The following is a 121,896-nucleotide window of genomic DNA, read 5'->3' as shown; positions in this document are numbered from 1 at the left end:
CCCCCTCACTCTGACATGTCTCCAGTAGTGCATGTAGGCTATACAGTGCAACCGATGAGGTCGAACACAATCCATTCAGGGATTCTGGTCAACCTCCAATTTGGAAACCACGTGTTCTCTAGAAAATAATAGAAGTATCAATAAATTCTTCCAGGGTCAACGCGTCCGTATAATAAAGGCTTTACTAATTGTGCAGGTTGTGTTTTAAGTAGGGATGCATCGACACCACTTTTTTCACACCCAGTACATGTGCAAGTATTTACATTTGAGTACTCGCCGATGCCAGCTACCGATACTTGATAATGCCATTTCGTCTTGTAATTGTGATGGAAATGTTTTATTCTTATTAAATATTGTTCAGAGATGCAAACCACAAACTTTTCTTGAGCATGGAATAAGTTTCACTCAAATATAACACTTTAAAAAGTAACAGCTTGTCATTACTGACATTTTAACATCCAACTACGTCTTTCCATACATTTCACTAAAATATAGTAACAAGGCATTTCAGTTTTCAAATAAAACTTGTAGCAGGACAACTGTTAGATAAATTGTAGAAGTTATCATTTATTTGCTATTTTTTATAATGTTGGGTAAGATAAATCCAACAACAACCTAAGTGATACTTTATCACCCCCTTGTAAGGTGGTATCGGTGTCGTATCTGAGCTTTTTTTTAAGTGCGTGTACAGGTACAGCTGTATAGTAATAGCACTAGTTAGTGCATCACTAGTTTTAAGGACCATTTTAATATTCTATGCTGCCAGTCTTAAAGTCTAAACATGTGTTAATAGTAAAGCATAAAAGCTTGACAAATGACAGTCAACTAATTTTATAGTTGTATCGCCAAAGTAAAAAACAGTTAACTTAATTAAAATTACAACAATGGACATGCGGGTCACTGTGGCCGAAAATGTTCTGAGGTTGTGCCTGGACGGATTTTATGCATTTACCTAATCGAAAGGACACACCTTGTTGAAGACTGAAGACCTACGGGACCAAACTCCCCACACGTTGGATAAAAGAGCAAGAAAGTTCAAAATCGCAAGTGCGCATTCCACTGTTTTTGTAGCGCCGTGGCTGAAAAGGCCAGATGTCCCATCAGACTGGGCTGCTTGATAGTTCTCTCACAAGTGTCCAAACAAAGGGAGCAGACTCTTCACATTTCTAAGCCCTCGCAATGCCAGTGCTCTTGAAGCCCTACTTTATCCCATGGCATTCCACACCATCTTTCACCCTGCTGCTTTCTGCCCATGCCAGCCGGGTCAGGGGGCACTGTTTTCTCAGGGCGCCAAGGACCAAACTGGTCACATCTTTAAAAAAAAAAAAAAAACACACACACAAAACACTGCGTGCATTCTGAGCCACATTTTGCATTCTGAGCCACATTTAGTTGGGTTGGTGGTGGTAGTTGTTTGCAGGAAAATTGTTTGTGTTTAAACCTTTCACTGGGAAATGTGAGGATTTTTAAACACCCACATCCGCCACTGTTGTGCTAAAAAGTGCGGGTGTTGAAATTTTCTCATGGAAAAAGCATGGGTGTTAAAACACATGGGTGTGGCACACCCGGCTGGGTGTCCTATCCACTTAAGATATATTTAAAAAAATAAATAAAAGAACATCCCTCAACTAAATGCCTCCATTTTCCTATCAAGAAAAAAAAACAGGTAGCAGGGTCATTCCGGAAATGGAGAACAACTTCGGCACCAACATTTTTGAAATATTTACCATTTTTTTAAATAAATATTTGTTCTCAAGAAAAGCAGGTTGCATATGATTATATTATCTGATTCATCCAGCTCAACCATCAGTTACACTTTTTACAAAATACTTATTTATGACATCATATATTTTGCTGCATTTGGCCCAACCCTCTCACAGATACTCAGGCACCAGAAAATCATAACCCTTTCCAAAATATTGCTGAGTAATTACAATTAAATAAAAAAAATAACTTGTTTTGAATACTAATTTTAGTATTACTCCAACTACAGTAACAGTGTTGCAAATCAATGCTAGAGTTTTTTTTCTCAAGCATATATGCGAGCTGTATTAGCTGCTATCCTAACCGGTCAAGAACAAACAGCCCTATAATAAAAGAGAGAAAAACTATGATATTAGAATATATTTTTCTGATAATTTGAGAAGCGCTGTTGCATTGGTTTCCAGTGACACACTCCATTAAGACTAAAATCATTGAAAAAAAAATGTAAAAAATAGAATAGAGGATTTACAGTGCCTTAGGTCTAACCATGTTCAAAGCTATTGACTGCTGAGCCACAGCTCACTTTTTCTCTCTTCGTAAAAAAGACTGGCTAAAAAAACTCTTAATAACAGTGTTGTGTGTGTATACTGAGAGACACAACTTCAGAGCAATTACAACAAAGACATCAACAAAATAATTCCAAAAAAACTTATATTTGAGACTTCAGTTGGTCATCAAGAGGGAGGGGCAGGTGGGGGAAAAAGCCATTTTAGGGGGTGCTCATGAGCTATTTGGGATTTTAAATAATAATTTTACTACAGATGCAGAAAATGTCCTCCCAATCTTTATGTCTGAGTAAAATGTCATTTGACTTTGACATGTCCTTGGTCACTGACCTTGGGCCTAAGAGAAAGCATGGTGGAGGTCAGGGGTTCTGTGTAAATTTTTTTCACAATAAACTCATCCAAGCATGCCTTTATGGACCTTGCTTTGTAGGGCCTTCCCCCAAATATTCCCACACAAAGTAGGACACATAGCTGTATAATTATTCAAAATGAAGATTGAAGAGAGAAGTTAGATGTGGAAATGGTCGCTTGAATGATATAATAATCAATTGGGTAGTGTGTCCCAAGTTTTTTTATTTTCTTTTTTTTTTGTCCGTCTCATGAGCGAGAGCAGACGTCATTAACAGAAAGGTCAGATATGTATAATCTCACTCTTGGCTTTAGGCACAGTCAGACAGACATTCCTGCTACTCTGGCCTTGAACACTGCATTGACATCATTGCAGGGTGAGGGAGTTTATTGTGTCCTTTGTTTTCAGAGCTCAATACCAGCACCTGCCAGTAGATGTCTGTCTTCAGTCTTCCACAGCACAAAGGAAATTTCATTATGAGCAGGGGGGGTGGGGCGCACAATGTCTCAGTTGAACACCGAGATGAAATACATTTCACCACAAATTCCATCACAAATTAAGTGACTGACAGCTACCTTGGGGCAACGGTGGGCTGAGGTGGGCTTGGGAAACATGCCTGAACAAAGCAACTTACCATCACATATTTTAAATATATAAAAATGGGTTTTCTGGCAACGCTGCAATATTTTCTTCTTCAGAACAGATTAAAATTCAAGGACCTAATTCCCAGAGATGGACAAATATAGGAGCAAATAGTTGGTATTTTCCACTGCAATCCGTTTCCCCCTCTTTGCTGTGTTCATTGCATTGCATTGTCTTTTACTGGCATATAACTCATGACTAATAGTAGAACAAGCAGGGTGGTAAAATTCTCATTGAGTTTTACAATGCCCAATTCCAATGATGTTGGGATGTTGTATAAAACGTAAATAAAAACAGAATACATTGATTAGCAAATCCTTTTCAAGCTACAGTATGTTCAATTGAATATATTACAAAGACATTTAATGTTCAAACTGATAGTTTTCTTTTTTGCTAATATTCACTCGTTTTAAATTTTAGGCCTGCAACACATTCCAAAAAAGCTGGGACAGCGGCATGTTTACCACTGTGTTACATCATTTTTCCTTTTCACAGCACTCTATAAGCGTTTTGGAACTGAGGATACTAATTTTTGTAGATTTGTAGGTGGAATTCTTTCCCATTCTTGCTTGATATAAAGTACAACTTAAGTTCCTCAACAGTCCGGGGTCCGTTGTTCGTTTTGCGCTTCCTAATGCGGCACACATATTCAATGGGAGACATGTCTGGACCGCTGGCAGGCAAGTCTAGTACTGGCACTCTCATTATGAAGCCACACTGTTGTAACATACAGAATGTGGCTTGGCATTGTCTTGCTGAAATAAGCAGGGACGCTGTTTGGATGGCAGCATATCTTGCTCCTAAACCTGTATGTACCTTTCAGCATTAATGGTGTCTTCACAGATATGCAAGTTACCCATGCCATGGGCACTAACACACTTGAACTTTGGGCTGATAACAATCTGGATGGTCCTTTCCCTTTTTGGCCTGGAAAACACCACATCCATGATTTCTAAAAACAATTTGAAATGTGAACTTGTCAGACCACAGCACACTTTTCCACTCTGTTTCAGTCCATCTCAGATGAGTTCGGGCCCAGAGAAGTTGGTGGTGTTTGTTGATATATGCTTTCGCTTTGCATGGTCAATGTAGCAATGAATTGTGTTAACTGACAATGGTTTTCTGAAGTGTTCCTGAGCCCACGTGGCAATATCCTTTATACAATGATTGTGGTTTTTAATGCAGTGCCGCCTGAGGGATCGAAGCTCAAAGGCATTCAACATTGTTTTTTGGCCTTGTTGCTTATGTGCATAGATTTCTCCAGATTCTCGGACTCTCTGGATGATATTATGGACCATAGATGATGAAATCCCTAAATTCCTTGCAATTGTATGTTGAGAAACGTTGTTCTTAAACTGTTGGACTCTTTGCTCACACAGTTGTTTCCAAAATGCTGAACCTTGCCCCATCCTTGCTTTTGAACTACTGGGCCTTTTGGCGATGCTCCTTTTATGCCACATCATGACACTCTCTTGTTTCCAGTTAACCTGATCACCTGTGGATTGTTCCAAACAGGTGTCTTTTGAGCATTTCTCAACTTTCCCAGGCTTTTGTTGCACCTGTCCCAGCTTTTTGGGAACGTGTTGCAGGCATCAAATTTAAAATTAGAGAATATTTGCAAAAAAAAAACAAAAAACAAACCCACTAACCTTCACCAGTTTGAACATCAACGACATCATCTTTGTAGTGTGTTCAGTAGACTATAGAGCAGGTTGGAAAGGATTTGCAAATCATTGTATTCTGTTTTTATTTACGTTATACAAAACGTCCCAACTTCATTGGAATTGAAGTTCGTAAATAAATATACATATATATTTAAGGCTCTGTGTTAAAAGTTCAATTTGAGTGTAATGTTTTAGTGGCTTACAATAATGTTAAATATACTTTTTAGAAATACAGTGAAACCCCTGTTTCGTGAGAACCCACACTGTATAAAATTATGCAGGTATGCCTAATGTTGTGGCTGTTGGGTATATTTGTACGTGGCGAAAGATGACGTTCAAATCCACAGTGTCTGTTTTTTTTCCTGACTGAACATGAACGCCGCACGGCAGGAGTTGGGTGAGTAGTGTCCGTGACGTCACATTACGGGGGCGTGTCCTTTGATGAAATCAGCTGGGGAAACAACAACAGAAAAGGAGGCGGCTCAGACTGCAACCGAGTGTCTGGGCCGGTAAATGTGTACATTGCAACCCATAAAAGTATTCTCTCTAGTGTATTTTATCACCGGTTTATCACCGGTGGATGATTTTAAACTGAACCGAAGCTCGTGAGGCTCCGAGAAGGCGGCCACGGGAAGCAGGAAAAGAGGGGGGTGTGAGGGCAGAGGTCCTTTTGGTCCCCTTGCAGATCCATGCTCTTTGTGTCAAGTGGACCAGAACACGACTACCTATTTGTTCTTCCCTGCGTGTCCTTGCCTGGTTTGCGAGACAGGCACACCGGCAGAGTGGCATGTGGGTTAACTCCGGAACCGTCGGAAGGTAGGGACCCCCCCCCTTCACCTTCTCAAAAAAAAAAAAAACACGACCACATGCTCCCAATTCCATCTCCTTCCTCTTTTGCTCCTAAAAGTTGACACCGTTCTCTTCGGGCCGTGCTGACTTAATTTTTGTATTTATTTTATTTGTGTGTGTGTGTGCGCACTTATACTTTATGCTTTGCTCCTTTCGTCACTAATGCCCTCCCTCGTAGATGCATCGCGTTTTATTGTAAACTGATATGTTTACAGTGGTGGGATTCTTATTATTATTATTGCCCTGCCTGCTTCAACTGAGGTGTTACGTGTCTTAGTGCAGTGGATGGGCTTGGCGTGTTATGCAAGATTTATCAGCTGCATCTTTCTGGGATGATACCTACCTCGTATTACTTGCACGTGCTGATTTTTAAATTTTGAACGTTTTTTTGTTTTGTTTGTTTTTTTGCTCTACGCCCCCCAAGATGTATTTAGCTTGATGTGCACGCTCGATTTCCCCAAAAATATGAATGAATCAGGTGCTTGTGAATGGGAGGGGGTGCTTCATTCATTGATAAGTGTGATCTCAAGAGCAGGGTGCGCGTGCACGTCCCGGCTGTGATGTGACGATGGCAGACGGTTTTCTGCAGGGAAAATGTTAGTTTGACACCACGTGCGCGCCCACACGCACGCGGGTAATGCTTGTCCTGTGGCTATGACGTCAGCAGAGGGTTTGCGTTACGCAGGTGGCACAGTGAGGTTGACAGGGCGTGCATGCTGATCGGAATAAAATCCATCTAATTTCAAAAAAACAACAACAAAAAAGCAGCAACAAAACAATCAGTAGTCAATCATATTCACGTTAGGTATTTGTGGAAATAATGCATTCATATTTTGCAGTCTTTGTCTTTTGACCAATACTTATATTTGCAAATAATCATATTTTTACATGGAATGGTGCTCAGATGTACCAACCACAACATTAGGTACAGTGCATAATCTAATGCAGTGGTTCTAATCTCAACCAGTGTGCCATGGCACATAAGTCTTCTGTGAGAGATCATTAGGTGTGCCGTGGGATTGGTCTGAAAAGTATTCAATACAAACAATGTATCTTTGTTCATCTATCTATGCCAGTGATGTATACTGATTGGAAGAACAATTAAATGTTTTCCCACTAGATGGCAGTTAACCTATATAACAACTTTTTGTGACATTTTTGTTTGGTGTTGCACTTTGAGATTTTTTTTTCTAAAGTAAAAAATGTGCCTTGGCTCAGTAAAGGTTAGGAAACACAAGTAATGATATCCAATACAAGAGCTGAATCACAAATTCCATCTTTACAAAAAATAATGCTAATTTTTGGTGGACACTGTCAGTGAAGTATATAATATGTTCATTATTAGGGTTTTTCTTTGCACGGGCAAAGACAAGCGCTGCATAATACTGAGAGGTGATTCTAATATTTTGTCCCTGTCATGTAAAATGCTGTGCGTATGCTACTGCTCTTGTATTGTTTGTCAGTCTACCCATGATTGACGAGTGTATATTTGCTTTTTGAAAAGGTCAGTGAACTTACATATTCTGATCGGTTCAATTATTTGTAGTCATGCATAAGGAAAATGAAGTCATTTTTTTTGTGAATTAGAATCAATTTTGCCTCCCACTACTTGAACCTCATGATGCCGTCATATGTAGAGCAATACCCAGGGACTTTAGTGTGTGTGAATGGCTTTAGATAGCACAGCCCTGGCACAACCATGGCAGCCTGCATTTATGTGACTGGTGTGGATGCAACCGTATCAAGTCAAGGTGGAAGGTAAACTATAAATAAATGGAGTGCATGTTTTATTACATGCTGACGTCATCTTTTGAATGAACGTGCCTTGTTGGGGTAGGGATACATAGAGCAATACCCAGGGACTTTAGTGTGTGTGAATGGCTTTAGATAGCACAACCATGGCAGCCTGCATTTATGTGACTGGTGTGGATGCAACCGTATCAAGTCAAGGTGGAAGGTAAACTATAAATAAATGGAGTGCATGTTTTATTACATGCTGACGTCATCTTTTGAATGAACGTGCCTTGTTGGGGTAGGGATACATAAATAGTGGTTTGATATGGGGAAAACTAGCTCCCTTGTTGCATTCTTAAGTGCTCATGGAACAATTGGCCAGTTAGGCACCTTGCTTAAAATCACTCCTGCTGTGACTGTCTCTGCTGGTCAGTCACAGGCCGCATTCTTACCCAGTTGTCCACCAATTGTCCCATCTGTTCAAATATGGTAACCGCCGCTCTACAAGACACCGTGCCTCAATTAATTACCAGCTGCGTGGTCCGTTATAATAAATAAAACACTGCTCCCAAAATAGATGGCCCCTTTGTCCCCTCTGGAAAAAAATCAATAAAACAGATTTGGTTTGATTCCTCCTTTCACATCTGTTGTTTGTTGTCAATAAAGAAAATGTAGTCAAATGCCCATTCCTAAAAAATATACGTGTCCAATACATGTCGAACCTCACAGTTCAGAGGTTCATAGCTCGAATCTCTGCTCTGGCCTTCCTGTGTTGGGTTTTGATGTCTTCCCTGTGATTGTGTGGGTTTTCTCCGGGCACTCTGGTTTGCTTCCACATTCCAAAAACATCCATTCCATCCATTCTCAACACCGCTTATCCTGGTTCGGGTCACGGGGCGCTGGCTTCAGGCGAAAGACTGACTACACCCTGAACTGGTCGCCGGTCAGTCGCAGGACACATATAGACATGGACAGCCATTCTAACTCACATTCATGCTGCTCACATCAAAGCCAGGCGAGTGTACCACGACACTATAAGTGACCATTCCAAAAACATGCATGTTAAATTGATCAAAGACTCTAAATCAGTGATTCTCAAAGTGTGCTACGGGGTCCAAAAGTGGTATGCAGGCTCCCTCTAATGGTACGTGAAATAATCTCTGAATTGTGAATAGAAAAAAAAAGAAACATTTAAAACATGAAATACAAACACATTCGAATAGTTAAAAATATCTTATCAAAGTGCAGTTACAGTTCAGTTATCTAACTTTTAAGTACAAAACATTTGCATTTAATTTTGAAGAACTGTTTGTTCATTTAAGGTACACTTTTACCTAGCTCATGTGCAATGCATTTTTAATCATTTAAGTACACATTTTGGATTTTCCTCCATTTGAGCGCAGGGGTTTCTAAAAAAGCATTTCTTGTAAATAAGTCTACCCCATAATCTCTCTCTCTCATCAACACTATGAGGAAATTCAGCGGGTCGGGGTAAAACAAACACTCTTTACGTGTTGATACTACAATAGTAATGGTAATATAGTGAACAGAGCATTTGGTACAAAGGTTAGAGAGGGGAACAAGCTGAGAGGTGGACAAGGAGTAGGTGGCAAACATGGTCAGTGAAGGAGGAATGAAGGCCAAGAAAGGAGGTCATGAAGAGCTTAGTATTGCAGTGAAGAGAGGAGAACATGGTTGACACTGTCGTTCCTTGAGTTGTGTGCATTTTCTTCATCCGACTGAGTGTATATGAACACCAGCGCCCTCAGCAGTGGGCGAGGCACGTTTGTGTCGGCTTGCATGTCTGTGCCGTGTCTTTGAGGTCTACCGTCAGCCATCGGGGGAGCCAAGCAGAGGCTACAGACCCGATTATGTAAGCAGTCTGTGCCAGCTGTGCCTCTGGCACTCACTGTCTCCAACACCTAGATAACACAAACAAAGGCTAGTAAAACACTTGTCACCAAATTAAGAAGAATACGTTGCGTGTGTGATAACACTGTTTAACCCATTTCCTCCAACAATGCTTACAAATCAAAAGTCGACCCTGGGTTATTTCAAAGCTGTGGCGAGAGAGTTTTAGCATAATGTGAGTGGTTGTTGAGGTCATGACTTGCCAAGCAGAGAAACAAGAGACTCGCTCATGTGATCTGGATGAACTCTAGGCCAAAGAGATGGGACTAAAAAAGGGGTGAGTTTTGGGATAAGGGTTTCTGCTTCCATGGGTCCCAAAAGGTGTTACATAACAGAAAAGCAGACAGACAGGGGGAGGGGGGCGCGGGAGGGCGTAGGCGATTGGTCTAATGCTGCTTCTTACTGTCATTCAGTAAGTTGTGACGGCTATAGATAGATGTATACATCTAGTTAGTTAGATGGATGTGAGTGACCATGTATCAGAGCATTTCAGTGGGAGAATATCTTAATGTAAGAAAGAAGGAGGGGGAGTTTTAGTCTGTGGGAGAGGTGGTGTGGTTGAGTGGGCACAGCTGGGAATAAGCCAGACAAAGCTCAGCAGCAGTCAGATGAATGAAGTGTCTTAACAAGTAGAAACACAGGAGCAAAAAGATGCACAGCTTTGTGACAAAATGTCTGTTTCAACAAATTTTGCATTCACATTTACACATAGTGTTAATGCTGCTGTAGAGTGAAGATAAATGTCTTAAATTGAACACGCCACAGAGAAGAGTATTGTTAACAACCCTGCCAAATGATTAAAAAACTAACTGCCAATTATATAAAATGAGGCTTCAAAATCGTGAAAAAACCCAAGGCCTTGTCTCCGTTTTCAAACACTGTGGGCGTGTCCACTGAATGCGCTGAAACCATGTCCTGCTCAACTGTCAACTGTCCATAAAATACCACCACAATGACGTGGAAAACTCGATGCTACTTTATCTAGCATCTCTCTAATGCCTCCACATATGTTTGCGCTGTGAAAATAAAACACTTAACCCTCTGGTGGCTGGAATATGTTCCACCGATCGTCACGGGAGTTTCCACGCTGCGACAACAAGGAAATCAGCCTCGTTGATCCACAAGCTGGCTGTCAGGTCGGAAAAAATTACTTCGCTCTTCTACCTTCTCTCCATGACGTGCGCACACTCACGGCCGACAACGAGGCACTCTATAGCTAGCTCATTATGGCTGTAAACTTTAAAAACAGGAAATACTCTGAATTCAAATTTATATACGTTTTAAAAAAAGATGCATGCATCCACATTGACGCTGTTTGTCAACAAAATAAATACTCTGCACATTTGTTCCGAAAGTTGAAAACGAAATGAATGCACATTTCATATCAAACTTTATCAATCGGATACAGTTGTAGGATTGTAGAAAGTGTGAAGATAAAGAAAATGTTCTAGCAACAAATCAATAAAGTTGAACTATGGTATGATTTTGAGTGTAAAATTGAAGAATGCAAGCAATCACAGAATGTTGAAACTGTACCCTGTATGCACATTTACATGAAACTTAAAGAAAAAATAAAAGGCTACATTTAAAATTTTGACAGAATATAACAATTTGACACTATTCATGCATAGTATTACAGATATTTCAGCGATTAAATTAGCGCAATGCAGGATTGCTGCTTGTTGATGAAGAATGTAAAAAAAATACTATGCATGCAGCAACCCAACAACGCGGGGCACTTTTTGTGATTACCCACCCTCATTTTGACATCTCTCCCTTTATGCATGTCCACAGGCTCTTGTTTGTGCATTCAATATAACAAAGCAAAAAAAATTGAATTTTTCCCCTATTGGGTACGGCTAAAAAGATTCTTCTTTTTGTTGTTCCTTTTCCTGCATACATTCCAACAGTCATCTTTGCTGCCATGCAGGGGGGATGATTGCAACACAGATCAATTCGAGACAATTGTGTGCAGTTCACAATAGGTCATTGGCTAAAAATGAAACTTGAGCTTAGCAGCTTCTCTTTCCGTTCCTCTGAGCTGCACTGCTGCACCCTTATAACCGCGAGGCTTCTTCCGCAAGTCTCTATAAATAATTGTGGTAGCCTGGATAAGCTCATTACAATTCAAATGCAGACCAGATAGCAGGTGCTTTACATGTCAGTAATGCGTGAGGAGATAATTAGGTTATGGCTTATGACCGACACGCGACCGGGGCCGTTGTAGGACCACAGATGGACTGGTCGCTCTGGATCGCCCTGAGTGTCTGTCCACACCAGCAGCTGCTCCTGGTTATATCGCTGCTTATCACTAACCAGCAGGCACTAAACATGCACAAACAGTACATGCTTCCGGTCTTTTAGCCTTTTGTCACTCTTAGTTCCTCTCTCCAAGAGCTAGGATAAGGGCTAAATTCTTACCATGCATGTACATGTTTTGGTTATTTTTGGTTTTGCACTTTTGATCCCTGTGGCATGACCGACTGATTGTAATACCGGGTGACAGTCCTCTCCTCCTCCCTAAGACTCAAATAATCCCTCCCTGGCTCGTCTCTCTGGAAATCCCACTCACATATCTGATTTTACATGGGAAGCACTGAGTGCTAGTAACGTCATAACCTCAGGCTTTTTTTTAATTTGATTTTATTATTTTTTTTGTCCAGCTGAAATCATGTTATGTTTTAGTATAACATCAGAATCCGTACAGTCAAATTCATTTTAGCCTTATTTTGCATTTTCATCATCTCGGTGGATGTTTGAGCTGAAATATTGTTTACATTCTGGTATTAATATCAAAGTGACAGTTGACATAAGCTTTTTCTTTGGTAGTTGAGACTTTGGTATCTTTCTCAAGGGCACTTTGACAGTGCTTGGAAAGCAAACTCTTCTCAGGCCCTAGTTACCTTTTATTTCCTCCAATCTTTACTACCATGAGCACATGACCCTCTTGTCCTCATAGCAAAGTTTTTACAGACCGAGTTACTGCCTCAAGGCTACCAAAATACAGGGTATCAACATTAGTACAAAAGGGTAAAGTGAGATACAGTCAGGGTCCTTGGATTGGTCGACTGAGCGTTGTCACTTCTGTGTGACAAAGCACCTTTTCTCAAACATACCTGATGTTGAAATAAACCATCACAAGTTTTGGACAAACAAAAAAAAAATGCTAAATGCTCTGTCATTACAACCTCAAGTGGAAACACAAGCTTGGTGAGGGTTTACCATTTCAAACTGTGCTTGCGCAAAAGCATCCACATTTCATTGTAACTCTCTATTGAAGTGGCCATCAAGCAACCTTTTTCCTAATATGTTACCTAATATGTATATGAGGTTATTGGAGAGAGATTATTGGATACGTTGGATTCGTAGTTGTTCCTCCAATTTGTGATTGTCTAAAACCATGCCTTATTAGTTCTAAAGATCTTAGACTACAATGAAAAATCTATCACACCACCATTGTCATTTAGAGCGTGAAGATGACTGGAACCTCAAATTAGGCTGGGGGCTACATGTTAGTAGAATGCAGATTACTGCATTTCTCCCTTACATGGAGTGTGTGTCACAGCCAGACAGGCATTAAGGAAAATTAATTAATACTAATTTGTAACATTGCAAAGACACTTGTGTTATCAGCATATTTAATTCAGGGAATTGACTCGTTTCTCAAACTCATACAGACAAAGGTTGCCCACTGTCCTGACTGATGTAATCGGTGTCGCTTTTGCATGTTCATGAGGATGTCTGTGGGGTGTTTCAGCACAGGACCAGTTGTTGGTTGATAAGCAGGTTGGAGATGTGTGACGAAATGAAGTACAGGTCAGGCCTCATAGTGCGGCTCATGTCTAGTGAATGGATGCCATATTTAGCTGATGGTATCAGTTGGTGCCGGAGTAAAGACAACCACGTCAATGGAATACCAAGCAGGGGCCTTTTATGAATGTTTCATAGGCTCTATTTATGAGTCTGCCGGGTGGTTCTTTTGAAAAAGTTTCAGGGATTTTTGGATCGGTAAAACTGTGTGCGGGGGATGGTTATGCAATAGAAAAGATTGTACAAGGACTCTGTGTGTAGAAATTTGGCATTCAAAAATGTGCTTTGTGTTTGGCCAAATAAACAATGGTAATGTTGTCTTCCGGAAAAAATATTCCAACAGTGATATTCAGTATGAACATAGAAAGTCCATAGAGCTGTACATCTGATCTCCTGCGTTTGCCTATGTTGTTGACAGTCAGTCAGACACATTTTGTTAATATTGTGGAATTGATTGTCTTTAAAAAACCCGTAAAGTGAGTCCAAAGATTTTTTTTTTTTTTTTTTTTTTCTGAACACGTTATACATGTTTGAAGATAATTGCTGAAAACGTGCAAATAATGAACTATGGAGTACTGTATTGTGGCGATATAGCGATAAACTGAGGTTTCACGCATTAAGCAAACACGCCCACAGTGTTTGAGAGTCAAAACATCTTGATTTTCCAAGATTTTGAAGGCTCATTTTATATACATGGTGATATTTTTTGTGATTTTTTTTTTAATTATTCAAATGACGTTGTTTACAACAGTCTTCTCTGTGGCATGTCAAATGTACACGACTTACTTATTTTCACTTTACAGGGACCTAAAGCAATCATTTGGGCAAACTGGAGTACATGACTTTGCTGAAACCTGCAGAGGCACTGTGATTCAGTCCTAAATAGTTCAACATGAAATAGGAGTTCAGAACATTCAGAGAGCTTCTCCCATCCGATTTATTAAATAAAAAAATAAAAAACATTTAGTTTGCCAATATTTCTCTCATATTTCATAAGGACCTTTTGTCAAATGCCCTATCCTATGTGCTACCTAAGTAAGGTAACTAAAATAGTCAAAACACCACTGAGGAGGATGTAATACTACACTGCGGATTACAACCCAAATAATAAACTTATGGTTAAATGACTACCACTTTGATTGTGTCACTCAATAGAGAGCATTATCTTTGTTTAGATAAATTGCTTAATATTGCTCTTGTTTTGGTGTTTGCTAAGCTTCACGTCATTATCTATATTTTTACTCCTGTATCATAAACAATTCTGAAAAATGCTGTTGAACATGCACAAAGTGACTAGATATAAGATTAGATATGCAAGGTGAGAAAAGACATCATCTCTCTTTTTCTCTGGGTACTGTAACAGAAATAGCTCTGCAGTCCCTGCACGTGTTCTGTAGAGAAGTTGGCAGAGTCCTCTAAATTCTGGTCAGTGACGCTCAGTGCCCTGACAAAGCCTCCCTAGCCTGGCTTGCAGTTAGAAACCACTGTGCCGACATGCCAAGAGCTTTAAGTGTCCCACTGATGACTCATTCCTCTTGGAAAGCCTTATCAATAGAACTCTTCATTTTTCATAAACTGACCTCTTAATTTCTCTTCCCTTCTTCCTAGGGCCCTCTCCATGGATATAGACACAGACTATGAGCGGCCCAATGTGGAAACCATTAAATGTGTGGTGGTAGGGGATAATGCAGTGGGCAAGACCAGACTCATATGTGCCCGGGCTTGCAATGCCACCCTCACACAGTATCAGCTCCTCGCCACCCACGTGCCAACCGTTTGGGCCATTGACCAGTATCGTGTATGCCAGGAGGTGGGCACACACATACACAAGACACACAGGATAACGTGTGGAGTAAACTAAATGACTAAAAGAAAAGTTGTACTTAAAGCAATAGACTTGTGTTAAGGCATTTTTGTGTGTTACAGGTTTTAGAGAGGTCTCGGGATGTTGTGGACGAGGTCAGCGTGTCCCTCAGGCTCTGGGACACCTTCGGGGATCATCACAAGGACAGACGATTTGCATATGGCAGGTGAGCGCACACACACACACACACACACACACACACACACACAAAACCAAATCATTGGCTCAAAAACGCAATAACTCTTCGACCACAATCCTATTTTTCTTTTTTTACATTAATTACAGATATTTTAAAGCCTAGAACTTTTAAAGTGAAAAGAAAAAAGACGCTGGCGGGGTTGAGATTATTGTGACATAACTCACCAGTCAATCCCACACCAACAGGGCCAAAGAATTTATAAGGTTTTTCCTCTGTGACCCAACCACCAGCGCTTTTTAGCTGAACTCTGCCCTCAGGCTGTTACACCCTTCCTTCCAGCAGACATGATTGGATCATGGTTTGATCCTCTTACTCGGCATGCCTGGTTCAAAGCTGCTTTATTGGCATGAAATGCAAAAATAATTAAGCAAAACGGGCAAAGAGAATGTCAAATTATAGAGAGAAAAGTATTTTCAATTTGTCACTTAAACTGCTGTTGACAAAATCTGTTAGTTCCAGAATGCTGTTGTTTGCTGGCACTGTGGCGAAATCCAGCCAATTCCAAAAGATGTGCCTACATAGCAGCCATGTTGAAAGTGGCATGATGACGTGGCGGCCATGTTAATATCTATTGTGTACTGTACGTAGAGCACAAGCAGAGAGTGAGAGGCATGGCGGCAGTGTTAACTGAGGAATACAAAACACAAGTCCCTGGAGTCTGAAACATGCTATTTTTGGTACAGTAACATTCGTTCGCCTTTGGCAATGGATTTCGGACTAGGAAGCGCAATAATTTCTCGCAGCTCTTGAAAGCAACTCTTCTAGAGTACTGTACGTCAACAATGCCACCATGACCAAACACACAGGCGTGGTAGGTTTGGATAAAATGTGACATTTTCAAGCTTTTTTTTTATATTTATTTACAATAACCTTGTACTGTACTGGGTGCTTTAGACCACAAAAAAACCTACAAAACAATAATTTTGTACTGTACAGTAATATGGATGCTTAAGGCCTAAAAAAATAAATAAATAAAATCGCTTCAATGTAACGGACAATCGGCTATACTGGACAGCCCCCTGCCCCTATTAGTCCATTCTATCGAGGTTTCATTGTATGGTGTTCGAGCATTTTTTTTCGAGCAAAGGTACCTGCGAGTGCCAGTCTTGCATTTTGACACTATGCAAGTGCCCGACTTTACAGATAGATGGTTAAACAGAAGTTGCAAAACATGTTTCCCTGCCTAAAGGCTTAGAAAAAAGAGAGCTTTTTAAAATAAAAATATGCAGTAGTTCCTACTAATCCCAGTGCATCAGCTCTATTTTTGTACCAAATCCGACTAAATTCAAATGAAAACAGGCTCCAGACATCCAGTAATAGAGCTCTTTGACAACGTAATTTTCATTTGCTTATTTCGATTTTCCATCATCTTAATGAGCCTGTTGATTTTCAAAGTCACAATAACAAGACTCAGGATCGCACAGTCATGCATGTACCGTGGATATCAAAAGTCCCCGTACCCCTGTTCAAATGCAAGGTTTTGTGATAAAATTCTAAAGGCTCCTGTGTCCGAACTGAGCCGTGTTGCATGAACTGATGAAGCCTGCTTGGATGAGAGGTGAAACGTCTGTTAAGGCAAACAGAACAGTCCAGTTGGGATCGAATCAATGCCCTGAAAATGAAATGACCTGGACCAATGAGAATATTCACAGACTACACTATCACATACCAAATGTGAAATGACCAAAATGTGACTAAGACTAATAATAAGCATTTTTGTCCAAAACAAAGACTAAAACAACACTGATTTGGAATTGTTACTAATTCCTTCCACCTTCAAAGACCCAGCTCCATCTGAGGAAAAACAGCTCCAAAGCATGATGCTGCCACCACCATGCTTCACTGAAATGCTTCATAGTAGGCATGGTGTTCTTTTGGTAATGAGTAATCTTATTTTTTGCAACAAACCATACCTTTTGCAATTATGACCAAAATGTTCAACCTTGGTTTCATCGGACGGTAACACATTTTCCTGAATCCATTTGGTTTTTTTTTCTTTGTAAGATAAGGCTTCTGTCTTACCACCTTACCCTTATAACGCAGGCATATGAAGACGATGGAAGATTGTTGTCAAATAAACGAAACAGCCAATACTTGTCAGAAATTCCTGCAGCTCCAATGTTGCTGTAGGCCTCCTGGCAGCCTCCTTGAACAGTTTTCTTATCTTTTCATCAATTCTGGAGGTGTTCGAAAAATATTTCATTGCACTTATTAAAATGACTGTGTTCTATTCTGTTGATTATAACATCATATGAAATCTGCTGTAGTGAAAACAAACAAAAGGTCATCTTGTTCCTGTCCCCTCGTTTCTCTTTCTGATACCATAATATTACAAAACAGACAAGAAGTTATTTGGTATGTTTGGAGGACGCCAGCTGTGTCTTGGCAGGAGATAGTGTAACTGCCCAATTCAATATTGTATATATGACTTTACGTAACTGGAATAGGGAGGCATGTCCTTCCTGCCGCCAAGCAGGTTGGATTTAAACTGTCTCCTTGCATGCAAATTTTTATTAAATTGTCTCTCATTTGCTCTCAATGTGCTTGTCCTGTTTCCTGTCTCTTAATCGACATAAGTTTTCCCTGACAGAGATCCCTCTTGTCCAGTTCTTGGTAATGTCACTTTTGTGGCATATTTTCCCTACTTAATGATGACTGTCTACACTGGGTACAATGGTATATTTAATGCCTTGTAAATGCTTTTGTACCTTTCTCCTGACTGCTACCCTTGAACAATGAGACTCCTTCTGATGCTGTGGAAGCTCTCTGCGGACCATGGCTTGTGCTGTAAGATGTGACTACAAGAATGTGAAGAAACACAATTTGGGGTTAATCAGAGGCACTTTAAATAGTGGCAGGTATGTGTTGTCTCCCATTTAAAAAGAGTTTGAATGTGACTGGTTAAATCTTAACACAGTCACATCCCCAGATGTAAGAGGGTGTGCACACTTGTACAAGCATATTAGTTCTTTTTACTTTACCTCTCGAAAATATTTCATTTCACAGAGGTGGTTAGACATACTGTATATATATCCACTGTACAACACTATGGAGTGGTTCAGTTTTCACAACAGAAGGTCGATGCACTTTGCATCGCCTTGACACCTTTTGGTGTAGCCAAGCAACAGACGTGTATTTGCGTATCTATTTGTGGCACCAAATACTTCGCCTCTGTTGTGTTATTACATTCTTACTGAGTGTGTGTTTACTCAGTTGTTTGTCCCTGTTTGTGTATGTTTCCACACCCTTCCTAATGTTCCGGATGCTTTGTCAGCCTGCAGTCAGCTGATAAAGACGCAGCGCCAGCTCAGCTGTTTTCTGCCTGCCCGCTTGCCTGATGTCTGCAGTGGCAGGCATCAACCTCTCCTCCCCTCCTCTTACTCTTTCTCCTCCTCCTCCCCGCCCATCTTTGTCCATTCACTTGTTCATAGCTGCACATCTCACCTCTCATGGACGCATGGCTAAGCTCACATCACTGCCCCTTCATGCCCCGGAAACAGTCTTCTTCCACTCTTTGTTGATCCCAAAACATGACATCAAGCTTTGTCACATGCCTTATTAGGATTGGAAAATGCAGGCTGGGAAAAAAAGCACAATCTTATACTGAAAATAGGCTAAGTCACATTTCACCTCAGCCTCAACTATGTTTTTTCTATTTTCAATCTGATGCAATGTACTGTAATTAAAAAAGAAAATGTTTTTCCTGCTAATTAAAGCCATTTCTAAAGAAGCATTGTTCTCGCAAACTGATTTAGAAGCTTGTCATATTTGTGGTACATGGAGAGGTACTATGTGACAGTAGGCTAATATACTTATTTCATTTTTGTTTAGGAAAGTCTGAATTATGATAGGATATGTCTAATGTGCTTATGTGTTTGTGTGTATATGCATACGTGTGTGTGTCGCGTCTTACATAATCAAGAAACTGGTGACATTTGTACCGTGGATGCACCACATAAACACATGCAATGCTGGCAGGCCCATTTATATCACATAATAGCTGGCTGTCAATTATTAGCCATAACACAGTCTTTAAATCCACACAAACCATTCACATTATATCTAGAAAGTCGCAACCTGAACAGTCACACCATGCAAAACACGCAGAAGCAAAGATGATCATCGATAAACTTGATTTCATGCATAACATTTCTTATTGGATACACGACAGCCACTGTGACGGTAGTGTAGTTAGGATGGCAAAGCAGTGATCCTATTAGCATACTAGTTCAATCCATGGTGGGAACACTTGGCTGTGTGTCCAAGTGTGATGTAATGGCTTGCTAGCGTACTGTACTGTATGTCAAAGGGAAAATTATTAGCGTAGGTGAGATTAAAGTAGGAAAAGTAAAGAAGCAGTGTATGCACTGCAAAAAATAAATAAATCATGCTTTTCATCATGCGTTCATGCAACTTGTCACGAGGCACACTTCAAACACACGAGGAATGTTAGCCTGTTGGTTTGATCGAGCCATACCTATAGACATTGTCCACATAAACACAGTTACAGCGGCTGGAATAAGTATTTAACACGTCACCATTTTTCTCACTAAATATATTTCCAAAGGTGCTATTGACATGAAAATTTCACCAGATGTTCGGAACAACCCAAGTAATCCATACATACAAAGAAAGTAGAACAAATACGCTCAGAAATTAAGTTATGTGTAATAATGTGAAATGACAGGGAAAGCGTGTTGAACACGCCAAGTGGTATTTATTTTATACTTTGTACAAAAGCCCTTGTTTCCAATGGCAGGTTCAAGACTCCTCCGGTATGGAGAAACTAGTCACATGCATTGCTCTGGTGTGATTTTTGTCCCATTCCGTCACACAAGCAGTCTTCAAAACTTGAAGGTTCCATGGGCTTCTTTTATGGACCTTGAGTTTCAGTTCTTTCCATAGATTTTCGATTGGATTCAAGTCAGGTGATTGGCTGGGCCATTCTAGCAGCTTTACCGGTGTCGACCGGTAGATCGAGAGTTTCGCCTTTCGGCTTAGCTCCTTCTTTACCACAACGGATCGATACAAAGTCCGCATCACTGGAGACGCTGCACCGATCCGCCTGTCGATACCCGTTCCATTCTTCCCTCACTCGTGAACAAGACCCCAAGATACTTGTACTCCTCCACTTGGGGCAGGATCTCATCCCCGACCCGGAGAGGGCACGCCACCCTTTTCCGACTGAGGACCATGGTCTCAGATTTGGAGGTGCTGATTCTCATCCCAGCCGCTTCACACTCAGCTGCGAACGGCTCCAGTGAGAGTTGGAGGTCACGGCTTGATGAAGCCAACAGAACCACATGATCTGCAAAAAGCAGAGATGCAATACTGAGGCCACCAAACCGGAACCCCTCTACGCCTCGCCTGCGCCTAGAAATTCTGTCCATAAAAGTTATGAACAGAATCGGTGACAAAGGGCAGCCTTGGTGGAGTCCAACCCTCACCGGAAACGAGTCCGACTTACTGCCGGATATGCAGACCAAACTCTGACTCCGGTCGTACAGGGATCGAACAGCCCGTATCGGGGGGTTCGGTACCCCATACTCCCGAAGCATCCCCCACAGGACCCCCCGAGGGACACGGTCGAGCGCCTTCTCCAAGTCCACAAAACACATGTAGACTGGTTGGGCGAACTCCCATGCACCCTCGAGGACCCTGCCAAGGGTGTAGAGCTGGTCCACTGTTCCACGGTCAGGGCGAAAACCACACTGCTCCTCCTGAATCTGAGATTCAACTTCCCGACGGACCCTCCTCTACAGCACACCTGAATAGACCTTACCAGGGAGGCTGAGGAGTGTGACCCCCCCCCCCCCCCCCCCCCCCACTGTAGTTGGAACACACCTTCCGGTCCCCTTTCTTAAAAAGGGGGACCACCACCCCAGTGTGCCAATCCAGAGGCACTGTCCCCGATGTCCACGCAATGTTCCAGAGGCATGTCAACCAGGTCAGCCCTACAACATCCAGAGTCTTGAGGAACTCCGGGCGAATCTCATCCACCCCCGGGGCCTTGCCACCGAGGAGCTTTTTAACCACCTCTGTGACCTCAACCCCAGAGATAGGAGAGCCCGCCTCACAGAACCCAGACTCTGCTCCCTCATGGGAAGGCGTGTCTGGGGAATTGAGGAGGTCTTCGAAGTATTCTCCCCACCGGCTCACAACGTCCCGAGTCGAGGTCATCCGCGCCCCATCCCCACTATACACAGTGTTGATGGTGCACTGCTTCCCCCTCCTGAGACGCCGAATAGTGGAGCAGAATTTTCTCAAAGCCATCCGGAAGTCTTTCTCCGTGGCCTCACCGAACTCCTCCCATGTCCCGAGTCTTTGCTTCAGCGACCACCAAAGCTGCTTTCCGCTTGGCCAGCCGCTACCCATCAGCTGCCTCAGGAGTCCCACAGGCCAAAAAGGCCCGATAAGACTCCTCTTTCAGCTTGACAGCATCCCTCACCGTTGGTGTCCACCAACGGATTCGGGGATTGCCGACACGACATGCACCAACCACCTTACGGCCACAGCTCCGGTCGGCCGCCTCAGCAATGGAGGCGCGGAACATGGTCCACTCGGACTCTATGTCCCCCGCCTCCCCCGGAACATGAGCAAAGTTCTGACATGAGCAAAGACAACTTAGCTCCTAGGATCATTGGGACACACAAACGCCTCCACCACGATAAGATGACGGCTCAAGGAGGGGTTATGGCATCCAAAGTGTTCAATTTTGCTCTCATCAGAACAGACTATATTCTACCAGTATTTAATTGACTTGTGCAAAAGTTGTTGAGCAAACTTTAATCGATCTTTGACATGTTTTTTTTTTTTTTTTTTTTACAGCAATGGGGTCCTGCGTGGTGAGCGTCCATACAGGCCATGGCGGCGGAGTGCATTAATCACTGTTGTCCTTTTGACGACACTACCTGCTACTTCCATGTCTTTTTGAAGCGCTCCACAAGTTGTTCTTGGCTCTTGGACAACTCTTCCGATTATTCTTTGCACTCCTCTGTCACAAATCTTGAGAGGAGAGGAGAGGAGGCAAATTTACGGTGGTATGATTGGCTTTCCACTTACGTATTATGGCCCCAATCGTGCTCACTGGAACGTTCAGAAGCTTGGATATGTGCCTGTAACCAATGCCATCATTATGTTTTAGTTTGCTGTGGTCTTGAGACAGCTCTCTGCTCTTACCCATCATGAGATTTGTCTTGACTCACGCCTTGGCAGTGAGACCTTTTGGTAGCCCATCAGTTAGGACTGAACCAGCTGGATTGCTGTTGATTATTGACAGATTTTAGGCCTTGTCTTGGCGTTCCATGCCTTTTTGAACCTCCCTTTCATTTTACATTATCACACAACTTTATTTCTGATCTTATTAGTTCTACTTTCTTTGTATGTATGGGTTACTTGGGTTGTTCCCAACATATGGTGAAAATTTCATGTCAATCGCACCTTGAGAAAAATTTAGTGAGAAAAATGGTGCCGTGTTAAATACTTATTTCAGCCGCTGCATATGGATATTTGCCTATGCAGTTGGAGCTTTTATTCACATAAAACGTGTTCCGGTCACAGAAAATTTACATTTTGGGAAATACTTCATAAAGCTGTTTCAGGTCACCTTTGGTCACCTTGCTGTTATCTCATTACTGATCTAATATTATTGTCTAATATTGTTTTTTTTATTTTTTTATTTATTTATTTTTTACTTCATATTCAAGCGTGACGATCAGGAATAACTCCACTTCTGTCAACTTTATGTCCACACGCAATATAAGATTTTCTTTTTTATTAAGCTTTTTCTGCATCATGTGTTTGATTGGCTGAAATAGCTCCACTTTGAGACCTTATAGCACCACTCCGCTTTGGCATGCACATGACAACCTCTGAGTGCATCTTTATATGCTTTATGGACTTGGCCCCAAACATGTCTATACAAATACCTCTTCACATGTGGATATGGCCTGAAACATACAATTGTACACTATGATTTATGAAAAAAATATATGTATTTATTAATTGATAGTTGATGATTAATTGTACTATGCAAAAAAAAAAAAAAAAAAATCTAATCAAACTGATTCACCAGTTCTAGTAATTGCAGAACGTGATACTGTCTGCCTTGTAATGGTGTTACTAAATGATCTGAATCACTGATATACAGCTCTTTTAAACATTACCAAGAAGCATGTACAAACATAGCACTGCTTTATTTATTAACAAATCAACCAGAGATGTGTTTGTGTGTATATTTGTGTATGTACATGTTTATCCTTAGCAATCAGCCTTCTTTTTAAGAGAGAGTCACATGGGTCATAAAGATCACAAACCTTCGGCTCGTGTATAGACACACACACACACACACACACTGTACCTAGATTTTCTAGAATTACTTTTTTAATGCAAAGTAATAATGTGCAGCGAATCAGTGGCGTCCCTCCCTCATGCGTTCCCTTGACTGTATCAAAGTTCTCAAACACAAACCTGCTTTCATCTGCCCTCGTGTTTCCTGTCTTATCTCTGATCGCAGTTCAGTTTAAGCAGATGAAGTAACGACTGTTTATCTTCCTTCCTGCTCTCCAGGTCGGATGTGGTGGTGCTTTGCTTCTCTCTGGCTAATCCCAATTCCCTTCGCCATGTCCGCACCATGTGGTTTCCGGAGATCAAGCACTTCTGTCCACGGACGCCTATCATCCTGGTTGGCTGCCAGCTGGATCTCCGCTATGCTGACCTGGATGCAGTTAATCGTGCGCGTCGACCCCTTGCCAAGTGAGAAGCCTTCCATATCCGTCCTTAATGGACAGATTCTGATCTGAATGTAACTTTTTAGGACTTTTTAGCGGTTTTAGGGAAGTAATCCCACCATCATTCATGTTGCATTACGAGCCTTAATACCATCATCATCTTTTCCACCTCACAGACCCATCAAACCGACGGATATCCTCCCTCCCGAGAGAGGCCATGAGGTGGCAAAGGAGCTCGGGATACCCTACTATGAGACGAGTATCGTCGCCCAGTTTGGAGTCAAGGATGTTTTTGACAATGCGATCAGAGCTGCCCTCATCTCCCGCCGTCACCTGCAGTTTTGGAAGTCCCACCTGAAAAAGGTGCAGAGGCCCTTTCTCCAGGCACCCTTCCTGCCTCCTCGCCCACCACGTCCCATTGTGGGAATCCCAGACCCACCTCCCATAGATGGCGAGGGCCCCGACTCCCTCTTCTGTCACCCACTCTGTGCAGATGTTGTTTTTCTGCTGCAGGGCAGTGGCACCCGTGTTTTTGCTCACAAAGTCTATCTGGCTACTTCCTGCTCCAAGTTCTATGACCTTTTCACCCTTGAGCTTGGTTCATCCTCCTTCGGGCCACAGGGGGAGCAGGACAAAAGCAAGGAAATCTCGGACAGTGGGGACGAAGATGAGCTGAGCAGAAGAGGAGCCAAGGAGCAAGCTGGGCGCACTAAGAGCCTAGACATTGATAAAGACGGGGTTGGTGGCAGCGTGCGAGGCCTGAATCAACCCCCGCTGCTCCAGCGTGGCTCCTTACGGACTTCCCAGAGTGATAATGCACTCCCCTCTCAAGCCCAGTACTCTTTGGGAACTCCTGTGAGTGGTCGGGCACTTTCGGGATGGGGAAGAGGGTTCTTGAGTCTTTGTCTGGAGCATGTTGATGACCCCATGACTGGACGACCACGACTAATGACTGTGGTAGTCATGGATGCACTCATACAAGAGGAACCATTCAAGGTGATGGACATCAAATTCAGTTTATGTGGAATGAAATACATTACATTACATTTATATGCGAACTCAACTCAGCTCACTTAACAAAAAGCATCACTTTGGCAAATAGTGAACAATTCCTCAAAAAAAGGGGCTTCAAGCTCTCCCATTTGAAGTTTACGGTCAAACTAAACAAAACACATGCACACATAGCTTAGCCTTTAGTCCACTAGCTTAATGCTAATGCTAAAACATAATGGGAAACACATATATAGCCCTTTAAGCAACTTATGTTTGAACACAAATGGTGCAGCAACACATTTAGACATTCAATAGAACTAGTCAATCATGTATTCTTTATCCTCTGCGAGGAGCTGAGACTAGCTGAGAGGAACTGAGACTCTATAATGTACAGATGTCCATGTCCAGTGTATCCGTCTTATACTGGCCTCAGGTGGCCAAGGCGCGCAGCTGCATAATGGCCATTCAATTGATGCAGTGTGACAAAAACTTTAATTCTTTTTAATTCAATTTATTTATTTCATTACTGGCGGCACGACTGGTTAGAGCGTCTGCCTCACAGTTCTGAGTTGTAGTTATACTGTTTTGTAAACTGAAGTGATGGCATACTCTATGTAAATAGGCCAAAGCTTAGTCTAACCCAGTGTTTTCTTGGGCCATGCGTATCAACTAGTTTGTTGAACAAAATACATCAGTCTTGGCATCATTTATTTGACCTCCTGCTCTTGTTCCAGGCCGTGCTGCAGTACTTGTACACTGGCAACCTGGATGAAGGTCGAGGAGACCTAATGCAGGTGGCCACCATCGCTGAGCTACTAGAGGTGTTCGACCTGCGGATGATGGTGGCCAATGTTCTCAACAGGGAGAGTTTCATGAACCAGGAGATAACCAAGGCGTTCCATGTCCGCAGAGCCAACCGCATCAAGGAGTGTCTCAACAAAGGCACCTTTGCTGGTAATCCCCTGTGCTAACTAGCCCTTCAGTTGCACTGGTGACATTGCAGATGTTTTCCATGTATGCATCAGTTAATGTTTGTGAGTGAAAGATGCAAATGCGAACTCCCAGCATTCTCTTTCAGTCTCTAACAATGTACACTGCGTGTACATTTTGTTCCACTGTTTATTTAACATTGTATTTCGACTACAGAATTTGCATTTTGGATTGTATAAGTCATCATCTGACTTGATGCCTGACTGACACTTCAGTCTGCTTGGTTGCCTTGTCTCAATCCTTCTGTGCCTCTTTGTCTTTGTGTGGTAGTGTTGTCTGTCCCCCTAAGCTGTGTTGTGTTTGCATGCAATCACAGCCAACGCCATGCATCTACTGTGTCTCAAGACAGCTTGTCTCCCATTCACTCCTTTGGGTTCATTTTCTCAATCCTCATAATAAACATAATGACGGCAGTCTTTCTCATAATGCTAACAAGCGTTTCCCTCAATGAAACGTTATTTGATGAATTGTTCAAAGATCTGCTTAGTATTTAATTGACCAGATCAAGGAAATTATTTTCTTCGCAAACAATGCCACAATTAAATGGCAGCACTTTCACAGTTGTTTTGATCGATATCAGCACATATGCGGTTTACTCCATTTCCTATACCTTATGTCTGTTCTCCTTCCCTTACTTTCAAAAGCTGTTTTGTCCCTCTGTCAATTTACCTCTCTGTCTACATGTGTCTATGTCTCTCTGTGTGTCTGTCTGTCTGTCTCTGCGTTCGTCTGCCTTGTCCATCTTTCCCCCTCTGTAGCTTGGGCTTCTGTGGCATTCCACGAGATGAATGCTCTTTTCCCACCCCGGTTTTAGATGTGGTGTTCCGGCTGGACGATGGCTATCTCCCGGCCCACAAGCCCCTGCTCATCTCCAGCTGCGACTGGATGGCGGCCATGTTCCGTGGCTCTTTCATGGAAAGCTACATTGAGGAGGTGAGTCCCAACAAACTTACTGGAGTTGCTTTAGTCACATTTAAGCCATCATAGACCTGCATTTGTTGTGTTCATTTTAATTAGATGAGAGGTAACAGTGTTTTCAAGTGTTGGTGAAACATTGAAGCACATACATATGCTATCATATACACTATAGATATTATTTAATGGTTATTGGATATTATTTAATGGTTATCCACAAATTGTGTTAAAATGAAGGTAGCTTGAGACAATCTATTATTTTTTTCTGAGGGGTAAAAGGAGGCATCTATTTGAGGTGTGTCACGACCGTGTAAACACACAGTGAATCAAACCCCAAAGCAAACACCACACGCTGAACAGATTTCAACAGTATTTATTAAAATAAAAGATGCACGCAAGCGTAAAAATGCTAACAACAAAAAGTGGCAGAGCAAAAGGTTGACATGAAAAACAAAAGTACCAGAAGAACAAACTAAAACAGGTGGACCGAGTGCCACAGGAGGAAGTTGCACTATCAGAAGAGAAAAACAAAAATTCAAACACCTACACAAGGCGGACAAGGTAACAAGAACAGAAAACACAGTGGAACTTAAACCTGGAAGACGAGTGGTACTACTGGCAGAAAAACACAGACACAAGGAAGCTCAAGCAATAGTAAGAGGGCTCATCTCAGGTCTCTTAATTGCATCATTCCTTGCTCCTGAAAACATTGAAGGGGACGCGGAAGTTGTTCTCACACCGCCATATTAAGGAGCATCTCACTTGTCTTAAATGCACATCAAGGAGCGAGGAGCTTCCACGGACTAGCTTAAATCGAGGGACGTCTGATGTATTCTCTGCGGAAGTCTTGTAGTTCCTCGATCGTGACGTATGACAATGGGAATGCACCAGCTGGATCGTAAATGGAGCAGAACCTCAAATTAAATAGTTCATCTTCTGTTTTTGTCATTCCTTCATTATTTTTCCTTCATTATGTTGATATTTTGCTAAGTGTTCTATTTGGGGCAGTATTTGCTATCAAAATGACTTCATTACACTGGCTCATGGTTACTACATACTCCCAACCAGCCTATTGCTGCTTGTATAGAAGGCTGTCATTTTCTCAAATGCATTTGGCCACCTAGAGAAAATAAAGTTCTGTTCGTTCCTAATACATAAGCAACATAACACTTGGTACGTACAGTATTTGTGGGTCATTCCAAAAATGTGCTGTGCAGGGGAGGGTTCACCGGAGTGACTTAGGATAGACCAATCACGATCGTCTTTGCATCTGCAAAGTTATGAAGCGTAACATTGATTATATTTGACTTTAGAGTAATCCCACTTGAAATATAAAGCATAAAGTGGACATTTGTGGTGACAGTAATAATTTAGCCATGCAGACGGTTCATTTGTGACACGTCAATGACGTGATGTCCTCTTTAGTTGACAACATCGAGGGACGATTGTCTCATTACCCACAATCATTCCTACCCCCTCCTGCCTCAGTCCTCTGTTAATATCCTTGCTCCTCGAAGGAATTTCTGGTGGGAGGAACTAGCATGTAAAAAAAAAAAAAAAAAACTTGTGAAAAACTTGTTGCATCATTCCCAAAAAGACTCATGGCTGAATTAGCTCGAAAGTGTGCTTCTACTAAATACTGAGCAATGGGTCTGAATACTTATGGCTGTGTGATATTTCAGTTATTCTTTTTTAATAAATTTGCAAAAATTTCAACAATTCCGTTTTTTTTTCTGTCAATATGGGGTGCTGTGTGTATATTGTGGGGGGAAATTTATTTAAATGATTTTAGCATATGGCTGCAATATAAAAAAAGAGTGAAACATTTAAGGGATGCTTTCCGTACCAATGCTTTCCGTACCCACTGTATATTTTTTACATTACATGCATGGGTTTTTTTCCGTTTTATTCCATGCAATGCCAGCTGATATGATATTATACAGTATTTGAGACAGAGAGTCTATCCTCGAAACCACCCAGACTCTGTTGTTAGTGAAAGGGCATGCAAATCAGTAGGTGACATGATAGCAAATTCTGCTAAAATTCTCGGCTGAAGTGGAGCAGCCCCTTAGGAAAAACTCCTCAAACTGTGAAAGTAGCATGTGATCAGCCAGCATTTGCTCTATTTTCATGCTCATGTCACACTTCCTTCCTTATATTTTTAGCTTCACATATTTCACTCTGCAATATCATGACTTTACACCATCTGTGCGCAACAGTGTTAACAACGGATGTGTATTCTAAACCAATGAATTGCTGGTGATTATCTGTAGACATAGAATATATGAAAATGCAGTTAACTGTAATTATTCATTTAAAGCGGCCATTTAAAGGTAATATCTGTAGTCGACACAGCCCTTTTCTAATGGCAGGTTTTTGTGATGGAAAAAAATGAGACCAAGATAATAAAAAAAATATATTATTTTTCACCCTAGAACTATAACCCATACAAATCAATTGAATAAAAATTTTATCTTTTCAAGGGAAGGGAAGTAAAAAGGGTACACACCCTCTGCCACTCGGGATGTGGCTGTGTTCAGATCTAAGTACCTACGTTTAACCCCGAATAAAGTTAAGCTGTTCTAGTATTCAGAAACAGCCATTTTTGTAGTCCCATTTTACAGCACAAGCCATGGTCTGCAGAGAGCTTCCATAGTGTCAGAGGGATCTTATTATTCACAGCTGTCAGTCAGGAGAAGGGTACAAATGAATTTCCAAGGCATTAAATATACCATGGCACAGCGAAGACAGTCATCATCAAGAGAAGAAACTATGACACAACAGTGACATCACCAAGAACTGAACGTCCCTCCAAAATTGCTGAAAAGAGGAGAAGAAAATTAGTTAGGGAGGGTGCTGAGCGGCTGAAAACAACATTGCAGGAGCTGCAAGATTTTCTCAGTAGTAGTAGTGGTAATGGCTGCTCAGTACATTTCCAAAAGTTATGCTTTGTTCCAACACACTATTCACCAGTCACCAAAAGAACACTGTACATACGTGAAACATGGTGGTGGCAACATCATTAACAGGGGCTGTTTTTCTTCAGTTGGAACTGGGGCTTTGGTCAAGATGGAGGAAATTATGAACAGTTCCAAATAGTGGTGAGTGTTAACACAAGCGTCAAGCTTCTGCGAGAAAGCAAAGAAATGTCAGGAAAAGCCTACTGTAACACAGACTCCCATTTAAAATAAGTTTCAACTGAACACAGCCACATCCCCAGTTATTAAAGGGTGTGCACAGTATCTCAGTTGTTTATTTTTATTTCTCTTTTTGAAAAGTTTTTTTTTCCCCCCAAGAGTTGTACAGGTATAGGTCACGTTAATAGTGGATTATTTATTTTATTTTTTTTTATTATTGAAATGATTTATCTTGGTCTCGTCTTTTTGTTTCACAAAAAACCCAGCATTTGAACAGTGGTGTGTAAACTTTTTATATCTACTTTTTTTTCCTCCTCCAGTTTTCGATTTAGTGGACTGTTTGATTCATAGGATTTGGCGCACATCAATATAGTTGTTGTTAGCCATGAATGTGAACGTGACTACTCAATGTTCCATGCCCTCAACTGGTGCTCCAAGCTCCTGAGACCAGCCTGGTCTCAGTGTTGTGACTTTTAGTTGTAATGAGAGGTCTCGCCACGCTGACATTCTCTTAATTGCTTTGAGAAGTAGAGGTTGAAGAGAGCCTCAATGGGTACACTCAGTGGTCCTGGTTAGGGTTCAGTCCATCTCTCTCATCAGTAGATAGTTTCCGGTCGTACTCCATGGGATGTGACTGCATAACCTGAGTGGCAGTAATTAAAAATGCCTTTCCTCTCATTTGTATGCCTATGTTTGTTTAAATGGGTTATAAAAGGGGAGTGACATCCAGAAATCACTAAATGTGTTCAATTTTACAACAATATCCAGAAATCACTAAATGTGTTCAATTTTACAACAATATCTAAAAATAATAACTTTGCGAAGGCAAATCATGCGTGTCAACTTCCGTGATTCTTATCTGTATCAAGATTTCAAATTCTCATATTTTGTAAATAACAGAGAGAGATTGCAAGCTTTTTTGTGTTACCAAATATGAACAATAGTTGAAAACCCCATTACCCTTGATTTCTGATTCCAAAACTAGTTTATAAATTTCGGGTGTAATAATATGATGAAGTGATTCAGCTGTTAGGCTGTTAGCCGAACAGTACAAAAAAAAAAAAAATGATGAGGTGATTAAAGATTTTTATAGTTTGATGTTATGTTTTTATGGATTGATGTTCTGTCTCATACATACTATACTACAAAATCTACACAGACATGTACTACAAAATTGGGCAACAAAAATAGCCCATTGATCGCAAATGAGATTTTGTAAAATAAAATCTAAAATAGTCATTGAATGTGGCACAAATGAGTACTGCTCACAGCAATTAAAGTCTAGCAAAGCTAAAGTTTAGCTTAAAAAATGTCTAATTGAACCACAGGTGAGTCTTCTCCTCATTAAAACACTGAACATTGTTCCTGTGTTCACTGAGAAATTGATAAAAAGTTAACTTTTTGAATGGGACATTCTCAATTATATTAGGGGAAATGTTGATGATCTTCTATTAAAAATGCACATAAGCCAAGCATAATAACACTATCAGGATTCTATGGAGTAACAAGAGCATTAGTGAGCTGCACACAAACGTCTCCCGGCAAAGTTAAAGTGACATATTGGGTCCGTAGTGGAAGCCAAGTCATTAAAAGGCTGAAATAATTCCTGCCTCCAAATTCACCTTTATATTTATCTTGTCATCATGCAGGTGGCCATCCCTTCCACGAGTACAGCATGTATGCGAGGTGTGCTGGAGTACCTCTACTGTGCCATGCTGACACCTTGTGCTGACCTGGAGTCCATTGAACTGATAGTGGTGGCCAACCGTCTTTGTTTGCCACGCCTGGTCGCCCTAACCGGTAAGGATTCTCTGCAGTGATCGTGGAAGTTACGAGAAGGGAAGAGACAGCAAGTACTGACATGATACTTGTGTGTGTGTGCATCTTCAGAGCAGCATGCTGTTGATGAGCTCCTGCAGATGGCAGTGAAAGGGGTTGACGTTGATGGGCACGTTTTGGCCTACTTGGAGCTTGCACAGGTCTGTGTTAATGGAATCTTTGAGAAGTGCATAAACTACAACTATATATTGGGGTTGGTTTTATTTGTAACATTTTCTACCGATCTTTGTCCTCTTTTCAGTTCCACAATGCCAAGCAGCTATCAGCCTGGTGTCTCCATCACATCTGCACTAACTATAACAGCATCTGCCGCAAGTTTCCCAAAGACATGAAGGCCATGTCTCCAGGTAAAAACACCAATACTTCCTTCCCTGCCTGAGATCTCTTTGATTAACATTGGCTATGCTGCTTCATAATATTCTTTAATAATAAGTTATGTTTTATTTGTTGAGGTATTTGGCATTTAAGAGTAAGACTTAAGTTTCATAGCAGTTGTTACCTAGAGGGCTACAGTAAGGCTGGATTGCATGGTTCAAGAGACATACAGTAATTGAGATTTTTCTTTTGCTCTCAAATTAGGATATGCATCATGGCAGTATAAATACAAAACAAAACGCGTGGCGTCAGATATCTTCATATTCTAATGTAGATCAAAATCTGATATGTATAGAATATGTGCCTATGTGAGTTCAGCGTAAATGAACAGGTTAGATAAAAATAAAAAGTATACCCCATTAAATGTGGTACATTAGAGGTGTGTCCATCATTAAAAAAAGAAAATAATTGCTGACAGTAGCCTGTGTTGTAATGTGAAGGTTACGCTCACTTAAATCAACGGGGGGGGGGACAGTCAGCCCGGGTCAACTAATTTGTACATAATGTTTAATATAATTATTATTGATGTACCTGTGGATAAAAAGTGAAGTCTGCAGAGTCTTTGTTGCTGATATACACAACCGCAGTCAATGAATGAAAGCCTATCAAATATCCACTCTTCTTTAATTCTCACCAGTCCTCTCTTTGTATTGTTTTAGTATAGCTTTGTTGGCATGGCAATCTGTTTCTTCCTTGACAATAACACCATGTTGTTTGTGGTTCAATAAAAAAAAATAATGCAGTACATTGTATGTGGAGCCTCAAAATAATGTTATTCAGGATTAACCATCCATTTCTTAATGCCAGACAGGCTATCAATACATTTTGTTAGACAATTATTATGAGTGTATTCTTTGTCCTGGTCAAAGCTGACCCAGAACATACTATGTGTGCATGGAAAATGATGAGTAGTTAAGTGTTCACAAGATCTCTGTTTACTTGTTTGCCCCGTGCAGAGAACCAGAGGCACTTTGAGAAGCAGCGCTGGCCTCCCGTGTGGTTCCTGAAGGAGGAGGACCGCTATTTGCGCTCGCAGAAGGAGCGTGAGCACGAGGAGGAGATCTTGCGCAAGCAGCACACCAAGCGAGGCTGGTGCTTCTGGAGGCAGCCGTCCTCTTCGCCGCACGTCTCCTAGGCGTCCACGGAAGAGGTCCCGGTTGGGCCCTCTCGCGCGCTCTCTCTCTCTCTCTCCCTCCATGCGGACCTGACTCAGTGTTAAGTGGGAATGTACTGTTTTGTGCCTCTTTACAACCGCGGGAGTGCAGTTATGCCTACGTAGAGCGAAGTGCTTCCCTGATGCCCACACCCACGAGGGCCTGTGGGGGGCCTCCTTGTCCCCCCCCCGCCCTTACAAGAGCTTCATCCCGTCCGTTGAGTGATTGGACTGGGAGCAAGGGCTGTCAATCTCCTAGTCTTCACCTACCGTCTTGATCCGCTCTACTTTTGTTTTCGTTCAAATTGGTGGGGTGGGAGGGGCTCACTTCTGCCTTCACTTCTACACAAGACTGTTAGCTCTCACACACACAGACCCTTTGCCCAAGATCTACCTGTCTACAACCAGCACCGGATATCCAGGAAGTGACACAATCTAACTAAGTATTTTGATATGTTTTTGTAAATCCCTTGCACCTTTTTAAACGACTCTCACCCGACAGAAGTCGATCGACCTTCTCCGAGGAAGTGTCCGTGATTGTCTTGACTGTTGGATTGGAGCACATTCTTTTTTTATCCTAGGGCAAAGCAAACCCTGCTGTTAATGACACCCAGCCCAGTTTGTCTCCATCCTGCACCTTCTATTCCTCCCCCCCACCAAAAAAAAAAAAAAAAAAAAAAAAAGCTCACCTCGCCAAACTGCACTTCAGAGGCTTTCCAAGTGACCACTCAATAGCATTGATGGCGATAAGGAGCCTTACTTGACACCTCTTCCCTGGAGGAATGACGGGACGGATACAGTATTAAACAAAACACATTGGTAACGTCCATCACCACCACTAGGCTGCGTGGAAGCGCCTCAGCAAGCCTGCCTTTACACCACTGCACCACTGGGGGCAGCACTGCTCAGGGCACTACACGCTAACACTTTTAATGCCTGTGACTTATACGTTGTTGTTTCTCCTATGTACAAAGGAGTATTAGGGCCACCCTGAACAAATAATTAAAGGAATAAACTTGAGTAAAGTCATAATATTCACGCGCCTGAACATGTATATAAAATTATGACTTTATTAGCACCCTGCTGCGAAGACTGAAAATCCATGAGTAATTGACGCAACCCCAAATGGTTTCAAATTGCCTGTAGAAAATAGCTTATGTCTAAATTAATTTGCATCTATCTCGACTCACTTCAATGTATTTAATTGACACCAAAAGGCCACCTGAGCACAAAAGCAGTGAATAGGCAAGTTTTTCAGCAAATGAAGGAGGATATGTTACAAAGAAAATTCGTGAATAGGCAAATTTACAAATGCCGCACTGCAAAGATGAGGGGGTTAACTATTTTTTTACAATTTTCACCTCATACAACTTTATTTTTGTCGCCTTACACACTTAAAACCACTTCATTATCGTATGATACAATATGACTGACGTTGTAATAGTACGAGAATTGTGATTTTTCTCTTATTTTTGGCAGCATTGCACACTTTCTTCAAAAAATGACTTTATTCTCATAGCATTCCGACCACTTTCTCACTTTTTTCTCATGATGTGACTTTACTCTCGCATTTTTTTCTTTTATTCTCATAACATTGCACAGTCATAATATTACTTTATTCCAGAGCTCCCTCCCCTCATATTACACAGTTTAATTCGTGGCCCGAGTGCTCCTTTGTATTTATGTATTGTGAGGAGTGTTAAAAAGAGTACATGAATGCATTTATGAACTCTGTTCACCTCACTCGGAATAACAAAGCTGTGATTCTCTTTCTTCCTCGCTTTGGGTAATTTTTGCTTCCCTTACATACTTGTGTGACGCGGTGGTCAAGTGGTTTGTAGTACAAGGCATGTGATGTGTTTGAATCCCTCCTCGGGGGGAAAAAGGAGAAAAAAAAGATTCACTTTGCCTTCCGTTCCTTTCGGTGGAATCCAAAATGGTGCTCACGACAGACAGACAGACACAGACACACACACATGCAGTTCTCAGTTTCCAGTGCAGCAAGTTTCCTCAGTTGAACTTGTGCTGTGTGTAAGAAAAAAGGTAATTAGTTTTTAGAATATGTAGCATTCAGATTTTACACACAGATGCTTTGGGAGGTTGATTTTCATTGAATTCGCCACAGATGTGTTTCTACGCATGCTCGAGGTTGGGTGCCAATTTCTTTGGGCTTTCAGTGGTCATGTGAAAACAAGACTTGCTGGTTAAGAGTTCTTTCCTTCACTTTAGCTTGGAATGGGATGGTTTGAGTCATGTGGGTCGCATGTCCCTGTTCTCCACAGAAGTTGTGATAAAGTCCTGAAATAGAAGTCGGATTGGATCTCACGAGAGCAAAGTGAGAACCAAGCCAATTTTTCAGTGAGGAAAAAAAAAAAAAGCGGTCTAAAAGACTACACATTGCCTGGAATTACTCACTGTCAAGACCAGTTGAGGGCTTTTGGGAATTTTGAAAGGTGACTCAAAAGAGGTGAGAATTGAAGAACAGATTTTGATGGCTACTATTTGTCTTATTAATTATTGGTATGGCCCAATTAGCATCTTCTGTCAGTTCATGTGCCTTATATCAGGAGAAACTGAGTCAACATTTGGGTTGCCGGCTATTTCTGTAAAATAGGTTGTGGTTCGGACGTTAGCCCACGCCGGAACTAGAACTTCAGCAGCAGATGACTTTGAATTAATCTCTGCTGTGGCCACATGGCCTCAGATTATTGTTTTTATGTGGATTATTTGGATGGAGAAAGACTCACGCCATGGACAGAAGGCCATAAAACGGCGGTGATTAAAACAAATAAAATAAAAAATGCCAGATTGATTCCTGAAAGTGAAAAGAAAATGAAATAGTTTTAAAAAAGTAATAAACACTGTTAAAATTGTAGGTGGCAGCCACTTCATATTATACAGTATAATGTCACTTTGCATAGGAAAGCATTTTCTTTTGACCTTATTTGTTTTTGTCTGACCTTTTCTGTGCTTAGCATGACCTGTTCCGGATGATTGTAGCACCTGTTTTACCTTTTTATTGACCTTAATTGAGCCCCTTTTTTAGATGCGCTCTGACTTTTGTACACAAGATGACTTTCACTCAGCACCGTTTAAATACGTACTCATCTTTGTCATAATAATAATAAAAATAACGTGCAGGGACATTTATAAACATGCTGCAAACACTATGTAAGAGGCAATCATAAGGGTGTGTGTTTTAATACAATGAGTAATATTCATGGGGTTTATACACTATTAATACAGGGTGTTAATGTTTTTCAAAGCAACACTCGAGGTGATTTGTGATATTAAAATGCACATGTTTGAAATTGGAGGTGGGGAACATGCTCATTTGATCTGGTCACCCATGCAATGTTTTTCATAAATTATGTGCTCTAGGGATAATTCCCCACCCATTTTGTAAATGGTTGAATGGCAAGTACAATTGTGTTAGCATGAAATCAGTGATATTGGAATTGGGGGGGAAACATTATGCATGATTCTGAGTCTGTTCTGAGTACGTTGGAGCATATTTATTTCTAACGGGGACTGAATATCACCACTTAATTAGGCTCATGGGGAGATGTCCACTGAAATTAAATGCGTGATAATCCTGAATTGCAGGACCAAAAAAAAGTCAAATATTGTGAGTTGTCAGTCAGCCATCACTATATGGTGACCTCTCACAGGCCAAAGTTACATTGTACACTGATGTCATGTTTAGTTGTTTGTTTATCTTCATCGAATACTTTTTACGGTCACATTGGAGTCTGAGAGCGAACACGTTGTGTGTCTCCGTTCATGTGCCTTTAGTGAAATATTCACACTTGTAGCCCTGTACAGGCTGACCACTACCATGCTCCACTTCAAGTTAATTAAGCCAAAAAGTAACCATACGCAGAATTAACATTTGGCAGCTTTGAGTATTTTTTTTTTAAAGCAGCAGTGATGACACGAGATTTGTTGTTGTATTATCAGCTTAAGTTACGCAACAGTTGAATTGTGAAGCAACCCTGCACACCAGCAGTTCTCAAATGAGGTCTCTGCACTCTTTATTAGGTGCCTGCACTTTCTATTATGTAGCCTAGATTGAAACCTTTCGTGATCAGTACGCTGAAGTCTTTATATTCCAAGCGATCTCCATCAGAACTCATCTTATTGTTTTCACTTTGTCATTATGACTCCACATTCAGTATTATCCCACTTCCACTATTCAGATGCAGTGTGAATAATCATGTTTGATTTAAATGCAAACATTCAATGTGACAACTGTGTAATATCATGCTTTAATGATTTAAGATGGTTGTTATCCAAAGTTAAGTCCAGTATTTTGGAGGGTGGATGTGACGTCAGCTGCGGAGGATTTCTTGGACTGAATAGGTATAGTTGTGCACTTTTGTTTTCATGTGACTTTTATTAATCTCTACCGCTCGTGTATTACCATTAAAAACAAAGAGCACATGTACCACCTTCACATATGACTATCAAGGGCTTTCAAAAAGGAAAAAAAAATAAAAATTCAACAATCAGAATGTTTGCTGCTGTTTGCAAAGATGTTTTGAAACAGTTTGTAATATTTTTTGAACTGCTATGATTTGTACAAAATTTCCTCTCTTTTTTTTTTGCCATTTCAGTATTTTGATGTTTGACATGGATTTTATTAAAATGGTTAATCTTTTGACCTTGTCTCTTGTGTTGTTGTTTTGCTACACACAGAATCCAACAATGTGACTATACTGTACATATAATTTATGGGAAATAAACAAAATATATTTCCTGACATTATTATTAGAACAATAATGTGCCACTGTATAGATTTTGTTTCTATTTGAGTGCAAATATTTCATTACTATACTCAAAGTTCCATAGTTCTCCTTCAAGTGAGGCGTGGGGCATCGTTTTGACATTTGACTTTCAATTAAATTAATTAGAATTTCAATTAAACTTCCATGTTATTACCAATATATATATATAAAGGGTTACATTTAATTATGTCATATAATTAATCATGATACTGTAATTTGAAATAGCAATTGTCTAATCTCATTTCAGACGCTGTTAATTGCTGCTGAAATTGTGGACCAGCAGCGAACTCTAGTGGAGAAAATGAGTCAATTCCTTCTGTTACAGGACACAGGGCAACTTGAAACTGTAAAACCCTTTTTTTAACACGTCGCTTGGATATACTCTTTATTATAATAATAATTATTATTATTATTATTATTACTTAGACTGAATGACGAATGTCACTCGTTAGCCACAATATTAGGTACAATTGCCTTCTGACAAGAGTTTATCAAAGATTCTGCCTCCCTCTACAACAATGACAATGGCCAGTTCTGAATGCATGGTGTCATGTTTGTTTTTTGTTTTGTTTTTGTATTTGGGGTCTGAGGTCCTGAGCACTCTGGAGGAGGTTTTCATCCAGGATATCCCTGTACTTGGCCGCATTCATCTTTCCTTCGATCGCAACCAGTCTCCCTGTCCCTGCAGCTGAAAAACACCCCCACAGCCCGATGCTGCCACCACCATCCTTCACTGTTGGGACTGTATTGGGCAGGTGATGAGCAATGCCTGATTTTATCCACACATACCGCTTATAATTAAGGCCAAAAAGTTCTATCTTGGTCTCATCAGACCAAAGAATCTTATTTCTCACCATCTTGGAGTCCTTCAGGTGTTATTTAGCCAACTCCATGCGGGCTTTCATGTGTCTTGGACTGAGGAGAGGCTTCCGGCGGGCCACTCTGCCATAAAGCCCTGACTGGTGGACGGCTGCAGTGATGGTTGACTTTCTAGAACTTTCTCCCATCTCCCGACTGCATCTCTGGAGCTCAGCCACAGTGATCTTTGGGTTCTTCTTTACCACTCTCACAAAGGCTCGTCGCCCCCGATTGCTCAGTTTGGCCGGACGGCCAGCTCTAGGAAGGGTTCTAGTCATCCCAAACATCTTCCGTTTAAGGATTATGGAGGCCACTGTGCTCTTAGGAATCTTAAGTGCAGCAGAAACTTTTTTGTTACCTTGGCCAGATCTGTGCCTTGCCACAATTCTGTCTCTGAGCTCTTCAGGCAGTTCCTTTGACCTCATGATTCTCATTTGCTCTGACATGCACTGTGAGCTCTAGGGTTTTATATAGACAGGTGTTTGGCTTTCCTAATCAAGTCCAATCAGTATAATCAAGCACAGCTGGACTCCAATGAAGGTGTAGAACCATCTCAAGTATGATCAGAAGAAATGGACAGCACCAGAGTTAAATATATGAGTGTCACAGCAAACGGTCTGAATACTTATGGCTGTGTGATATTTCAGTTTTTCTTTTCTACTAAATCTGCAAAAATTTCAACAATTGCGTTTTTTTTCTGACAATCGGGTGTTGTGTGTACATTAATGAGTGGGGATAATGAACTTAAATGGCTGCAATATAAGAGTGAAAAATCTAAGGGGGTCTGAATACTTTCCGTACCCACAGTAATTACCGCATCTTGCAATAAAAAATAACAAATATACATTATATAAATGTTGCTTATGGTCTCAAACATTATTCTCAGTGATTGGTGTTTAACCCTTATATACTGTTTGCATGAAATTTCTCCCGTTTTGACATTTTATAACAATAAAAAAACACTAAATATAATTCTTTCACCCTGATATTTTATGACTTCTCCTAAAAGTTACACAGAAATTAAAATATCTTAAGTAATTATTTTGTACAGGAAGTCCTCGAGTTATGACACACTCGACCTACGACGTTTCGACTTTACGACGCCCGTGCCTCGTCCGCCATTTTGTCCCAGCACCATAGTGTTTCTGTTTAGCTAGTGCATAGTGCTTGTCTGTGTTTGTGCGCCGGGAGTATCTTTGCCTTTTTCGCCCTCCTTTTTTTCCACACCCTCAGCAGTAATGGTAAGTACAACATCTTATTTTTCTATTTTAATGTATTTTAGTTTCTTTATACGAAATGTTAACCTTTCCTGCTACGGTCACCTGACCGTGGTCGGTAGACGCAGGGGTTAATTCCCTTCTCTCGTTGCACAGCTGAGCTGGGTGGCGGCAACAATAAAGGCACGAAGCACCGATTTGCTGCTTTAATGGCTTTATTAGCTCCTCTGCACATTCAACGTCAACGGGTCCTCCGCTAATCTCTACTCTTCTCACTTGCTACTGTACACACTCGCACCGGCGCGCACTCCTTCCTCCTTCGCACTCCCGTCTCACTCAGACATCGACGCACACGCCCACACACACTGACCTTGCTGTCACAATCACGTGGGACAATACCCGTAACAGAAGTATTTCGCCGTAAATTTCAACTTTAACGGTGAAATCCGACTTACGCGGAAAATCATGTGATGTCGCCAGTTTAGTTCGTAAATCGAGGACTTCCTGTACACTGGGCCCAACCTGAGATTATTAAAATTAATTTTAGATTAACCAGTATGTGTTAAACCAAGGAAAATGGACTGTGAAACTTTACATGCCATAAATGTGTATATCTTTTTTATGGGATAGTAAAAAAAAATTTCAAGAGCAAGCTTGAAACATTCAGCAGAACTGTACCATTTACTGTATACTCGTGTGTGCTAAATCATAGAAAATGGTGGTAACTGTGAAACTGTGCATGCCATAAATTTGAAGACATATTTTCTTTGTGGAACAGTCGAAACAGTGTTCGAGAGGGAGCCTAAAACAGTCTTGAGAACTGTCTGTGTTCCCCATCACATTTGCACAGGTTCCCACAGCTGTTGGTCTTTGAAGTCTCATAGGGAAATCTCCAAACAGGGAAAGTGTAAAATAGTGTTAGAATGACAATACTGTACATAAAAAGGACAACATGAAAAAAAAAAAAAAAACACTTTCCCTTTACGCTGAAACATTGATTAAGTATTAATCATCCATATTGTCAGACAGGCTATAATACATTTTGAAAAGATCTGTAGTAATTCATAATTTGATATAGACAATTATTATGAGGATTTTATTGGTCCAACTTAAAATTGTGTGCATGGAAAATGAACAGTATGTCAGGGGTAAGTGATTTGTGCAAGAATCTGAGGAGATTGGAAAGTGGTTAAGGGCCTCCACTGCCATTGGACATCTGTGCACCGACGTGTGTTTACGTTCAGTCAAAACTGGATTAAGATTCAAGTGTCAGTTCTGATATTGTGAAAGTGTCCAAAAAATACCAATCATATGAGTCATATACTAAAGTGCAATGAGTGACAGCGACTCAGCAAAAAAGCGATTCCCTGAAGTCATGACTCATCGAATTAAGCCCACGGTGAGCTGGAACTTTTAATGAAGGTGCTCTGCTGAGGGATTAGAGGAAGCCAGATGGGGAATGCTGTGTAGCGTCGCCATGGTGACGGCTAGTGATGTGGCTGTTGATCATCATCTTGAGACGGGTGACGAGGGAAGGTAGTAGTTGCGGGATGTGGAATAATTGCCATCCTGATGTGTTCCACATGTTTGCAGTTAGTGACACTATCAGGCAGTCAGTTTAGACAACTGTACTTAAGTAGATTTTTCAGGTATCTGTACCTTACTTGATTTTTTGACTTTTTGCTTTTACTTGTACCTTTCTCCTCTTTACTTTGTCAGGAAAATGACCTGATGTACGAGTATTTGAGTTGCGAGCTGTCATTTGGCTGACATTTTTGCTTTGACCTCAACTCAACTCACTTCACAACGAGCAGCAGTTAGGGAACAATTCGTCAAAGAAGAGTCTTCAAGCTGTTTCATGCCATTCCAGGTTAAGGTTTACTATCAAACTAAATACAAAGTAAACTAAAGAGAAATCAGATTGTGTATTTAAAACGAGCAAATAATTTTTTCTTAAAAAAGTCAACTGAGCTTAGTGCTCACAAAATAATAATAATAATAAAAAATGCTAAATTGCATCAATGGACTAACAAATAGAATACATTTTGCAGTCTTATAACACTTTATGCAACGGATATACACTATAGAAGGGCTAAAGAAAATGGCATCGATGTCGCAGTATAACCTTTCAAATAACAAACTTTCAAACACAAACGGTGCAGCAGCACATGTAGATAAACAATATAACAATATTTTCAGGCATATATTTTTTATCCTCTGCCAAAGCGACTAATATTACTGCAGTACACTCACTCACTTATTGTATGGTTTGTATCTGCGTGACTGCATTATATTGCTGCCCCAGTGGCCAAGTGGCACACATCAGAAGGCACTTTAATGAATTAATCATGAGGCACAAACTGTTTAATTCTTTACATTCTCTTTAAATGTGTTGTTACTGCAGTGTATGTTTTCATTTCAAAATAGGCTTATGGAGTGCTGTTCTCCTTGTTAAAAAGCATTACAAAAATCTGGGAGTTGGGTTTTCTCGGGAAGCTGGAACGGCTAGATGGTATATGATTTGAGATAACGAGTGTTTTGAATTACGGGTGTGGTCACGGAATGAATTAAACTCATATCCAAAGGCACTAATGTAATGTTTATAACTCACAGTAAAAGTTCATTTTTATGTTTGTACTGTAGTACATCCTGGACTTTTTTACTTAAGGAGTTGAATCAGTACTTTTTATTTTTTATTTTTTTTTTATTTTTTATTTTTTACATAAGTCTCTGTACTTCTACTTAAGTACAGTGCAAGTACTTTTGCCACGTCTGCGTTTAGGCTGCTAAAAATGTTGATCATTATTTACAAGCTGTTGTTGCTCCCACCACAGCCTTTCACGCATCTTTTTTATGAAGATGGAGTGACTCGTCACAATGTCAGCTGTCCCATCAGCGGCCACGTGTTCAAACGTCTTGCCCATATGTGGTCTTGTGCAATCATCACATCTGGCTCACATTGCCAGTGGTTGCCTTCGCACGAGATGAAAATGTTTTCACATTGAGGGCGAAGAGTCAAAGAAAATGCATGATTTGAACATGTACAGGACAACTATACAGTACACAATATGGATACGCGTCCAACTAAATGAAACAATCCAGTGTTTTCCAACCTTTATTGAGCCAAGGCACATTCGGTATTCTACGTAAGACAACTCTCACAGCACACCACCAAACAAAAATGTAAAAATAATAATAATACACAGGTTAATTGTGTACCTTCTGTCATGGCGTAAGAACAATTGATTGTTTTGCCTGTCACAAACCGATTCCGATACCAGAATCGATATTGGTGCCAATATGTCGACTCTGTGCTCGTACTCAGATTAAAAAAAAAAAAGAAACGCTCCGATACTACACAATCAGCCGTCTGCAAATTATACTCTTCTGCACTTCAGTTGTCCTGTCAGTTTTGTTTTTTTTTTGTTTTTTTTAAATAACCTTTGGTATTCTCAAAAAATAGTCTTGTTTTTTTTAACACTTTATCCTAACAGACTCAATGTTTATCTTTTTTCCTCTTCATCTCCTATCTCGATTCAATTCAAACAACTTTATTTATCCCCAAAGTGCAATTCAGTTCACCAACTACCAGTGGAGTAACACACAACAATAACAAATAAAGACATACAGACACTCTATCAGTGACAATCAATAAACATCAACAGCAGACCATAGGAGCGAACATACAGGATGTCACGAATGGGCACACAAAATGCCACAGTTAAAGAAATAAATAAGTAATAATGATTAATAAAGTACTAAAAGAACATATACTTTTACATAGTGGGCCTTAGTGTTCAGACTGGACATTATACATATAACTGCGACGCCTTCTGTTACAGGCTATGTTTAAGTGAAATGAGTGGCAAGAGTGTTTGAAAAATATGCAGTGAGATGTTAAAATGTCAGTAACGACAAGCTGTTCCTCTAAAAAGTGTTAGATTTGAGTGAAAATTATGCCATGTTCAAGAAAAGTTTGTTTTTGAAAAATAATGGATTCAAATAAAATACATTTTCATCACAACTGCAAGACGTAGTGGCAATATCAAGTATTGGTACTCAGTATCGGCAAGTACTCAAATGGAAGTAATTATAAAAGTAAAGAAGAAAAAAAGTGCATGCCTACCTGTCACTATACGTTGCTGTCATAGATAGATGTTATCAATCAATGTAAGGGCGGTGCCATGTTGGGCGAAATCATTTTCAGCTGCAGACCCCAAGTGACGTCGAAGAGCAAGTTGCGCCTTGCTTGCTAATACACAGGGGCTATTGAATTGTGTCGGCTGAGAGATTTTTGAGAGCGATGGACATACACTATGGCTGGATGGAAATCATGCAGAGGCTTTTTTGATCGTGGTTTATCGTGTAGCTTTTGTGCATGAAATGAATCAAATATGAATCTTGTCATTGCTGAATATTTACTAATTGTATAGCTTTTGTAGTAAATAAAGCGGGCATGAATTAGGGAACAAATCACAAGTTCCCAGTATCGCAACAGTGAAGACTTAAAAATGGCTGCCCCCATAAGCAAGTAGATGCGATGTTTGAAACATATTTTTTAGAATAAATTCTTTGTACATTTGCATAAACAGCAGCTGATGAAGAAGATACGCGCATGTAAATATATAACAGAATGTTTTAACATCTTGGGTTTAAGTTCCCCTTTAAGTGAATTTGGATAATTTCCAGCAGCACACCTGATCATCTTGGGAGTCACTGAATTCATCCACTTGACCAATTCGCTGTTGTTGGATCTTACTTCTTCAGCTTACTGAGATATTTGGACATTCTATACTTCAAACTATTGTTGTTACTGCGGTTGCCTTGGAAATGCTCATCTGAGCGGGGTGGAGAATTTATTTAAAGGAGGGAAGGGATTAAGTTTTTGCGAGGTTCATTCATCCGCCTAGTAATGATCTGTCTGCGAATGGCTGATGATAAATTTAAACAACACAAACGCACTCTATTATGTTATTGGACTGATCATATACTGTAGTCCTTTTACATATGTGTCTGCGTAAATTGGCAGGACGTGCGCGCACACACACACACACACACGCACACACACGCACACACACACACACACGTACACACATGCATGGCCCAAGGGGAAGATATCTCAAGGTTGTTGTCAAGCCACATAGCTGAGCAGTCACCTCATCTGGCGGCCTGCTGCGAACACACACACACATTCACACGTGTTGGCCTCTCTCGCTCACATACACAAACACTCACAAACAGCGCATTGACATATACGCACTCCTTGCAACATGTACATTCTATTCTCATGTTTGCAACGTTTCATCATATATCAAAACAGCTGCTGATGATGATGATGAGATGGTGATGACGTACAGACCATAAATGACTCCCACCGTCAGATGAATGTGTGACTAATATCTACTACGTATATTCCTTCTCTATCTTAAATGTATGTCTTTAAGTTTGAACTTACACTTATGTTCACAGTGTTCAAGTATGGGATTTTTAGATTGAAGATGTTTTATCTCTTTGTTTTTTTTCGTACTGCATGTTTCAGATTTAAAAAAAAAAAACGAACTGCAATCAATCATAACTGTATCTTTAAATGTCACTATAATAGCAATTATGATTAAAAGGATTGCACAAAATACAGCCAGTGTTCCAGTGATACGATTTGATAGCACACTGTGCTCTTTGACAAAACAACAGCATTATTTTGTTTGACAACTTAGCGTTAATAAGAATCTGCATGTTGTGATACTCTTCAATATTCTGTATACAATAGTAGACAATATCATACCATACCTTTGCATACAAAACCTCCCCATACCATAACATCATAATGCCCCATAGGTGCCTTAACATAGCATACCGCAACAGCAGACATACTCTATTATACTGTTTTATACTACATACATGCATACACACTACTGTAATACATTACCATACCATGCTAGACCATGTAATACAATACCACACCATACCATACGATGTAATATGATGCACTACAATACAATAAAATAATGATACACTAAATTATAAAGCTAAAGCAATTGCTACATCTAACCATTTTACAGATCTTGTTATTGCTGCTCTCGATGATGATAGATGGCATATATAGCAAAGAGCTATAGCAAATACTGTACAAGTACCATTTTCCATTAGATAAAGGGGAGGCTACATTTATACAGGAGATTATACAGTATAAACACCTCGCACAAGCAAAGAAGAGAGCAGTGATAGCTTGGTGCAGGCTGATGGAAAACATTATTAGTGAAGACTAATGACAACAGCAGGACAGAGATGAGACCCTGACCTCTGAGTTTCAACACGTCTTTGACATTTTCAGTCACCCCTCGAGTTGCGATCACATAACCATGCCATAAAACACTCAACATGCCTCAGAAAAACTAGATTTGGGCCTCCAAGGAATTGGTCTATTGAGCTCGTAGAGTTGGGTGTTCCAGTTTGAAGGTACAAATCCACCCGTCCTAAACTATAGGACGTGTATCATCCTGATACAAGTCACTGAACGATCAAAGAGACTTAATGGTGAATGGACAGTGAATTAAGTGCACTCTAAGAGGCTAGGAGAGGATTTTGTGAGTTAGCGGAGCTCTCGACAAGCTGTCAAGCACAGTCTGTTAGTCTAGACTCTCAGGAAGGCAGGGGGCTGGACAAAGAGCTTGTGGCAATTAGCGAAGGACAAAATTAGGAGAAAATGGCCATTGCAGTACACACACAAACATGTACAAAGCCCCACTGGACAGCCTTGTACATTCCCACATTTAGACCCCCGTGGCCAATAACACCGCACCCTTGCAGAGGAAATGCCAGAGTCCTCTAAAGTGGAGTCTAACAGGGCCGCAGTTGTCCAGATATGGACGAAGAGGCTTGGAGGGGCAGGAGAGCCTCTAATAACAGGAAGTTGTAAGAATAATAGCAGCATGAGGATGTCACGGATGCCCCCCACCACCAACAACCCCCACGAGCTTGATTCAGAACAGCAGCACACATGTGGATTATGCTGCATTATTTGTTTCACATGTTCAAGTACCACACAGCTGTGAGGAAGAGGATTTATTATTTATTTTCTGCATTATTACACAACCCCAAATCCTGTTTTCTCAGAATCAAAACAGCATTTGAAAATGAATTTTCTCCCTGTTTGGATGGGTTTTCTATGCTTCCTCTCTCATTCTCAAAACATCCACGTTAGGTTCATTGAAGACTCTAAACTGCTAAATTGTCCTTAGGTTTGAATGCGGGTGTGTCTACAGGTGGTGTGTGATTGGCTGCCGACCAGTCCAGGGTGTACCCGACCGCTCATCTCTCAGCTGGGATGGGCTCCAGCTCACCCATGAGCCTTATGAGTATAAACTGCATATAGAATCGATGGATGGCGGCATGGTTGGATAAACACGCAACTAAATCTGTTTGATTTTATTTTCATTTCTTCTACATGATTTTAAAAATGCTACTCGACCTGTTTCACTGTTTAAAAAAACACATAACGCTTATCCTGCTCACGGTCACAGTTCAGCTGGGGCCTAGCCCAGCTGACTTGGGACAAAAGGCAGGGTACACCCTCGACTGGATCCCAGGCAATCAAAAGGCACATACCTGTACTGACAAACAACTACTTGGACTTTCATTTCCCAATCTCAACTCTTCTCAACTCAACTTTACTTATAGAGCACTTTAGAAGACAACTACACCTGGAACAAAGTGCTGTACTTAATAAAAGTTCAAGAGAAAACACGATAATAATAATCATCATCATCATAAAGTACTATTTTCTGATTAAAATATGCTTCTTTAAAAACAAACTTCTACAGTGCCTCATCTGTGTCAACGACCAAACTTTCACAGTCTTTGTTCATCGCCTGCTGTTCTGCCAGCGGCCTGTTGATGGTGTCAAGATGAATAAAGTTGTGGTAACCCTCTCCAGAGGGTGCGATGACAAGAGCGCCCCTTCACGTTGGCATTCAGCATGCATCCGTTCCAGAGTTTTATTCCCTCCCGTTTCATATTGTAACTCATGTTGTGTGAAGTTGTAAGTAGATGAGATAGATCATAGGTGTCAAACTCAAGGCCCGGGGGCCAGATGCGGCCCACCACATTATTTTATGTGGCCCGTGAAAGCAAATCATGCTCATCAACTTCTGTGATTATTGCTAAAATCTGTACCCAAATTCCAAATTGTCATAATAATAAACAATAATGTTGAGATATTGCATTATTCTGTTACCAAATGCTTCTTCTACAGTAACTTAAACAATACTTGAATAAACTATTTTCCTTGTCTTCTGATTTCAAAAGTAGTTATCCCTCAATTTGTCGTGTAATGGTAATAATATGATTTGGTGATTAAACATTTAAATGGGTTCACTGTTCTAACGGCCCTCTGATGGAAATCATAACTACAATGCGGTCCGAGACAAAAATTAGTTTGACACCATGACTGAAGTCTTCACTGACCAGTAGAGGGCGCTGAGATGCTGAAAATTGTAATCTCGAGATCACAGTGTGGATGACGTCACTCGTGTTGGGTGCAGCGCTAGCAACTGCAGGTTGAATGTAAACAAACAACTACAGTTTTCCAACAGCGGTTACGTCATCCGTTGGTGAGTAATCTCACATTCCCCATAATAATGAATGTTAGGACCGGTTCCAAATCTCCTGTGACATGTAGTACTCTCTATTGCTTCACTTACTCGTGGGTAATGTAGTCTTCAATTAACCTGTAACATGTATGGTTTTGGAATGTGGGAGGAAGCCAGAGAAAACCCACACAACCACGAAACACTCCATATATTGATATAATTTGTATTTATTATCTATTGGTCAAGTTGTGTCATGTTAGTGCATTTTGCTCATTCAGTTGGACATTTGTTTTTGTTTAGTTTAGATTATAGTTGATGACTACCAAAACATGCATTCAGGTACCACAAGGTAGGTACCCCTGCACAATCTTATGAGATCCTAGCCAAGAATTGTAACCAAAATTCTGTTTTTTTTAAAAATACTGCTGTCAAGTCATGGTTTTTAAATGACTCGTTATACACATTATAAAAGAACACATCTGTCACTTTAAACCTTGACTATTGTCCTAGATTATACAAGAATGATCTGAATAGAGTTCTGCAGCTCATGGAGGTACGTCATCATCCACAAGGCCGACATACAGAGCCATGCAGTGTTCCTACAGTAGTGTGCGTGATTGTTTGTTTGCATTACTTTGTCTCGCGTTCAGTCTGTGTGCTAATGAATGCATGTCTGAGCATCAATTCATGGCAATGTTTGTGCGAGATTGTGCAACCAGTTTTCCTATGCATGATTCAGAATCTGACAGCAACACAAACTCCCCTTGCTCTTTGTTTTATGCCACACACAGGCTTCCTCATACTCAGTTCGCATGAAATTGCTCCTTCTTTTGCAGTAAATGGCTTCATTTGAGCATGTGTGTGTGATGACTATATTGGTTTGGGGTGTTGAAAAAGACAGAAAGACCGGCAGTTCTTCATCTGCCAAATTGCCCCTCTTGGCCTCTTAAACCACATCATTATTTCATGTTGCAGATTTTTAAGACGAAAGCACGACTTCCAAAGTAACAAAAATGTTTGATTGAATTGCTCAATTTGTATGACTTGGCTTGTAGCCTGGAACACAAATGAAGATTTTTTTGAAAGACAAGCAAAGTGTAAATATAAAAAATTATTGTAATGTGTGTTCTTACTGCTCATAGTGCATGGCGACAGTGGCGTACTCAAGATTAGCAAAACAGCAAACCACACACTTAACCTCTTAGAGGCTGTATTTTACGCTAAACACTTGGACCTTCATCCTTGGATGTAAATATCTGAAACGGCAAACACTCGGGTTCTTCGACTCCATTCCTCTCAGCTGTATGTTGACTTCATGAGCTCAGTCAGAAGAAGATGAATGAATTGATGCAAACTAAGCCACTTGCACAGTGAAGCATTTAAGATTGCGAGTTGGGTGATAGGGGTAACCTATCACCCAATTCGCAATTGCTTAATTGTTTTTACTTTCCACCAATAGCAGTGGTTAACAACTTATTTTTTACACTTGTATGACAGTTGGGAATGTAAAATGTTACTCAAAATATTGCGTGTAGGGGAAAGTACAGGAAGGTAGTTAACATTTTTTGAGTAAACTAATAAATAAATGTATATGTCAGGATGTTGTGTCCACCTACAAACAAGCAGATTCAACGTGAACATAACAGTTTTGGTGATTTATCCTGTCCACAAAAAAAGTTGTCTGTGGCTCAAATTACCCCATGGGTTCCGAATGAAATCAGGCTTTTCCTCAGATACGTATGTATTTATTTAATAAACAATTCAAAAGTAAGGCAGATACTATTCTACTAGCCTCTTTCAACTTCCTTCATTAGGCCTGAGAATGCTTTAAAAGATGAAATGGATGACTTTCATCCTCATCATCCATCCTTTTTCTGACTCCCTTGCCCCTCCAAACGCCTTCCTCTCATCTCTTCATCCATTATCTCCATCCATTTACCCCGCACTCCCTACTTACTCTACATTCCACTTGTCTAAGTTGCAGGAGAATGCAAACGGCTGTTCCTTCTTGCTGTGCCCCCAACTGTGTGAGGTTTGGGTAGTTTTGGCAATGAAATCAATTCTGGAAAAGAAGGCTACATCTTTTTCTTTGAAAGTAAGCTTGGCTGACGATATCCAGCTTTGCGTGTTCTCCAAAAACTTGGCCTCGAGGTTGTCACCATCCCCCTTCTGCTGCTGGCCAATGCAGTTGTAACTTGTACCACTGGCCCAATTTACCCCATGCTAAATTTATTAACCCCAATAGCTAAAATGGTGCACTTTTCTGCCAGCTTTAGCACCCAATTTCGCAGTTCAGATATCCTAGAAGATGTATAAAACACATTTTAAACAATGCACTTCGGTCTTTACACAATCATCATGAACCTTACGATAGAGTAAATGTACTTTCATGAGTGAAAAACGTTTTTTGGACCATTGGCACCAAACACTTCTGCCATGTGACCCTTACTTTCAGAGATTAATATTTAGTCACATGCTCAATTTCATTGGGCCACTTTCCACACTGGCTCATTTACCCCACTGTCCCCGACAGTTAATGATGTTGTTGTTGTTTTGATTGATGATTATTCGAACGGATTATTTAAAATTCCATTATTTCCTATTTAGCCTTTGCTGTGATTTAGCATTTCTATTCAAATCCAATGAGTACAATTTGACGACAACTTCCACAAAGTGCTGCAAGAAAAAAAAATGCATGCTGCTGACACCGTATTAAGGTTGGCTGCGTGCGCGGTGTGACCCAGCCAGTGAAGTCATTACGCTTTCCACTCACTCAACAGGAGGTGGGGCTTTTAACTGCAAACTTATTCCGCTGCCCCCTCTCTGCACAAAGCCCAGTGTGCACAACAGTCTCATCCAATTCCACGCTGGGAGGACGCAGAGCCTGCACGACGGATCTTTCCGCTTTGAAACCTGAGCCCACGTTGCGTGCAACCCGCGTGTTAAGCCTTCCGTGGACTCTTTTCGTCCTCTTTTTCTCCACTGAGAACGGCCGTGGTTGTTGTTTTTTTTTTTCCTCCGCTGTGGGTCTTCCCAGCAAATAGTCGCACCCCGAGCACAAGTAGGGGACGAGCCAGCGGGAAGAGGTGTGGACACTTGAAGGCACCATGAGCAGGCAAACGGTGAACCTTGATACCTACAGCCTGTCACTGCTCACGGCCAAGGAGGACATCCTCAACCATCGCTCCTCCACTAACTGGTAACTTTCTGTTTAATTAAATGCAAAACCACTATTTGGTGTTATAAGTCGAAGTTTCATGTTTACTGACGTCTACGGTGGCTGTTGCGTAAATGGAGGCTTTATTTCATTAATCCAATGAGCAAAAGTGCTGCTGTGCAAGACGGTGCACGCTACGTGAGCTATTTTTACAACTCCATTGTCCTACATTTTTTTGTAGACACTTTTGAGTTTATCAAAGCTTCTTGCCTCCCCTTTGTGAGTGTGCGACGAGAGGAGGTGATGGTCGTCCATTACGCACGCAGAACGCAGCCAACTGCATGACTCGTTGCCCCCCACCCCCAAAATGTAAAACCCAATTTTCCTCTCCCCAAAGGTAACGTGAGGCGTGTATTCTTCGCTACCGTGATCAGGTTTCCGCTTGCTCTCTCTTTCATGAGGGCATACTTGGATTAAGCGGACACACAAACCTGATGATTCCATGCTGCAATTTTAGTAATTCATGCTGAAAACAAGCGAAGTTCAATGAACCTTCAGTGCATTACAGTTTTATGAATACAGTTGATGTAGAACCTCCCTATCACTACATTAAGTCCACTTGAACCAACTCGTCAGATCAGTTAGAGCAGTGTTTATCAAAGCTTTGACACTAACTACTTGAATAAAAAAATACATAGCTCCAACTACCACAGTTATAACCAATATTAAAATTCACTAGTGCAGTAGGCCCAAGTATTCATCAAAAACAAGACAGAGGTGTTATTTCTAAAATGTATATTTAATATTATTGTAAGCCACTATAACGTGATGCACAGTTTGAACAAATTAACATTGCGGTTCAGTATAGAAAATACAAAACTGGACATAAACTAAATAATAATGATAAATAAATAATGATTCCATTCTGTACATACAAGTTAAATACAAATTCTACCTCAGCAAATGTTTAAAAATGAAACAGTTCTGAAAGATTAAATCCAATAAATAAATGGTGGAAGTACAATGCAACATCGAACAAACAGAATCCATTCTAGGACACTCTTGCTTGCATTTATAAACAGTTATTCCCATTGCAAATACAGCCAAACAATAATCATCATAAAAAGCCATTTTAGTCTTTACTTTTTGGAAGAATGATAAAAGTCAAATGTCTTGGACTAAAGGGCTTTCACTTTCATATATATATATCTGTGGTTAGTGTTTTAATGTAATACTTATAAGCGCTTCTAGACCAATTAATGGTAGTGTGTCTTACTTTGATAGTATTGCATTGCCTAGATACACTCCCATCCAGAAACAAGTACAGTGTGCCATTGTGTCTGGTTTGACAGATGACTCATGACATTGTGTCCTCTGGGCATATTAGAGATGTTTATGTACATGGGATTGTTTGACAGGTGGCAGATTGTAAGCCAAACAATCCAATGAGAGGCTGAATGGAACATCAATATACAAATGCTTCATGGGATTCACCCACCAACATGATGAGGGACATGCAACTAGGAAAAAGATGATCCCAAAATGCTCTAAAGAAAGGAAACTTAAAAAATTGGGACTGGATGGGAGACTTTTTTTTTTTTTATCCCAGCCCGTTCAGATTTGAGTTCGTCAAGTTTCATTCATCCAGCTCGAGTCTGCATAACGTCATGGAATGACAAGGAGGAAGGAGGGAGATGAAACAGAGGTGGACGTCATCCATACTTGACTCCCACACAAGCGCACATGTTCTGCAGGTCTGGGCTGAGAGGCAACTTATAATTTGGGTTACTTTTGGCCATTAAAAACAGTGGATGCATGTGAGGAGAAGCTGTGTGTTTGCTGGGAATGCTGCATTCAAAAAAACTAAACAAAACTGGATGAGAGCGTGGGACAGAATGAGAGCTGGGTGTTGTTTTGATGTGTCACCATGGTGATGTGCAGGTGTCAGGTGGCCAGGCTTCAGGTTATGACACGGGATGGTCTCACATATGCTGCTGCTGTTCACAATGGATCGACTGGAGTCTCATCAATGATCTTTTATATAAACTCAGAGGACAGCTCATTAGGTACACCTCCACTATTTAATGACTGAGAAATGAGGAACGGGGTATGTTCAATTCCACATTCTAAACCATCCATCCATTTTCCGTACCGCTTCTCCTCAATAGGGTTGCGGGCGTGCTGGAGCCTATCCCAGCTATCTTCGGGCGAGAGGTGGGGTACACCCTGAACTGGTCGCCAGCCAATCGCAGGGCACATATAAACAAACAACCATTCGCACACACGTTCACACCTACGGGCAATTTAGAGTTTTCAATCAACCTACCACGCATGTTTTTGGGATGTGGGAGGAAACCGGAGTATCCGGAGAAAACCCACGCAGGCACGGGGAGAACATGCAAACTCCACACAGGTGGGGCCGGGATTTGAACCCCGGTCCTCAGAACTGTGAGGCAGATGTGCCAACCAGTCGTCCACCGTGCCGCCACATTGTAAACCAATGGAGCATAATCATAATGGATTCTTCTTTTGCCAATGCATGACCTATCTATTAAATTAATGCAGAAATAGTGTAGGTTTTGTTTTTGTGTTAGGCCCAGTGGTTAGCACATCTGACGTTATGAGGTTTAGTGTTCCAATCCCGGCTCCAGCCTTCTTTTTGGATTTTGCTTGTGTGTTTTCTTCCACATTCCAAAAACGTATGCTAAATTGTCCATGGGAGTGAATGTGAGTGTGAATGGCAATTTGTCAATATGGGCCGTGTAATTAGCTGGTGACCACTCCAGTGTGGAGCCCGCCACTTACTCAAAGTCAGCTGGGATCGAATCCAGATCATCTGCTATCCTAATGAGGACAAGCGGACTGACAAAAGCTTGATGGGGTAATGAAAACAGTCTCCTTAGGTTGTATACTTGTAAGTTTTAGTTGAGAAGTAATTATTTGATGTGCATGTTCTTGGAATTCTTACCTCCAGCCAGATCAAGGGTATGTTTCTGTTGGAGTTATTTAGCTTACGAAAACAAAGTTGCACCTTGACTTACAAGGGCCCATTTTATAATAAAAAAAAAATGAAAAAATGGAGCAATTAAGGTACCCTAAGCTTAATGCCCTTCGTGTTTTAAATTTAAAAAATAATATTTAAACATAAAAAAAAATAGTGTTTTGGGGGGGGGGATGGAACGGATGAATGGCATTTCAATTCATTTAAATGGGGAAAACTTATTTACAATATGAGTAAATTGAGTTATGAGCTTGGTCATGGAGTGGATTAATCTCACAAGGTCCTACTGCATACAGTATAACCACCAATTTCTTTGTGAATGAATAACCTACTACTTGTTGGTTGAGAGCCAGATAAAGTTGAAGAATTTATACACTGCCACAGTAGCCTGGTTTACGTGGAGCCATGTATTCTGATTAGAATCGGATTAGGAGCCCAGATTCCATAACAAGGCCCATTTACCACTCCATCTTGCAGTTAGCAAACTAACGATGGCCACAAAAATGCATCTTCGCTGAATGCTTCAATTCACAGAACAGCTTGGTGATGTTTTTTTAAGATCCCAAAAAATGAGGAAATAAAAAAGCGATGGATTGACTTTTTGAAGAATCGCAAATGGCGAGCTGAACATCAACACTACCACCGGCCGATTCTGCTGCGCGCATTTTACGACTGATAGTTTTGTAAACTTTCAGCAGAGACAACAGGGCTTCGTGGGTAACTTGATACGAGTGAATGGGGCAGTGCCGACTGTCTAACTACTTGGGTTTCCTCCTACCCGCTGTCGTCGGGTGCCGTGTTCGGCTGTGACATTATGTCACCAACAACAAGGGTAAATTGACTTGTGTGCTTATTTTTACGATTAAAGTCCACAATATTCAGTTTGGAAGTTGAGCCTCCTAACGTGTATAAAGCTATCACCCCCTCGGTATGTTTGATTGCTTTTGGCGCATCCATTCATCACACCCACAGTGTCTGAGAGCTGAGAGGTGGCCCTTATTATTCAAGTTTTGAAACCTGATTTTATGTACTTAGCAATTTGTTTTATTCTTTCAAATTTGGCAGGCTTGTTAACATGACTCTTCTCTGGGGTATGTCGAATTTACATGCCATGCTTTGGGCCTACTTAGTGCCACTTTAAAAATATGACGGCTTCCGACCAGAGCTGGTCTGTGATGGAGATGTTTTTAACTAGCTATAGCTTGTTTTTATCAAGCTGTTGCTTTAATGAAAGGGTAAAAACTACAAAACTACTGTGCTAAATCGACGACTCACCTCCATCTTGATAAATCACGTGATGTTTTTCTCATACATAGATCTGTGCATGTCTGTAAATAGGCTGTTCTGATTAAACGTAGTGGCACATGTAAATGGCAGATCGGAATAGTTCACATCACATGTAAAAAGTTGACCAGAGATCTTCAAACGGAATGACAAAAAAGTCTGCATGTAAACTGGTTATTATGAAGCAAATTGTACAGCCCACCCCTGAATCAAAATGGCAGCCTCTCTCCATTTGTTACTTCACTAACCAAGGAGGAGCTAGCTAACGGATGCTGCTTTTCTAATGCTTGACTTTCCCCTTCGGTTTTCCTCTTGAAAAGTAGTACCAAAGGGAAGAACACGAGCAAACAACAATGTAGGAGGGGTATCCCGTATATACTTCTGCACAGGTGGTTGTGGGAAACTAGTTTTATTCTTGAGGAGCCTGAGGTTAGGAAGAAAATGGACCACTGCAGCAAAGCGTAGACTGCAGGGTAATATTGCAGTGTTCAGAGCTAAGGTCCAGCAACAGGGTAAGCTAACTTTAGCATGTATGTTTATTTTTGTCATTTCCAGCTGTGTAGCTATATTCGCAAATGGTTTTGTTAACAGTTCGGCCTTTGTGGAGGTCTGCTATCGTATCGTGCTATCGTAGTTACTTTTCTGAAAGCAAAACCTTGCGTTGGATATCATTAGAATAATGTGGCCTGTGAGGCTGTACTTTATGTGTATTAAGCCAAGATATGAAGCGTTGTATGAACACAGTGCTTAAACGTTAGTGCTCAAACTTCAAACAGCTCCTTGTCTTCAACTTTCCATGTCTCTGGAATTCCTGGGAAGGCAGTTTGGTTTGCAGATTGTATTAATTTTCAACAGAGCAGCCAATAAAGACGTACGCCTGCCAAGTGTAAACCACTCAGTTCAATGCCAGATTAGCCAGTCATAAAAAAATGTGCGTATGTGCGAATCAGCTGAGAGAAATGTTTGCAGTATTGTGTCAGTGCTAAGCTAATTTGAGGCCACTGATTAGTTTGACCTGGTATTCATCACAAATGGATGCAGGGGGCTGTATCGAGCCAACTGTGATGTGATCGCTGCCACGCTTTCTTTTTACAATACAAACACATGGCTTGGGGCGCACTTGTGTTTCAGTGTCCTGGTTTTTATAGTCAGGCAATGGCAGAATAAATAAAAGCGACATATTTAGCAACAATTTTTGCGTTTACATTGTTGTTTTTTGTTAGCTAGCAATACAGTGAAGAAAGCAGTTAAGTAATTTCCTCAAAACTTTGTTGAGAGGTGGTGCCTGGGCCAATGAAGAACCCATGTAATTATTGTCTGAATTTTATGGGTTGATCCAGGAATTCTTCTTTTTTTTCTGCTTCTCGTTCAGATTTTAAGTCACCATTGTTCCCCCCCCCCTGCTAATTCTTCACCATGTAAAGATAGTAGCTTAAATAGTGTAAAAAAGGTAATACAAATTTGCCCATTATTGTTTTTGGATTGAGAAGAAGATAAAATAAGGCCAGTGTATCGAGTACTCCATTACGTGAGTCTACTAACCAATATATTGTTATTCCACCTGTCCAGCGCTCCATGGTGTAAGACAACCCTGTCGAATCTATTAATCATGCGCACACTCATAAATAATTTTTTATTGCTCATCCCCATGCATGGATTCAACACAAAAGGTGCTGGCCTCTTTTGTCCTCCTGTCTCCAGTGATGGCACCCTAACATTGGAGTTTCTCTTTGAACTCAGGTGTTCACATGCCAGATTTTCCACATGTTCATGCATATTAAAAATGAGTCGGTATAAAGTTACAGATCAGATAAACACACACCTGCGAGGGAAAACACAGTAACATCGGTGGGTTAGCGTGCACACATACAGGTGATTTCCTCACTCGAGGGGGAACCAAGTGACAAAAACGTCCTTGTGCATGGTCCGCTTTTTTGGCACTTCCTTATAAATCCACCTGTCAGAGGTGACACTGGAGCTGGTGCCTGATTCTAAACTCTTTGCTTAAAGGCCGACATGTCGAAATCTATCTTTCTGATCGTATGACTCTGGAATCATGGAGTTTGTTGGTGGAACATGTTCTTGTTCAACATTTAGGAGGATTTATACAAAAAAATCATCATAATTAATAGAATGATTGAATATTAATTAAGCCTAACTCATTTAATTACATGTACTGAACACATGGAGCAGTCCTTCAGAACCAACAGGGGCAATACTGAATATTTATTTGACATTTAATACAGAGTTGTGAACTAGAAGGTGCGTAGGCCTATTACTATAATTACTATATCGACTTATTGTTTGATAAATAAAATGGACAATAGTTTTTCCGGACTCGATAAAATGTCGTTGTTGTGGTGAGCCGGCGTGCGGATCACACAGTGAGCCGACAGAGGTGGACGGCTGTGTCATTAGCCGCTAGTGGGCTCATGGAACGCCGGAGGACCAGTACACTCTTGCCAGTGTTGGCTCAATCCAATACTCCACAGCCTTGCTCCATGTGCAGTGCGTAGATTCACACAACAGAGACACTTAAGGGAAAGTTAACTGTTTGTTTTGTTCACTAGCCCTGCCGCGAGCTAAGCGGGCTAGCAAGTTAAGGAGCTAAACAGCTTGCTCCACTGCGGCGATGTCGTTTAAAAAACGGCAGCGCCTTTCCTAGTTGCTGTGCATGTGTGTGTTAGTCCCTAATTAACACAAACAAGGGAACATTAAAGGCGGCACGGTGGCCGACTGGTTAGAGCGTCAGCCTCACAGTTCTGAGGACCCGGGTTCAAACCCCGGCCCCGCCTGTGTGGAGTTTGCATGTTCTCCCCGTGCCTGCGTGGGTTTTCTCCGGGCACTCCGGTTTCCTCCCACATCCCAAAAACATGCATTAATTGGAGACTCTAAATTGCCCGTAGGCATGACTGTGAGTGCGAATGGTTGTTTGTTTCTATGTGCCCTGCGATTGGCTGGCAACCAGTGCAGGGTGTACCCCGCCTCCTGCCCGATGACAGCTGGGATAGGCTCCAGCACGCCCGCGACCCGAGTGAGGAGAAGCGGCTCAGAAAATGGATGGATGGATGGATGGATGGATGGACGGGAACGTTAACTGTTTATTGAGCATAACCTCAGTGGCACACGTTATTCAGCCAGTAGTTGACTACATCACACATCAACGTACAGTATGTTTGATTGACAGGTGAAGGGATCGTCTTCAGCGAACCAACCACACAGTAGCCGGCCAGGTTTACATGGAGACATTTTTGTCATCCCGATTGAAATATTCTGACTGAAGATCTCTGGTCAACTCTTTTGCATGTGACGTTATCTATGCCGATCGGGTGTATATATGTTGTGCACTACATTTAATCGGAACAGCCGTGAGACATGCGCACTACGTCATTGATCAAGATGGAGCGCTGTCGTCTATTCAGCATGAGTGATGGCTGTAATAGCTGTTATATAAATGTCAGTTTATTTAAAGTGGGAGAATAGAGGCAGCAGTAATCACTAAACAACTGCTTTCGGTGCCACCTTAAACATTACATTCATCTGGACTCTCGAGATGAAGGTGTATGGTATAATGGTAGGTCTCAGGACAAATCAGACATGGCTCCTTATGGTTATTGTGTGTGTGTATGGATTGTCTGTGGGCTGAACACACAACACAAATGACAGTGATCAACTCCATCCATCCATTTTCTACCGCTTATCAGGGTCGGGTCGCGGGGGCAGTAGCTTTAGCAGGGACACCCAGACTTCCCTCTCCCCAGCCACTTCATCCAGCTCTTCCGGGGGGATCCCGAGGCGTTCCCAGGCCAGCCGAAGGACGTAGTCTCTCCAGCGTGTCCTGGGTCGTCCCCGGGGTCTCCTCCCGGTGGGACATGCCCGGAACACCTCACCAGAGAGGCGTCCGGGAGGTATCCGAATCAGATGTCCCAGCCACCTCATCTAGCTCCTCATCTAGGAGCAGCGACTCTACTCTGAGATCCTTCCGGATGACCGAGCTTCTCACCCTATCTCTAAGGGAGAGCCCGGACACCCTGCGGAGGAAACTCGTTTCGGCTGCTTGTATCCGGGATCTTGTTCTTTCGGTCACAACCCACAGCTCGTGACAATAGGTGAGGGTAGGAACGTAGATCGACCGGTACATCGAGAGCTTCGCCTTTCGGCTTAGCTCCTTCTTTACCACAACGAACCGATACAAAGTCCGCATCACTGCAGACGCTGCACCGATCCGCCTGTCGATCTCCCGTTCCATTCTTCCCTCACTCGTGAACAAGACCCCAAAATACTTGAACTCTTCCACTTGGGGCAGGATCTCATCCCCGACCTGGAGAGGGCACACCACCCTTTTCCGACTGATTCTCATCCCAGCCGCTTCACACTTGGCTGCGAACTGCTCCAGTGAGAGTTGGAGGTCACGGCTTCATGAAGCCAACAGAACCACATCATCTGCAAAAAGCAGAGATGCAATACTGAGGCCACCAAACCGGACCTCCTCTACGCCTCGGCTGCGCCTTGAAATTCTGTCCATCAAAGTTATGAACAGAATCGGTGACAAAGGGCAAAGTCCAACCCTCACAGGGAACGAGTCCGACTTACTGCCGGATATGCGGACCAAACTCTGACTCCGGTCGTACAGGGACCGAACAGCCTGTATCAGGGGGTTCGGTACCCCATACTCCCGAAGCACCCTCCAAAGGACTCCCCGAGGGACACGGTCGAACGCCTTCTCGAAGTCCACAAAACACATGTAGACTGGTTGGGTGAACTCCCATGCACTCTCGAGGACCCTGCCGAGGGTGTAGAGCTGGTCCACTGTTCCACGGCCAGGACGAAAACCACACTGCTCCTCCTGAATCTGAGATTCAACTTCCTGACGGACCCTCCTCTCCAGCACCCCTGAATAGACCTTACCAGGGAGGCTGAGGAGTCTGGGCAAGGGAAAACCAAGTCCATCGTTTGTCGTCATCATAAGGGGTCTTTGAGCCGTGCTTTGTCTGGTCCCTCCCTAGGACCTGTTTGTCATGGGTGACCCTGCCAGGGGCATAAAGCCCCAGACAACTTAGCTATAGGATCATTGGGACACACAAACCCCTCCACCACGATAAGGTGATGGCTCAAGGAGGGGAGTGATCAACTCGCACAATAATTTGCAAAATGGTGAAAATCACATTCTTTGTCATATTGAAAAGAGAGCATTTTTCATGTCACTATGTGACACTAAATTAATTGAGAATTTATAACGCTGAACTTGATTAAAATGGTAGGACACGCCAGCGCCAACCGTCCACATCAAAGTCTGTTCTCACACCGACCCCTCCAACTAGACAAAAACCCTTTACTACTTCACAAAAGCCCAACGACTGTGGTTACATCATCTTCCATCACTCTTTTTCAAAGGTAGAGCCACAATGCAATAAATAAAACAATGGGCTGACTAAGCAGCCTAACAGGCTGAAATGAAACGTATGCACTTATCTTTGTGGCTGAGCCGTTCCTTTTGCACCGAAGCATTCCAGCTGTCCATTTCTAACAAAACAGGCTTACTCAAATGTGTCTAATCTAACTATTTTCACTCGTTATTGTCTAAAACATCCTGAGTTTCAATCTTGAGGCAACATAATACCGCAAGACTCCTGCAGAGTGAGGAAAAGGCGTAGTTTTACAACACTTATCAGACAGTTCAAGTGTCCAAGAGTTTTGTTCGATTTTTTTTTTTCTCTCTCAATGTGTAAAAACAAAAGACGACATGGGGACTGAACAATAGTATCGATTTGTGAAAAAATATGAAATTGACCGTATTTGGACTTAACGCTGTTTCCGCCTGACAGCTACAATATATTATATTGTTTTAAATGGGACCGGTGAATCTCTTTCTGAATGTTCTGAATTCCGGTTTTCATGCCAGTTCACTACTGAGCCGAAAATGCTGTCATAGCGTAGATTCCCGTGCGTACTCGTCGACATTGCTGCTGGTTGAATGTCATGTTACAACCTAATTCTGTCTTAGACATTGTACTATTTGCCAATGAGAACATGTTGCCATTTTAGGCTGACACCAGTGCTATAACATATACTTTATTACTTTCCTTTTGCAGTGCAATACAGTGGCTGAGGCCCTCTGTTAAAAAACTTTCATTTACTTTCATGTAGATAGAGAATGGACTTATCTAACTTGCCAATTGGCTATTGCTGTCTATATTTTATTTTGATGGTACAGTTTCTCCAAACATTGGCAGGAGAATAAAAATGTCTTTGAGTGTGGATGTGGATGTGTGCATGCAAACTCTTTTTTTATGACTTCTTTATGGCGTCTCTGACCAAAAATGCGATATTGCAAAGATTCTGTCCTCACTGCACTGTCCTCCAAAGATAGAATCTAGTGCACATATACAAAACTAGGATACAAAAAAATATCAGTTTTAACTCTGTTACTGGTTAGGTTTGGCAGAAAGGTTTTTAAAAAAAAATAAAAATAAACATTTGCAATAGGAAGTGGGGAAGAGATCCAAGGACACATACAGGTGAGTTTGAAAAGTACAGTAGAAATGGTAATTAATGGCTTCCAGGAGTGGAGTAAGGAAGTAATAAACAACTGCTGACACTACTTCTTCTATTGATGTTTATTGGTGATTATCTTTGTAAAGGCCAAATGTTTTATACACCTCTTGTATCAGACATCACTGTGGCAATTTTGTTTGTCAAATCGTACATACATACTTGTGCAGTATACCGTGAATTATACCTCTGGAGCACTCCTAAGACTGTGCATGACAAAGTAAGTTATTTAAAAAAATTAAGGTAAACCATCCACATTGTTCTGGTCTCATCCATGGCTCATCAGCCATGTTGTCATCTTAAATCATAAGAAAAACTGCTTTTACACATGAGATGGCCCAGGGAAGGGGGTTGGTCGAAGGGATTTGTTGTTGTTCTTTTTCAATTACCTGTTCTGTGAATCACTTTGTGTTCTTTTTTTGAGTATGAAAGGTACTATGCAAATGAAGTACTGATAAATTGAAAAGAACCAAAAATTAAATTATCCAGCAAATTGAAGTTTTAGGAACCTGCCTCTCTAAAACCTAAAATGAATGGGGCGCTTACCTCTATCTTTCCTACTAGTTACTGTTTTACTGTGTCAAATGGCTACTGTGGCAGAAACACATTACAACATTGAAGCGAGTGGTGACCCAAGACTATTGCACAGTGCTGTAGACCAAGTTGACTGAACTTTATTCTCAGTCATCCATTCACACAGTGAAATCCGTATTTAACACATACATAAGGCGCACCATATTATTGGGCGCAGGCATCAGAATCAGAATCATCTTTATTTGCCAAGTATGTCCAAAAAAACCACACAAGGAATTTGTCTCCGGTAGTTGGAGCCACTCGACTACGCAAACATACACTAGCTTAAAACATACAGTAGCATGCATGCACGCGAAAAGAATGTTTTTAAAAAGGCAGCGGGAGCAAAACTGAGTTCGGTTGTACTTTATTGAAGTATTTAACAATGTACTCACGTTATTTTTTGATCAATCCTCATCCACAAAGTCCTCATCTTCTGTATCCAAAATGAACAGCTGCGAAAGTTCTCCAACAAACACGCTGGGTTCCCTCTCGTCATTGTTGGAGTCAGTCTCGTTGCCGGGGGGCTGTTCAGGAATGATGCCGGCTTTCGCGAAAGCTCGGACTACAGTCAAAGCAGATACCTTAGCCCAAGCATCCACAATCCATTCACATATGGTGGCGTAACTCGCCCGGCGTTACCGCCCAGTCTTAGTTGCACTTGGTTTTTCATCGCAGCTGAGAGATGGGCGCGCATGTGTCAGAGATCAACGTAAATTGCTACACCACGGTAGTCCTTGCCCGGCTGGATAGATTCCGCCGTTTCATAAAACGAGAGCACCAAATTAAATAGATGAACAGATAAAATAATGTCACACTAATTACCTTTTTATTATATTATACAGGGGGGCAGTTTTTTTGTTCGGTTTAATCTTGAAACTAAACAAGTACTAGATACATTTTTTTGATTAAACTTTTGAGTTTGTTAGTAGCAAGGACACATTCATTTGTCTACTATCACCATCATAAGTGGCTTTAACAGGCTCACTCTCGCATCGCCATGGTTACAAAGGGCCACCCTCTAGCCGTCATCATGCGCCAAAATCAAACTTGACTGGGGTCTCCGTGTAGTCTTGTTTCTTAACTTGCTGCTGGTGGGAAGAGTGGGTTGGACCAGGAGGGATTGAGGGTCCCTGTTGTCATGGCGACCCAAGTGGGAACATTAGGTTGTTTGTTAAGGCAAATTCAATGAGAGCAGACGTTGGCAAGGGTCATAAAATGAATGCACACTTCAGTAAAAGATACGGAGAAAAGGACCACATGTGAGAAGAAATGCTGGGTGGTCGTCAGAGAATGTGGGGCTGATGAGGAACTGGAGGAGGAGAGCACAGGTGGAGGAGTTACAAGGAAGTGAAGATTAAGTTTAGGAGAAATGAAGACATGTTGTTTGTTTATATGGAAATGGTTAAAGATAAAATGTTTTAATGATCCAATTTTAGAGGGCGTGTGTGTGTGTGTGTGTGTGTATTCAGTGTGGGACAACGTACAGGAAATGCCAGTGTAATCCCAGAAGCAATTTCAGAGAGTTTATCACTCCTTTCTCCTCTTCCTTTCTCCCACTCATCTACCATTTCTTCTTCATCCCCCCACTCCTTCCCCTCCTCTTTTCCTTGAAGATACTCTGCTGTTGAGCTTTTAAGGTTGAACACATTCTGCTGCAGGACGTAGGTCGACCTTCTGATATCAAGACAATTTCTAAAAGTAAAGTACAGTAGTGCCTTGAGCAATTGTCGGAGTCGGAGTCAACTCAACTCACTTCACAATAAGCAACAGGCTTTCACCCTTATTTATGCCTCTCCCAGTTCAAGTTTACTGTCAAACTAAACAAAATTTAATTTCTTGCTGAAATAAGCAGGGAAAAAACCTGTATGTTGCTTTCAGCATTAATGGTGCCTTCACAGATGTGTAAGTTGCCATGCCATGGGTACTAACATACTCCGATACCATCACAGATGCTGGCTTTTGAACTCTGTATTGATAACAATCGGATGGTATTTTTTCTCTTTGGCCCGGAGGACACGATGTTCATGATTTCCAAAAACAATTTGAAATGTGGACATGTCTGACCACAGCACACTTTCCCACTTTGCGTCAGTCCATCTCAGATGAGCTCGGGCCCAGAGAAGCTGGCGGGGTTGATGGGAGTTGTTGATATATGGCTTTCGCTTTGCATGGTAGAGTTTTTAACTTGCATTTGTAGATGTAGTGACCAACTGTGTTACCTGACATTGTTTTTATGAAGTGTTCCTGAGCCATATCCGTTACACAATGGTGCCAGTTTTTAATGCAGTGCCGCCTGAGGGATCGAAGATCACAGCCATTCAACGATGGTTTTCGGCCTTGCTGCTTATGTGCAGAGATTTCTCCAGATTCTCTGAATCTTTTGATGATATTATGGACTGTAGATGATAAAATCCCTAATTTCCTTGCAATTGTATGTTGAGAAATGTTCTTAAACTGTTGGACTAATTGGTCACATAGTTGTTCACAAAGTGGTGAACCACGCTCACCCTATCCTTGATGGTGAACAACTGAGCCTATCAGGGATGCTCCTTTTATATACAATCATGACACTCACCTGTTTCTAATTGACCTGTTCACCTGTGTAATATTCCAAACTCCTTTTTGAGTATTCCTCAACTCAGTCTTTTGTTGCCCATACCCCAGCATTTTTTAAATGTGTTGCAAGCATCAAAATTCAAAATGAGAGAATAAGAAGAAAAACAATAACATTAATCAGTTTGAACATTAGATATCTTGGGAATTGGGGTTTGTAATTATGTCATTACTGTATGTTTTATGAAGTATAATATTATAGAGTGCTATTTTTCCCATTAAAACATTTGTGTTGCTTTTTTTTGGAATGCTGGGACAGATTAATTGCATTTCCATTCATTTCAATGGGGAAAGAAGATTTTAGATGCGAGTGATTTTAATTAATGAGCATGTTCACGCAATGAATTAAACTCGTGTCTCAAGGCGTCACTAATCTGTTTCAAAAGTCAAACTATCACTTAAAACCTTTATTATGTGTACAGAGACATGTGTACCTTAACAACCATTCAAGTGTAAAAATAAGTCAACCACTGTGGGCGGCTGAGTCCTGGAGTCTTTAAGGCATAATAGAGATTGGCCCGCACTCTACCACGGATGTCAGTACGTTCCCATCTGACCCTGTATGTTCTGATCAAGATCCATCATTTTCAAGATCCAACATTTTCCATGTTCCGTTTACCATGTTATAACAAGGCTTTCTATGTCTCAAATATGGACGCCGGGCAGATTGGACCATGTTTGTGGCCATGGTATAAAAAGAAGGCGTGAAAGCAATATCAATCATTTCATTCTGAGTCAGTTTTAAAATAATAAACAAACATGTACAACATACTGCAATGACACTGAAACTATAGATTACAGTATGTTTCTGATGCTACATGTGTCTAATGACTGTCATTTGTGCTGGTTACTCAGCGATTCCCTCCCATCCTCACAAGCTCTCCTCAATTTAAAAGCAAAAGAACAGTTCGACCCAGCCACCCAATTCACTCTGTTGTCAGCTTCCCTACTTACATACTTCCATCTCCTGTTGGTATTTGTTTCAGGAATACAGCCCTTCTGATACGATCTCCCCCTCATTGCCCCTCCTGATTCGAAGTTAGACTGTTTGACGGATCCTCCTTTCCAGCACCCTCAAAGATACCTTACCAAGCAGACTGAGGTGTGTGATTTCCCCGGTAGTTGGAACACTCCCTTCGGTTCCCTTCTTAAAGAGGGGGACCATTATGGTGTTCTGACAATCCACAGGAACTGTCCACAATATGTTATATAATGCTGCTGGGACGTTTCAACCAAGACAATCCGACAAAATCCGAAGTCTTGCGGATCTCATCCATGCCAGGGGTCTTGCCACAAGGAGCTTTTTAACCAATAGGGCAACTTCAGTCCCAGAGATGCAGAAAATGGGCAGGCAAACAAGGCAATTGGCTAGAGTCCCTAATTGAAGGAAGCCCCGAGAGACAGCGGACATTGGCCTATATCAATGGCAAAACAAATGCAACGACAACGTGTCGGGAATCCCCCACATGGGGCCCAATACTAGCTGTTCTTGGCTGTTGGCGCATAGGGAGCCCCCGAGAAGTTGTGTGGTCCATTATCAACCACACAATTGAAAGCCTTGAGTTCGTTTCTATGTCATCCATCAAAAATACTAAAAAATCCCTTCATGTAAAAGCAGTCCATGCTGCAAAAAAGGTTTCAAGTTTCAAGTTTATTATCATCCTCAGTTACGGGTTGCTGTGCTTACACCATTGCACTGAAAAAATACCAATGACATCACCGACTAGTCGACTGGACTTTCATCGCATCACTGTCGACTGCAAAAAATCTTTTTTGTCTCCTTGGCGTGTCTAACAGTCACATGCTGAGAAGTAAATACAGGAGTGCCTCGTTCACTTCCATTGTTGTTGTTTGTTAGCATGTCTCGTTCCAACCGATACCTCCAACGCAAGCATGGGTTTCGCTGTACTATAGACCATCCAAAACAGAGGCGAGTGAACCTGAGCCGGTACTTTTTAGTGGAAAACCAGCGCTATATAACATTAATTTGTATGCATATATGACCAGACATGTCAAATTTGAACACAGTTGCTTCAACTACTATTGTACAGTAGGCTCCAGACTAACTTATTTTTGAGTGACCTTTGACTTTCTTATCATCTTTTTACATGTGAAAAGTCTGGACTGCTTCCTCATGTTGAATTAGCCAGCTTTATTTAATCCTGTCTAAAATGCTGACACACACACACACACAGAGTGGTCAATTCTGCCTTAAAACCAGATATGCCGTGTTTAGCATTAGATTACTCAGAAAGAAATGTGTTAGCTGTCTAATTGGTCCATGTGGAGCTTCTCTTATACAATAACCGACCTCTGTGTTAATAGAGGTTTATAACCCAATACTAAAACACAAGCACCACCGTTTGAACGTTCCAGCTTGGCATGCACAGCCTCACAATTGGTCACCTGACTTTAATCTGTAAGTATAAATATTTGTCTATCTCATCTGTATTGGCAGCACGTTTGAAGACATTCAAAAAATGGCATGTATTCGAGCTATGCAATCTTCCTGCCTCGCTCCCCCACTGTGTTTTCCGCCTGTCTCAGCATCAAGAGGGCTGTTCTGCTGTCATTGGACCTTGGCAGACACTTAATTACATATTTGTTTTCTTTGTCCACTCTTAAACGCTGAATTTTCCAGACAAACCTTTCCTTTCAATACTATAGCCCACACAGCTCAATATTATACAATTTAGATTTCTTCGCACAGTTTTCTTCCTTACAATCTTGCAGCAATTTTGTAATCCCTGCCCCGCCCAAAAATTACCATTCTCCTCAAATAGCCTCTGTGGTCTGTTAATCATCTCAAGGGGACGATATTATGTACTCCACCCAGTCTATATGTCATGCATATAAGTCACTGTGAATCAGTGGGTGGACCACAACTCTTGTGGGTCATAGAGACACGTACAGTATACAGTACTTAAAATTTAATTTTGTCATTAGTCTGTTTTCATATTCAAATCAATACAAATGAAAGAGCCTTTTCATGGTGTTAAAATACATGGCTGCTTATATCTGACCTGTGGGGTTGCAGAAGCTCCTGTGGAAAATCATTTTCTGAATGGAAATGACTGAGCTGACTGAGACTGTGCAGTCAGTCCACTGTAACTCATTCTGTTGTGGACAATGGTATTTGTCAGCTGGAATCCCTGCCCTCCAATGTATATATTATATTATATAGTACGTTTTTCAATGGGTAGGCATGAAAAGAGGCTCAAGATGAGCGCAGCTTGTCTGTCAAATTCAGGTTTGTAAATCACTGTTGATGGCGACATTTTCATTATCATTTTGCATTGGAGACCATCACAGCTTTTCAATAGAAAATAAAGATTAGGCGGTGAATCTCGGCTTGTCACGTCAACGAGAAATACCAACAGGTTGGAAGTGGGACAAGTTCAGGCACCTCAGGCTTGAACAGATTATATATGTGTATAGGATAAACAGAGTATGAGTAGGTAGTAGAAAGTGTGTCATGATCGTAAGAAAATATGACTCATTTCATGAGCGTAAGGGTGAACTCCATGTAAAAAACCCTCACTCGAACCTTGCTTGCGTCACTCACTGCACGTTTCTTAGTTGTATATCTGTAAATAATTACTTTGCCACCAAAGGCCCTGATTCAGGATTGTTTTTGTTGTTTTTATATGTCAGGTGTCACAAAAGCAAAAAATAGCATCAAAGTCACTGTTCTGCTGGTGTTTGTGTCTTTTAACAAAAAGCTTTTTTTTCCCTCCGCTTGTTGATCAGAAACGCGTATCTTTGGGTGAAACCAACCCATTTTCTATTGCTAATTACTAAAGAATGGACAAAACTAGACACAAACTTTTTTCTGGAGAAAGCAGAGAGTCTACTGTTTTCTCTGGAGTTTTGGTGCTTATTACTGTCACAGAACACAATATTCTGTGGGTATTGAAAGATCATTCATAACGCTCTAAAATTGCTGTCAATATGAGGAACTCCTCTTTGAAAATGACTGGCAGTGAATGAGTTAATTGTGATTGTCTTAAGTTTTTTATTTTTACTTTTTATAATTTCCTACTAAATCATACACAAACACACATCAACATTTACTAACTAGAAATATGTTTCATGGTCATTTTGAGTTGTCCTTTGGGAGTACACAGTAGTGGACTACTGTGTTTTCAGCCCCTCTTTGCAGCGCACCTGACTCAATGCTAGGAGGCACAACACTCTTTACTAGTCCTCTCTCTCTCTCTCTCTCTCTCTCTGTCTCTCTCTCTCTCTGTCTCTGTCTCTCTCTCTCTCTCCTTAGCAACCTTTCTTGCTGTCACTCACTTGATGTGGATCAGCTCTTTGGCAGAGGTTTTCACATAAACTTCATTATCTGTTGGCAGCATTGTTTTGACAGCCACGTTTCATCAGCTCATTCAGGAGAATAAAAGAAGCAGATAGAAAATGACTAACTTCGACACGGATGGATATTAAGTTTGATAATTACTGCACATCAGTTTGTCATGAGTGTGCAAAATGTGCTTTATAACTAACAAATTATAAAGTAACATGGCTATTATTCACTATGAAGGACTTAATCAGTGCAGTAATCCGTTCCTTAATGATCTCCAACTTTGTTCAAATTTTGAAGCAATTTTTCCCCGTTCGAATTATGGGTTTATATTGTAATTATTATAATAACAAATCATAAAATATGTAGTCACTGTAAATCAATTTTGTTTTTTAATATTTACATTATTAACTGTGGGCGTGGTGGCACAATAGGTAAGCGTACCTCGCCGAGCGCATGTCGTTGTCGTGTCCCTGGGCAAGACACTTAACCCAAATTGCCCACAAATGAAAGTGGTTGGATGTTTGGTGGTGGTCGGAGGGGCTGTAGGTGCAGAATGCCAGCCACGGTTCCATCAGACTGTCCCCGGGCAGCTGTCGCTACACAAGTAGGATACCAGCACCAAGGTGTGACTGAAGAGTCAATAAATAATGCATAAAATTGTAAAGTGTCTTTGAGTGCCTAGAAAAGCGCCATATACTGTAATTTGTAATTTATTATTTTTATTTTTATTATAACTGCAATACAAATGCAAAAATCAATTAGGCCCTGTTGAAAATAGTAAAACACTCCATGACAAAAGCATAATGCAAAGGTAATTTTTGTTTACTCTTTAATTGTCAAAGCAAATGAATTTAGCCAAAAAATCAAAACAACAACAGCCGTCACTAGGAACAATTTGGAACAATGCATATGGTCTCCCTTGACCAAAATACCATAATTTCTTATGTACAATAGGCTCTCGAGTATAATGCGCACCCCCAAAGTCGACGACAAAAATCAGGAAAAGTCTTCTACGCACCCATAGCTTTCTTACATTCATATTTTCGTATGCTTAAAAAGATTTGTGATTATCCATATTTGATAAATTATCAAATATACATTTTATTATTCACGGGTCACGGGTCGCGAGATTCACTCGTGGTACAAAATAATCATGTATTCTGTTTTTATTTGTTTTGAACAACGTCCCAACTTCATTGGTATTAGGGCTTATAAGTTCATCAGTCATATTTTTCAAACATAGTTTCATACAACGATTGAGAAAAAAATATTTTTGTCTATACTCACCAATAAGTCAGCACCATTCCTCTGTTGGCTAAGTTTACTCTTCAGATTTCTCATAGCGTATTTCTCTGTCATCCAGACAGAGGAATGCATGTGTTGCTGGGCTTGCCACATAGACACTACACTATATGAGTCACAGGGGGTATTACATGGGTAACACACTGCACAAAAAGAGGAAAGACAGGCAATGAGTTTGGCAGGACTTCTTTTGCCCATGTTTGGAGTGAGGAATTGAGCACTCTGTGCCGTTTGGGACGTCTCAGACTGAAACACAAGACAGCGAGGTAGACTAAAGACTAAAAATAGCACTGGGATCTCAGGTCTGTGCTAAACCAAAGCTGAGGGGTGACCAGGTTTAAGGGTGAGATGGGAGGAATAAACACCTAATAGGAAAAAAAAGGTTGATACAATAAAAAATGTAAACCACATTTACACATGGGATACGAAAGCACTGTTTTCAATTATAGCTCTGACACTATAGCCAAGGGACATGTACAGCTCTGTCAGTGTGTATGTTTACGGTTCACCAATAAACCATGATAAAAATTTCAAATGTCGTCACTGCTGTATAGGTTTTCTGAGAGTGGAAAATCTCACGTAAATTTCCAGGGGAATTTAAGCTGGGAAATTTTGGAAAGGTATTATAATCAAGTATAAATATAAACATTTTGTTTTGGCATGTTGTGTCCATTTTCAAGTTTAAGTTACCGAATATGGTTTCTTGCATTATGAAAGTATCGGAGTGAATGTTGTCTTTTTGTTATGATCAAAAAAATTATGGTTTTATTCTCTCTTAATAATATAGTTTGATTATGTATCCTGTATTATATTGTCTTGTAGATGTATTTTACTGCTTTTTTACATCATGGCCAGGGGACTACAGATGAAAACTAGCCTTCTGGCTAATTCTGGCTTTTTTAACCATGTGTACTTCATGTGTTTTATGAAATTGCATTGTCCCCTTTCAAAAATAAACTGAAACTGAAACTGAATGAATGATGCACTTATATGTGATGGACTGGCATGTATTTTCACGCCTTTATTTTCATGTACATATAATCAATCAATAACTACAGACCTTTCATTTCTTCCCCTGCTGGCACATATGACATGAATGAATGATATGGGTGAACCTGGAGGATTTCCTGTCATAAAGAAATATATATTATGAAGTTTGAGCACAAGGATTGCTTTACTTGTGGTGATGTAAGATTTAAGGATGGATTAAATACATATGGTGATGGAGATCGGAAAAATAACAGTTATTTATGGGCAACAAGCACAACGGGGCCCATAAATATTCTTTTTGCGCATTCTTTATATGCAGAGAAACATTTTTTTTGTTTTGCATGCCTACACGAGTACTACAATTCATCATCTGTTTCTGTTATGTTTGTCTTGAAATGGTATAGAGGCAGTGTGCATTACATGGACATTACAGGGGCTCTCTTAGTCCAAAACAAACTATACTCATTGTTGCTGGCTCATGGTTCACATTTCACTGTGTGCACATGTGCTTGTGTACTGTATTTGTTCTTTTCACTGAGATGAGTGCTTGTTTTTTTGTTCATGGCTGTTCGAAAGGGTTTTGCGGTGGGAGCCATGCATGCACACATTTCATGTTTTAATGTGTTATTGATGTTAAGACAATGACATCATGGTGTTTTCCTCACTTTGGCCCCTCCCTCTTCTCTTCTGTCCTCTTCGCTTCTTCCTCTCCTCTGAGGTCATAGCTGGCTCAGTCTAAAGCTGCATGGCTGGAGTACACAGATGACTCTGTTTTTCCCATTAGCAAAGCTACATTTACATTATTGTGTGTTTTGGGGGGAGATTTTCGAAGTTGCATTGTCACAGTAATGACACTAGTTATTGGTGGTGCATAAAAACTAAACAACAGCTGTTTTTATGTAAATACAGGGCTTTAAATCGGCTCAGCAGGATTAAATTTGACACCAAGTTTTGACATAATCCATTGTTGGAGTAATATAACACCGAAGAAATGGATATATTTGATTTATTGCTGGGATTTTTCTTGCATGTTGTTCATTACATTACATTACAATTTCTTTACCATCATCTTCGAGCATGCTTTACATCTACATTACTGGACCAAGATACATGATGACATATTTATTTTGTCACTGTCAGAGACAAAAAAAAAGCTTAGACATTTTTTTCCATGTCCTCATAGAAAAAAAAACAACAACATTACTTTAGAATTGCCTTTTACATAATCATATTGTGGAAGATCTTTGCACGTCAAAAAGGAAAGTAAGTAGAGGAATAATAAAATAACCATACAAAATGTTAGTTTAAGTAGGTTAACAGTCAGGATGACCATGACAGTTCATTAATTGATTCCTCAGAATTGTGATGATTGTGTGGAATTGACTGTTGGTCATTTGTGTTTTGAAACAATCGAGGAAAAGTGTAGTGCATTGCAACCAGTAGAGGCGCTGTCGATTTACTCTCAACTAATTTGTGATCTGACGAAAACAAACATGACATCATCAGAGAAGTTGAGCTACAACCTCGTAATGGCACATCTCCTCCAGGTAGCATTATTCTGCTCGATACAATGTTGGCAATGGAACAGGAGTTCAGAATTTCCCAAAATAATATATATAAAAAAACAATTAATGGATGAAAGATTAGTGTTTCTTGTCAAACAAGGCCTATCCCTAGTTTATTGTGATTTTCCCTTATACTGTTCTGCAACTGTGTCAGACATAAGGATACAACATATGCCAGGCTGATATCAACTGCATTTTAGAACAGTGAAGGTTTCATACTACATCTAGTGCTATTATGATACACCCATTAAAAACCTATTAAAATAAGTAATTCTCTTGTCACTTGGGAAAATACCGTATTTTTCGGACTATAAGTTGCAGTGTTTTTCATAGTTTGGCTGGGGGTGCGACTTATACTCCGGAGCGACTTATATGTGAAATTATTAACACATTATTATATAATTTCACATGTTATTTTCACACTGACAACCGCAAGAGGGCGCTCTGGGCCTGACGAAAGCGACGTAGAAGAGGAAGCGGCGGATCGTCTACCTCCGGAGTTGGGGGAGTTGTTTAGAAGTGACACCGAGGATGAAGACTTATTGGATTTAGTGATTTGGAGTGACAATGATGGTTTGGTAAACTTGTTAGCATGTTCTTTATCCTATAGTTATCTGAATAACTGTTAAAATGTTACGTTAACATACGAGGCACGTTCTCAGTTCGTTGTTTTTGCGTCATGTAACGTTAGCTGAATGTGTTACGTTAGCATACCGTACACCTATTCAGCCTGTTGTTCTCTTTTCTATTTTTATTTTAAATTGCCTTTCAAGATGAAATGTCTGTTCTTGGTGTGGGATTTTATCAAATAAATGTCCCCCAAAAAATGCAACTTATACTCCAGTGCGACTTATATGTTTTTTCCTTCTTTATTATGCATTTTTTGGCTGGTGCGACTTATACTCCGGAGCGATTTATAGTCCGGAAAATACGGTACTTGGATGATAAGTCTACATATTGGATTCACCATGGGGGTCATTGTGTTGTTTGGGTGCATTTTCATCTTATTTTGATCATGTCCATCTCATAATTAAAAGATTCATGCAATCTGTCCACTTACACTGCACTCCCTATGGCAGATAGCCAATGTACACCAATTATTTTTTTGTATTCACATATGCTCAAATTTGAATGTGAGGATATAAGATTCCATGCGCTTTTTGAGTGTCTACACGACCACGACAAATTTGAATAAACACATACACACGCACACACACAAGGGAATATTTATTTTTTTAATAGTCTCACTTAACCATCCATTCATCAATTTTCTATAGCTGAAGCTGACTTTGGGCGAGAGGCAATGTACACTCTCTGGGTTGGTTGCCAGTCAATCATATCATCGGGCACGAAATAACCATTCACACCTATGGACAATTTAGAGTGTTCAGTTAACCTAACATGCATTCCCTTGGAATGTGGGAGGAACCCGGAGTATCCGGAAAAATCTCGCACAAGCATGGGGCGAACATCCAACCCCACACAGGAAGGCCGGAGCCGAACCCTGAACCGCCGACCTGTGAAGCAAATGTGCTAACCACCATGCTCACTGTGCTGCTGTGTCGCTGAACCATATTATGTGTAGTAAATCCAGTCTAAATTAAAGGAAGGGATTAGATTTTGTTTTTTGAAGATAAATACCCCCCAGAGAAAGTATTTTCAGATCTGACTCTGGGAGAATAACTAGTCCCCAACATCACATTGTCTTCATGCACAAGCTTGTTGACTGTGGGCGGAGAACGCGCACATGGATTTAAGACTCCCTCAGAAGCATGCTGACCTCTGACCATGACTGACCATGACTGCTTGTCAGCAGTGACCTGGAATGTTTCGAGTTGCGAAGATCAGTAAAAGTGCATTGGAGTCCTAATGTTTTTAAGTAATATGTTAGTGGTGTGTTTTTTTTATTTTTTTTTTGTTTTTTTTTATGGCTGATCTCTGGAAACATGAGATTAGCTAAACTTGTGAGAGATTCCTGCAGAATGCAGTTTGGAATTTGCTTGACTATGTTTATTGACCGAGGAATGATCATGAAGTGGGTGCAAAGTCTATTGACTGACAGCTGGCAAGCTGCTTGCTTCCTTGCATGTACTTCTGTTATCAAACTTTAAATATGTGCTTGTTAACGAACACTAACATGATCAATGTTGTACTTTAGCCTGCACTGTGGTTTATTGACTATTTAGGAGACCAGACAGACACGCTACATATTTTTACTTACAGGATTCCCTGGTTTGTTGGTTTTTATAAGCTCATTCAACTGTTTGGCAGCACAACAAATTGCAGCCTCCAAAACATGCAATAAGAATAAATCAGCATCTGTCTACAAGACATTCCATAAAATTAACACAGTACCACTTGTAGAAGCAATATTTATTGCAGTGCTGTCGTGTAAAAGTACATTAGTATTATCCCATTCTATAAATCTGTGCACTGTAAATATTAATAATTACCATCACAGTAATAAAACAAAAGAATCTATGAGAAGAGGCTTGCGTCTTCATGAGCTGTACATGCAGCTTGGTTAGGAGAGCAGACAATATGGTAATTGTGTCCTCAGTGTGCGCACACACACAAACACCCCCCCACACACATTCACACTGATCGACTTTGGCCAGCCCTTGTTCATTGTGCTCACACGGACCTTTTATATCAGGATGCTAATTAAGCTTTCGTGGGTTTTTATTGCGTGAATGCTCAAAGACAAGGATTCACACTAGGGCTGTTGTGTGTCAAATAAATGTTTTTATTTCCATTTACCATTATTGGGATTTTTTTTTAGCATGTGTGATAACAGTGTCATTGTTAATGCTAGAACAAAATGTGTGCTCAACCAGCTATTAATTCTATCCATCCATCCATTTTCTGAGCCGCTTCTCCTCACTAGGGGAGCCTATCCCAGCTATCATCGGGCAGGAGGCGGGGTACACCCTGAACTGGTTGCCAGCCACTCGCAGGGCACATACAAACAAACAACCATTCGCACTCAGTCACACGTACGGGCAATTTAGAGTCTCCAATTAATGCATGTTTTTGGGATGTGGGAGGAAACCGGAGTGCCCGGAGAAAACCCACGCAGGCACGGGGAGAACATGCAAACTCCACACAGGCGGGGCCGGGGATTGAACACGGGTCCACAGAACTGTGAGGCTGACGCTCTAACCAGTCGCCCACCGTGCCGCCCTATTAATTCGATTGTTTCTGAAATATTAGGCTTCTAGACAGAGTATTTAGTGGTGCCTTTAGATACAAGTGACCCGACTTACGAGTTTTTCAAACTTGAGATATGAGTGCTGTATGGCGGCAGAATGTCAGAATTAGTTAATATTCTTAAAAAAAAAAAGTCTTCAAGCTGTTTATTGCCACTCTCAGTTTAAGTTTACTGTCAGACTGAACATAAAACAAAAATAATTACACATTGTGTATTAAATCAACCACATAACTTAGCCTTTATTCCGTTTGCTTAAGGCTAACCCTAACATAGGCAATGATTAGTATCCACGTAGCTGTGTTATAACCTTTTAAGCAACGGATATGTGAACACAAATGGTGCAGCAGCACATGTAGACAGACACGATACTAGTACTCACAGTCATGTTCTGTATTCTTTATCGTCTGCGAAGAACAAGTACATAAATCCCATTTGAGTTCTAGACCGGACACACCCCACTGCAATATGATTGGCTGATGCATCCGGGCAGGAAAGTACGTGTGACGTAAATGGGAATTGGCCTTGCAAATTTCCCCATTGTGGGACCAATAAAGGTTATCTAATCAAAGGTACCCAATTTTATTGCCAAAGCGCACACAGAAGAATGAGCAGCACAATGTGCATTAAACTGAATGAGAAAGTGTGATGAAAACTGTTTAATGCTATTTAATTGTCATTATTGTATGTTTTTATAAAGTATTCTATTATTAAACTGCATGCTGTGCGGGATGGGCTTCGATTAATTATTGATTATAAAGAATTCTGGTGCGTGCAATTGATTTATTAATCGTGTCTTGAAGCAACTGAAGTAAACTTGAGTGTACTACTTGCAGCAGAGGTGTAGTCTCAACTAATTTGTGATTACGTCAGTGATGGAAAGTTGAGCTCCAGCCACTGCTATGGCAAGACTCCCCCAGGCAGTATTACTCTGCTCAATACAACACGGTCATGGGAACAGGAGTACAGAACATTCAGAGATTGGTTTTCCTATCTGTTTTATATATCAGTTGTCCTCATTAGGGTTGTGGGCGAGCTGAACCCTATGTGAGAGGCGGTGTACATCCTGTACTGATCTCTAGCCAATCGCAAGGCACATATAGACCATTCACACTCACATTTTCACCTATGGACAATTAGAGCCTGTGGGAGGAATGAGGGAGGAAGCCGGAGGACCGAGAGAAAACTCACTCAAACACGTGGAGAACATGCAAACTCAACACAAGAAAGAGCCTCCAAGTTGAGATTTTAACTGAGGAACACTCGATTGTAGGGCAGATCACAACTTGTTCAACGTGCTGCCACAGATTGTCACATACTGTACTTTACCAAAAATATTAAATTCCATAAAATATAATTAATCGATTAATGGCAATTCATTTTCCCCATATTCCAGTGATTATCAAAGTGTGGTATCCAAGTGTGCTAAAATCACTGAATTGTTCAACTGTGTAATAATGTTATAATATATAACATAATAATGTTACAGTGGCTAAAACATTTTTTTAGCTTTTTTAATCCAGTACAGTTCACTTGTATTTAACTTTAAGTACATATGCGTTTAAGTTTTTCGAACGTTTTGTTTTTGAATATTTATTTGAGTCCAATTTATATTTAACGTTTGTCCAATGCATTTTAATGCAATAATTATTTAAGTATTATATGATAATGATTTGACTTCCACGTTTTGTTTGAATTTTGAGGCATATTTTACCCCCAATTTTTTGTTGAATTTCAAATTCTACAACTTTTAGGTTGTTAGTAACACTTTATTAATGGTTTAAAAAACACTTACAAGGATACCGATTTTTAAAATTGTACCAACTTAATTTGCTAACCCTGTGATTTTCAATGTTTGCTACATGCACCACTAGTGGTAAGCAAAATAATCACTACCAATTTAAAGTTAAGTTGTGTTTAACTTTTAACTACAGTACATTTGTATTTAATCTTTAAGTACTGTTTGTTTTTTAACATTTATTTAGGCACAATTTTTATTGAACATTTATATGCAATACATTTTCATTGAATCATAATTTGAATGCAGATTGTTTTTATTCAATGTTCAAACTAAATAATGTCACAATATAAAATATATTGTCACAATATAAAATATATTTTATAGAAACAAAACCTGTGCCATTCATTCCTTCATCTTCCGTTCCACTTATCCTGACTAGGGTCGCGGATGTGCTGGAGCGTATCCCAGCTATCTTCGGGGGAGAGGCGGGTACACCCTGATCAGGTCGCCAGTCAACCGTAGGGCACATATAAACAAACAACCATTCGCACTCACAGTCACACCTACGGGCAATTTAGTGTGTTAAATTAACCTACCCTGCATGTTTTTGGGATGTGGGAGGAAACTGGCGTGCCCGGAGAAAACCCACGCAGGCACGGGGAGAACATGCAAACTCCACACAGGCGGGGACGGGATTTGAACCCCGGTCCTCAGAACTGTGAGGCAGATGTATTAACTAGTCGTTCACCGTGCCGCCAAATCCTCTGCCATGTTTTTGATAAATTTTTAGCCAAGTACACCACTGTATTTTAATGTTGGTCATGGTGATACTTGGAGAGCTAAGAATTTTTCATAGTCGATGGAGAAAATTTTGTCAAATCCCCACTGCTAATTACTTACCATTATTTGTGATATGTGTTGATTTATTAACACGCGTTTTTTAGACTATTTCAGCTCATTCACACATATTTCTAGTTCTTAGAGGAGTTTTGTTACGGTAAATTCATGAGGCAGAATAGGTAATACAAATGCTCATGCAGATGCAGACACAAAAGTACACACACACACACACACACAGCTCCTTCACCTTTGGCCCGTCGGAATAGGTGCTAGTGGCCTCATGCACTCACTATGCACCTCCAGATGTTACTGACATTCCCTCAGGAGTCACAGGGGAGGATTTACTGACACACAGACGCGCACATTCCTATGAGTGTTCACCCCAAAATTAATGAGTTACATTGAGATTTATGCTCTCTCTACACGAGGGATACCTGCTAAACACACATTCATACATACACAGGGAGAGTTGTGTTCATGGTTTGACAGCTCATCTTTCTGCTAGTCTTGTAAGCTTACCCAAATAAGTCAGGATTGGATGAAGAAGTCCTTGTCCGACCGCTTGGGTGTGTAACTTCTTGATGTTTTATCAGAAAATAGTAGGAAAGAGCGCTACAGTTCCCACCGATTTTATCCATTTTGATGCTTAGTTGCGTCTCATCTCTGAGTGTCAGTGTGTTTCCTCTTCTGGTCTGAAGTTTGCCGTCCAAACACGTTTTCACCTGCAAAATGTCACAAACTGCTTTTACTCTGCTCTGCTTTTCAGCTAGATATGTGCCATTTTTAGCAGGCATCAAGGCAAAGACAATGATAGATGGCTGCACATCTGCAGAGTATCTGTGCTCATTGCCAAAAATGGGTGCAATACATTTTTTAAGTAACTTCTTTTGTCAGTGCATTTAGGAGACACTTCGCAACGCTACATAAAAATGCATGTTTGGCAAAAACGTGTGCGTCCAACGTGCACAGTGATAGATAAAACACGTGCTCCCTTCAGTGTTGGATGTGATGGTGATGACGTTTTGGAACGCTGATAATTTTCAAGCCGTCAACCTGATCTCGTCTCACTGACAACACAATGGATGTGTTTGGCACGTCTTTGTCACACATCCTGACCTCTTGTGCCTCTATGTGTTCACAGGGCTTTATTTGTATACGAAGGACTCACCAACAAGCTCAAACTAGCTGACTCAGGAGGTAAGTTTGACTGTCATATCTAAAATGTCAGAAATACACAATTTGCATTCTTAAGCAGCTTAAGCCTCGTCAGCGATCTTGTGCCTGCATGTGTTACAAATGTCGTTTTTGTTTTGTGAAAGTGGGCGGTGTTGCAGAGTTGGCCAGCAAGTTCCATGCATCCAAGCCACAATATGGACTGTGCAGAGTGGGAAGTGCAGAAACAGGAGGCCCCCGCGTAGCTATGATTGCCTGGGTAAAAAAATAAAATAAAAAATACACACAATTCGATAAAAAAGAGATGTGGTGTTCTACTGACACAAATAATTTTTTTTTCTGAGGATGGAGTGTTGTATCAAAGAACCATCAGGAGGTATTCATTTGACCATAAGTGTGGTAACAGTGGTGTAGAATTGTACCACATCATCCTGATTATCTAATATTTTGGTCACATTATTTGGCTATAATACACGTGGCTGTTGGGCATGACACAGCAAATCTCCATACACAGTGGTGCCTTGATTTATGAGTTTAATTTGATCCGTGACCACTCTCGTAACCAAAAACAATCGCAAGTCATATTTTCCCATTGAAATGAATGCCATTATTCCATCACAGCCCTTGTGCTCCTTCTTGTGTGCACACCTTGGCCACTGTGGGGCAGTATAATAGTCTTAAAAACACAGATGAAGAAGAGTTTCACAACTCAGTGACTCAGTAAGCTGCAGTAATGCTCGTCGTTTTTCGCAGATGATAAACAGCACATGCCTCTGAGTATTATGTAGTCTGTCTACATAGATTTGTTAGCCTGTGTATGGCATTTTGCATTGTGTGTTACCATTAAGCTAGCGAACATTCAAAGTGATGTCGTCGTTTTAAATACATAACATGTAATTTTCTTTGTTTTATGTTTAGTTAGTAAACTTCAACTGGGAGTGGCACTAAACAGCTTGAAGAATTATTCACTATGTGCCAAACTGCTGTTAGTAAAGTGAATTGAGTTGTGTTACATTCGTTGCCACCATATAGCACTCGTATCCCAAATTTTTGCTTGCACGTCAAGGCGAAATACCTTCCTAGTGATGTGTCATATTTAGAAAAACTCACAAGTAGGACTACTCGTAAGTTAAGGTATCACTGTACCTCGAAAATATGCCCACTGGTGGTTCTGAACAGTATTGGGATGCCATACTTACCAATTGTCACCAATAATGAATTTGGGTTTAAAAAAAAAAAATGTCTGGCCTGATAAAGCTGCTATCTTATGTATAATGGATTGTTTTTTGGTACACACATTTGCATTAGTGTGATCTCTCAGCATTCAAACAATTACAATGACCGCTCTTACTGTGTTATAATTTCAGATCATGTTAAAATAATTATATACCTAATCCCTAGTTTTTAAAATAATTGTCCTGTAACTGTTAAGTCATACAGGATATTATCTCGCATCTTTATGATCGTCTTACTTATGCCATTCAAATGTTTATGACGTTAACTCACAGCATGATGATTCCTGTTGTCCCTACTCCAGACAGCGGTATGTAAGTGTTTGTATCCTGCTTTTGTTTGCAGGTCGGTGAACATGTGGAAGAATATCGCAGGACAGAATGTGCCGGACACATTCCAGCCATCAAACACTTCTTCAAGGTTCAGTAGAGTAAATTGTTCTTAATGTTTAAACATTTGGAAGGTGAACATCAAAAACAATTTAGTAATTTTGTCTGTTACTTTGGGTTTTAAAGGCCTGTAAATGCACCAAACTGTGCTCGTTTCCACCAAATTCACTTCAAGGAGAGACATTTCTTCAGGCTTTGTACTCTATATTTACACATTCAAGTTGACTGGGTATTGTTTTGTGAGTTTCCTGTGTTCACTCCACTTCCTGTCCTAATTCTGTGGTGGTGGTATGTGGCCACCACTGATACCAGGAGAAGATTTAGGCTAGCCTTGGTGTTAAAATATTTATTGTTTCTCCTCCTCACCGAGGCCAGTGGTGACAGGATGGAGAGGAACAAGAGAGGAAGTGCTCTCATGAGGGAGGTCCATCAGAGGGGACCAGTCCGATAGTTGCTAGAGCAGAGCATCTCCTCTGTATCCGTGTGTCGTGATCACTGTTTGTATAGTAGTGAAGGCAACTGACCCCAAGGTTTATGAGTTTCCATATAAAGGCATCACCAAGTCGACTCTGTGGAATGTTTGTTGTTGTTTTTGTCAAGTCTGGACCATTGTAAGTCACCGTCTGAGTTGCCCAAACTTCTTTTGTGTGAAGTGTGTGCTTGTATGTGTGTGCGTTTGTATATTTGTCTGTGTGCGTGTGGAAGACTGACACAAATGATTTCGAATTGTGGTCATACATAAAGTATTTCGCTCATTTTCATTTGATTTTCATTTTTTGGAATTATAACTTCTAACCTTTTCCCACACATTATATCACTACTAATGCATACACAGATTCTGTTCCAGGATGCTGGTCAACCTCCTTTTTTAAAACAATGTTTCCCATAGGAAATAATGGAAATACAACTAATCAAATCTAGGCTCAAAATTTGGCCATCATAAAACCTTTGTTACCTGTACAGGCAATGTTGTAAGTAACATTTGTTATGACATGTTATACAAGTGTAAAATAAGTTAAATGCCGCTAAACCTTTGACAATGTCTGTGGTCATGTCAAAAACATATTGGGACATTTTGAGACATCTTCCTGTGCAAGACTCGAAATAAAAAACATTCTTTGAGGAGCAGTTTTGTAATTTCGACGAGCCATTTTTTGCAGGTTACGGGTAATCGCACAGGGATCGCAATAGAGTATTTGGATAAACTATTTGCTTGGTTAAAGAGTAATTATGAATACAAATGAGAAAACAAGACATTTGACTAAACGTACAAGTAATTGGTTTCCTTCTTTATATAATAATTTTTTCCCCTAAAATTCACATTCTGCATAATAGATAAGGCATTATTTAAATAAAGCATTCATAGCCTTTGTGCACATTTGCTTAAGCAGCTAGAGCATTTTAGCGTCTTTGTGACATACAGTATTAATACATTCGGTTCATAGCTCATTGGATCTCATGGCAAGTTTTCGGAAGTTTTCAATTTGTTCTAGCTAAAATGCCCAACCATTGAGAGAAAAATATTTCTTTCATCTGACTTCACAAAAACCCTCTGTTCGGGTACATGATTAATTTTACTCTTGTTCCTCGCTGGCCACATTTGCCACGTTTTTCACTAGGCCTGTCACGATAACACAAATTTTAAGACGATATATGTTCCTAAAAAATACCTCTATAAACGATATGTTTTTTTGGTTTTTTTTTATGACTCTGAAATCATGAAAAATAAGGCCTTCCCTGGCGCTGTAAGACTGTGTGGTTGGTCCACTGAAGATGTGCCCTTCAGCTGTCAATCAAATATACGTTCACTAAGCGCTAACTCGTTAGCTCGTGGGCTAGCGAACATAATAAACAGTTAACTTCCCCGTGTGTGTGTTAATTAGGGACTATACACACAACAACTCCGAGCAAGGTGCTGACGTTTCATACGACATCGCCGCGGTGGAGCAAGCTATTTAGCTCTTAGCACATTAGCTTGCGGGCTAGCAAACACAATGAACAGTTCAATTTCCCTTAAGTGTGTGTTGTGTGCTACGTGCTGCACATGGAGCAAGGCTGTGGAATATTGGACAGAGCCAACACCAGTACGGCGATGTTCCACGAGAGCACTAGCGGCTAATGGCACAGTCTTCCCAGCCACTGCTCATTGTGTGAGCCGCCGGCTTACCATAACAGTCTCTGCGGTAAACCTATGATTCGCAGTTCTGCTTTTGTGTTTTTTGAGGCACAAAACGCAAAAACCGCAAACTGCGATGCGAGGCCGCTTAATTCGAACATTGCTGTGTATATTCAACTTCCCTTCTCATGTTCTTCTCTCAACATATTTTGTTGAGGCTGTTCCTTCTGTGAAAAAAACAACAACAACTGAGCTCTCGTGGGGTACTCTTGAGGTTTTATGCAATATACTGACGTTTCATTCAATGTATGCCTCGAATGAGTGATTCTCAGTGTGGTACAAGTACCACTAGTGGTACACAAAAGAGTCACTGAATTAAATAAAAATAAAATATACTTTTAAAAAATAAAATACAATCAAACACATGAAAATGAAGCTTATAGTTATACAAACAGCCTGTTTAAAAAAAAAAAATCCAGCACAGTGTATTTTTTTACCTTTCACATAGAGTACATTTTATGAGTACAGCTCAGTTTTATTTAACTTTTAAGTGTATTTGCATTTAATTTTAAAGATCTGTCTGTTTAGAATATTTAAGTAAAATATCTATTCAACTTTTGTGTGCTATACATTTTAATTGAACCATTATTTGAGTAGCTTTTTAATTTCCTATATTCAAGAACACTATTAATGTCCAAACTGCATAATGTTACAGTGGCTTACATAAATAAACATATAGTACCTTATAGGAATAAAACCTGTGTTTTTTTTTTTTAATCAATCCTTAGGCTTACTACGTTACTATATTTTAATGTTGGTCGTTGTGGTGGTACTTGGAGAGGAAAGTCGTTTTTAAGGTGGTATTAGGTGTAAAACGTTGGAGACCCATTGCCCTAAATCCGTGATTCTCCAACCTTTTACACAAAGTATCACGTAAAAAGCTCTCAAAGTACCACCATTGTTACCATTATTAGCAGCACAGTTGGCCCAAGTGTTCATCAAAAACGAGACAGAGGTTTTAGACAGTATATTTACTATTATTGTAAGCTACTGTGAAATTATGCAGTCTAAACATTAATACTCCGCTTAAATATAAGAAAAAAACTGTACTTAAATGATGATTCAATTAAAATGTATTAGACATAAAAGTTAAAAATTGTACCTAAAAAACAGTTCGCAAAATTTCTAAAGTACAACTGAACTGTCGTTTACGCTTCATTCCATCGCAATTCTATCTTTCTTTCCATCTTTTCTTTCTTTGGATACTGCGTGTCTCAGCTAGCCGATGCGGGAGTTGTGTCAAAGCGAGTCCTGGGTGTGTTCCATATTTTGCTCCATTGAAAGCTAACATGTGAATAGGGTGCAGATGTTTCCATTGTTGCACGTTTCAACTCAAATAACAGACACAATCCAAGCACAAGGGTTGCGATGAGAAGGTAGATACAAAAAGGCTAAAGAAACAGAAAATGAGTGCATGGGACGAGTGCAGTGTTTTTGTAACATTTGTCTTTGACTTCATTATACCCACATTATAGCAGCTTGGCATGAGGCCACAGGTTTATAAGGTGGAACAGGAGATTTTCTACTCAACAAAGAACAGTGCATTTATTGTAAATAAGGAAGCCGGAAGTGCTTTCAGTAGTTAGCTTAAGTGTCCTTTATTGCTTGTTTGGAGCTTTAATTGGAGAACTCTTGTGTTTTTATTATTTATTGTTAGTTAGGTGGTTGGTCTGTGGCATGATAAACTACTTGGATGGTTTTCATGTGGTGGCTCACAGGACAAGAAACAACTTTGACTGTTTGAGATTTTTTTGTAAATATTTGTTAATTTTGTGGAAATATTCAGTACAATCTGTACCATTACGAACATCCAAGTGTCATATAAAGTAATCAGTGAGTATTTATGTACTGTATGGCCATCCATCTCCTTTCTATAGTGCTTGTCTTCATTAGGATGGTGAGCTTGGGCAAGAGGCGGGGTGCCCCCTGGACTGGTTGCCAGCCAATCACAGAGCACACAGGTCAAGCAACCAATCACAGTCACATTAACACCGGTGGGCGTTTTAGAGTCTTCAGCTAACCTAACGTATGTTTTTGGAATGTGGGAGGAAGCCAAAGTACCAAGCTGAAATTCGAACCCCCAATCCTCAGAACTGTGAGGCAGATGTGCTAACCACTATTTCCCTGTCCTGCCTTATATGTGGATATTTCATAATTTAAATAAGTACATTTGCATATTTATACCTCCCTAAAGTGGACCCTTGCTGACGACAGATACACATCAGTCACATGCCCAATAGACAATGTAGACTAAAGTATTCGGACACCTGACAATTCTTGGAAGCATACTTCTAACATGAATAATAATAATCAAATTGAATTTGGATCTTTATTGTCATAATACAGGGAAAATAAGAAGTCTATCCCAATTTATGATTGTTTAATTAATGATGTTTAATTTGGATTCACAAATGATGTTTGTTTTATCATTATTATATTTGTAATAAGGAAATGGGGTTGGTCCTCACTTTGGCCTAGTGGTTAGTACAGTCAATTTACATTTCTGAGGTTTGGGTTCAAATCTTGACTGTGGGCTTCCTCTGTGTACGTGTTCTCCCCATACTTTTTTCCCCTGGGTATTCCAGCTTCCTCACACTTTCTAAAACATTAGGTTAAGTAAGTATTAAAATTCTTACCTCAGGGGCAATCGACTTAAGCGGTTCCACTGTACTTATCATGAGTGTAAAACCAAGGTGAAATTCATTCCTGAGCAGGGAGATAGCTTCTAGGTGCAGACATCTGTTCTGTTATGTAAAATATGTCAAGCTGCTCTGCGACATACATTTATGTGCATAGTATACCCTTAACACCCATGTAACACCTTTATGCGTCAATGACTCATGCAAACAGAGGTGTGGCCATTGTGAGGAAACATTTGATTTCAAAACTGCTCCATACCAATCATAGTTTTGGCTGTATATTTGTGGTGTTCTTACTGTGATTTTCATGAGTCCCTGCTATCACTCACAGACTTGTCTGTGTATCTTACTGTATTACTTTATTGTACAGTTAGGAGTGGTATGGGTGATATACTGCTCCAATGTGACATTATGGGGTAGATGTTTAGTGCCCTTGTCGCCGACTCAAAGCTGTGATTGTCTTCTCCATCAACAAGCCTGGACTTATTCTAAGTCAACGATTCTCAAAGTGTGGTGCATCGGCTCCCTCTTGTTCAACGCAAAGTCCACTATTCAGTCCAAAGGTACAACTGTCGCTAAAGCAGAGGAAGCCTCATTTCTTTTATCATCTTACATGTAAGCGCAGTGTTAATTTTCTAACTACGCATAATCTTACAGGTATACTTCTTCTTCAATCCAGTAAAGTTATTTCTTGACTTTTCACGTAGAATATAATAGATGCAGTTCAGTTGTATTTAACTTTTTAAGTACTGGATTTTCACGACCATAGGGCGCACCGTATTAAAAGCCGCAGTCTCAGTTACGGGGTCTATTTCTGTACTTAACACATACATAAGGCACACCGTATCGTATTATTGGGCGCAGGGATGGTAAAACATACGCTAGCTTAAAACATACGGTAGCATGCATGCCCGCTAAAACAATGTTTTTAAAAAGGCAGCAGGAGCAAAACTGAGTTCGGTTGTACTTTATTTAAGTATTTAACAATGTACTCACGTTAATTTTTGATCAATACTCATCCACAAATCCATCAAAGTCCTCATCTTCTGTATCTGAAATGAACAGCTGGGCAAGTTCTCCATCAAACACGGCAGGTTCGAGTCAGTCTCGTTGCCGTGCGAAAGCTCGGACAACAGTGCAAGCAGACACGTTTGCCCAAGCATCCACAATTCATTCACAAATTGTGGCGTAACTCACCCGCCGCTGCCTCCTAGCCTTAGTAAAGCTGTGTTCGCCATCTGTCATCCATGGTTCCCACGCCACTCACTTCACTTTGAACGCCCTGTTTACATGGATGTCCAGCGGTTCGTCAAGCCTCCCGGAATGATGGCAAGCCCCGAGTTATTGCACTCAGTCGAATTGTGACTGTAGAGACGCTTCTCCCGGCTGTTCTTTGCTCATTAATCCATTGCTCGAGTTGGTCTTCCAACTCGGGCCACCTCGCCTTGTTTCCGCGTTTTGTTTTTCTTTTTTTTCCGCGGAAACTCAGCTTCGTCTTCTTGACTTGGCAAAGCTTGTTTTCCTGCTTCCTCCACTTGCGAACGATGGATTTGTTGATCTTGAATTCTCTCGCGGCTGCTCGATACCCATGTTCCTCCGTGTAACTGATAGCTTGCAGTTTAAACTGTGATTTGTAAGCGTGTCTCTTCGTAGGTGACATTTTCGGGGGTTCTTAGCCAAACCGATGTTGTTTTGCACAATGCACACCCTGGAAATGCTCCCAGTCAGTCAGGCGGTAAAAAAACAAAAAACAAACAAACAAAAGAAACACCCCGGCGCTATATACCTACGGGGGCGTGGCTTTAGCGTCCTACTTCACGCACCCTTCCCCTGTCCTCAGCCACGTTTGCTTTTCCTCTGTGTGAGCAGCGTGTCGGCAGGAAATGCTAAAAAAAAAAAAAAAATAGTCAAGCGGAGCGCTCATCACACAACAACATTCATAGATGTTGGAACTTGGCCCACACATAAGGTGCGGCGCACACATAAGGCGCGTCGCATTTTGGAGAAAATTCAAGACTTTTAAGTGCGCCCTATGGTCGTGAAAATATGGTACAATACATTTGCTATTCATCTGTAACTCATCCATCCATCCATTTTCTGAGCCGCTTATCCTCACAAGGGTCGCGGGAGTGCTGGAGCCTATCCCAGCTATCTTCGGGCAGGAGGCGGGGTACACCCTGAACTGGTTGCCAGCCAATCGCAAGGCACACATAAACAAACAACCATCCGCACTCACATTCACACCTAGGGGCAATTTAGAGACTTCAATTAACCTACTATGCATGTTTTTGGGATGTGGGAGGAAACCGGAGAGCCCGGAGAAAACCCACGCAGGCACAGGGAGAACATGCAAACTCCATGAGATTGAACCCCGCTCCTGAGAACTGTGAGGCAGACGCTCTAACCAGTCGGCCACCGTGCCCCCTCATCTGTAATTACTTTTTGTTTTCAAACATTTATTTAGGTACAATTTTGATTGAGTTAGGTTGGAATTGAATCATTTAAGTACAGTTTTTTCCCCCCTATATTTAAGTGCATTATTAGCCTTAGTGACGCATTGTGGTGGCAACATCATACTTTAAGGCTGTTTTTCTTCAGCTGGGAGTAGGGCCTGAGTCAATTATGAACAGTTCCAATTACTACACAGTTTTATCACAAAACCTTCCGGCTTCTGCTAGAAAAAACCCAAAAGGCAGGAAAACCCTACTAGAACATCAGAATTTTTGAGGGGATCATTAGAGGCACTTAGGAAGTTGTGTGCCGTTTGATTGTAATTGGTTAATTCTGACAGTCATATTCCCAGTTATAAGAGGGTGTGTACACTTTTGTAACCACTGTGCATATTACAGTGGCTTACAATAATTTAAAATAAATGTTTTGGGAATAAAAGACGCGGCACGGTGGGCGACTGGTTAGCACATTCGCCTCACAGTTATGAGGACCCGGGTTCAAATCCGGCATCGGCTGTGCATGTTCTCCCCGTGCCTGCGTGGGTTTTCTCCGGGTTCGCCGGTTTTGTCTCACATCCCAAAAACATGCATGCTAGATTGATCGAAGCCTCTAAATTGTCCGCAAGTATGAATGTGAGTGGGAATGGTTGTCTGTTTATATGTGCCCTGCGATTAGGTGGTGACCAGTTCAGGGTGTACCCCACCCCCTGCTCGCAGTTAGCTGGGATAGGGTCCAGCAGACCCGCGATCCTAGTGAGGAGAAGCGGTGTAGGAAATGGATGGATGGGAATAAAAAAAACTAATTTTTTATTAAAGCTATAATCCACTATTTCTGCCACCACCTAACGCTGGAATTCAGCATTACAACAAATCCTTCGTCGCTTCGATATCACGTAGGCTAAGTGTTTCTTCGGCCTCATTCCAACCCCACATGCTTTCTCTTTTCTCTATGGCTCTCAGACGACCTCTGCGCGCTGTCCATATACTGTACGGGCCTGCCCTTAGGTAAAATATGACATTTCCGTCATGTCATTTTAGAGTGCCAATAAGTAATACAGCGCGGAATGTATAGGATAGTCACTAAATATAAAAAAATAAATATTGAAAAATATACCAAGGTGTGTCAGAAGCTGATAGGCTTAATCAGCATTCTGTCATCTACTCTACTCTTGTAATGTTTTTTTTGTTGTTTTTTTAACAAAAAATAGTTGTGGGTTATAGCTTTAAGGCTAGGCCTTTCAAGCTACTGTGTTTTAACATTGTCATGATGGTGTTACTTGGAGAGCTAATAATTTCTGGAGGTGGTACTTGGTGTAAAAAGTTTGAGAACTCTAGGTGGACGTTATCTGCAGTTTTTTTTAAACACCAGCAAACAGAAACAAGAGTTCATTCCTTAATGAGCTTTTGATATTTTTCCATTGCTCCCTCTACTGTCTGTACACATTCACATTCTGACACTGGCAACCAAGTTAGACTTTATTTTCCCTCTCCCACCATCCTTAGTTGCACAACAGTTTGGCTCCGAGTTTGCATAACTTCAGATCCATCCAAGTGAAAACCACCAGAGGCCCCTTTTTATGCGCTTGTGTTATGGGACTATGGTGTTCGTGCATGAGCACCTATGCTATGTAACATTATATTCACGTTTGTCATACCCTAATTGCTGTCCTCCATTCTCACATGTAGGAGGCGCACGCCTTCATTAGTGCGCACAAAGCAGATGACGTGACAGAGGAGAAAATAAGAGCTGAGCTCAGCAAGAACCAAGCCCATCCTCAGTGGACCAAGAAGAGCTCCAGGTTCTCAGAAAGGGAGGACATAGTTGTGAGTAGCTGGCGACCTTCCTCGTGACCACTAGATGGGGGCAGAGACTTACTTTGTAAATGATTTGTATGACGGTCGGGTGTTAGCGTCTTGATTTATCAGACACAATATGCTTTGGGAAGTTTATATGTATAGATGCATCTGAATAAATTTGAATATCATGGAAAACATGTTATATTATCCATATCAAAGATTAATTAAACACAGGAAATACTTAAAAAGGCCATTCCTACCTAGTTTCTATATTAAAAATAATTTGGATTGTTTCATGTGTAATATTCTAATTTCATGAGGTGGCAAATGTTTAGGTAGCACCTAAAATACACGATAACCGTCACAGGTGAACTTAATTTGACTCTTTTTCGCTAAACCCTTGAATGCACATGACCAACTGTTCAATGTTTCAGTACCTTTTGCACAGCTTGCTGTTCTCTGAGAAGGAGCTGAATGGAAAAATTCACAACTGGTGTTTGATCCATGAATTGACCAATTATACATTTCCAAGAAGGTCCACTTGTTTGCCTTTCTGTGACTCTTCCAGTCTCTCTGTAGCTCAGTTGCAACCTGCTGGTGACAGTTTAAGCACAGAGGCCACTTCCCTCTGAAAGCATCCTTTTCAAAACCACACAATGGTTCTGTACTCTTGATCAATTGTTAGGTGTAGTCTTGGTCTCATGATATCAAAATGTAAACAGCATGAGGAAAAGGACCAATTCTAGTTGAACCAGGAGCTTTATTGGTCGACTGATGAATTAGATAGATGTTTAACTACTATTATGAATCAAAACTGAGCACCATTATTTTTATAAAGGAAGACTGTTTGATACAGCTCTTGTATTGGATCTCATTATGTTGTGCTGATGCACTGTACCTAATGACATGGCAGGTAGGTGTTACATTTAATCGAAAAATGTTATTTTTACTCCGAAGGGTACAAACTACAGGAAGACCAATGCTGCAATGGAGATGAGACTTATCAACAGAGACTCCTTTTGGGCACGTGCAGAGGTATTTTAATAGAGGCTTTTCTCATATTACTTTCTTGACTTAGCCATGGTGTAATGCATGGATGCACCGTCACATTAGCAGTACTCACAGTTTTCTTCATTTTGTCAGCGAGAAGAAGAACTGAGGAAGGAAGAGGAGAGGAGACGAGCTGTTGATGAGAGACGGCGGCTCGAAAGAGAACGCGTTTTAAAGGAACGGAAGGAATCAGAAGAGCGAGATCGAAAAATGAATGAGAAACTGCAGATGATAGAGGAGCAAAGGTGAAAACAAGGCCCCTCGCCTCGCTTTGCAAGCACTGAGTGGATGTGTGTTGTCTTGTTTATGTGGCAGGTGTGTGATTGTGTACACTTCAAATGTCCAATTGTTTTTCACTCATTTTTACTGTCTTGCAGACAAAAGCAGGCAGAACAACAGGAAGAGCTGCGCAGAAAGGAAAAATTTAGATGGGTGGGTGACATGTTTTCTCGTCCATCCATTTTCTGTAGTGCTTGTCCTCATTAGGGTCACAGGTGAGCGGAAACCTATCCCAGCTGACTTTGGGCAAGCGGCAGGGTACACCCTGCACTGGTCGCCAGCCAAATGCATTGTCTCAACAAAGAAAAAAAGTGTAAATACATGTAATCCTTTTTTGTTAGTGGTTTATGTAAGCTGTTTTGGAGGATCTACATACATATTATTATAAGAAAAGTGCTTTCAATTTCCACTTCTGTATTCCTTCAGTAATTTACTTTTTAATACAAATGTAGGTTGTCCTCAGTTTACGATGGTCCCGACATATCAGGGTTATGAACAGCATGCGGCGTAATAATACGTGGTCACGCGACAAAAGAAGGCACGCTCAGTTACCACTGTACTTGCTGTTTTTCATTTCATTGTTTTTTTAAAATTTCTATTTACGACCAAGAGGTATTTTTCATACAAATATTTACAGTTATTATTGGCATTACAACTGTCTTATTTTAGGTTAATGATGGAATAACCTATGGTATACAGTTTTGTGTTGAGATAGGAATTTAATTTGTTCCGTGACGACGGTCGTAACTCAAAACAAATATATATATATTTAAGTATCTCAAATAATCTTTCACCATTGAAATGAATGGAAATGCCAGTAGTCCATTTTAGCCTCCCCCCCAAAAAAAATTGTAATGTCTTCTTAATACAAAAAAATAGCACTCTATTATCCATCCATCCATTTTCTGAGCCGCTTATCCTCACTAGGGTCGTGGGTGAGCTGGCGCCTCAGCTGACATGAGGTGAGAGGCGCGGTACACCCTGAACTGGTCACCAGCCAATCGCAGAGCAGACATAGACAAATATCCATTCGTACTCACATCCACACCGATGGACAATTTAGAGTCTTCAATTAACCTACCGTGCATGTTTTTGTAATGTGGGAGGAAACTGGAGTACCTGGAGAAAACCCACGGTGGCACGGGGACATGCAACATGCAAACTCCACACGGGCGAGGCCAGATTGGAACCCTGGTCCTTAGAACTGTTCTAACAAGGCATCTACCGTGCTGCCCGCCCTCTATAATATTGTAAAAAGAAGGGAAAGAATAAAAGAGAATAAACAAAACATGCCATATTTTCTTTGCTTCAATTCAATGGACATTGTGCTGTTCCTTCTGGTGGGCAGTATAATAAAGACATACAGATATACAGTACATGGAGACGGTAACAATTCCTCAGTAAGCCGCAGTAATATTATATTGTCTGTTTATATGTATATGTTTATATTGTCTGTTTATATATCTTTACAGACGATAAAGAATATATGCCTGTGAGTATTATAATACTATCTGTCGATATGCGTTTCTTCGCCATATGTTTATCCATCCATCCATTTTCTGAGCCGCTTCTCCTCACTAGGGTCGCAGGCGTGCTGGAGCCTATCCCAGCTATCATCGGGCAGGAGGCGGGGTACACCCTGAACTGGTTGCCAGTCAATCTTAGGGCACATACAAACAAACAACCATTCGCACATACAAACAAACAACCATTCGCACTCACATTCACACCTACGGGCAATTTAGAGTCTCCAATTCATGCATATTTTTGGGATGTGGGAGGAAACCGGAGTGCCCGAAGAAAACCCACGCAGGCACGGGGAGAACACGCAAACTCCACACAGGCGGGGCCAGGTATTGAACCCCGGTCCTCAGAACTGTGAGGCTGACGCTCTAACCAGTCTTCCACCGTGCCGCGCCATTTGTTTATGCCAATGATAAAACCCAAAAGTCAGAACACGCTGTAGTAGTGGAACTTTAGTGTAAAGTGAGGATCCGTTGTACATAAACCAAATTGTTTAAATGTCTCAGGAGCAACAGCAGAGAGAGCATGAGGATGACATGAGGGCTCATCTGAGAAGGAGTGAGTCCATAGAGAAGGCTGCTGTAAGTCAAGAATGAATCATTTGGCAGCGACATATTAATTGGTAAATGTTGGCTATCAGTGACATCTATGCATTTGTAGGAGGCAGCAGTGTTAGTGTCCCAACGCTCCATGAACCCTCGGGAGTTCTTCAGGCAGCTGTCGTCATCGTCATCACGAAGTCCAACCAGCCCTGGATCTTCACGTGCTGGTTTGTATACACCAATCATTGACTCTATTCAGGCTTAGATGTATTGACTGAAAAGTCTAGTTTGAGCAAAAGGTGCTATGACATGGGTCTACAATATTTTATCTTCTGTGAGCAACTTTTACACAGCAAACGTATTAGGAGAAGTAGTCATGTTTAGTACCATTTATCAACATTACTAATTTTTATAGCACAATAATGATAGGCTTCTTTTGCTTATAACACGCATAAAAAATGGTAATAAAGGGTTCATGATGTGCAAAATAATTCACCAAAATTGTATCAATTGATGCAATTTCATACAACTGTAGCGCATTTTAAAACTTCAATGAATGAAACCTCCATGTATAATACAGTATATGCTTTATCCTGTATCCAATTTGTAAACATCAACATAGCGGACAGAATGTCTGTCTTATTTTTAAGATCCCCGTATGATGATTAGCTTTTTCATGATCCCGCCATCGGTGAAGGAGTTTTCGTACTTGGTCAGGATGTGTTTGACTTTAAATGATGCGTCCGTTGATGCTCTGTCTTTGTCGGTTTAATTCACAAGAGACTGTTGTTTTTGACAAGTAGTTTACAGCTTATTTACCTTCTCTTTATGGGAAAGACCCGGGAGAAAGTGCTGTGGACTTTGGTGAAATGCTGTTCCACATCTGTTTTTTGTAAATACTACATTTTTTTTGCCTCTTATGGGCGAAACTGCACTCTGCTACTGCCATTGTTGTTAGCCTAGCCGGCTAACCTCCAGGCACCTGGTCAGCCAAGTCAGAGAGCGTGTCTGTGTCGATTCTCAGTCATCCAGGTCATGGTTCTCCTCAAAGGTTGAATCGAGGCGGCTCCCCTTGTTTGTTGAAGATGTTTCACCTTTAATCCAAAAGGCTTCTTCAGTTCTAAATTTTTAAGTGTGGAGTCTACTGTCTCTAGTAGATAGTCAGAGAGTGGTTGGGCCTGTTTTCCTCCTTCATTGATAGACAGACAGCTAGTCGAAAAATACAGCTCTAAACAGGGCAAGATTTTACCAAGTGAAAAATCAAATGCATGTTATTGTATTTTCCTTGTTCCTGCTGGAAAGTGTCTGGCAAGTGACTCGTTGGATTACGTCACAGTCGCAGTAACGGAACTCCGTCATGAACCAAGGACCCCATGTAGTACTTGAAATTAGAATTAGAATTAAATAAAGCCCTCAAAGGATGCTTCGGCGCTTTAACAGTTCCTACTCTGCATGGCACAGCTTTACCTTAGCCTGGCCAACTACCAAACAGAGGTCCCTCATGCTCCTAATGTTGTTTGTTAGCGTGTCCCATTCAGACAGATACAGTACATTCATAGTACAATAGTTTTCACTGTTCAGCGCTATTATTTTGAAGTGGAAAACTGAGCACCCCAAACTGAGGTGAGTAGAGCTACTTAGAACTGAGTCAAGATGATGAGTCGGTACTGGAAAAGTGGCATAAGTGGTTGGTGCCTCACCATTTTTGTATACCAAACTGCCACTTTACAATGTGAACTTCTGTTTCCCCCAGGTAAACCATTCAGACGATACCAGCGCAGCCTGACCGACACCGCTTTCATCTTCTCTAAAGCAGAGGACAGCACGCCATCCTCCCCACTCAGCTCTCCCTTCGTCTCCCCCTTCTCCCGCGCCTCTCCCTCCCCCATCGGTGCCACGTCTCCTCCCACAAGCCCCATTTTTCGTCCTGTCACCTCTCCGACCAGGACCAAATTCCCACAAGTGTCACCGCCAATGTCCCCGCTTCGTAATGCCCCTCCGACTTCAGCCCCAGTGCCTGTAGTGTCCCCTGCTAACCAGCAGCATGTTGTTGAGACCAAAGCTCCATCACCCACAGAGCCTTCTGCACCGCCAGTCTCCATTAATCTGGAAGCTTCCTCATTCTTTGTCTCGGAAACAAGTATTCCTACTGAGTCACTCCCCGGGGTTCTGCCACCCTCACCCCCAAATACTCCAACCGAGCCAGAGCTCTCCACTTTCTGCTTTGGAGGTCCACCTCCACAGCCACCATCATCTCCCCTGCCTGAGATACCACAGCTTAACACAGGTAAGGTAACGACTCGTGAAAATACACTTTCTAAACGATAATGACAAGTGAAGCTTATAAACTACTTCTCGTGCTCATGAATTTGCCAAAGAATTATTTCACCTATTTTTTCCCTTTTCAAAAATTAAAGACTGAAGTTGCATGGATGCTTGTGCCAAAGTCAATTCCACAACATTCCACACAGTTAACGCTGCCAACAGACTGAATCAGAGTTCTGCTACACATAGCCATATTGCTACAGGCCAGGCACAATAAAAAGAAAAACATATTCTACCTTAAAGTAAAACCCTGTATACACTTTGATGCCATCTTACGTTTAAAAGTTACACTCGACTTTTATCTGTTTCTAAATGTTAAAATTTTGTACCACATTTTTTTATACATCAACAGACCTTCATACATCCTTGTTTGTGCATACTGACACTGGCTACAAAGCACAAGCTGTACTGCTAGAAGTAGACGAGGAGGAAGATGACGTGGAGGAGAAGGAGGAGGAGGAAGAGGAGGAAGAAGATGTGAAAGAGAATGAGGAGCAAGTAGACATGGAAGAGAAGGAAGAGGAGGAACCTGAAGTACAACCGCAAACTTGTATATCCACTGATGAACCAGTCCAGGCTGAGTCAGAGGAGCAGATGCAGGTGAAGGAGGAGCAGATGGTGCGGGAGGAAGAATCAGAGCAAGAAGTCGAGCCTGCATCCCCAGAGGAAACAACTGAAAAAGTGTGTGGCGATGAAGAGGAGGTCAATGAAGATAGCGAACACAATGACCGATTTGAGGACCGTCAGAGCCCAGATAAACTTGGCGATCTTTTGGAAAAAGAGGAAAAGTCCGAGCTGACAGGTACTTTTTTAGCGTTACATTATTAGCGTTCTAATGCCAAACAATTTTTTACGTAATAAAAAGATGAAGGTCAAATCTTAATTTCAGGTGAGGACCGCATTTGTCAAACCATCAAGCTCGAGACAGTGGTCCTGCCAAGCAATGGGTTCACAAATGGAGAAGAGAATGGCATAGGTCTGTTGAAAGTACAATACATAACATATAATTTGCTCTACTTTAAAAGTAATCAGTGATTCCTACTCTGATGTTCTTCAGGGAGATCTCTGAGCCCGTCTGATGCTGAAATCAGCTCACCAGAGCTGAGCGGGTGTTATGACCTTCACAACGCTGCAGAGAGCGACGACATTGGTGAAGAGAAGGAGATGTCAGAAAATGGACAAGAGGTATACACTGAACATTATTTATAAATTTACCTAAAAATGACATCCCCTTTCAGTTTATACAAAAATGTATTCACAGGCTAAGTCAATTTAAAAAAAAAAAAAAAAGGTGGTGTTATAACACCTAATCAGAGGGTAAATTTTGCCATTCGGATCCATCCATCAAATTTCTACCACTGGTTATTTTAGTCAGGATTATGCCAAAATATATTCTGCCCAACTATATTTATGACTCAGCCTTCAATTTTATAAATCCTTGCATTATTCCCCATAACATGCATGTTTTCGGAATATTAGAGATAGCAGAAATACCCGCAGAAAACCCATGCAAGCTAGGAGACAACATGCCACCCCGAATCAGAATCATTAGTGGAAAATGAAACAATAACAATAGTGAATTGAGGAAAAGGGTGGCATAGCATTATTCTAGAGTGTCACAAGAAACAAAACATTGAAAGTAATGGAAATAAAAGTTGATACAATTATAAAGTCCATGGAAATATATAAAATAGCTATGCTCCTGTGAAAATTGTTGAATGGACATCTTGATCATCTGTGATAAATTCCACATAAATCCCTTAGATGGCAGCAATGCTCTTTTCAAACTGTTGCTACTATGTGAGAAATCATGAAGTAAGATATAAATTAAGAGGTTAAACCAACCAATATATTATTCTACACAGCAAATCCATATTTTATATTTAACACTTATAGTAACAATGGGAAGGATTTTTTTTTTTTATCAAAGAATAAAGTCACTATAATTTTCATTTCCCTCAAAAAGACCAAAAACCACTTACATACCCCTTGACATTCTTGCATATGTTTCATATTTTCTTGGTACAATTCTGTCTGCACTGTTTCCTTTATGTTGCATGTTGATCAAGTTTGTTTCAATAGTTACACTTTATTTTCTTGTGTTGCTTCTGTTTTTTTTTTTTTTATTGGGCTTGTCAGTCAAGCCCTGCTCCTACCATCAAATCAGCTCCGATCCGACACTTACGTTCTTCTAGATTGGCTACCTTACCTAGTGCGTTAATAACCTAGTACAGTGGTAAGAAAGTTAAATACTGTATAACTGAACTTTACTTAATACATTTACAGTACTGGATTAAAGAAAATGTTTAATCCACTGTAACATTATGCACTATTTAAAACATTTAGTCAGTGTTTCTTTCGCCTCCCACTAGTGGTGCCACACTTTTCGAATCACTGACCTAGTAGAAAAAGTTCTTTCAGTTTTCCATTTGAAGTTCCTATTGAAATCTGTTCCTTGTTCTTCCTTTTTGTTGTATTTCCTGCGAGTGAAACTGAGACTATCAATTATTTTGCTCTTGAAACCCGGCGTTTTCTCTTGCTCCTGTGGTTTCATTTCCACCTGTCGGACCATATTTGTGATGTTCCTTCAGCCTTCCTCAGCCAGAAGCCTGTTTGGGTCCAGATGTGACCAGCTTGCTCACTAATAGTGTAAACTCTCCTTTGAGAACAAACAGGCTTAGTAATTTCTATGAACTACTGCTCACCTTAATTGTATGCAAAGTGAAATTTTTTTCCCCCCCTCTGTGGAGTAATGTACTTTTGGTTCACTCTGGAGTGAATCAGTAGTTGTAAATTGGCAAGGGAGAAAAGAAAGGGAACAGACTGTATAATACAGATACTGGATATAGACCTGGGTCAAACTCTTGCCATGAAACATTTATTCACAGTCGAGACATTTAATACGTCACCTTTTAACATGCTTATCTGTCATAGAAGTGTTAAAAAAACAGATACAGTAAACTGTAAATAAATTAAACTAAAATAAAACTACTCAGGCGGCACGGTGGCCGACTGGTTAGAGCGTCAGCCTCACAGTTCTGAGGTGCGGGGTTCAATCCCCGTCCCCGCCTGTGTGGAGTTTGCATGTTCTCCCCGTGCCTGCGTGGGTTTTCTCCGGGCACTCCGGTTTCCTCCCACATCCCAAAAACATGCATTAATTGGTGACTCTAAATTGCCCGTAGGCATGACTGTGAGTGCGAATGGTTGTTTGTTTCTATGTGCCCTGCGATTGGCTGGCAACCAGTTCAGGGTGTACCCCGCCTCCTGCCCGATGACAGCTGGGATAGGCTCCAGCACGCCCGCGACCCTAGTGAGGAGAAGCGGCTCAGAAAATGGATGGATGGATAAAACTACTCAGCCTTTGACGTGTAATGGAAGCAAAGATCTGAAAGTTGAGCGTGAATGAATTTTTTTTACATCTACTTCATAACATCATAAGAGTGTAAAAAAAACAACAACCAAGATAACCGTAAATATAGTAAACGAAAACAATAAATGTTCTGTAATCAACATTTTCTCTGATGTGTGACCGACGTGTGCCGCCGCCGCTCCGCGGCACAGTGGCGAATATGTTGTGTGTTCCGAGAAGTTGAGGCTCTTCTGAACGCAGCTTTGTTCGTCTCTATTATACATGTTGACTTACTGTTACTTTAGGGACGGCGCACGAGAGACGCAGCAGAAACAGACGGAATTGTTGAACAGTGTGAGGAGTTCAGCATCCAGTTTTGATGAGTGGCCACCGATTTTGCTGCAATTCAGATTGCCGATGAACGGTGTTGCATAGTTGCAGATGTGACAGCCAATCAAAAATGCAAATGAGGTTTCACAAAAAGAAAAACAAAAAAATTCCAGGTTCTAAGCATCTGCAGGATCCAGATGGGGTGCTATGACCGTGCTGCCTAGCCGTACAAATAATGTGTATAGATATATAATAATATTTTAAAAAATATGTTTATGGATAAATAATGTGGCAAGAAAGCAAAGCGTGGTTAGTGTCTGTCCCCGAAATGCACATGTGCAGTCAGTCAATGGGGTAATTGATAATTGCCAATAGCCTCTAAAAATATTCACTCTCTCCTTTATTGTCACCCCTTTTGGTTCTTCCGTGACAATGGCGACATGTTTTTGTGGTTCAATAAAATAATAAAACAATACCGTATATTGTATGTGGAGCCTCAAAACCCCGTAAAAGCTCGCAGTTTTTTTGCAACGCGGCGGTAGTTGCACGGTGCACAATCGCTTGGTGTGTGGTGTCACCCTTCTGCGGTGAAGTCACAAAAAAGCTAAAATAGCAAAACATGTCATAGCAAGATCCATTTTCTGTTCAATGGTTATTGAGATTTACCCTTTGCCATCAGTGTCAACCTACTGTGGTGGTGTCACAAAAAAGTGAAAGAAAAAGAAATGTGTCGCAGCAAATTTCAATTCCTGTTTGATCGTTATCAGTACACTTTCCCTCTTTCCCATTAGTGGCAACCTAGTGTGGTGACATCAATAAAACATCCAAACAAAACCAAAACAGGTCGTAGTAATACTTTTCCTCTTCTCCTCCATCACCCAAAAAAAAAAAAAACAAAGCCAAAGATTTTGTCAGTTGTCAGTGTGAGGGCCACTGTTTGAATTTTTAGAATAGTAATAATAAAATCCCATTCACTCATACAATTTTTTAATTTCAATGTGATTTTTCCCCTCCACTCAAGGTTTTAGCGGAGCAACAAATATGCGTCAGAGCTCTGTACGACTACCATGCAGGTAAAATGCCACTTAGGGGATAATCTCCTCTCCTGTGCACATAAAGTACCTCCACTTACCGTAATGACTGTGTGATTAGCGGGTTTCACAGTATATTATCTTGCGGTTCCCACAGAAGACGACTCTGAGATCTCCTTTGAACCTGGTGACATCATCCGGGACGTGGAAACGGTGGATAAAGCTTGGTGGAGGGGGTGGAGCAAAGATGGCCGCCAAGGCTTGTTCCCTGCCAATTATGTGGAGCCCATATAGCACCCACGCACGCACACACACGCACACACACATACACACACACGTTCACACTCTCAGGGACGCCATTATCCCTCACAATTTAATCGCGATCTTTCCACGGAGTCTGGATTTGCCAGAAAATGTGAAGATTGCATTTTCATGTTCTTTGATTTAAAAAAATATAGACAATATTTTCACAAATTAGCTCTTACAAAACCTCGTATTCATAGACAAAACAGTCAGGACCTTTTTTGGGGGGACCAAAATATTTTATTAAGGAATGGTGGTGGGCAGGATCACATCATATCACAATGACAAATGATCACAAACTTGCTTTTTCTTGTAAGAAACAAAAACATGTTGTATTGTGTGTGTGTGGATGTTTTTGTTTTATTCAACATATAATAAGCATTTGGTTTTCATGACTAAAACTTCACCGCTCTTAACTATACAGTGTATAATCAAGATGTACGTGTACGTACACTTAAACTTATAATCATATGCCCAACTTTCCTGAGATATTTTACACCACTATATTTGTTACTGACAGTCTTTCATATCTTGATTAACTGCTGCGGAACACAACAGCAGAGTTGAAAGCCTCCGTATTTGCCTGTATCAATCTTTGAGACGATGCTGTTTTTTTTTGTTGTCATGGGGATGTCTATACTTGCATCGTTTGATTAAGTTCTTTTTGTTCCGCCTGGATTTTAATTAAGTCATGTAACACAGATGATATGCAGAAAAACATCTTCATTCTATAATCGATTGAAATATAATCATACACTGTATATAAAAAATGTATAGTAACAACAAATTCATTTTTGGGTTGTGTATTGTATGTTGTTCGGTTATTTGCTTTGTATTTACTCCAGACTTACAAAAATAGAGCATCTACAAACAGTTTTATTAAAATGTTCCTATCCCATTCTTTCGTGTTCAATGTTTTTAATATCAAATACAACAGAAGGTGTATATTTTTCAGTATCAAACAATGAAAACTTCCTATAGGACACCCTGTAAGTGGCACAAAATTAACATTAAAACACATCCATCTAGTTCAACACCGCTTATCCTGGTTAGGGTCGCTGGAGCCTATCCCAGCTGACTTCGGGCGAAAGGCGGACTACACCCTGAACTGGTCGCCAGTCAGTCGCAGGGCACATATAGACACGGACAACCATTCGCACTCACATTCACACCGTCACTGAGTGGGAACTGAACCCACGCTGCCCGCACCAAAGTCAGGCGAGTGTACCACTACACCATCAGTGACTCATTAAAATTCAACAAAATAAAAACAAATACAGTATGTAAATATTTTTAAGGAGCAGTTTTATCTGAGTTAATTATGTATGTACAATTTGTGAGATTGGAACACATCTATACACATAAGTAAATAAGTTACTAAATGAGCACAATTTCTGATCACAGGCAAATGACATTTTGAATCAAAAAGAAGAAAAACGTAGCAAAGTAATCAATCTTGAATTTTTTATTTGATGACACTCAAACTTTGTCAATGCAGAATCATCTACTTTTCACATTCTGTAGTGGGAAGTAATGAAGTACAATTACTGCGTTATTTGTACCTTACATAGATTTTTCAGGTGTCTGTAATTTACTTGAGTTTCTATTTTTCAGACAATTTTTGAATGCCACTCCCTACATTTGAAAACATAGTTTCTACTTACTTTGTCAAAATAGGCTTGTTACTTTTTTCAACCTCCGCAGATGATGATGACATGACGTAAAAAGGTCGTAAAACCAAAGAAGTACGGTCAAGATTTGGATTGATGTCTTGGGGACTTAAAAAGCGCAACGTGAACCAGTGAGCGTTAACAATGATACTGCAACAGATTCGGAGAATTGTTGTTCTATGCTACAAGAAAAAATCTGAGTGCTACTTTTCTTTTTTCTTTTTTTTACTTAAGTGAAAGTACTTTTAACAGACTCTTTTTACACAAGTATCTTACTTCTACACAAGGACAGAATGTGAGTACTCTGCTGTTTTACGGCTAGTATACTAAAATTTCCTTTTAGAGGAAGTCAAGTTGTTCAGTTGTAGTTTGATATTACTGTCTGTAGGTGGAGACAATGGCTTTTCTAATGTGCCCGTTCTCACCCACTGAGAGTGAGCTAACTGATGTGAAAACATTTCCTCAGGACATAATAAGCAAAATATTTTGACAAGCAATAAAGGATTCTTTTTGTTAGGCACACTTTAGAAGTGGTACATCCAGACATTCTTATAGCCAAAAATTGCTCATGCCGCTACACCTCAAATAGGATTCTACCCCTCCTCCACTTGGGAAATAATGATTGATTGAATGTGACGTTAATATTTCTTAAGCATACAATTTTCACATTTATGGGACGTGAAGGGAGGGGTGTAGGTTACGCTCCTGTGCTGCCAGTTCAATGAGCGTGTTAGCAGATGCGCCAAGGTTTGAAGAGAAAGTCAGTGTTTGACATGGGTCTCATCCTGCCTGAAATGATACTTGTTGACAGACTCAATACATCTGTCTAGCAGACTATTCTGTCACGCTTATTCCACAAGGCTAATCATCACTGATGAGTGTGAAAAGGTGATGCGCTTCGTATTAATACTAATTGGGTTGCAAGGAGAACACCGTAAAAACCTCAAATGAACACAAATTGACTGATGGGGAATTTTGTTGTTGTTGTTATTTTTAACGAGGCTTTAAAAAACATAAAATATTATTTCAGATGTGCTACAATGATGATATTCAGAATACTAAGACATTTTGGACAATTATCTTCTAACTTTGTGTGATCATATTGGGGAAGGCCCTTTTCTAGGCCCCAGTGCACAAAATAAGATCCATAAATGGATGCTTGGATCAGCTTGGTTTCGAAGAACTTGACCTCAACCCTCTTGACCTCTGGCATGAACTCCAACAGAGATTCTTAGCCAGACCCAACAGGAGTGACCTCAAATGCTGTTCTGGTTTCTCCCTTGCCAAAAATGCGAACACGCTGGGGACACAAGGAGTTCCATGAGAAGTTTTCACAAAAAACAAACCAAAAAAAGGTAAAAAAAAAAAATAAATATCCACGAATAGGTGAATTTGCAAATGTAGTTCCAACTCCTCACCTGTGACTTCTGCATTTGGTTTGGTTGCTGTTCCACTCATGATCACTTGATAGCAGTAATTAGCATTAAAGTCTCCAAAGAAGGAGACTTCAATTTGTGTGCAGATCTGTGCCAAAACATTTGCATCTGATATTCATCTGTTTGGTGCAGTATTTGCAGACATTGAGGGGGCAAAGACTCAGTTTGTGTATGGCGGCAGAAGAAGAGAAAATGTTTGTATAGAAGGCTCCGGTTTTGGGTCTAAATTTGGGGATGGGATCTTGCTGCTGGTCAATGGAGGGGTGGATCTATTCCAGTGGGATACAGGCCCACCCCAAAATCTGAAAAATCATTACCTTTTTGCTTTATGATTTAGCTGTTTTTAATTTTGAATATACATGTATATTATAGCTATCCTTAGCTTTATCTACACAGATGGATTGTTTTACTGTGTTAAATAATTTAAAGATGTCAAGTTGCTTACCTCCTTCGATTTTTATGTATGTGGTCCTTGGAAGAAAAAGTTCTTAAAAAAAAAAAAAAAAACTTTTTGCGGATGGCTGATGATATCATTTGAATTTTAAAAGGAATTGCTGCTTGACATAAGCAGTGGGAACATCAACGAGGTTCTAAGTTAGCCCGAAAACAATTTGAGATAATTTAACAAAGGGTGACGAACTTTATTTATAGAGCAAGTGGCTAGCTGCACGCCTCATGCTCACGAGCCTCGCAGGGGGGGACAGCAGGTGCCTTGACGCCAGAGGTGTGGACTCGAGTCACATAACTTGGACTCGAGTCATGAATTTGATTACTTTAGACTCGACTTGGCAATATGTTAAAAGACTTGCAACTCGGCGGCACGGTGGCCGACTGGTTAGAGCGTCAGCCTCACAGTTCTGAGGTGCGGGGTTCAATCCCCGTCCCCGCCTGTGTGGAGTTTGCATGTTCTCCACGTGCCTGTGTGGGTTTTCTCCGGGTACTCCGGTTTCCTCCCACATCCCAAAAACATGCATGAATTGGAGACTCTAAATTGCCCGTAGGCATGACTGTGAGTGCGAATGGTTGTTTGTTCCTATGTGCCCTGCGATTGGCTGGCAACCAGTTCAGGGTGTACCCCGCCTCCTGCCCGATGACAGCTGGGATAGGCTCCAGCACGCCCGCGACCCTAGTGAGGAGAAGCGGCTCAGAAAATGGATGGATGGACTTGCAACTCTACTGGGACTTGAAAAGACCTGCTACTTTGACAAAAGCACTGAGAAACCAATATATTGTAGCTTTGTCTTTCTACAGCTATACATGAAACTTACTGTTTTACTACAGGAAATGTGATAAGTGACAACATAATGCTGAAAGTGATTGTTCATTAGGTCAAAGTATCCACGCCATTATTGCAAATGTGTAATTAATTCATATTATCACACTCATCACAGTTAACGCCCTGTTGGGCACGCTGTGAAGGAGGAAATGACCAAGAGGTCATTCTTTTATACTCATTAAAAAACAAAAAAAACATAGACAGTACAACATAAATCAACAATAAATTTGACAGCTAAATAAAGTATACATTTTTCTCCGGGCACTCCGGTTTCCTCCCACATCCCAAAAACATGCATGGTAGGTTGATTGAGGACTCGAAATTGCCCGTAGGTGTGAATGTGTGCGCGAATGGTTGTTTGTTTATACAACCCCAATTCCAATGAAGTTGGTATGTTGTGTTAAACATAAATAAAACAATACAATGATTTCCAAATCATGTTCAACCTATATTTAATTGAATACACTACAAAGACAAGACATGTAATGTTCAAACTGATAAACTTTATTGTTTTTAGCAAATAATCATCATTAACTTAGAATTTTATGGCTGCAACATGCTCCAAAAAAGCTGGGACAGGCGGCAAAAAAGACTGAGAAAGTTGAGGAATGCTCATCAAAATCCTGTGCGCGAGAAAATAGTCGAACAGTTTAAGGACAATGTTCCTCAACGTACAATTGCAAGGAATTTAGGGATTTCATCATCTACGGTCCATAATATCATCAAAAGGTTCAGAGAATCTGGAGAAATCACTGCATGTAAGCGGCAAGACCGAAAACCAACATGAATGCCAGTGACCTTTGATCCCTCAGGCGGCACTGGATCAAAAACCGACATCAATGTGTAAAGGATATCACCACGTGGGCTCAGGAACACTTCAGAAAACCAATGTCAGTAAATAAAGTTCGGCGCTACATCCGTAAGTGCAACTTGAAACTCTACTATGCAAAGCAAAAGCCATTTATCAACAACACCCAGAAATGCTGCCGGCTTTTCTGGGCCCGAGCTCATCTAAGATGGACTGATACAAAGTGGAAAAGTGTTCTGTGGTCCGACAAGTCCACATTTCAAATTGTTTTGGGAAATTGTGGACGTCATGTCCTCCGGGCCAAAGAGGACAAGAACCATCCGGAATGATATGGACGCAAAGTTCAAAAGCCAGAATCTGTCATGGTATGGGGCTGTGTTAGTGCCAATGGCATGGGTAACTTACACATCTGAGAAGGCACAATTAAAGCTGAAAGGTACATACAGGTTTTGGAGAAACATATGCTGCCATCCAAGCAACGGCTTTTTCATGGACGCCCCTACTTATTTCAGCAAGACAATGCCAAACCACATTCTGCACGTGTTACAACAGCGTGACTTCGTAGTAAAAGAGTGCGGGTACTAGACTGGCCTGCCTGCAGTCCTGACCTGTCTCCCATTGAAAATGTGTGGCGCATTATGAAGCGTAAAATACGACAACGGAGAAGCTGTACATCAAGCAAGAATGTGAAAGAATTCTACCTACAAAGCTTCAACAATTAGTGTCCTCAGTTCCCAAACGTTTATTGAATGTTGTGAAAAGAAAAGGTGATGTAACACAGTGGTAAACATGACCCTGTCCCAGCTTTTTTGGAACGTGTTGCAGCCATAAAATTCTAAGTTAATGATTATTTGCTAAAAACAATAGTTTATCAGTTTGAACATTAAATATCTTGTCTTTGTAGTGTATTCAATTAAATATAGGTTGAACATGATTTGCAAATCATTGTATTCTGTTTTTATTTATGTTTAACACAATGTCCCAACTTCATTGGAATTGGGGTTGTATGTGCCCTGCGATTGGCTGGCGACCAATTCAGGGTGTACCCCACCGCTCGCCCGAAGTTAGCTGGGATAGGCTCCAGCACGCCCGTGACCCTTGTGAGGATAAAGCGGTACAGACAATGGATGGATGGATGGATGGATTGATGGAATAAGATATACATTCCAAGAACCAATGTTAATATACACAGAAACGACAACGACATGTTTTCGTTAGCATTAGCAGCTGGCTTTGTGAGCGATCACGCAAAAAGTTACAGGGTGGGCCCGCTGTGCGCTGTCTGGGCTTCCTTTTTTTTTTTAATTCACTTACCAATTGAGGGCGGCACGGTGGGCGACTGGTTAGAGCGTCAGCCTCACAGTTCTGAGGAGCGGGATTCAATCCCCGGTCCCGCCTGTGTGGAGTTTGCATGTTCTCCCCGTGCCTGCGTGGGTTTTCTCCGGGCACTCCGGTTTCCTCCCACATCCCAAAAACATGCATTAATTGGGGACTCTAAATTGCCCGTAGGTGTGAATGTGAGTGTGGATGGTTGTTTGTTTGTATGTGCCCTGCGATTGGCTGGCAACCAGTTCAGGGTGTACCCCGCCTCCTGCCCGATGATAGCTGGGTTAGGCTCCAGCTCTCCCGCGACCCTTGTGAGGATAAGCGGCTCAGAAAATGGATGGACTTCTAAGTCAAGGTAGCCCTGTAGTTTTGTATTTCAAATTATATAAATGGAGTGAGAAGCCGGTTTAATTTGCACAGTGTCTCTTTAAGACAATAGAGAGAGAGAGAGAGAAAGGACATTGAGACAAAGAAAGCAAATTGGTGTGGACAGTTGTGTCCTGCTCCTGCATCCCCGTGTTCCCATGGTCATCCCCACAACCAAGAGATTTCTTGTCTCTTCTCATTAAACCCACTGATAGGGAGACACCAGCTAATGTGCCAGTCAATTTCCCCTTCCCCTTTGTCCAAGGGCTCTTCCTTCATTCTCTGACCCTCATTTGTTACAACTAAACCACACGCACACAGCCCTGACTTTCCCTTTATCTCTTACTTAACTGTCAAAGCCTATCTGACCGGTGGAGGACTGACAAGTGTGGGATGACCGGGGTGAAGTGGTGGTTGGGAGGTGCCACTCATTGCTGTGTTTATCAGCACAAAGGCCAACGACAGCAACGTAATCTGACCTGGCTGCTGATGGCTCGTGGCTCCCTGGCTGCATCTCTGCTCTCAAACAGACGCAAGGAGCCTCGAAGATACGCATAAGCATTTACGTGCGCGCGCACACACACACACACACACACACACAAACAAAACACGTGTATCTACACACAATCGCAGACACAACTATTCATAGCTCCAATTTCAGATGCGACCTCCTTCTCCTTGCCACTCCTCAACCCCGGCCTGTCATTGTCTTGGTGATGTTTTGCTGCAACTTTTTGTGATTAATTATGTTTGGTAGAGTTGTCACAAGCATCTTATAACAGCACGTTCGTAACTTAGTGCTCATCCTCGCTTCTTTGTGGGTATTTTTTTTTTGGCCAGTAGTGAGGGTCAGCCTTATGTTGCATCCCTTCAAAATTTTACCCCACTCCCTCAGTCTTTTAGGAAGAGGACTGCACTCTCCCACCCCCCAGTGCAAGGTGCTCTTGAATTTAAAGTTCCCACTCTGCTTGTTTGGCACTAACACACTATTCTTAAAATACCTACGAAGTTCCTGTTTTGTTCTTTTCCTTCGCTGGAGTAAAGGTTGGCGTTCGCAAGCAGGCACCTGCATATGAGAGTGCTTGCTGAGAAAATTTGATCTCATTTTCTTTTTGGCTCGTTGTTGTTCCGGGGCAATGTTTACCTCAGGCAACATGTCATCCAGTGGATCAAAGATTACCCAGCCAATAGGAGCTGCTTTTCGAGCAGTGCAGCTGCAAAATCCACAATTGAGTTTGTTTACGTTTGACACCCTCTCAAGGCTATGTAACATTTATCCTGGAAGAATAATGTCCAAACTATCATGCCTCCTCAATACAAATCTGCTTTAGCTTGGTGATAATTCCATGTGGTTTAAGACTTGATCAAACCTTTCCTGTTAGACGTCTCTCTTGTTCTTCACGTTGTCATTCCTCTATGTTCCCTTTTAAGATTATCTTCAAAAGGGTTGAATTAGATAACGCTCCACATGGCTCTATAGCCAAGATTTTACTGTCAGCATCAAAACCGGCCCATTAACTTATGAAGCTCTCTTTGGCAAACCTCCTTTTCCCCCTCCATTGCCATCAAACACACCATTATCCTCGGCCAGTGTAACATAACTCTGACAATGAACAGAGGATTAGAACATCTCGCTATCTTCAAGCGAAGAAGAAAGAAAAATCTCCTTTTACTAGTCCATGGTGAACACTGTTTGGCAGCGTTTTCCTCTTCGGATTCCCGAGAGGCTTGTTTTTTTCATTTTTTATTTCTTGCCTTTTACGACACAATTGCTGCGCTTGCAATCAGCCAACATGTGGCATTGTGATCCAATCACGGGATTTCTTCCCCCCTCCGCGGATACATGGTTAAGTCTCTCCCTCTATTGTGGAGGAATCTTCAAAGCAGTTGGGAACCACAGGGGAAAATTGGGAGTTGTTAATTAATACAACAGACTCAGTACAAATGATTTATTTTCCTGATTCCAAAGATGAAAACAAACATTTTTTGCACTGAATCCATTGACAGGCGCATCCATATCCCCCTCTATCCTGGATGGTGAAATGTTGCTCCTCTGAGAAATTCTGCTGTGGTTCCAAAAAAAAAACCAAAACAAAAAACAGAAAAAAAACATCTGTTTAGCTTTATTGGATTTTATTGGATTTCTACGGAGCCCCCCTGGTGCCAAGGTATGAGAAAAATAAAATTCATTGATAATCTGTTCCCTCAATTTAGTAATCCGTACCCTCAGTTTAGTAATCTGTACCCTCAGTTTAGTAAACCATACCCTCAGTTTAGTAATCTGTACCCTCAGTTTAGTAAACTGTACTCTCAGTTTAGTAAACCATACCCTCAGTTTAGTAATCTGTACCCTCAGTTTAGTAAACTGTACTCTCAGTTTAGTAAACCATACCCTCAGTTTAGTAATCCGTACCCTCAGTTTAGTACTGTGTTTAGGAAACACGCAGGCTAATTGTAGCCAGTCCTGCTAGTACTGCTATATAATGATCAACCCCCTCGAACTACAGCAATATTGCCTTTCAGTTGAAAAAATGGGATGTAGTATATATCACGACATGACAATTTATACACAGAATTCAGATGAGTAAGAATATAACATACAAATAGAATTAACTTCACTTGACAGATATATGTAGGTATACGGAGCCCCAGACATTTGCTAAACTGAGGGTACGGATTACTAAATTGAGGGTACAGTTTACTAAACTGAGGGTACAGATTACTAAACTGAGGGTACACTTTACTAAACTGAGGGAACGGATTACTAAACTGAGGGTACAGATTACTAAACTGAGGGTACAGATTACTAAACTGAGGGTACAGTTTACTAAATTGAGGGAACAGATTATCAATGAATTTTATTTTTCTCATACCTTGGCACCAGGGGGGCTCCGTAGATTTCCATTCATACTGATCATCTATGTTTCCATCCAGTAAATTGACAACAAATGTTTTTTGCTGAAATTATATTTTCTAGTCTTTATGACTGTCACTGAATTTGAATGGATTGGGAAACATGACAGGCGCTGCTGTAACCACTAAAAGCCAATAAATGATTTTCTAAATGGCTTTGAATCCTGTAAATGACTTTAAAGGTTCTAAATCGCTGGTTATTATACACTGTGTATCTTTTTCAGTGTATAAAAATAGTATAGTGAAAATTGCCAAATTAAAGCCTTAAGAATTTAAAATTTAAAATCCATACGTAAACATGAATACAGTCTTGGAGGTGGATAACAGGGTGAATTGTGTCTTCCCCTAAAGACCAGCAGGGTTAATCAGCCCTGTCCTCCGTGTGACACACTCACCAAGCCTCACACATACTGCCTGTGGCATCACAATCACTGCCAGATGCTGTGACTTTCTCTAAGACAATTCATTTCACAAGTACATCCGAAGGGGCAATGCCGACAGTGGCATTCGAGGGAGACAAATGAACACAAGCAGGCATGCGTTAGTGAATGATGGCCATACGCCACTGGCAGTGCGGGAGAAGGACATATAGAATGAGGCTGAGTGGAGTCTCATTCGCAGCCTTGCCCGAGGACACATGGATAATGTGAGACATCTTTTCTCACACCATTTAAGCAACGCCCATGGGGATGCATTGTTTTATTTATTTTTTTATGATTGAACTAAATGACCTTAGACTGTCTATATACAGTGTGTACACATATGTTTTTGAAAGAAAATATAATTTATCCATCCATTTTCTGAGCCGCTTCTCCTCACTAGGGTCGCAGGCGTGCTGGAGCCTATCCCAGCTGTCATCGGGCAGGAGGCGGGGTACACCCTGAACTGGTTGCCAGCCAATCGCAGGGCACATAGGAACAAACAACGATTCGCACTCACAGTCATGCCTACGGGCAATTTAGAGTCTCCAATTCGTGCATGTTTTTGGGATGTGGGAGGAAACCGGAGTACCCGGAGAAAACCCACGCAGGCACGGGGAGAACATGCAAACTCCACACAGGCGGGGCCGGGGATTGAATCAGAATCAGAATCAGAATCATCTTTATTTGCCAAGTATGTCCAAAACACACAAGGAATTTGTCTCCGGTAGTTGGAGCCGCTCTAGTACAACAGACAGTCAATTTACAGAACACTTTGGAGACATAAAGACATTGACAAAAAACATCCATCCATCCATCCATCCATTTTCTGAGCCGCTTCTCCTCACTAGGGTCGCGGGCGTGCTGGAGCCTATCCCAGCTGTCATCGGGCAGGAGGCGGGGTACACCCTGAACTGGTTGCCAGCCAATCGCAGGGCACATAGGAACAAACAACGATTCGCACTCACAGTCATGCCTACGGGCAATTTAGAGTCTCCAATTCGTGCATGTTTTTGGGATGTGGGAGGAAACCGGAGTACCCGGAGAAAACCCACGCAGGCACGGGGAGAACATGCAAACTCCACACAGGCGGGGCCGGGGATTGAATCAGAATCAGAATCAGAATCATCTTTATTTGCCAAGTATGTCCAAAACACACAAGGAATTTGTCTCCGGTAGTTGGAGCCGCTCTAGTACAACAGACAGTCAATTTACAGAACACTTTGGAGACATAAAGACATTGACAAAAAACAATTGTGCAAAAAGATGCAGTCCTCTAGCACTTAGAGCAGTTCGAATGGCTAATATCGCAATAGTCCGGTGCAATGACCGTTGTGCAAAGGGCACTGAGACTACAAGGAGTGTATGCGGTTTAAAGTGACGAGTAGTGCGATAATCTGGGACAATGGTTGTGCAAATGTTACAGATACTCCTCAATCAGTGTGCAAATGGAGCAGATGCTACTGTGGCATGAGTGGCCACTATATGCAAATAGTGCAGCACGGCGAGACAACTACAGTGAGTGCACGAGTAATACATAATTGGCCCCACAGAAATGTGACAACGAACTCAAGTCAAAAAATTGCCAGCTTGTTGTAATGGAATTATAAGTTAGCTGTTTAAGAAGTTGATTGCAAGAGGGAAGAAGCTGTTGGAATGTCTACTAGTTCTAGCTCTAGTTCCGGGTCCTCAGAACTGTGAGGCTGACGCTCTAACCAGTCGGCCACCGTGCCGCCAATATAATTTATATGTAACCTAAAATAAACTAAAAAACACAAAATACAAAATATTTCAAATACTGTACTGTACATATCACTAATATTTTTTCAGTCACTATAATGAGCTAATTTAGAATTTATTGTTTGTCAGTTCACAACATTAGCAAAACTATGGAAACACTTGTTTTAACATAAGACATGTAACATGATTTATTTCTCATTACAAGTACAATGTAAATTAATAAACCAGTAAAACTATTTTGTGTGGAGAGATTCTTTTTCTTTTTCCATTGTGCCATTAGTTATCAATTAGGTACCGTTTATAATTGACAGAGGGAAGAAAAAAAAAAGTTTTTAGTTCCATACTTAAGTACATCTCAGTCTATAGTTTGGACTAAATTCAACTCTAGAGTTAAATCAGTAATTCTCCTTTTCAGTCTTTTATTTAATTTTACGTATCAATTATCTGTACTTGCGTGAGTACTTTCGCCACCTCTGCCAATTACTGCTTATGCACTTTTGTTTAGACACAATCTGCATTTTGCTGCTTTGTACTTGTGACATATGTAATTGAATGACTGAGAATCTACACATACAGTAAATCAAGTTGCAAATTACCCACAGGAATTCCCACAATCGGGGTGTCTTCAAAAGGAGTCCCAGTGCTTCCGCCTGTAACATTTACGGACTCATTGGAGCCAGGGAGGGGAATGGTGGACTTCAGTCCGTCGGTGACCCCCGGAGAAGGGGTCGCTGAGCTGACAGGTTGCTCATCTGTCGGAGTTGCAGTCGTCCACGCTTGCGTCAAACACTCAACCGCTAAGACGACGAAGGCGAGATGTAAACGGCCCCACTGGCGGTTGTTCATCTCCTCACACAACAAACATGGTGCGAATAGAAACACGGTTCTAGTTGGCCATTGATTTAGCAACTTGAGCTATTTTTCATTTATTTTTTTAACGTAACGGCAAAGTAAACCAAGCAACACGGCTCTAGTTGGCCATTGATTTAGCAGCTTGAGCTATTTTATGTTTATTTTGTAACGTAACGCCAAAGTAAACCAAGGCGACATCATAAATACATGTTTCGAGCTAGCTAATGATGCTACACACTGTACACACACACACACACACACACACACAGGAGTGGTTGCGAGGCTAGTTTCCAAAGGAAGTTGAATCAGCAACTTCCGGTTGCAAAAAAATATATATTTCCGTAAAAACTATAAAAGACACGAAAGAGCTAATGAATATTTGTATATTATATACACATTACATTACTGCACACAAAATAGTTTTCCTCTTTTTAAAAAAAAAATATTTATGTTTTTGCATAGTCGTGCTTGTACTGATGCTGATACCATATATATATATATATATATATATATATATATATATCCTGCTAATCTAAAAACAGATATACATATATTTTAGATAGATAGATAGATATAGATATACGTGTTTATTTTATTATTAATCTTTTCCTTTCGGCTTGTCCCTTTAGGGGTCACCACAGCACGTCATCCTTTTCCATGTAAGCCTATCTCCTGCATCCTCCTCTCGAATACCAATTGCCCTCATGTCTTCCCTCACGACATCCATCAACCTTCTCTTTGGTCTTCCTCTAGGTCGCTTGCCTGGCAACTCCATCCTCATCATCCTTCTACCAATATACTCACTATTTCTCCTCTGGATGTGTCCAAACCATCAAAGTCTGCTCTCTCTAACTTTGTCTCCAAAACATCGAACCTTGGCTGTCCCTCTGATGAGCTCATTTCTAATTTTATCCAACCTGGTCACTCCAACAGCGTACCTCAACATCTTCATTTCCGCCACCTCCAGCTCTGCTTCCTGTTGTCTTTTCAGTGCCACTGTCTCTAATCCGTACATCATGGCTGGCCTCACCACTGTTTTATAAACTTTGCCTTTCATCCGAGCAGAGACTCTTCTGTCACATAACACATCTGACACCTTCCTCCACCCGTTCCAACCTGCTTGGACCCACTTCCTGACCACACTCACCATTGCTCTGGACGGTTGACCCCAAGTATTTAAAGTCCTCGACCCTTGGTATCTCTTCTCCCTGTAGCCTCACTCTTCCCCCACCACCATTCTCATTCATGCACATATATTCTGTCTTACTTCGGCTAATCTTCATTCCTCTGCTTTCCAGTGCATGCCTCCATCTTTCTAACTGCTCCTCCACCTGCTCCCTGCTTTCACTGCAGATCACAATGTCATCTGCAAACATCATGGTCCACGGGGATTCCAGTCTAATCTCATCTGTCAGCCTATTCATCACCACTGCAAACAGGAAGGGGCTCAGGGGTGTTCCCTGATGCAGTCCCACCTCCACCTTAAATTCGTCTGTCACACCTAAAGCACACCTCACCACTGTTCTGCTGCCCTCGTACATGTCATGTATTATTCTAACATACTTCTCTGCCACACCAGACTTCCGCATGGCTGCCACACCAGACTTCCGCATGGCTGCCACACCAGACTTCCGCATGCAGAATAGGCTTTCTCTAGATCTACAAAGACACAATGTAGCTCCTTCTGACCTTCTCTGTACTTTTACATCAACATCCTCAAGGCAAATAATGCATTTGTTGTACTCTTTCTAGGCATGAAACCATACTGTTGCTCGCAAATACTCACTTCTGTCCTGAGTCTAGCCTACACTACTCTTTCCCGTAACTTCACTGTGTGGCTCATCAACTTTATTCCTCTATAGTTCCCACAGGTCTGCACATCACCCTTGTTCTTAAAAATGCGCACCAGCACACTTTTCCTCCATTCCTCAGGCATCTTCTCACGTGCTAGCATTCTATTGAACAAGCTGGTCAAAAACTCCACAGGCACCTCTCCTAGGCTTCCATACCTCCACAGGAATGTCATCAGGACCAACTGCCTTTCCATTTTTCATCCTCTTTAATGCCTTTCTAACTTCCCCCTTACTAATCATTGCCACTTCCTGGTCCACCACACTTGGCTCTTCTACTCTCCCTTCTCTCTCATTTTCCTCATTCATCAACTCCTCAAAGTATTCTTTCCATCTATCTCGCACACTACTGGCACCAGTCAACATATTTCCATCTCTATCCTTAATCACCCTAACCTGCTGCACATCCTTCCCATCTCTATCCCTCTGTCTGGCCAACTTGTATAGATCCTTTTCTCCTTCTTTAGTGTCCAACCTGGCATACATGTCATCATATGCCTCTTGTTTGGCCTTTGCCACCTCTACCTTTGCCCTATGTCGCATCTCAATGTATTCCTTCCGCCTCTCCTCGGTCCTCTCATTGTGCCACTTCTTCTTAGCTAACCTTTTTCCTTGTTTGATGTCCTGTACTGTGAGGTTCCACCACCAAGTCTCCTTCTCTCCTTTCCTGCCAGAAGATACACCAAATTACTCTTCTGCCTGCCTCTCTGATCACTTTGGCTGCAGTGGTCTAGTCTTCTGGAAGATCCTCCTGTCCGCCGAGAGCCTGTCTCACCTCTTCCCGAAAAGCTGCACAACACTCGTCCTGTCTCAGCGTCCATCACATGGTTTCTGCTCTGCCTCTGTCTTCCTAATCTTCCTCCCCCACCAACAGAGTCATCTTAGACACCACCATCCTATGCTGTCTAGCCACACTCTCCCCTACCACTACCTTATGGTAACCTCCTTCAGATTACATCGTCTGCACAAGATCCGCCTGCGTGCTTCTACCTCTGCTCTTGTAGGTCACCCTATGTTCCCGCCTCTTCTGGAAAAAAGTGTTCACTACAGCTATTTGCATCCTTTTTGCAAAGTCTACCACCATCTGTCCCTCCAAGTTCCTTTCCTGGATGCCGTACTTACCCATCACTTCTTCATCACCCCTATTTCCTTCACCAACATGTCCATTACAATCTGCACCAATCACGACATTCTCTCTGTCTGGGATGCTCAGAACTACTTCGTCTAGCTCCTTCCAAAATTTCTCTTTCACCTCTGGGTCACATCCTACCTGTGGGGCATAGCCACTAATCACATTATACATAAAACCCTCAATTTCAAGTTTCAGCCTCATCAATCGATCTGATATTCTTTTCACCGCCAAGACATTCTGAGCCAACTCTTCTTTTAAAATAACCCCAACTCCATTTTTCTTCCCAACTACACCATGTAAAATAATTTAAACCCTGCCCCTAAACTTCTAGCCTTACTGCCTTTCCACCTGGTCTCCTGGACACACAATATATCAACCTTTCTCCTAATCATCATGTCAACCAACTCCCGAGATTTTCGTGTTATTGTCCCAACATTCAAAGTCCCCACATTCAGTTGTAGGCTCTGTGCTTTCCTCTTCTCTTTCTGCTGAAAATCTCGCTTTCCACTTCTTCTTCGACTTCGGCCCACAGTAGCTGAATTTCCACCGGTGCCCTGCAGGTTGTTAACCCAGACCATGACCGATCCGGTATGGAATTCTTTGGATGAACGCTCATATTTGTTTGGCAAGGTTTTAAGCCGGATGCCCTTCCTGACACAACCTTCTGCATTTATCTGGGCTTGGGACTGGCCTACAGTTTGCACTGGCTTGTCCCCCCCTTGGGCTACATTTTATTTTATTATTAATATCTGTAGTTAATATTTGTGTCTTCTAGGTAAGTAATGTGTGACCACCCTGCGTGTTGGGGGGGGGGTTGCCCTATAGCACCCTCGATTGACTGTAGCTGAGTTTGTTCTTTGACCAGTTAGCATAGCAGCTAATTAGTATCTAGCATGTACTTTTGAGTAAAAACTAGCATTAGCATTGATTTTTTTACCCTGTTACTTGCAACCCTGATACTGTAATTAGAGTAATACTAAAATTAAATTAGTATTCAAATTCTGTAACATTAACTTTAATTGTAAAGGATTTGTTCATCTATATATCCATCCATCCATCCATTTTCTACCACTTATTCGAGGTCAGGTCGCAGGGGCAGTAGCTTTAGCAGGGACGCCCAGACTTCCCTCTCCCCATCCACTTCATCCAGCTCTTCCGGGTGGATCCCGAGGCGTTCCCAGGCCAGCTGAAGGATGTAGTCTCTCCAGCGTGTCCTGGGTCGTCTCCGCGGTCTCCTCCCGGTGGGACGTGCCTGAAACACCTCACCAGGGAGGCGTCTGGGAGGTATGTGGGTCCATGTCCCTAGAGCCAGCTTCTGTAGCCGGGGATCGGATCGCCAAAGTCCCCACCTTCGGCCACCGCCCAGCTCGCACTGCACCCGACCCCTATTGCCCCTCCCACAGGTGGTGAGCCCATGGGAAGGGGGACCCACGTTACCCTTTCGGGCAGTGCCCGGCCGGGTCCCATGGGTGCAGGCCCGGCCACCAGGCGTTCGCCTTCGAGCCCCACCTCCAGGCCTGGCTCCAGAGGGGGGCCCCGGTGACCCGTGTCTGGGCAAGGGAAACCTGAGTCCATTTTTTGTCGTCATCGTAAGGGGTTTTTTAGGCGTCTATATATATATATATATATATATATATATATATATATATGTATATATATGTATATATATGTATATATTTATATAGGTGCCTGAGTTTCTGTAACAGGGTTGTACCAGAAACAACAAAATATATATGACAAATAAAATATCTCATAAGGAGTGTACCGTTGATGGTTGAGCTGGACAAATCCAAATCCATCCATCCATCCATCCATTTTCTGTACCGCTTCTCCTCAGTAGGGTCGCGGGCATGCTGGAGCCTATCGTAGCTATCTTCGGGTGAGAGGCAGGGTACACCACGAACTGGTCGCCAGCCAATTGCAGGGCACATAGAAACAAACAACCTTTCAAACTCACATTCACACCTACGGGCAATTTAGAGTTCTTAATTACCTACCATGCATGTTTTTGGGATGTAGGAGGAAACCGGAGTGCCCAGAGAAAACCCACCCAGGCACGAGAAGAACATGCAGACTCAACACATGCGAGGCCGGGATTTGAACCTGGGTCCTCAGAACTTTGAGGCAGATGTCTTTGTCTTTATGTCTCAAAAGTGTTCTCTGTCAATTGACTGTCTGTTGTCGTACTAGAGCGGCTCCAACTACCGTAGACAAATTCCTTGTTTTTTTGGATATACTTGGCAAATAAAGATTCTGATTCTGATGTGCTAACCAGTCGTCCACCGTGCCGACGACAAATCAAATGTTATTCTATTTTATTTTTTAATAAAATTTTATTTTATCGTTAAAACATTAAAAAAATATATAAATGGTCTGTTTTATTTTTTTTAAATTAAGGGACAAGGACTATTAAGAGAAGAATACAAGCGTAGTTACTAGTTACCTGGCCTAATGTTAGCTGGCCAGCTGCCAACTAGGTAGCTGTTGACTGGCCACTTGTTATTGCTTATTGTTATTACTTGTTTTTTTTTAAATCCAACAGACTTTTACTTCCCCATTCATCGTTAAAGTTAAGAGAGTGTTTAAGAGTGTTTTATTGTTAAGACATGGAAATTGCGGTTGTTATCCTATTTTTACACCTGTTTGTATTGTTACTTAAATCCTTGCTTGTACAGTTAATTAAGGTTTTACCATCGCAATCCTGGAATGGAAGAATCCCTTTCCTTTAAGACAGGATTAGTGTCGTACTTGGTATCAAAGAAGAACACAAATTTTTCTTTTTCCTCATTATATTCTTCTACATGCTGGCAATAGTCGAAGTAAAAGCAAAGATGATATCATAAAGCGAAGCACTTACTGAGCATGCAATAGGATTTTTGCAATACTAGAGCCAAGTACTACCTAAAAATACTTAGCTCTCCAATTACCACCGTCATGACAAACATTAAAATACAGTGACGTAGAAAGCCAAAGTGTTCATCAAAAACAAGACAGACGTTTTATGCCTAAAATATATAAAAGTAACTTCATATAAACATAAAAAGTAGCAAAATAAAGATTTAAAACCAAACATTTCGCAAAGATTAAATACAAATGTATTGAACTAAAAAAGTTAAAAACAACTAAATTGTACAGAGGCTGTGATTGTTTTGTGTCCCACTGAGAAATCCCGCCACGGACATGTACCACCTTTCGGAAATCATTGCCTTAGAGGACATTTGCATGGTGTCTTTGGATTGCTGTGATTTTCTTTGACGTATAAACCAGAATTAGGCTTCAATTCATTAATCTTAGTATCTCACTGTTCTCACACAATTTCACGCATTGCATTTTGTCGATCAATCAATTGTAATTGTAACTGTAAGAGATGTGCTTGGTTTGAAACTGCTGTGGTGGTTATATAGATGTTAATTGTGCAGATTTATAGTGGATAAGACATGCAGCGCAAGCCCTTGGCAGCCAGGCACGGTGCCCTGCCCCGGGGGAGGGGGATGATGGAGAGCAAAC

The 121,896-nt window shown here is 41.0% G+C and overlaps 2 protein-coding genes and 1 long non-coding RNA gene across 6 annotated transcripts; 2 read left to right on the top strand and 1 right to left on the bottom strand.

Annotated features, from left to right (window-relative positions):
- Positions 1-5,377: 5,377 nt before the first annotated feature.
- Positions 5,378-38,083, top strand: rhobtb4 (Rho related BTB domain containing 4). Of its 2 annotated transcripts, XM_061767205.1 has the most exons (11): positions 5,378-5,741; positions 14,838-15,039; positions 15,156-15,259; positions 23,861-24,046; positions 24,198-25,017; positions 25,749-25,968; positions 26,819-26,937; positions 31,706-31,856; positions 31,947-32,035; positions 32,137-32,242; positions 33,227-38,083. In XM_061767205.1, the coding sequence occupies exons 1-11, from the start codon at positions 5,713-5,715 to the stop codon at positions 33,403-33,405; spliced, it is 2,205 nt and encodes a 734-aa protein (XP_061623189.1). In that variant the 5' UTR covers positions 5,378-5,712; the 3' UTR covers positions 33,406-38,083. The 2 variants fall into 2 exon arrangements, with proteins under 2 accessions (XP_061623189.1, XP_061623191.1); XM_061767207.1 differs by lacking the exons at positions 5,378-5,741; positions 14,838-15,039 and adding an exon at positions 22,121-22,332.
- Positions 38,084-51,678: 13,595 nt separating this feature from the next.
- Positions 51,679-103,499, top strand: si:dkey-40c11.2 (drebrin-like protein A). 3 transcript variants are annotated; one of them, XM_061767204.1, is made up of 17 exons: positions 51,680-52,072; positions 67,043-67,158; positions 81,153-81,208; positions 81,331-81,443; positions 82,763-82,837; positions 91,758-91,895; positions 92,826-92,903; positions 93,012-93,163; positions 93,296-93,350; positions 95,228-95,302; positions 95,382-95,490; positions 97,017-97,550; positions 97,941-98,390; positions 98,460-98,564; positions 98,646-98,773; positions 102,289-102,340; positions 102,456-103,499. In XM_061767204.1, exons 4-17 carry the CDS (start codon positions 81,432-81,434, stop codon positions 102,590-102,592), a joined length of 2,100 nt encoding a protein of 699 aa, XP_061623188.1. In that variant the 5' UTR covers positions 51,680-52,072; positions 67,043-67,158; positions 81,153-81,208; positions 81,331-81,431; the 3' UTR covers positions 102,593-103,499. The 3 variants fall into 3 exon arrangements, with proteins under 3 accessions (XP_061623186.1, XP_061623188.1, XP_061623187.1); XM_061767202.1 differs by lacking the exon at positions 67,043-67,158 and having other exon boundaries at positions 51,679-52,072; XM_061767203.1 differs by lacking the exon at positions 67,043-67,158 and having other exon boundaries at positions 51,681-52,072; positions 98,478-98,564.
- On the bottom strand, positions 64,291-72,603 carry LOC133474979 (uncharacterized). Its single transcript, XR_009787683.1, has 2 exons — positions 71,653-72,603; positions 64,291-64,752 (listed from the first exon to the last, which is right to left on the bottom strand). It is a non-coding gene; the product is annotated as an uncharacterized LOC133474979 (long non-coding RNA).
- Positions 103,500-121,896: the final 18,397 nt, after the last annotated feature.

Source organism: Phyllopteryx taeniolatus, chromosome 3, assembly GCF_024500385.1.
Source record: "Phyllopteryx taeniolatus isolate TA_2022b chromosome 3, UOR_Ptae_1.2, whole genome shotgun sequence".
Classification (NCBI taxonomy): Eukaryota; Metazoa; Chordata; class Actinopteri; order Syngnathiformes; family Syngnathidae; genus Phyllopteryx; species Phyllopteryx taeniolatus.
The sequence above is the reverse complement of the archived record's forward strand: the minus strand, read 5'-3'. Positions and strand labels throughout refer to the sequence as shown.

Bases quoted from the DNA above. Each gene is read 5' to 3' on its own strand.
- si:dkey-40c11.2 (XM_061767202.1), top strand. From the start codon at position 51,981: ATGAGCAGGCAAACGGTGAACCTTGATACCTACAGCCTGTCACTGCTC. The intron at 91,896-92,825 runs GTGAGTAGCTGG...TTTACTCCGAAG, and splicing joins CAGAAAGGGAGGACATAGTT to GGTACAAACTACAGGAAGAC. The intron at 93,351-95,227 runs GTGGGTGACATG...TAAATGTCTCAG, and splicing joins GAAAGGAAAAATTTAGATGG to GAGCAACAGCAGAGAGAGCA.
- rhobtb4 (XM_061767205.1), top strand. From the start codon at position 5,713: ATGTGGGTTAACTCCGGAACCGTCGGAAG. The intron at 15,260-23,860 runs GTGAGCGCACAC...CCTGCTCTCCAG, and splicing joins AGACGATTTGCATATGGCAG to GTCGGATGTGGTGGTGCTTT. The intron at 24,047-24,197 runs GTGAGAAGCCTT...TCCACCTCACAG, and splicing joins GCGCGTCGACCCCTTGCCAA to ACCCATCAAACCGACGGATA.